The sequence below is a fragment of the Nelumbo lutea genome, chromosome 1, assembly GCF_056320005.1.
Source record: "Nelumbo lutea isolate HS-2025 chromosome 1, American lotus-T2T, whole genome shotgun sequence".
Taxonomy (NCBI): domain Eukaryota; kingdom Viridiplantae; phylum Streptophyta; class Magnoliopsida; order Proteales; family Nelumbonaceae; genus Nelumbo; species Nelumbo lutea.
The window spans coordinates 58,967,853-59,077,385 of record NC_142684.1 but is presented as its reverse complement, the minus strand read 5'-3'; the positions used below and the strand labels follow the sequence as shown (position 1 = coordinate 59,077,385).

The 109,533-nt window shown below is 41.0% G+C and overlaps 3 protein-coding genes, 1 long non-coding RNA gene and 1 pseudogene across 5 annotated transcripts; 3 read left to right on the top strand and 2 right to left on the bottom strand.

Moving 5' to 3' along the window:
* The first annotated feature begins 12,100 nt into the window (after positions 1-12,100).
* LOC148874743 (dynamin-related protein 4C pseudogene) lies at positions 12,101-15,563 on the top strand (annotated as a pseudogene). The gene has a single exon (XR_016105308.1). The product of XR_016105308.1 is annotated as a dynamin-related protein 4C pseudogene (transcript).
* Positions 15,564-31,727: 16,164 nt separating this feature from the next.
* On the top strand, positions 31,728-45,117 carry LOC148874741 (glycosyltransferase-like At2g41451). Its single transcript, XM_088963910.1, has 11 exons — positions 31,728-32,277; positions 33,359-33,508; positions 33,631-33,683; positions 34,408-34,516; positions 34,645-34,779; positions 34,937-34,981; positions 39,704-39,891; positions 41,960-42,101; positions 43,845-43,891; positions 44,236-44,323; positions 44,515-45,117. The coding sequence occupies exons 1-11, from the start codon at positions 31,939-31,941 to the stop codon at positions 44,794-44,796; spliced, it is 1,578 nt and encodes a 525-aa protein (XP_088820036.1). The 5' UTR covers positions 31,728-31,938; the 3' UTR covers positions 44,797-45,117.
* Positions 36,615-39,387, top strand: LOC148874742 (uncharacterized). The gene is made up of 3 exons (XR_016104838.1): positions 36,615-36,725; positions 36,819-36,939; positions 39,266-39,387. It is a non-coding gene; the product is annotated as an uncharacterized LOC148874742 (long non-coding RNA).
* An 18,837-nt stretch (positions 45,118-63,954) lies between the features above and the next one.
* Positions 63,955-64,449, bottom strand: LOC148874740 (senescence/dehydration-associated protein At4g35985, chloroplastic-like). The gene has a single exon (XM_088962714.1). It carries the CDS (start codon positions 64,447-64,449, stop codon positions 63,955-63,957), a length of 495 nt encoding a protein of 164 aa, XP_088818840.1.
* A 20,316-nt stretch (positions 64,450-84,765) lies between these two features.
* Positions 84,766-87,063, bottom strand: LOC148874739 (dynamin-related protein 4C-like). Its single transcript, XM_088942174.1, is given in 3 exon segments — positions 84,766-85,292; positions 85,295-85,945; positions 85,948-87,063. Coding segments are annotated over 3 exon segments (2,019 nt in total). The 5' UTR covers positions 86,990-87,063; the 3' UTR covers positions 84,766-84,966.
* Positions 87,064-109,533: the final 22,470 nt, after the last annotated feature.

Genomic DNA, 109,533 nt, shown 5'->3' with positions numbered 1-109,533 from the left:
GCGATCTGCCCGAGCTCAAAGGTAAGGTAGAGCTAAGTTCGAGAGAGGTAAAAGCTACACCACTTCTTTCAGTTCCCCCCCCCCCTGTCACCGGAGCTCATTGTTGTCCCCATGCCAAGGGACTTCAAGCTCCCCCCGCTGAACAAGTACGATGGGTCCTTTGATCCCAATGACCACATGGACGCCTTTCAGTCCTTGATGCACCTGACAAGGGTGAGTGAATCTTGCATGTGCGTGGTCTTCTCCACCACTTTCAAAGGAGTAGCCCGCATCTGGTACCGAAACCTCGCGCCAGGTTCGATAAGGAGCTGGGCACAATTCGGACAGGTCTTCACCTCCCACTTTGTCACCACTAAAAGGTGCCCGAGGACCCAAGAGAGCCTCCTTTGCATGGTTCAGAGGGAAGGAGAGTCCATCCGAAACTACATCAAGTGGTTCAATGACGCTTGCTTATAGATACCCGACCTAGACCCCGTAGTCCGACTTACTACGGCCAAGCGGGGCATTACCCAAAAGGAGTTCAAATGGCATGTGGTTGTCAATCAACCCAAGACTGTGACCGAGTTCCTGGAACTCGCGGATTGGTTCATAGGGACAGAGGAGGAGATTAACCAAAAGGGCAAGCATGCCCTTGAAAAAAGAAAGAGGGAACCAGAGCCCCCTGCTTCAAGCGACAACAAGAAGAAGAAGGACCCAGCTCGGGGGGCAAAGCCAACTCAGCCTTTCTGAGCTTCGGCAGCAGAAAGGGACTACACGCCCCTCAACGCAAAGCGGGCCAAGATCCTCATGGCGATAAAGGATGCCCCATATGTGAAGTGGCCACCTCGAATGAAAGCCGATCCCAATGTTAGGAATAAAAATTTATATTGTAGTTTTCATAGAGATCATGGTCATAGTACCGAAAATTGTAAAAACCTCTGCGATGAGATAGAGGAACTCATCCATCGCGGAGTAAGGATGCTCCTGAGTTCAACAGACAAGCAGAACAGTTGCAGAGGCAGTCTCCCGATGAGAGACCAGTCCGAGAGACTATCCATGTAATCATTGGAGGATCAATTGTTGCGGGTTGCACTTTGGCTGCAGCTCGGTCATCAGCCCGCGAGGTCGCCAAGGAAGAACAAAATCCCCCGAAGCGGCCAAGGATGGAGGAACCGATCTTGTTCATGGAAGAGGACGCGCAAGGGGTCCATTACCCCCATGATGACGTGCTCATCATAAAAATAAAGATCAACAACTTCGAGGTCAGGCGCGTCCTCGTCGACTCGGGCAGCTCGACGGATATTCTCTTCAAAGCGGCCTTTGATCAACTTTAGCTCCAGGAAAATGACTTGAAGCCCGCAAGCACTCCACTAGTGGGATTTAGCGGAGAAGAGGTTAGGCCTTTAGGGAGAGACTATACCTATGGAGGTCGGCACCTGGCCTAGCGTGGTAAGGCTCAACCATGAGTTCCTGGTGGTCGCGACTCACTCCCCATACAACACAAAAGTAGGTCGGCCCATCACCCACACCTTACGAGCAGTAGTCTCCACCTACTACTTGGCAATGAAATTCCCTACAGACTTCGCAGTCAGGGTGATGCGAGGTGATCGGCTTGAGTCCTGCAAGTGCTACGTAGCCGCTCTCAAAGGAAAAGCCAAGGTAGTAGACGACCTCGAGCTAGAACGACCCGCGGAGCTGTTCGCGAAACGAGCCACACCCACCGAAGAGACCATCCCCATCCCAGCTTCGACAGAGGACCCAACTCAGGTACTTCAGATCGGCACCTCTGTTGAGGAATCTCTACGGTCTCAACTGGTAAGTTTCTTACTCGAAAATTTAGATTTTTTGCATGGTCTGTGGTAGAAATGCCTGACATAGACCCTAGCATCATAACTCATAAGTTTAATACTGATCCTGTAGTTAGGTCTATTAGACAGAAGTAACACAACCTAGCCCTAAAGCGATGGTGGGCAGTCGACAAGGAGGTCAGGAAGCTCCTTGCAGCCGATTTTATTAGGGAAGTCCATTACTCGAGCTGGGTAGCCAACCTCGTTCTAGTGAAAAAGGCTAACGGTAAATGGTGCATGTGCATCGACTACACCGACTTGAACCGAGCTTGTACAAAGGACTGCTTCCCACTTCCCAGGATCGACCGTCTAGTGGACGTGACTTCGGGGCATGAGTTGCTGAGCTTCTTGGATGCCTATTTGGGCTACAATCAGATCAGGATGGACCCAGCTGATGAAGAGAAAACTGCCTTCATAACCGAGTTCAGCCTATACTATTACAAGGTCATGCCCTTCGGGTTGAAAAACACTGGGGCCACTTTTCAAAGACTTGTAAATAGACTGTTTGAGCCCTTAATTGGTAGAAAAATAGAGTGTTACGTAGACAACATGGTCGTCAAAACCCAATTTTCACATGATTTAATACAAGATTTACATTTAGTTTTTGAAATTCTACGTAGATTTAATATGAAATTAAATCCAAACGAGTGTGTCTTCGGTGTCACATCGGGTAAATTCCTAGGATATATCGTTAACCGGCACGACATTAAGGCTTACCCGGACAAAATTAAAACCATCCTAGTTATGAGACCACCCCGGAAATTGAAGGAAGTTCAAAATTTGAACGACCAGTTAGCCGCTCTGAGCCGCTTCCTGTCCAAGTTAGCAGATCGCTGCCTGCCCTTTTTTAAGGCCATAAAAAGCAAAGGCTTTGAATGGACCGATGAGTGCTAGCTGACATTTGACGAGCTCAAAAAGCACATCGCCAGCATTCCAGTCTTAACCCAACCCGAAGAGGGTGATGCTTTAGACCTATACCTCTCGGCAAGTGACGAGGTGGTCAGCTCGGTACTGATAAGAGAAGTAGATCGGGTCTAACGACCCATTTATTATGTTAGTGAAGTGTTGCAGGGAGTTGAGACAAGGTACCCAGAGATAGAAAAGTTAGCCTATGCACTAGTCATAGCAGCCCGAAAGCTCTGCCCATACTTCCAAGCTCACACCATCGTTGTCCTTACCAACAAACCTCTGAGGCAAGTCTTGCTCAGGCCCGAGGTCTCGGGAAGGTTGACAAAGTGGGCCATTGAGCTCAGCGAGTACGTACTCCAGTACAAGCTGCGAACTGCTATCAAGGCCCAAGACTTGGCGGATTTTGTCGCAGAATGCACCTTTAGCTCCGAAGTCCTAGGTCGGTGGAACACGAGGCCCCCAGTGCGGGCGAGCTCGGGGTTCCCAGGCCGGTTGAGCTCAAGCACCGTAAAGTTGCAACCAATGCGGCATCTCTCCTGGTTAGAGCAAGCGCAAACTGGGACGAGGAGCCCTGGATCCTTCACGTAGATGGCTCGTCAAACCAGTAGGGTAGCAGGGCTGGGATTGTTCTGTACGGGCCCAACGGTGCGAAACTGGAGTATGCACTACGCTTTGATTTTGTGACATCCAACAATGAAGTAGAGTACGAGGTGCTGCTAGCCGAGCTGGATCTAGCAAAGGAAGTGAAAGCCAAGCACATTGTCGTCTGCAGTGATTCCCAGCTCGTGGTCAACCAAGTGACGGGTGAGTACGAAGCTCGCAAGCCAACCATGATGGCTTACTTAGCCAAAGTAAGAGAGGCCCTACTCAACTTCCAGTCACACTTCATCTGGAAAATCCCAAGATTAGAGAACATTGAGGCCGATGCCCTATCCCGGTTAGCCATCACTAGTGATAACACCATGATAACTGTGTATATAGAAAACTTGCCTCGGCCTAGCATTATCAGGGGGCAGAGGAGGTCGCTCCCGTCCTTCAAGTAGAGCCGAGCTGGATTGATCCGCTCGCGAGCTTCCTACTACACGGGACCCTCCACGCAGATCGTAATGCCGCCAGGAGGGTAGAGCGTCAGACAACCAAATACGTCATGATAGACGAACGGCTATACCGAAGATCCTACACGCTCCCCTATCTACACTGCCTGCGACCATCTAAAGCTGAGCTAGTCCTCTGTGATACTCATGAGGGCCTATGCGGTAGACATTTGAGGGGTAGGGCCCTCACTCAGAAAGCACTACGACAGGGGCAATACTGGCCAACGATGAAGGCAGACGCGACCGAGCTCGTCAAAAAATGTGACAAGTGTCAGAAGCACGTCAACATCCACCATCGACTTGCCGCCGACCTAAAATACCTCACTATCCTGTGGTCATTTGCACAATGGGGGATTGACTTACTCGGGCCATTCCCACCAGCAACAGGGCAAAGAAGGTTCCTAGTGGTGGTAGTTGATTATTTCACGACGTGAGTCGAGGATGAACCCCTCACAACAATCACAACCCGGAATGTGCAAAACTTCTTTTGGAAGAACATAGTGTGTCATTTCGGACTACCTCGGGTGCTGATCTTCGACAATGGTAAACAGTTCAAAGACATCAAATTCCAGAACCGGTGCCAAGACATGGGAATTTAGCAGAACTTTACCTCAGTGGCGCACCCTCAGGCAAACGGTCAGGCGGAAGTCACGAACAGAGCTATTCTCCGCGGACTAAAGGCACGCCTGGATCGAGCTAAGGGACTATGGGCAGACGAGCTGCCCAGCGTACTATGGGCTTATCGTACCATGGAAAAGACCACTACAGGAGAAACCCCCTTTAACCTCACCTACGATACCGAAGCAGTCATTCCAGCTGAGATCGAAGTTCCCTCACTGAGACTAGAAGCGTATGATGCCAAGGCAAATGAAGATGAGCTAAGTACCAACCTCGACTTACTTGACGAAGTATGGGACCTCACATACATCAGGACCGTGGCCTACCAGCAAAGGGTAGCTCGGTACTATAACACCAGGGTCAAAAAGCGGACTCTCCACGTTGGCGACCTGGTTCTCCGTAAGGTTATGGTGCTTGAGCCCGATGTTGGTAAGCTCGGTCCGAACTGAGAGGGACCCTACCGAGTAAAGCAAGTACTCGAGGAAGGAACATACGAGCTCGAAACCCCGGAAGGGAAACAAGTACCTCGGGCATGGAATATTGTCAACCTAAGGTAGTATTACCTATAAATAACTGAGTAGACCACGTGTCACTCTTAGAGCCTAAGGGCCAAAATTCCGAGCTAACAAAGACCTCGGTGCAAAGACCCAATCGCTCCTATGTTATGGGAGAACTCCAAGAGTAGACCACGAGTCACTGTCAGAGCCAAAGGGCCAAAATGCCGAGCTAACAAAGACCTCGGTGCAATAAGACCTAGTCGCTTCTATGCCATGGGCGAACTCCAAAATGCCGAACTAACAGACTCCGACTTAATAACCTAGCCGCCTCTATGACATGAACGAACTCCGAGGGTGGCTGAAGCCACTCCCCCCTGGCCAAGGGGCTAAAATACCGAACTGACCAAGGAGCTCGGCACCATAGTACATAATGTGTCAAGGGTGCAAGTAGACCGGTAGATTTTGCGACACTTAGCTCACCTCGGCGTACAACCGGAAGACAGTTCGGGCATATGCCTTACTATGTCAATCACCTTGGTGTACACCACAAGATCTACCCCTGCGAGGTACTAGGAGAGCTCGGGGCTGCAACGGTTGAGGAACCCTACTTCGTACACTTTACTACGATAGCTCGAACAAAACAGATGCTTTAGCAAGTAACAACACTTGGCAAAGAAAAAGTTGATTTCATTAACAAATAAGTTTTGTACAATGAGCTTCACAAAAAAAATGAAAAAAAACTGAGCTCGTAGGCTCGGAGTACAAAAACAATTACTTCGGGGGCTCGTCATCTCCGCACGGGACCTCCTCAGAAGCTTTAGGCTGATCGGTGACATCTGCTTCTTCGTCACCATCCTCCTCCTCAGAATCTGGATCTTCTATGGCTTGACGGGCTATCTCATCTGTGATTCGTGAAGTGGTGATGGCGTTCGTGTCAAGCTTGGGGTATGTGTGCCTTATCAGCCACCTGCTGAGCTTGAACCCCTTACGGTAGGCCTCCCCCAGAATGACATCGAATTTGTCGGACTGGATGTACTCCGTGACAGCCTTGATCTTTGTCTCCTCTATGGCTTGAGTAAATATCTCGGTCTTCTCCTCGATGTCATCCTTGAGGAACTCCACCTCGTGCAGAAGGGCCTTTTTGTTCTCCTTAAGGCCTTCTGCCTCTGCCCTGAGAGCGTCCAGCTCACCCCTCGACACGCCCTTCTCGCGTGCCAGCTCTGCCTTGAGGGCGTCCACCTCGCCCCTCAGCGCATCCTTCTTGCGCGCCAGCTCTTCCTTCCTCGCCATCAATGTTGTGATGACATTCTTCTGGGCCATGACGTCGCTCTCTAGCTGGTGGATTTGGCCGCAAGTTGCCTTCAAATCGGCATGGGCCGTGCAAGATGACTCCTCAGTGTTCAGAGTCCGCTTCAGGCTCCTCTCGAACCGAAGAGTCAGGGCGTGCACGATGGAGTTCGCCTGACGAAGAAAGTTGGTTAGCACCGTAGAGATGTATAGAAAAAAAATAAAAAGAGAGAGAGAGAAGGGAGAATTTACCACCATGATGTGGGTAGCAGCTTGGGCTCCGAGCTGAGAAGGGGTGAGCTCGGCCCAGGCCGAGACTTCCTTGGCGTAAACAGCCCCCTTGCTCTTTCGAAGGCTGCACTGGGGGACCAAGACACTTCGGGCTCCATTTGGGCTCCTCGAGCTGGAGACTGCTGTCGCTGCTGTATGAATTGGCTTGGTAGAGGCCTCAGCTACTACGTCGGCAGTTCCAGTGGCAATCTCAGGCTCGGCTTCTACCTTCCTAGCGGGCTCAGCTGAGGTCTCGGGCTCCTGAGGTGGTATGGACTCCTCCAAGTCAATGATCGGGGGAGCGTCAGGGAGCTCGGGCTCGGAAGAGGGAGCTGGTGGAAGCTTGGGCTCGGGAATGGGGGTCGACGGTGACTCAACGCGATCTCTCTTAGCAGCCCGCTTCTTCCTCCCCTTCATATGGTTGAAGAGTCTATCCCCCTTGAGCTTATCCGCTTCCATGGGACCTGCAACAGAGCTCGGCATTAGTACTCGAGTAAAAGAAAAAGATGCAAGCCAAACAACTAAGGTACTAAGACTACCTACCCGGGCTCAAGCCGGCCTGGATGAGCTTGCTCTCGGTGATGTAATCCTTGTAACTACACTCGATCTCAGCCCACGACTGGAATGTCTTCCTTGTCTTCTTGTCAAGGATGATGTCAGGGTCTTGGATAGCAGCCCTCCATTGAGTAGGGAAGGGCCACCTCGCGGAGTTCCGGACTACGAAGTAGTCTTGCTTCCAAGCGGGGATCTTGCTCGAAAGCTTGTGCAACAACTTGAAGCCTGGGCGAGGAGACATGTAATAGGCCCTCCTGTGCTCGGGGAGAACGCATGAAGTGCTCTTCTTTATTGTAAGGATAGAACAGAATATGTCCAGGTTCAGGGGGAGGACATACTCGTGGTAGAGGGAGATGGTCCCGACCACGTTACAGACCGAGTTTAGGTGGAGCTAGCCTATCATAACATTAAAGTGGTTTAGGACCTCCACTATAAGTGGATGGAAGGGAAGACGAAGCCCGGCTATGAGCTGCTCCCAGAAGATCACGACTTCATCGGGGTCGTGCTCCCATGGGAAGTTACCCGCAGGTAAACTGTAGGTGTACTCCCCGGACAGGTTGTACTACCGAATGAGGTAGCGGAGCCTCTCCAGGGTCATGGTGGAAGGTCTGAACCTGTCTGGCATCTAACCTCAGTGAGAGGTGGACGCCAAGTTACCCGAGGCCTCCCGCACCTCGGGAGACTGGACTCCAATAGGGTCACCCTAAGTCGAGGTACCCACCTCAGGCTCTTCTAGCTGACTATCAAAAGAAGACATAACGGAATTGAAGGAAAAGGAAGGAAAAGGAGCTAGGGTGACTCACCAAAGAAAGATGACCAAGATGGGATGAACTGACCCGAGCTAGAGGCTTTGGACGCGAGCTCAAGACTATGGCTGAAGATTTGTGGCGAAGGAAAAATGGCCATGACACCCGCTATTTATAACCATTGTACGCAGGCATCAGCGGTTGGGATCGAAGCGATCTAATGGTCCTCATAAAAACCGGCTACGCGACCCTCGAGGCGAAATCGATTTAGTGTGTTTTTTACATCTGCGGAGTCCATAAGTTGCGTGACATCCGCGCGTAGACCGTACGCGACCCGGACTGCGCCTGGTCGAGCCAAGCAGAGAATCGGTCCAACCGATGAGTTGGTGGATAAGAAGGCTCAGGCCCCAAGCCAAATCCACCCGACAGACCGCGGACTCCCCGCGCTGGGTCAGAACCCCCAGCACGGGGAGTGGGGGAAATTGATGCAAGGTGATTTGTCCCAACCTCGTAGCATGGGGACACATGGGCATGACCTGGCATAAGTGACAACTTGGCGTTACAAGCTTGCCGAGGCCCAGCCGAACGGCTCGGCGGGTGTGACAACTCACCGAGAGGCAAGGCTCAGCTCACCCCAAGCCTGAGGGTGGAGCGCCCCGAGCTCCCTCCATGCAAAGGGACCTGAGCTCCTCCTAAGGGGCTCTGAGCTCTCCCTTCCTAAGAAGGGAGCACCCCGACTTTTGGCTGTGTCCCAAGGGAGAAGTACCTCGGGACAACACCGTCGACACTCCTGTTCTTACTTGCTTAAGGTTGCCTCCAGTGTGAGCACCTCGGGGTACGTCGGCACTTCGGAGCAAGGTAACTCAGCCCTAGGCGGTTCAATGCAAAGTAGCTCGGCAACTTGTAGGGAAGATCCACCTGACATCTGTACCTGTCGAATCTGGTGGCAGCGCCCATGCCTCTCGCCAGGCGGCGTCATGCTTGCCATCTCTAAAAAGCATGGCACGCCTGACGGGTTCGTACCCTGCAACAGCAGCTTGCACCCACCATCTCAGCCCTGGCAGTAACGGCTAGGGTAGTGGCGGTTATGCCTGACGTGACTGAGCTCCGGTATAAGAGGACCCTGACCCTCGCGAAGCAAAGGTATTGAAGCTAGCACTTTCAGCACTCTTAACTCTCTCTGTGTTTTCCTTGAGTTCTCCTCATTATTCTAACTTAGCCATCGGAGTGTTCCCGCCGAGAGAGCTCCCCGGGAACCCTTCATGTTCTTCTTTATCTTAGGTGTCGTTTGTCACAGCTAAGAGCCAAGTTTCAGCGAGCTAGGAGTGCCCAGATCGTGCAGCATCAATTTTAGTGTATGTCCACAAGTCTTTATGAGAATGTAGATGTCTCTTGGAAAGGGTGGCCACGAGTCGAGCTCTTCGCGAGCTATTTGAGCTCAGTTCGACTTGGTTTCAACTGAGCTTCAAGCCAAGCTTGAGCCCAATTTACATGATCGTTTTATTAATTGAGCCGAACTTGAATAACTACATAATAATAATAATATATGATAAAATATTATATATAATGTTTTTATTTTTATATATAATAACTAACTATTATAATTCTTATTTTTTAAAATATCAAATAAAAAATATTTTTATATATAATTTTTTATTTTTATAAAACAGTTTTTTCAAGTCGATCTTGAACCTAGCCGAACTTGAGCTTACGAGCTTTTGACTATAACCGAGCTCGAGCTCAAGGTTCTAGCTCGAGCTCGAGCCTCATACTGTGTTCATGAGCCGAACTCGAATAGCTAAGCTCGACTCGGCTCGAACCCTTCCCTACTCTTCGAACTTCTGTGTATGTCTAATTAAGACAGCTCTCCTTGCTATTTCCTATTGGTGTCAATGTGATTATTGAGGTCCAACACCTTTTTCTGGATTTTAAAACCCTTTATGTAATGTTAAGATACAAAGAGTTCTTTTAAGAGGGTAAACAACATATTGGGCATTCAATCAGATCCTTTCACCACTAATTCTTTCCCTGCAATCTGTCCTGTTTTTCTTATGGTTGGTTTAGAATAATGTTTCATGTTTCTGTAATCAAACATCTTATACCGTTTTGACTTTTGAGTATACGGATCAGAGCTGGATCACCCTTAAACTGGATTGATTCAAATTCAAATTCGGATAAATGGATATTTTTCATTTAGTCAACCATATTGCAAGGTGGTGATCAAAATGAGATCCTGTTGTGAGTTGTAATTGGACATATTCAAAGTATTAAGTAGCTTTCATTTTGAAACAATCCAAATCAACCAACAAGATGTTTCAACCCCTTGATTCGCATTGATACTTAGTATATAATAGATGTAATTAAATATATACTAAACAAAGATTAGGCTAGGCTTAAAAAAGGGAACAAAAAACCGAAGATTAGGTTGCCATCTCTTGCTTTTTCTGTCATGTAGTCTCAAACCGGAGGCCCAATTAATATTTACATTTTCCAAGGCACCAGAAAGGGTTTCGATGGTGTCATTAATAAAGAATAAAATGTTCAGCTAGAGGGTTTAACCCTATTAATTACAAACCTCTCTCCTTGTTTTGTCTCATCTCATGCATACTGGATCATGCAAGAACCAACTATGGGATTAAGGCTGAGTTAAGCTGACTTGTCAATGTGTATGGGGTTGAAATCTAAACCATTTTGACATGTTTCCGCCCATGGGATGCATTAGTTTATTCTGTATTACTTCAACCAAATCGGTTATCATTTAGCAGTTAGATTTGAATATGCTAAGGTAGGTTAAATCTAGTTCTTCACAATATCAAATGCTTTTATTACTTTGAAAAGATGAGTTTGCTGTAAAATAACATAAATATGTGATGAGACCAGTTCACAATGATTCCATTTGATATTTTTTTCTTGGTATTTGACTTCTCTAATCCTCCAATTAAAAATTATGCTTCAAAGAATCAGAATGACTTCTGAGGCAACATTGATTCTTTTTTGAATTCTTTTAGATTCAAAGAATTCATTTTTGGATGAGTTCTGAGCCCAGAGGAAGGATTGGTTCCAACAAGTTTCATAATACTTGAAATGATCATTTGGATGACAAAATCCATCAAAATTAATTCTCTGAAAGTATGCCAAATGCAGACCAAAGGTATGAATTTATAATTGTTATTGTTGTGAGGTAGCTATGCATAAAACTTCATTGCCATAAGTCAAAATCATTGGGCATCACTATTGATTTCCTTCTATTTATAAAGAGATGACTAACTCAGATTAAAGAGGTTCAAAAAGATGTTTTTATATATCATACAGTTGATCGACCCATTTAAATTAACCTTTAATTAATTGCCCAGTAAGAGGCTATGGTTCAATTTAGAACAGATCCAAACCAAAAATTGATTGACCCAATCCAATTATATTTTTAATCTTTAACCATAATTATATATACATATGTAAAATAATAATATGTTTATAAGAAAAATTACAAAAAAGGTGTGGTGGCAATTACCCCTTAAACTTTCATTTGCAACGAAGACTCCCTGAACTTTCAGATTCCAACAAAGACCCCCTTTCTGTTGTATGATGGTAAAAATCAATTCACCAAAAAATTCACTTGAGAATTTTTTATAAAATGGAAATAGAAACAAAAAAAAAACCAATAAACTCTATAAAAACTTGGAATTGCAACAAATACAACATGCAATTAATATCAACTACCCAAAATTAATTGAGAATCTTTTTCAAAATTAATTGACAGAATATTAATGGAAAGGGTCTTTATTGGAATCTAAAAGTTCAGGGATATTTGTTGCAAATGAAAATTTAGGAGGTAATTGCCACTACCCAAAATACAAGGTAGGAATATATATGTAATTTACCCAAAAACATGGGGCTTATTATTATAAATTTGGCACCCAGATTTACAAAAAATGGTAAAATATATTAAATCCCATGTGCAACAGTGTTTTGATGATGATATCATGAAGCACAAATTTCCATGGTTTATCTTAAAATATTTGTAAACTGTACCTATAAAATGTTAATGATCACTAGAGAAAACAATGGTTTTGGGACTTAAAAATCCATCCAAACACCCTACACCCTTGAATCCTTGATGTTAGTTTGAAGTAATGAGGCTTGACCTTTCCAAGCTCTTTCTGTCATAACTAGCAACTAAATATTGATGGTCACCAGGTTGAAGAGAACTAGATCAAGATAATGGTGGGGAATTGAAGTGGGTATTTTTCTCTTATTTTTAATTATAAACCATGGAATATAATTCTGCCTCCTCTGGCTCTGGTAGTTGCTTGACATAAATGAAAGTCTAGTCAAATGGATATGGTGAATTGAAGTCTTATTCATGGTGGGATTAATTAAGTGGAAAGTTGAAAAACAGAGGGCACCACTCATGCATCATCATCACCAGGCCATGACAAGATATAAATTGAACTGAAGTGAGAGTTGTGCCATGCAATATTACGCCCTGAACTGAAAGCACATATAAAGAGAGCCAATTCAAACTCTCCTTCTCATGGCAACACTAAACTCCCTGAAGATTAACACTACTCATGTTGAAGATCAAATGATCAGTCTCACTCTCACCCAAGAAGAAGCTCAGCCCAAAGCGGCTGTTGCGCCACTCTTCTTGGCTTACCACGACAGGATTCGACCTCTCCTCCACGCCGTCGATGAACTACGCCACCTCAAGATCATGGAAGAAGGCATACAACTCCCGACCATTGTGGTGGTTGATGACCAGTCTTCCGGCAAGTCTAGTGTTCTTGGGTCCCTTGCCGGCGTCAACCTGCCTCGCGGTATAGACATCTGCACCCGTGTTCCTCTCATAATGCGCCTGCAACACCACCCAACCTCCGAACCAGAGCTTCACTTGGAGTACCATGGCCAGATCGTTCCGACTGATGAAACCCATGTAGCTAAAGCCATCAGCGTCGCCACCAACGAGATTGCCGGCAATGGTAAGGGCATCTCCAACACCCCTCTGACTCTAGTAGTGAAGAAGAAAGGTCTCCCTGATCTTACCATGGTTGATTTGCCTGGTATTACGAGGGTTCCCGTTCATGGCCAACCCGAGGACATCTACGAGCAGACTTCCAACATTATAATGGAGTACATAAGCCCCAAAAGAGAGTATCATTCTCAATGTCTTATCGGCCACTGTTGATTTCTCCACCTGTGAATCCATTAGATTGTCTCAGTGCGTCGATAAGACCGGCGAGAGGACTCTTGCTGTGGTTACTAGAGCTGATAAAGCTTCTGAGGGCCTGCTCGAGAAGGTGACTTCTGGTGAGGTTAACATCGGGCTTGGCTATGTCTGTGTGAGGAACCGAATCGGGGTTGAGTCCTATGAGGAAGCAAGGAGGGAGGAGGCAAGGCTTTTTGAATGCCATCCCTTTCTCTCTGAGATTGAAAAATCCATTGTGGGCATCCCTGTTTTAGCTCAGAAACTGGTGCAGATTCAGGCCACTAGCCTGGAGAAATGCCTGCCGGACATCGTGAAGAACATCAACCAGAAGCTCAGCCTGAACGCTTCCCAGCTTAACAAATTGCCTCCCTATCTATCCACTACGGCAGAAGCTATTGCAGCCTTCATGCGGATTCTTGGATCAGCAAAAAGAGTCTCTCAGGAAAATCATCATAAAAGGAGAATTTGATGAATACCCAGATGAGAAACAGATGCACTGCGCAGCTCAAATGGCGAATATGCTGGATGAGTGCTCCAAAGAACTCCAACAGAAGTGCATGCAGAACACCGAAGCAGGTAGTTTTTTAATGCATGAAATCAAGGTCTTAGAGGAAGCTAGAGGGATTGAGCTTCCCAATTTCCTCTCTCACACGGCTTTTCTCATTATATTACAAAGAAGACTGAAGCAAGTATCCAACATTCCTGTTGAATTGGCTGAGAAGTTCTGGGATTACACCAGAGACGTGGTGGTAAGAGTGTTGATGCTTCACTGCGAAAACTACCCACAGCTCCAGTCTTCTACAATAAGGGCAGCCCAGAATGTGATTGCAAAGATGAAGGAGCAGTCGATTGATCGAGTGAGGGAGATACTGGAGATGGAGAAGCTGACAGATTATACATGTAACCCAGAATACATGAAGACATGGAGTGCGCTCATGACGCAGCAAGAGGCCTGCACGCAGCAGCTGACTGCCGATTGGAAACCAGATAGCACCACCATTGATGGTTATGGTGAGGTTGAGCTCGGGCATCTTAGGGAGCTTGAGTATCCCATGTTAGTTGAACGAGCATTCGACTTGAGAATGAGAATCACAGATTCAGAACTTGGTGAACAAAGAGCTGGAGAAGGAGGTCCTGAATGAGTTGATGATGGGGCCACACTCGGGTGGAATCGAAAGGCTCCTGGAAGAATCACCCACTGTTGCCCACAATCGTGAGTGTCTCAACAAGAGTATCATTTTACTCCAGGATTGCAAGAAGGTGATGGCTAAGATCATGGATTCTGGTGACTGCTATTAATTTAATGCGCTTGGCTGTGTGTGGGTTATTAGTTTTTTTGGTTTTTTCTTTTTCGGGTTTGATTGGATTACCATTTTTCCCCCTAACGCCGTGTTGTGTTTTGATTTGTTATTAGGATATGTTTGGTTTGACAAAAAATAAGAGAGAAATTCTCAAGATTGCATTTGGTAATTAAGAGTGCAAATGCAGAATTATTTTCATTTTGATTTGGTTTTGCAGGTATTTATTGGTAAGAGTGTTTTTTTAGGGTAAATTTTTTTATGGTTTAACTAATCGACTAAATGTACCCATTGTCTAAATCCTTTTAAACATGAACAGAAAAAATTAAATGTCCATTTTACCCTTCTGCGAAGTTACATTTGTTTCCTTCATTAGTCAAGCGTGCGCAGGCGGGCGGATTTGTTCTCTATCATGTCCTATCATGTCTTTCACATAATCCAAATTCCCAGTCATTGTCCCTCCCGTTCAGTACTTCAGTAACCAAGACAGAGACAATAACGCCGTTAGCCTCAAGAAACCCACCGTGAGGAACCCCATCACTGCTAAACCGATGGTGATAGTTGCAGGGACCAACAGGCTGAAAATTACAAAGGGTGGTGTTGCCACCACGAGGCCAGTGAGCGAAGATCCCAGATCTGTATCTGTCTCCAGCCAAGATGCATATTGACTTTAATTTGGGGTTGGGGTGGACCACCATCTCCATCATCATCTCCATCTCCCTTACCGGCAAAGGCATCACGAGAGGTTGCTGGCAAAGGTGGAGCACCTTCTCCGTCATCATCTCCATCTTCTGACCCATGTATCCTGCTGCATCCTGCATGCGTTGCATAGACAATAACACCGCTAGCATCAAGAAACCCACAGCGAGGAACCCCATCACTGCTATGATGGTGATAGTTGCAGGGACCAACAAGGGCTGAAAATTACGAAGAATGGTGTCGCCACCACGAGGCCAATGAGCGAAGATCCCAGATCTGTATCTGCCTCCGACGAAGATCCTACGTTGACTTTAATTTGGGGTTGGGGTGGAGAACATCTCCGTCATCGTTTCCATCTCCCTTACCGGCAAAGGCGTCACGAGAGGTTGCCGGTTCTGCAAAGGCGGAAATTGACGCTACCAATGCTGGTGTTGCAAAGGCGTTGGAAGGTATTTGGGTTGTAACAGAAAAGAGTCCAAAAATTGACATTGCCATTGAAGTTGGAGAAGGCCCTCTTCATTTGACCTACACAAAAAAAAAAAAAAAAAAAAGAAAGAAAAACAGAGTAGCAATGCGAAGGACGTCTCCTCTCTGTTTGGCTTTGGTTCTTTTCGTTCTGGTGGAAGTCCCTGAGAGTATATGAAGGCGAGAACAGGGTCTGATACCGTGATTTTTCTCTAGAAAGACTTCATCAAAAAATAAAGTGGCGGCTGAGACTTGCTTGCCTCTTCCGGAAGCAATGAAACTTGGCGGTGGGGTCAGATTTTTCCTTTCTCTATTCTGAGACCTCCCCTTCCGTTTCCGAATCTGATCTCTCTCAATTTTAAAACGCTAAGGGTACATTTAGTCAATTAACTAAATCATAAGGGTAGTTTAAGAAATTTATCATTTTTTATTGGATAAATTGCTCAAACCTTCCCTTAAGTTTCTGACATAGCTGAAACTTTCTCTGGAGTTTGGTAATTGAAATGAGTCTGGCTTAGGCAAAGCCCATTCCAACAGCCTTTACAGCCTTAAGTTGGGAATATCTCTGTAGTTATGTGATTTATTTCATGGGAGATATTACCAATGCAAGGTTGCAAGGGACTGCTGGAAGGGTGCAAGAATCAATTTGTCCGGATAGAAGCCGAATTCTTTGTTAAAATCCTCTAACAAGATGCACAAAAATGTTCAAAATGCCCACATAATTTCTATTGAATCTGGTTTTTATAGAAAAAGCAATATAAACTTTATAAAAAAAATAGAGATTTAAAGTTGCAGCTTTACCTTTTAGTGATTGATATGAAGAAGAATTTGGAAAAAATCAATTTTGAAAAAAAATCTTTATTATCCCAAGCTGTTGTGGGAGTAGAACTGCCAAGTGGCAAAAGTCTTTGCTATCCCAAACTTGGGAGAGAATAAAAGCAGTTATGGAAGCCATTCCTTCGTACGCCGTGTCATGTTTTCTCATTTCGAAAGGAGAGCGAAAGGAAGGCTTTGTCGCTCGAAACAAATTGAACGAGGGGAGAGGGGTGAGAGACCCTTATCTTTTCAATCTAGCTTTGATAGCAAAGTTAGCGTGGGGTGATCCCTAGGTCCTCACGGTTAATGGTTTTAAGCCATTTGGGCCCAACCTGGGCCCTTCGAACCCCCAAAGGTTGGCTGATTACATTATCCCGGGAACTAGGATCTGGAATTAGACTTTGATTCAATTCAATTCCATTTTGGGGAATTGTAAGCAAAGGAAATCCTCAAAATTAAGTTGTTCAACTTGAACCTAGAAGACCAGCTTATCTGGACTCTTGACATCCATGGAAAATTCAGTGCGAGATGAGCCTATTTTCTCCTTAAATCTGAGGAAGAGGGAGGTGAAGGAAAACTCGGCTAGTTGGCTAGTCTCTCATTCAGCCTTATCTAGGACTCACTGGAAGGTTCTAGCTAGGGAAGAAGATTGTCTCGAACCCCACATGCCCCATTTATAACTCGGGGGAAGAATCAGTGGACCATGCTATTACTTCTGAATTTGCTAGACGTATTTGGTTTGGTAGCATGTTGGGGTTAAGATCTCATTCAGCTGATGGAATTAGATGTATTTACTTCCCCCAAAGATGATATTCTCTCTCTTCACAGGATTCTGAGGAGAAGACACTGATTTCTTCAAAGAAATCAGAGCTTGAATGCGGTGATGATAGCACAGGTTCTCCGGAGGCAGGTTTTAAACACCTTGAGGCTTACGCCTTTAGCCATTTAAGACCTTGATTCTATATGGCACCTAGTGACACTCATGTGTTTGAAACACTTAGGCTTAGTTTGAAAAGAGTACAAGTACAAATATGTAGAGTGTAAAACCTTGTATTTTGTATTATTTTGAATGTATTTATAATATATTCTTTTGTATTTGTACTCCTTCCAAACTGAGCCCTAATTTTACTAAGCATGAGCATTCTGTATCATTATTTCCTTAGGCTCCATTTGGAAGGAGTACAAATACAAATAAGCAGAGTGCAAAATCTTGTATTTTGTATGTATTCGTACTCTACATATTTGTTTTTGCACTTTGATGTAGGGTAACCCGGCCCAGCCCATTACAGGTTGGAGGGCCCAACCCACGAACACCAGTCGGGGTCCTCGATCCAGCACGGCAAGGGCTACCTTGCTCCCATCGATGGGGCCAACCGTGGTGCCTGCTACTTGCTCTCGTACGACACTCATCAGGAGTCCTCATCTCCACTTACCTCCAGGCAATTCAAGTATAAAGAAGAGGCACCCCCCCTCCAGGTAAGGGGTTCCAACTCTAATCCTCACTCCAGGACTTTAACTCTTGAGAGCCTAGTGCCTACAAGCGACCTCATCCAAGCCCTCGTCTGCACTAGACCTCCCTCTTCTATCCTCATACTAACTTGACCGTTAGAGCCTTTGCCTCGGGTTCTCACTCGAGGCCTCTGACACCTTTTATCTTGTAGAACCTCTGATCTCCTAAGGGACTCACAGTGCTCGACCACTAGCCCTCGGCTTCTACAGTACTCAAAGTAGTGATCCACCTCATCCTACAATCCACGACCTCAACACACCTCCTCTAAACCCTCAAAGCCTTTGGCCATCCTTCGAAGCTTAGGAACAAGATTACTTTGTTGCCCTCGATCAATCCGGGTAGCAACAATTGGCAACATCTGTGGGAAGCGTTGCTAAGACGATCCCTTAAAACACTACAAACCTAAGGTCTCCTAAGCTTTGATCACCATGGTACGAAGAGTCTGGAACACTCAAAACATGGTCACTCATTAACAGTTCCAAGCGGTCCTTAATCGCCTGGACCACCTCGCAAGGCGCGTGGAGTAAGTCTGCCACCAGGTAGGAGGTCCCTCCCGAGGTGACCACCTTGCTGAGATGTCAGATCACCAGGGTCAATGCAAACAAGATGAGCTACCGGCCCTCGGTTAAGCCAATGTTCGGTTGGCTGAACCCTCGGAGTCCGGCAACAGCCAACCCGCTAGCCCTCCTCAGAGGAACGTTAGACCTCCCAGTCGGAGGGAAGAAGAGCCGGCGCGATCCGAAGACCGTCGTCAACCTTCCAAGCAACACCACCGCCACAGAAGGGAAAACTCAAGGGACTAGGGTGGGCATCGTGGTCATCCTAGTGCCCACTCCAGGGCTGAGAGCCGACATCGTATTTCTCCCCCACACGTCTCGAATCTCTGTGACATACTGAATGACCGCCGCGCCCGAAGGGAGGCGTGCGACCCAGCCTCTAAGTACTGGTACGACCTGAAGAATGAGATAGAATCCCTCATTCACCATTGCCACCTCAAGCAGTATGTAGAGGGCGAGGCTGGTGCCTCATCCTCTCAACAGCAGCAGCAACAACATTAGTAGATAGTTGGTATCATCACCGGGGGCACGACCTTGGGTGGAGCCTTAGCCTCAGCCCGCAAGGCCTATGATAGGTAGCTAAACATCCAAGGGCCTGCCTCCAAGAAGTTGAAGCAGCAGGAGACCCTCTCCTTTACAAATGAGGACTTGAAGGGGGTCACAGTCCCCCATTACGACGCTTTGGTGATCTTGGTCGTCATCGCAAACTTCATAGTTAAGAAGATTCTTGTTGCAATGGCTCCTCGACCGACATCCTCTTCTATGAAGACTTCAGAAGATGAAGATAGCGCCTGAGTGCCTCCAGCTAGCCGACGTCCCACTAGTCGGCTTCTCTAGTAATGTGGTTAGATTGGAGGGAAGAATCACCCTACCCATCACGATGAGGGCAGAGCCTCAGTAGGTGATGAGGATGACTGAGTTCCTGGTCATGAAAATTGGTTCGCCCTACAATGCAATCATGGGGAGGCTGGCCCTTCATGCACTTCGGGCAGCCATCTCTTTGTACCACCTTGCCCTCAAAATTGCCACCAAACATGGCGTCAGAATCGTTCATGGGGACCAGCATACCGCCTGCTAGTGCTCTGTGGCAGCACTAAAGGGCAAGAACAAGGAAGCCTTGCCACTAGAGGGCCTTGACTTCAGGGAGGAACCAGCGAGCCGAGGCCAATCAGTCGAGGACCTCATCTCGGTTCACCTAGACGAAGTCAAGCTTGAGAAAACAGTCTGCGTCGGGTCCAACCTTTCCCTGGAAAGCATATCTAAACTGGTAAGTTTTCTCAAAACTAACACCGATGTCTTCGCTTGGTCCGCTGCTGACATGCCTGGAATTGACCCTTCGATCATCACTCACAAGTTGAGCGTGGACCCGAGCTCTAGGCCAGTTTGGCAGAAGAAGAGAAACTTTGCACCAGAGCATTGGAAGGCCATAGGAGAGGAAGTTGGAAAGCTACTCGACGCTGACTTCATTTGAGAGGTATACTACTCTAACTGGTTGTCAAACGTGGTTATGGGAAAGAAAGCTAATGAAAAGTAGCGGATTTGTATTGATTTCACAGACCTTAACTAAGTCTGCCCCAAGGATAATTTTCCTCTGTCGAGGATAGACCACCTCGTTGATGTCACTACAAGGTACAAGCTACTTAGTTTCATGGATGCCTTCACCGGATACAACCAAATAAAGATGCACCCCGAAGACGAGGAGAAGACCTCGTTCATCACAGATCATGACACCTACTGCTACAAAGTGATGCCCTTTAGCCTCAAGAATGCCAAAGCCACCTATCAATGCCTCACCAACAAGGTATTTGGGGACTATGTGAATAATATGGTGGTGAAGTGCCTGAAAGCCGAAGCACACACTTCAGACCTAGTCGAGACCTTCGACACCTTACGAGGTTCAACATGAAACTCAAACCCAACAAGTGTGCCATCGGCATCACCTTAGGAAATTTTTTGGGCTTCGTCATCAGACAAAGAGGCATTGAGGCCAACCCGAACAAGATACAAGCCATATTGGACATGACACCCCCTCGGTCGGTCAAGGAGCCTTAGAGGCTCACCGGCTGAGTGGCAGCCCTCAACTTCATGTCAAAGTCAGCCGACCATTGTCTGCCTTTCTTCTGTGCCATCAAGAAACTAAAGGACTCCCAATGGATGGAAGAGTGTTAGCTTGCCTTCGACGAACTCAAGGCCTACCTCGCCTCACCTCCCCTCCTCACTCGGCCAGTTCCAGGAGAAACCTTGTATCTGTATCTGTCAGCCGGGGATGAGGCTGTTGGCTCAGTTCTGATAAGAGAAGACGAAACACAAAAGTTGATATACTACATCAACAAGGTCCTCTACAATGCTGAAACCAGGTATCTTGAGGTGGAAAAATTGGCCTTCACCCTCATGGTCTCAACTAGAAAGCTCAAGCTGTATTTTCAAGCTCATACTATAACGGTTCCTGACGAACTAGCCCCTTAGGGTTGTTCTCACCAAACCTGAGACCTCGGGGCGCTTGACCAAGTGGGCCATCAAGCTCTTTGAGTTTGACATGCAATACAAGACGAGGCCCACCATCAAAGCATAATCCCTAGCAGACTTTGTAGTAGAATGCACTTTCAGTCGAGCCATCTGCCAAGCCCCTGAAAATGCTGAAGGGGATCGCTTAGTCAAGGAGGCTTACCCCAGATGGAAGCTCTTCGTTGATGGTTCATCCAATGCCAAGAGAAGTGGAGCGAGCCTCATCCTCCTCACCCCAGACAAGGTAGTCATAGAGTATGCGCTAAGGTTCGACTTCCCAGCATCCAACAATGAAGTCAAGTATGAGGCCCTACTTGCTGGATTATAACTTGTTAGGGACCTCGGATCCCTACACATTGAAGCCTTCGGCAACTCACAACTGGTGGTGAACCAAGTCAATGGTGAGTACGAAGCCAGAGAGTAGAGCATGACCAAATACCTCGCCAAAGTTCAAGAACTAGCCTGCCACTTCTAGCACTTCTCCCTTTAGCAAGTCTTATGAGCTGAGAACACTAGAGCCGACGCCCTTTCCAAGTTGGCAAGCACCTCAGATGCAACCTCGGCCGCACTGTCCGCATGGAGAAGCTATAGAAGAAGCCCAAGTGCTCCCAGTGGAGGCCGAACCATCATGGATGGACCCCATCGTCAACTTCCTACTGATAAAGCAACTGCTCGACGATAGGAACGAAGCCAGATGACTTCAATGTTAGGCAGTCCACTATGCCTTACTAGAGGGAAAGCTGTATAAAAGGTGATTCACCCTGCCTTACCTCCGATGCCTCCGCCAGCAAGAGGGCGAGTATGTGCTCTGAGAGATACATGAAGGAATCTGCGGTAACCACCTCGACAGGAGAGCCCTAGCCCAAAAAACACTAAGGCGGGGGTACTTTTGACTGACCCTTCACAAGGATGCAGCCAAGCTGGTACGGAGGTGCGACCAATGCCAGAGACACGCCAACCTATGCCATCGGCCGACCACAACCCTCTCATCTCTTAGTAGCCCTTAGCCCTTCACCAAGTGGGGAATGGACCTCCTCGGCCCCTTCCCTCAGGCAATGGGGGGCAGGAAGTACCTCGTCATCGCTGTTCACTACTTCACCAAGTGGGTCGAAACCCAACCCCTAGCTACTATCACAACTTGGGCAATTTAGAGATTCTTTTGGAATAACATCATTTTCCGTTTCGGCCTCCCCCACATGCTAGTCACCGACAATAGGAAACAATTTGATGATGCAAAGTTCTAGGAGTGGTGTGCCTCCCTCAACATCAAACAACAATACACCTCGATAGGCTATCATCAGACAAACGGCCTGGCTGAAGTCACCAACAGGATTATACTAGATGGACTAAAGACCAGGCTTGATCGAACTAAGGGCCTATGGGCAGACGAACTAAGTAGTGTACTTTGGGCATACTGGACCACACCTCGGATGGCCACGGGAGAAACCCCATTCCGCCTAACCTATGGTAAGGAAGCCATTATCCCAGTAGAGATTGGCCAATCGATGCTTCAAGTTGAAGCATACAGCGAGGCCGAGAATAGTGAAGCACTAAGAGTAAACCTAGACATGTTAGAAGAAGCCTGAGAGCAAGCATAAGTTAGGGTGGCTGCCTAACAATAACGGGTAGCTCGCTACTACAACTCAAGGGTGAAAGAGAGGCACTACCAAGAGGGAGACATCGTCCTCAGGAAAGTGATGGTCCCTGAACCAAGTGTGGGTAAACTTGGCCCCAACTGGGAAGGCCCTACAGAGTCAGACAAGTCATCGGCCCCGACACCTTTTGCCTGGAACATTTAGAAAGAAGACTCGTCCCTCGAACATGGAACTCAGAGAACCTCCGATGTACTACCAATGAATGCAACTTTTGATGAACAAGTGATGAATAAATAAAGCAAAGTTCCTCTTCGGCTCAACGTTTAGCGTATGTTTTCACTAAGTCTCTAGGACCCCTCGGCGTCGCGACTGATCGAAGCACGCAACCTCCCTCGAAGTTCATGCGCTTGAGTCGGACCATCACCAGGCACATGGCTAGTGGTGAACACTTAAACTTAACACCTCACCAAGAAAAAATACACCAGGATGACCAAGGCATCGCACGCCTCACTACCCGCCTCGGCGGTGGATGGCCTCTTGGTCTTATACACTTAACGTGGCTAAGTAAAGGTGGCAACTCTGACTAACTCGGTGGTTCGCCTCAGCCAGAGGACCCAACCCCCCTAGGACACCACTTCGGCTTTGCCTAAGGAACCACTTGGGAGGAAGGGAGCCAAGCGAGCTACACCTCTGCCTCGGCCCCTCCCTCGAAGAGGCTAGGTGAGCCACACATCGGGCGTGTGGCTCTACCTCGGCCTCTCCCTCCTAACTATCTAAGGTGTGTGTGTAATGGGCTATCTAAGGTGTGTGTGTGTAATGGGCTGGTACAAGCTACTTTTTGTGCCTCGTGATCTCTTGGTTGGAGGGGCAGGGACCCCTCGATAAAAAGAAGAAAAAAAAAAGAAGAAAAGAGGAAGAGAAAAAGAGAGAACACAATGTACAAAAAATGCTTCATTGTCATTCATTTCATTCACAGTAAAGCCTTTACAAAAAAATTTTATGTCCTCTATGGCCGAGCCAAGCACATGTACATCAATAAAAAAAGAGAAGGCAAAAAACAAGCAAAGGACAAAAGCAGGAAGACGACCCCACTAGCTTCACCACCAGCCAGGAGGAGAGCGGAATCCTCGGTGCCTTTAGGAGCCCCATTGATGACCACAATAGATGCCTCGGGAGAATCTAGGATCACCTTCAGCCCATCAATGTTGAACTCAGGCATCACTTGTAGGATGACCCTCTTCGTGTCCTCAATCCCGTCCAAGTAGGTCACAAACACATAGTCCATGAGGCCCTGCTGGTACTCGAGTGACTGCTTGACAGTCTCCACCGCTTCGGTCACCCGCTTCTCAGCTTCAACCGCTTGCTTCACAGCCTCAGCTGCCCATTCCTCGGCCTGTGCCACCCACCGTTGGCCCTCTGCGACGATGCTGTCAAGGCGAGCTCTCTCCTCCTCAGACTTCTTCAGTGCCTCTTGCGACTTGTCGAGGCGAGCCTTAGCGTTCTTCAGATCATCCTCCAGAGTCTTCTGGAGTTGTTGCTCATCCTTGTGGGCTGCCCAAAACTTGTCTTGCTTGCTCTCGGCAATGGTAATTGCTACCTAGAGCTTCTTGTTGATCTTTTCAAGCCGTTCCAGGCACTCCAGGGCGAGGCCTATTCAGTCTCCCAGGTCGACGAAGTGACAGCAAACCTGCATCAAACGACATCAGCAAAGCCACAACGTGTAAGGAAAAGAAGAAACTACGAAAGGAAAAGGCGAAATGAGAGCTTACCTCAGCCATGTGTTAAAGCCCCTCGCTGTAGACTAACCAGGGATCACCCCGTTTACTAGGGCCTTCCCAACCCCCTCCTTAGTAACAAAATCCCCCTCGTAGACTGACTAATGGGGGCAAAAGATCTTTGAGAGCTGCCTGGTGTCCTCGACAGCCTCTCATACTGATGGGGGGGGGGGGGGCAGACGAAGGCCCAATGGCACACCCCTTTGTAGGGGGCTTCTTCAACGCAATGCCCCTAGCAGGGCGCTCTTGGTGGGCTACCTTCTTCGGTGGCTGTCTCTTTGGAGTCTCCTCGGCCAACCTCTTCCTACCAGCCTCAATTGTCTCGATCAACCTCTTCTTGCCTGCATCGGCCACTTCAGAGAGCTTCTCCACTTGGTTTATATTGGCTTCTTGCAGCCCTCAATCAGCCTTTTTCCCTTGTCCCCTCGGTTGACGGGGACTTGCTGTGGATTTCCCCCCTTAGGGGGAGCAGGCATTCGATCATCCCTCGTGGGCACCTCCTCGATAGGCCCCTTTGGAGTCTGTCCTCCTACCTTCTTCTGGGCCTGGGCCTTCCGCTTGGCTTGGGAACTCTCTAGTATAAGCTTTCGTGCATCCATCGGTACCTCTGCAAACAAGAAAAAGGGAAAGATGTTAGTATCATTAGCCGTGAACAAAGGGAACATGTTAAAGAAACAACAAGACCTCTCCTATCAAAGGGGGCAGGACTGAGCCCCGCGAACAACAACGGGAGCTCCACCTCCACCAAAGGCCTGGCTCGAACTCTCCCTAGCACGAGTAGGTGAGGTAGGTCAACAGCCTCCTTGTCCCGAAGCATGGGGGCACACTTCTCAACCGTCGTGGAGGCATCTCCCCATCCCATCCTGAACGACCAACCCTTGGGGTAAGACATGAAGAAGAACATGCTCCTCCAGTTATGGACAGACATAGGGTTGTCGACGGGTTTACCCTTACGTGGCTAAAAGTAATACATGTCATCCTCAGAAGAATGCTTCCTCGATACGAATATGGCCCGAAAGAGCTTCGGCATCAAATCCATGTCTTGAAGCTGAACCACCACCAGCATGGCAACCATGGTTTGAAGGGCATTAGGGACTAGCTGGCTTAGGGTGATCCCGTACCACCTCAACAGCTCAGAAATCAAAAGGTGATGAGGGAACCTAAGGCCGAACTGGAGGACGTGTTGGCATAAGAAAATCTCCCCCTCCTCGGGAGTCCACGGTTGGTCACCTGCATCAGGAACCCTAATGCTATAAGACTGAGGTATGAAGAACCTCTTAGCCAAAGACCTCACTGGCTCCACATCCAGAGAACTACTGAACTCCGAACATGGAAGGTTAGCCCTAGCCACCCCTCGGACAGCACTTTTGGCCACCATCCCTAGGGCGAGATCTGGAGTCAAGAAACCTGAAAAGTCGTGAATCTATGTTTGTTTTAAATATGAAAAGCTGAAAATCAACTTTCTGCTTAAGCTATCATAGGTAACTTATCAGAAACAACTCTATCAATGAAATTCAATCACTATAGGAGCCCTTCCAAACGCACTCTATGGAGTAATAAACCACCTTACAACTTATTTACTAAAAGACAAAGCAATAAACTTTTCATCTCAACCACTTTAGTAGTTATCAATACTCACAAGGAAAAGAAAATCTCTAACAGGATTCGCAAGAAGTTACCAGAACTTGTGGGACATCTCCCACTGCTCTTGAGCTCTCATCATCAAAAACAATTTCTTGATGATGGGTGTCCAGGATGTAATCGGTCTCCAAGAATTATGCATTTCGACTGCAGAACACTTTCTGCTCACTTGGGTCATAGAATAGGTAACCTACAGAGCCTTTTGGGTAGCCTACAAATAGGCAACGACTGGTTTTGGATTCCAACTTGTCTACACTCATTCTTTTAATGTGTGTTGGACAACCCCAAATCTTCAAGTGTCTGACACTTGGTTTCTTTCCGGTCCAAAGTTCATATGGAGTGTTCGAAACCAATTTGGTTGGAACCCGATTCAAAACGTAAATCGCAGTCTCTAATGCGTAACCCCAAAAGGATGTGGGTAACTCTGAGTGTATGAGAAGCGACCAGACCATATCCAATAAGGTCCTATTCCTCATCTCTAAAACACCGTTAAGTTGTGGTGTAGCAGGAGGAGCTAATTGTGATACTATCCCATTGTCCTTTAAGTAATCACTGAATTCGTCAAAGAGATACTCGCCTCCTCGATCTGATCGAAGGACCTTAATTTCTCTCCCTAACTATTTCTCGACCTCTTGTCTAAACTCTTTGAACTTTTCAAACGATTCAGACTTGTGTCTCATTAGGTACACGTAACCATATCGTGATAAATCATTTGTGAATGTGATGAAATACACGTGTTGATTTCGTGTCCTAACACTCAGGGGACCATATACATCAGTATGTATTAGGTCAAGACTTCAAGAGAGAGAGAGAGAGGGATAGCTTGGATGGATTAAGCTTGCATATTCACAGAGGAGAATGTGATCAATAGACATATTCACAGAGGAGAATGTGATCAATAGACATGGGAGTAATGGATCTCATACCGGCTTTAGGTTGGTTTGCTTTCTCTGCCTATACGAAAAATTTGGCTGTTGGGGGCCATCAGCCTATGCCGTTGAGTACATTAATGGAAATGCCATGTTACCATGAGAGTGGGGTAAAAGAGTAATTGCCTCCTATTTCCCTTTGACCAAGAAGATAAACATGGGCGTAAATGGGTGAACATGTTCAGCCCATAAACTCCCTTGACATCATAGGTTGTTAGCCTCCAATAGCCAAAGTTATCCCATGACATAGATGATTTGGCTGCATTAAACCTAATTCAAGAAAACAAGCATATCATGACAGTGTAGAATTATTACTCATTAAACCTAACTCATGGGATCTGGAATGATAAAAAGTTATGTTGTCATGCTTGGTTCTTTTTCTTATTAACTAATAAATGTGCACATGTATTGCATGTGATGATATTGATAATGATGATACAATTTAAATGTTCTTATAAGAGGTCATATAATAAAAATATGAAATCGAACCATGGTGTAACTAACATCATAAAAGTGTAACCAATTAGGTGGTTATCATCATCATCATCATCATTTAAGAGCCTTGCCCGAACTATATGGAATCAGTTACGTAATCTTCTTTCACCATTCAATTCTATTCAATGCTATATCCATCATTAAGTTATGGATACTTATATAATTTTTTATTATTCCACGTAGGTCTTCAATTTGTCTCTGGCTCTCTTGCTCCTTTAACATTAAATTCACCATTTTTTAATAGATATTATATATGGTTTTGCATGCACATGACCAAACTATCTTAATTTACTTTCTCTCATTTATCCCCTTTGGAACTACTCTTAGGTTCCTTCATGCCACCAATCAAGTGGTCTTCATTAAAATTCACGGGGCAGGGGGTATAATCTGTTAAAACTCTTTTGTTATCATACCTTTTGCCATCATAGATATTAAGAATATATATAATACTAAAGACAAGTTCAATTTTTTTTAATAAATTTTACAATTTTTTATATTTTATATTTTCATTATTTATTTTATGGCATCACAAGTTAACTTGTTTAATTGGGAAGGAAATGCAATTGCAATTGATTTTTTGAAGATTTGTTTATCCCTTGGTCAAATCAACTAGTAAAATAGGTAAATCCATCACCAGACAATGATTATGAGTCCATTTACCACTAAATCACTTACATGGTTAGCAACATGGTGACCAAATTAAAACATTTGACCTAGTTAGTGGGGTTACAAATTAGACACCAATTTTTCTAATTTTTATATTTCACTTCTATCATTAATAAAACAATTCTTATTTATCACACTTAGTTTTTTAATATGCCAATATATAATATTAGACATGTTCCCATATTTGTTATATTATTATTTTTTGTATTTTTTCTTAATTTTTGTATTTCTTTATTTAAAAAAATATATTTTTTAATTATGACACTATGGGTCGACTAGTTTGACCCAAATGGTTGAACCATTGAACTCCCACCTAGATAGAAAATGCTTTCATTTTTGATTGATTTTAAATTTTATATTCTATTTTCATCATTAGTAAAATCTTTTGTATTTATCATATTTATTTTGTGGTTGCCATTGTATGGCCCAGGTTTTTGCCTACACTATTTGAGCATTTCTATTGTATATTCCTTTTTTTTTTCTCTTTTAATAAAGTTCTAACTTGCAAAAAAAAATATTATACTTGTGTTTAATATGATGATATACAATAATAGTGATGTGCCCAAAATTTTCTATAAATTCTTTATTTTTTATGTTTTTTGTATATTTATGTATTTTTAATTTTTATTATTTAATTATGACATCATGGATTTACCTATTTGGAAAATATGGTTGAACTACTTACCCACTAACTAGATGAAAAAATTAAATGATTTTTATTTGTGGGTTGATTTAAAAAATATAGATTTTTATACTATAAAAATCATTATTTATTGACTTGATTAATGAAATTTAATGATAAAAAATAAAAATACCTTAAATATAGGATTCAATGTTAGAATAGTAGTTAATGCCTTAAATATGGGATTTAATGAGAGAGAATTGAATGAACTGAATTCTAGTATTGAAATTATACTATTTTGCCCAAAAAATGAAGAATATTCAAATTCAAAATGAGGGGTATTTTAGTTGAAAAAAATTCTATAAAGCAATAGGAATTAATACCTTAAATACGTGATTTAATGAGAGAGAATTGAATTAACTGAATAGTAGTATTCAAATTACAATTTTGCCCCCCAAAAGTGTACAAATTCAAAATGAGAAGTATTTTAGTCAAGAAAAAAAATCCAGAAATCTCAGGACTCATTCGCGATTTTTATAGTAGTATAGATATAGATATCATATCAATCAGAAATAAAAAATTAAAATAATTAATTGAACATTGAGATTAATAATAATCTTGAGTTAAATAACTAAGTTATATTTTATTTCTTTTACCATTTCCCAACATTTCCTTAACATTTTACCAAAAAAAAAAAACATTTCCTAACATACTTTGGTAGTTTACACTTCACATAAAATAATAAAATACATGTTGCATATATGAATATACATTAATATTTGAGACTTAGACTTAGGTTTATCAATGAATGTTTGGAATCATTGTCTGTCTAAAATGTGTCATAACAAGATTGGTCTCTTTCATTTTTCTTAAAAGAAAGCCTTTAATAAATATATAATGGGTCACTAGGATGTTCCTTCAACTAAGATTGCAGCTCAGGCTGGACTTTGGCAAATGTGAGACCCAACCAAAACCTAGTCCAAACAAACAAGACAAATCTAGGAATAAACTTCACAAGAATACAAATAAGATGCGATTAATATGTCATTTTCTTAATTATATAATAAATGACAACATTTCATTGAAACCCACCCTGTAATTTAAGTTTCTTTGTAAATAATATGGAGGAAAGGGTTCCTAAAAAGGCCAAGTAGGAAAGATGGCCAAATGACCCCACCTATTCCCACCAAATCCTTGTCAATAGTTTGTTGGGAGGTTATGTTAACCAAAGACACCAAGGATTTGAACACTGGTGGTACCTTAAAAAAATGACCCCACCTATCCCCACTACACACTTTGTAAGAGTGGTTGAGAGGTAATGTTAACTCAAGTTGGAAATATGGCTAAATGACCCATCTATCCCCACCACACCCTTACATCTAATTAATTACACAAATTGTAAGTAATATATGGATCGTTCATTATATGCATGAATGTGATATAACATTCTTAGATATATACAATATTAAAGCATAAGAGACCGTCAATATATGGCACCCATAATTGAAGGATATCACCAATACAGAATTGAATTCATATAGTTAAATTATGATATAGTTGGGATAAGACTTACATGATGATTGATAATATAAATAATAACATTAAGACAAAAATACAAAAGGGTTTATGTATTTCTAGATGTTCAGCTTCAATGGTTCAACTACCAACCTTACTGCAGCATTTTACGCCTGAAGATGTTGTAGGACCAGATATATATATATATATATATTTGATTTCATTTGCCATGTATTTATATATTTTTTAAAAAGAAAATAGAACAAACACAGCGATATACGACGTTTAGCTTTTCAAAAATTCACAAGAAAACAACCCACCACCCCCAATAACCCTTGCTGGCACACACTGCCATTCTGCAAACACCTTTTCCAAGTGGGCTCTGAATTTCCTTCAGCTTGAAGAAGTGACCCATACGGTTTTTAATAGGGTATGTTCCTTATCTCTTAAGAATCCAACAACCGACACCCTGGGGACCCACATCTGATCCAATGGCAGACGACTCCCACCCCACCTGCTAGCACGGTTCATGGCTCGGGTTGGGTTCATTTAATATATATATATTATTTTTTTCAATCGATCTGATTTAATCGGGTTATTTAAAGGTTAAACTGAAATCAACCTTTCATTAAGTAAAATTGATTGTCGGTTTGGCATTAAAATTTTCTAACAATAATAAAGATAAAAAGTAATTCCCATTTAATTAATGTTTAATTGTTTTTTAATATTAAAAATAAGTAATTAATTAGAAAGAAGAAACTAGAATAAGGATTATCTAATCTAAGAAAGACTAGAAAATTAGAAACTAACTAATTCGGTTCATTCAATTCGATTTTCACATATAAAAACTGAAACCGAATTCAACTATCTATTTATTCCCTCTTCACAACCCAAAACTGACCAAATTAGATTGAGTCGGAACAGTTTGATTGACTTGGCATTGTTTGTTAACAGCCCTACCACCAGTCCAAGGGTTGATTCAAATTCCAAACCCATCTTGGCCTCAAATTCCGATGCTCACAAGTCGCATCTAGCTTGGGCCAGAACTAGGCCATGTAAGAACTGGACCTACTCTTTTTTTTTTTTTTTGAACTGCTGATCAGGTCTAGGGTAGGCTTCGGGAAAACCCAAAACTTTGATGAACAAGATATGTAGGAATGACCTAAAATGGGGTAAGGGTCAGAGTTGGGTTTAGGTAGTAGAACCAGTCCCAAACTGAATATTAATTGAGACAAAATCACATACTCAAGAACCATCCCAGTTAATAGTGATAGGCTTGGTTGTACTGAAAACCATGTTTGCTTATTTAAATAATATTTAAAATTTAAAATTTGATAATGCAATTTTAGAAAAAAACTAAGTTATTATCTTATTTATTATTCCAAATGTAAAGCATAATAAAATTATAAAAAAATTAAAAAATATTATATATGTTTAATAAAATAATCGATTTGGGACAGGCAATGACGGGAATCAACCCAATTATTAATTGGGACAAAATCATGTTATAATCGGTTCGGTTAGTTCAAACCCATCGGGTAGACCCGAGCCATGAACAGCACTACCCGTTGGGGTTGGGGTGAGTGGCGAAATCCAAAGGTCCCAAACAATGGTCAATGGTGATTCCAGAGACCAGAATCCAGACATCCAGTACACGGTCAGGGACTCGGGGCGATTCCTGTTTTCCTTCCTGTGCGAAACGGCCACGAGAATTGAGATAACGTACTTATAAGCCTAAAGACAACACGTTCATTGAATCATTGTTCCTTGATTATATTTACCATTTTACCATAACAGCGTCTGTTTCTCTCCTTGTCCTTCCCCCTTCCTCTCTCTCTGTTTCTCATGGCTGGTCCATACACCTCTCTCAGAGCGTCTGCTTCTTCGTCTAACCAAAACCTTGCTTCCAGGCTTCTCTTTGTCCTAACAGTTCTACCATTATCCCTCGCGGCCTTCGCCTTCGTTCTTCAATGGCGAGGCGGTGTCAACGAACCAATGACGCGTTGGTCCCCCGAGAACCACCAATTCCCTGGTATGGTGAGTTCTGCTCCTACGAATCCTGCTCACTCATTGTCTTCAGCATCGTCGTCCGATTGTGCTGAGCTTCTGGGTCGGAGCTCCTCGCTTTCATTTCCTTATTATCGTGGGTGGAAGTTCAATTATGAAGCTGATCTGAGGCCAAAGGTGAGATCATAACCTGCCTTTTATTTGTTTTCGTTGAGTTTCTGGGGTTGTGTTGGGCCGATATTTGTTGGGAAAGACTGACAATCGATGATCTGGGTCCTGTTCAGAAATGAGTTTACTGATCTGGGTGATTTGAAAATGCTGCAGTGACTCCTTGGAATCAAGTAACTCATTTATTTCCTAGAAGATTTTTACTGCTTAGACATGCATTGTGATGTTTGATAGAAATGTAAATGACTTGGAGAAATTTGTTAAGATTATGGTTTTGCATATTTTTGCTGTTTAGGTCATTTTATCCTGATTGAATGTATTAGAGATGTTCTCTCTTTTGCCCCCTTTACAGTTTATCCTGTGATCATAGAAACGGTTTTGATTTTAAAGGTCGTATGTTGTAAACTTGGAAATTCTTGATTATATACGAGAAGTTGTCTTCCTAAATGAACAGTTTATATTCTTAAAATAAGATTACGATTGCATCAATATTGGTTTTGGAGGGGATATATCGTTTGTTTCTGATTTTACTTTTCTTTTTATTTTTATTTCAAATGTTACTCGTATGCAGTTTTAATGGTCAGATGCACTGATGTATAGAATATTACATTATATGTGTACATAAAGACATACATTACATTGGTTTGGGATTTTAGGCTAATTCTTTATTCAAAAATTGGTCATAGAGTGGATGTTCTCATAGTCCATTAACCATTTAGCTTTTCTGATGTATATAAATAATAAATACATGATAATTAAAATCAAAGGTGTTTCTTCATCTTTTTCCATACTTGGTTTTTTTTTTTTTTTCTTTTTTTTTCTTTTAACCAGTTTTTGTTTAGTATAATACTAGAACTAATTGCTAGTTTTTCTCCTCCTCCTCCCCCTCCCCCTCCCTTTAAGAGACATCAGTTGCATTTCATGAATTTCAGTACTCATCAAAGAAAAAAAAATTCCAGTTCATGTTTAGGAGCTCAAGATTTCTGCTTAGCATATGATATTGTGTTTGATAAATGTGTACGTTTGTTTGTTTTTGAGTGTTTGAATAAATTTTTGACATTCCATGCACATTATTGCTGCAAATATGCAGATATGTATTACTACAAGCACTTCGGCTGGCCTAGAGCAGATCCTGCCATGGATTTTTTATCATAAGGTTATTGGCGTTTCAACTTTCTTCTTATTTGTTGAAGGAAAAGCTGCATCTCCTAATGTTTCTGCAGTCCTGGAATCCATTTCTGTAAGTTATATGCCACCTCCCTCACCCTCCATTTTGTTAAGAATTTCCTTTTTTGATAGGTGCGCAATGTGTTCTTTCAATTGGTTAAGAATTTTCTTATATGTTCTATGTTTGTAACTTAGGGAGTCAAAGTAATATACAGAACGAGAGAACTAGAGGAACAACAGGCTAAAAGGTTAGTTAATTTCTTGCTTAGTTCTTTGGGTCTTGTTTTGTTTTGTTTTTTTCTTTAATCTATATAGCTATGTTCAAAGTATTTTTTTTTTCAGTCTTTATGTTGGCATTCAATATTTTCTTTTAAGCAGAAGAATAGCTTTGATTGGAAGAGAAATAACTAGATTGTTGGTCACTAATATGGACATCTAGATAGAACTTCACTCTGCAGGCACATTTTTCAGAAAGATAATCCAAATGATATTTATCCAAAAATAGCAAAACTAATCTTATAAAATATTACTGATTATGCTGCTAATAAAACAAGCAACTAGTGATACCAACACTTTTATTGGGGATTTAGAGGGCAAGATCATCATGAATCCTATAAACAATTCCTTCAATCTAGGAGAGGTTAAAATTGCACCCTGTAAATAGCTTAAGCAAGTAAGGACAAGGACAGAATTATGCATAAAATGCCGAATGATTTCCAATTACATAGTTGGTTTGATTGGCTCTTTTTGCCAAAATCCTGCTCCTTTAGTTATTCTTCAGCTTATTTTTTGTCTGTACGACATTATGTCTATTGCAATAAAAGCCATTTCATTCTAATGAATAATGTTTTATCCATTTGGCATTTGTGACACTTCTTTATCCATTTGTTATCATGAGCTCCTGTCTTTGTAATGAGGTGTCCTTGATTTGATTTCTCTTTTATGTTTCCTTTTCTTTTTTTGGTTCTCTAGCCGAATCTGGAATGAGACTTGGTTGTCAAGCTTCTTCTACAAGCCATGCAATTATGAACTCTTTGTGAAGCAGTCTCTTAATATGGAGATGGGTATTGTCATGGCAAGGGTATTGATGAGCCTAACTTGTCTCTTACATATTGTAATCTTTGTTCTTTGTTGGTAAACAAGCTGTTTCTTATTCTTATAATTATGATGATGATAAAAGCATCATATGTCCTATCTACTCAATCATAGGATGCTGGAATGGATTGGGTTATCCATCTTGACACCGATGAATTAATACATCCAGCAAGTTCTCGGGAGTACTCATTGAGGCAATTACTCTTGGATGTGCCTGGGAATGTTGATATGGTTATCCTTCCAAATTATGTGAGTGAAACAACTTTTCTTTTCGTACACTATCATTTTATCTTTTAAATGATAAAAAGTAATTTCAGTATTATTAATTTAATAATTTTCAAAAATTATTATTTAGTAAATGAGGGTTTGTTTCTAGTATTGAATAATTGTTTCATTACTGTTGCAGGAGAGTAGTGTTGAACGTGAGGATATTAAGGAACCTTTCAGTGAGGTAAAACTTCATCTTTTCTTTCTCTTTTCTGTTTAGTATAATTCCTTGTTATTAATTTAACTACTGAGGTTTGTACTTGGTTTTGAGATGAACTTGTTTGAAACCTTATGCATATTAGATGTTTTTCATTTTTTTGTGCTTGTATGACCACAAACAACAGTCAACAGACACTTACGTGCATATGCTATGATGATTAGTAAATGGACATTAAAAACTGTTAGGCACGTATCAGAAATGAACTATTAGCATGGATGTGATGATACTTTGGTTATATAACCACTTGAATGAAGAACACAGATTTCTTTGCTAAAGACTAAAAATAGCATTGCTGAAGTATGAAACAGAAAATGCTGATTCTGCTATATCCAAGATGCGTCATCCAAGGTTTTTTGATCTGAGGTGTCATCATTATGTTTGTTTCTGTTAGTAGATTGGCAAACTTATGTATCATTTGTGCATTCTGGCAGTGGGTAACAAACAACTTTAGAGTAACCAATTTCCTTGACTTTATATATATATTGCATGGAGTTGGTCATGACTGGGCAGAAGTATTCATTTTGATCAAGTGTGCCTTGTGACCTGTTTAGTGATCTTAATATTATACACATGTAGACATTTTATTTTCCATATAAAAAGGTAGGGAATTAAGGATGAGAGGTAATTTTGGTAGAGTGATATAGTAGTGGGAGGCTGGTATTACGAACCTGCTAATATGGGGGTGGCGGTGGGTGCTCTATACCTCTGAGATACCTTTAGATCCCTGTCTGCTTAACTATGATCTTGAGTACCCCAGGAAGTGATGATAGGATAAAGTTCTGGGAATCTCTTATGGGGGTGATTGTTCCTGAAAAGAGGCACACTCTATCCTGTAGTCTTTGTCCATGCAAAACAATCCTTTTCATATTTTTTGTTGAGTCAGATGTTAGAAGCTCTTGGAATTTTGGATTCATAAGGGGCCTACAGGATTGAGAACTAAATGAGATATGATTGAACTTCATTATTCTTTGGAAGGTGTCTTCTTGAACTTGTTGGGTAATGACAACAGTTAGGTTCTTTGACCTGAGCGGTTCATTCTCGTGTGCTTCCCTTCTTCAAGTACAACCCCTGGTAATCTATTCTCTGTGTTTCTGGTAAATGCAATACATAAGGGTCCCAAACCCCTACAAAAATTAGGGCCTTTTGTTGCAAAATTATCCATTTGAAATATAAGGTCCTCCACAGTAGCTGTGCTCTGTGTAATCAAGGTCTGAGACCTCTTTTCACTTAATAATTTCCTATCATTTTGTCTCTTGTGCTTAGGCACACCTTTTCTACTTGAATGGTGCTAGGTGGTATCAACCCTAGGAAGTGCAGTAGCTTTTCAATATTGTGGAGGAGCATGGAAATAGCAATTTCATGTTCCATTTGGAGGAAAGAAACACAAGAATCTTTAATGACAAAGAAAGATCCTTGGAGAGTGTTCTTGACTTGATTGGAAAACAGTGTTTGTTAGTTTACTGTTAATGCTGTTAGTGAGCTGTGAGAGTGCTTTTCTATGCTGCTTTTATGTTATTTTTTATTAGATTGTGCCACCAGGGGTACTACTGTAATTTATCTATTTTTATTTTGTCATCCTATTATAAATAAAGAAGAGGGAACTGCCAGCCCAATCTTTTCGTTCTCTAATCTCTCTCTTCTCTCTTCACCTAAGGCTGTTCATAGAATGGTAAAAACCGACCAAACCGATCTGGTTCAACCTGATTTGGTGAGTTTTCAAAGATAATTGTTCGGTTTCGGTTTAGAAAAATTTTGAACCCAACCTAGCATCTAACCCATTCCTCTTTTGCTCTTTATGCAGTTGTCTTTGTATGTGTCAGGTGTCAGAAAAGTCAGTCTTTTCTTTTGTTATTTGAATTTTGCTGGCCCACTCACTCATATCTCTCTGTCATCTCCCAGTTTCCCATAAAAATCAATGCCAGGTCAGTCCCTCTCAACCAATAGTCAGTTTTTTATTATTATATATTATTATTGTTATTATTATTACTATTATTATTATTATTATTATTATTATTATTATTATTATTGTTATTATTCTTGTTGTTGTTGTTATTATTATTATTCTATTTGATTACCATGTGTTCTCTCAACATCAAGTCAGTTCCAGTTTCCCATAAAAGAGCTCTCTCTATCTATTCTTAATTGGCATAAAAAATCTATTTTTTTTATCAATAACAGAAATTGCATTCATTAAATTCATTAAACAAGATAGAATGATACATAGAAGAGAAGGGAGAGATACACTCTCTTATCTCTCCCGAAAGATGAACACATGGTAATCAAAAAAATCTATTCTTAATTAGTTCTATCAATCTAATTTTCAATTATTTTTCCATATGGTGGGCCCCAATCTTCTTATTGGAAGGCACATTGTTTGTCAAAGATAACATTTCTTGGGGTAAAATACGCATTTCAGAACATCCAACATGCAACTCTGGTTAAATGCATTTAATTCAAACCTAACATATAAAAGGCAATGGCTACCAACAATGATTTAAGTTTGGTTTAATTCAAACCAAATAAACTGATATCAATCAAAATTGAAATTTGAAGTCGGTTTTTACCTCATGTCGGTTGGTTTTGCTTGGTCTCAAAGTCAACCCGGAAGTTTCAGTTAAGTTGGCAAACTAAAACCAAATTACCAAACTGAACCAACCCGTGAGCAGCCCTATCTCCACCTTCTGTTCTCTGTCATCCACTGTTTTACTAGTGAAGACACAGACTAGCTCATTCAGTTAAGCCATGTGATGAGGCTTCAGCAATGACGACTTCTTTAAGATCTGGAAAGAAATGCCAGCCTCTTCATCACAAAGCATGTCATCCCTATGGACTGGATGCCACCAGCCATGGAAGAGCTAAAACTGAATAATGATGGATGCTGTATGGGAAATCCTGGGCAACTAAGGCATTGGAGGTAATATTAGGAACAACGACACATATCCAAGATCTATAAGTAGGCATTGGAGGTAAATCCAGTAGGGCTTGAATTTGCTAATGCAGTCTCCCCTGCAACACTCCTTGGGTAGAGGAAGACTGAATCTTTTAATATACAAAAAGTTGGAAGTTAGTGAAAGGAACTTCCAAGATCCTTTAAAGTTGTGGTGATCAACCATCCATGTCTCCTGATGGGTCTTTCTAACTTTCTAGTCACTTGGACTTTATGTATCTAAAATCAATTTCTTGTATAAATTGGCCTTGCCATCTGTTTTGATGCAAATAATTGGCTGCTATTCTAAGTTGCAACACAGTTATACACATAGTTTTCAAGGCACCAAGGCGAGGCTAGGCGATAGGGGGCGCCTTGTCCAGAAAATTTCATGTTCCTATGAAAGGCCTACTTTTGTTATAAATTTCATGTTTAAGTCTAGAAAATCAACATTTTATGAGAAGAAAAAGAACAAAGTAAAGAAAATTCAAAAAATATAGGGGCTGAACCCCTACTTTTGTTATAGGAAAGAAGAAAGAAAAGGTGGAAGAAGAAGAAGACTTGGAAGAAGAAAATGTGTTGATTAGATAAAATTTTAAGTTCTTCCCTTGCTTATAAGTTCAGGTTTTGAAAATTTTGAGGGTTCAATCAAGGATCAAAATTTTGATATGATATGCCCCGTATCGGGTGTATTATATTGTATCTTTGGGGTCCCGATACCTGTTTACAGGTGTTTTTGGGGACCCATTTTTTTTAAATAATATATATATATTTAAAAATGAAATTGCAAACCAAAGAAATAAAAGAATAGGGAGAGTATCGTTATAGGTACCGATACACCTCTGCCAATACATAGAGGTGTATTGATACTGTGAACCATGGGTTCAATACAGCAGTTAGCAATGTTTGCATTGATTAAACCCTAACAAAATAAGAAAATAATAAAAATAAATTAGTAAATAACACATAAAATGAATATTGTAGTTTAATAATGTCTATTTTATAATTATAATGTCAAAAAATTAAAAATCTAAAAGTATTTTATAACCCGGTTCACAAAACTGCTAGGCGACTGGGCGAGGCGAGCCTCCAAGGGCGCCTTGTCGCCTAGGCATCGCCTTGACAACTATGGTTATACATATGGAACCTGAGGTGACAGAACCAAGAAATTCATGTCTTCAAACACTCCACCCCTCTTGGAGAATTAGCCCAAGGAAAATCTGCTTCAACAAAAAAGACTCTTTAGACATTTGCTTTTCTTTATAATTTCCTCCAGATGTTTACCATGTTCAACTACTACATCATCTGTCTTTCACTTGCAGAAGCAACAAATTCACCTTGGCAATGTCCTTGGGATGAACAACAGGGGGTTGCAGTAGATGAGATGGCCACTCATTTGGCCAATCATAGAAGTCCACTATCTGATGGATTGGTTGGACTTGGCCATATGCCCCATATCTGCTTCATGGAAAACCGAAAACCTAGGTATTACCATAAGAGTTCGATGTGTATACAAATCTATTTGCTTCTCCTGTCCATTGTATACTGCACGCTCTTAAAAGCAGCCCAGGGTCAGACACATTCAGCCAACTGAGTAACCTGTATTGGTGATTTAGTTAAAAATCAGGTTAAGAGAGGAAAAAAAATGAAGAAAAAAGATGTTGGCTGTTTTCTCAGTGCTCTTTCATTGCTTGTTTGTTTTGACATTTTTGACTGATAGCATGTGTAAAACCTGTGACACATTTTATGCTTGTTAACAGGTTTCATTGTTCAAGAAAAACTATGATCATCTTCCTAAGGACACATACTTTGGAATGTATAAAGAAGCAACCCGTGGAAACCCAAACTACTTTTTGACTTATGGAAACGGGAAATCAGCTGCTCGGGTTCAAAATCATCTACGGCCTAATGGGGCCCACAGATGGCACAACTATATGAAGACCCCAAAGTATGTTAGTTCTGTCTTATGATTTTATGCGTGCCTTTATTTATATGTAGTTTGTGATGGTATCCTTAGGGTTATTCAGAATCATATATTATATTAGCTTCTATATATTATTTACTCCTTTTTTACATAATTATTCTCAGGAATGCAGAAGTTAATTGATTTAGCTATTCCTCAAGGTAAACATTTCTTTTCCAAGTCTTATTATAAAAGTGGTACAATTGCAGCAAAAAAGGTGATTGTCCAAGAGGGATTATCAAATCAACAAAAGGCTCCTTTCTTCTACTCTTGGGAGGTAGCTAGACAGCTCCTTTATTCATTAAGGAGCTTTTCTCTGCTACTTTTACTACCTCTCACAGGAAGATGAAAAAGATATTATGAAGTGTACAAGGGCAGCATCTTATGGGGAGACAGAAATGCCAGAATTTTTGAAGATAGGGGAATGGAGGTAGGTGCTTTGATAGATATCATCAAGATAAGAGTTGGGGACTAAGCCTTGGCACGTGGAGAATTCAGAGGTGTCACTATGGATGAACTGTTGAGAGAATGGCAGATTGTTGCAGGAAATCAATCCATCAGTCAGAAGAGATATGTAGAATGGGTAGAACCTGAATCAGGAAGGTTAAAACTCAACCTTGATGGGTGCAGCCTAGGCAATGTAGGGGAATCGGAAACAGGAGGGGTTGTAAGAGATAGAAAGAGCAATATTTCCCTCTGTTTCTCAAGTTCAATTGGTTAGGACATCTCCCTAAAAGCTGAAATCCTAGATCTGGTTCAATTATTCAAGGACTAAAGTTAATCTTTCTGCCGGGGTGGAAAGCCTGGAAGGATATAGATGTGGATGGAGATTGTCAAACAGTTATTGCTTGAATGCATGCTGCTGAGGACATTACTTGGGTTTATAGGCCATTGGTTAGACAAGCACAACTTTAGGCAATCAATTGAACTGCTCGTTCAAGTAGGTGCCATGGTCTGCTAACACTTTGGCTCATGGTTTTCAAAACCGGACTGGATCGGACGGTTGGACTGGAAAAACCAGGAACGGTCAGGTGACCGGTTCCGTTTTCCCCAAAAACCGGATTTCCTCCCAAAACCGTTGATTTTGGTCAGTGAACCGCTGAACGGGACTGTTATTTATTTGTTTTATTTTTTAATTTTTTTTATTTTCTTGTCAGATCGGGCCAAATGTTCGGTTCAAACGGTCGGACCATTCAAACCAGTAACCGACCCCTGACCGGTTCGGTCACTGGGTCGGTTTTAAAAACCATGCTTTGGCTGATGCTTTAGCTAAAGTAGGGGTAATTAAGGATTGTCTTCAATGGGGAAACCTGGGTGGGTTGGACGTGTGGTTTTTTTTTCCGTTCTGTTTAAATTCTTGTAGCTGACATGGATTGTGTCATATTTCCCCCTCTCTAACCAGTCTTGTATGGGTAGCAGGGAGTTTTCTCTTGAATGAATTCAAGTTTTCTTCTAATGGTAAAAGAAATTTTCGAATCACCAAAAGAAAACTAGCGCCAATAACAGTTGGAGACAGAGAGATATATAAAAATAGTAACATCCAATATTCTTCTTGCTGTGACATTGCTAAGAAATACCCCCCACCGCACCCAAAAAAGGAGGCATTTAGCAGTGGCACTTGGTTTTACAACACATGAATTAATCTCTGTGACCTTTTTCTTAAAAGTTCAAAGTGCTGCATGAATCCCCAAGCTTTGATTTTGATACCTTTTCTCAATCATTGCAAGACAAACCAAAGGTCCCACTCAATGGAAAAATTCTCAAAACCCAGTGGTGGCTATCAACTTTAGCCCTTAGATTTAGGAGTAAAAACTTAGACTTCACAGAATCTCCTGATCCTATTCCTCTAGTTACTGTCACCTCTTAGATGCCTGTATCTTGAAATGTCGAAATACTCTCTGATGATTCAATCTGTTAATACTTATCTGAAAATCTCCAAGTCTATCTTTTTATACCATATGTAAATTAAGCTTTCTTAGTTATGTATTAGCATCTTTTGTTTTTTATTGGTGACACATGGGATGCGATTGATTTCTCTTTTGTCATTTGGTAGTGAGATTAAATTGGATGAAGCTGCTGTCCTGCATTACACATACACCAAATTTTCGGACCTGACCTCTAGACGTGATCGGTGTGGGTGCAAGCCTACAAAGGAGGATGTCAAGAGATGTTTTATGTTGGAATTTGACAGAGCTGTAAGTTTAATGATTACATCCAGTTCAATTTTTTTTTTTGGCCTTCATTTTAGAAGAAACGATATCTTTCTTTGATTACAATTTACAAGGATGGAAATAATATTTTATTTGTTAGGCTATATCATGTTTATATGGATTTCTGAATTAAAAACAGTTATTTACTTGTTGAAACTCGAGGCTAGGCCGCCACCCAGAAAAAGCACTTATATAAACTTCAATTCAGAATAAAAATATATTTGAAATGGTAAAATCATGTTGTTTCTAATTCAAATTAGAAAGATAACTAATATCCTTGAATAAAAAATCAAGTCTAATTAGTTTCTTAACTTAATAAAAAACCTAGAAGAAATGTTTTGAAGGCATTACATTGGTGTAGATCCAAATCTTCTAGATAAATGGGTTTGTAAGCAAACCTAAATTAGTCTCCTAAATCAAATAAAAATCCTGGTATAAAATTTTCAAGACTTACCACGTGGATAGGGTGTCCTAGACAAAAAACATTCATATAGTTCCTCTACTCAGCATGGGGTCATCAACTAGTCTAGTATTTAAGACACGGTTGGGGATGTTTTGCTGAAGGCAGATTATGAAGAAATAAAATAGGTACACATTTCTTGAAAGGAGATTCTAGGAAATAGCTATATGAACTTACTGAACTACCTTTACGCTGGAAATTGTTTACCACTTGGGGACTGGGGTGTATTTAGTTCAAAAAATGTGGGGATAATGGTATCTTACAGCATTTTGGGGGGGGGGTCATATTTTCCCTTTTATTTGTCTCTTGACATTTTCTATAGAAGTTACCATTCTACATGTTAGACCAATGTTTTCAACCCGCTGTCGACCCGGTCGGTCAAACTGTTTGAACCATCACCCGTAGTCAAGAATCGCCAGACGGTCAAAAACCATTGACTTGGTCAAGAACCGTTCGACCGGGTCACGGGTTGCATACTCGATGCATCCAAACTTTTGAAGGCCACAACTTTGCACTCCGATGTTTGATTGGGGTGATTATTTTTGAGTAACTTTTCGAGATCTATGCGTCTCAAGGCATCATAGGCGCTTGCCCCGCTATTTTTGCAAAAAAAACCCCTTTCTTGGCTTCAAATTGCAATTTTAATAAATAAAAAAATAAAAAAATGAATTAAAATTAAATATAAAATAATACATATAACACATCTAAAACATATTTATGCATTATTTATTGCTAATATATATATATATATATATATATATATATATATATACACATATAATATGTGTGTGTGATGATGTGGCACGTTTTGAACCATTTGATCTGGTCGGTTGAACCAGTGACCTGCGACCCAGAGGCAAAAACGGTTCGGCCTCCGGGTTGGTTTTTAAAACATTTTGCTAGACTATTCCATTTGTCACAACATCCTTCAAAGCTCTGTATATCCTCTAAATCGAAAAAGATAACAAGCCTAAAAAGAGATAATGCAATCCTGCAAATGATCCCACAGGTTTGACTTTAATTGAGCAGGTCTAGGTTTTGGTTTTTCATTATGGCTTTGGTTACATTTTTCTTTTCCAGTAAACATATATGAGGCTTGATTGAGCTGGTCATCTTCCCTAACCACGACCCAATGAACCAAAAGTAGCATGCCCTCAAAACTCTTCTCTTGTAACCCATCATGATCACTTCTAACTAGTAACATTTTTTACTAGGGCAATCTATTTGGTCTCTACTTATCATTGACCTTGTTGCTTCTGTCAATGCAGGCGTTCATAATTGCCTCAACAGCAACAGAGGAGGAAATGCTTCAATGGTAATACTCTAACTTGTATTATACTTGCCCTTATTTCTCATTCTTCTTTTTTATAATTGTAGTCCTTAACAAGAAAATATTTTGCAACTATTGATTTGTTTTAAATGAGAACTTTATATAATTGGGAAATCCACAGTGTGAGTATTTTCATATGTTTAAATCATAAACATATAATACTGATAGCATTTTAATGGCTATGGGTGCATGAAAACCTAATGCTTGGAAAATGCAAAGAAACTAACCACATCTTATTTAGTTTTGTATCTGTATTTTGGTTGTGGTTTTTTTTTCTGAATAATCTTGCTCTTACTTTTTTTTTTCATCAAATTCTTGCTCTTACTTAGGTACCGCGAGCATGTTGTATGGACTGACAAGACACTGAACATGAAACTTCTCAGGAAAGGCATATTGACACGCATATATGCTCCCATGGTAAGCTTGGTCACTGAAACCTTTTGAGGAAAAAGAGTAATACCAAGTAATTTTATCATTTTTAGCTCTTTCACTCCCATATTATTTGTTCTGCTCTTTCTGTTTTCTCCTCATAGTGTATACCAATGGACGTTACTGTATGGTATGCTTGTCTTGTATTTCTGATTCCTTGTTGTCACACTCACGTACAGGCTATCATTCAAGGTTTGAGGGAATCTGGTGTTTTCAGCTCTGTGATAGCATCTGCTAATACAACTCTCTCAAAAGTCAAGTTCTTATCATCCATTGAGAGCAATAACTCTTCTAGAACCATGGGATCTGAAACAATTTCATCACGAAAGATTGGTGGTGGTAGAGAATCCCAGGCAACTGCAAGGAAGGCCTTGGGGATTGCAGAAACTACTTCATTTGCAGCAGCAGTTCCACCATTGTCTCCCCCAGGCATGGATGATCTCCACATGCAAACATTATAAATCTGCTTACGAGTGCTTCTTGTTCTTCCTTTTCAGATGACAGGTCTGAAAATTATAAACTTCAGAGGTCTCATTTTGGGTGAAGGCAAGAATCAGGCAAGTTGGCAGTTAATGTTTGGTTTCATGGGATCTTCCCGATCATTACCCAAGCGCTGGTGTACATTTCAGGTTTAGTCAATAGAGTTAGAGATTACCATTTCTGGTTTACTTTCCTGTTTCTGATGGTTATGTATATAAAAGTTCAAAAGGGTTCTGTTTTACCGTTGATTCTTCAGATATTGACTGTTCTTTCATTAATATATTACCATTTATTGTGAACTATAAGAAGTTTTGCCTCTTCTAGAATGTATACAAGTTTTTGCCATTTTACCTTTGTTTCTTCAGATATTTTCTGTATCAGAAACCTCAAAAACTAACACCATATATTGATACTTTGAACCAGTTTACACACACACACTAGTGGTGGGGCACGTGCGTGCAAGTTCACCATAAACTTATTGTCTTTTAAAATGATGAGCAACAATGTTCTCAAGAATTAAACAAGCATTCAGCATGAAGCTTATTAACTATAACAAATAAACATGGAAGGGAAAGAGTTTGAAGTTAAGACAAGGTCTACCTCTATCCATCTCTAATTCACTTAATAAAAATTAAGTAATGTTAAGTACAAAATGAAGGAGCTACTCTTCCATATTAGAAATAGATCAAGTCCATTCCCACTCTTCCTACATACACAATTGGGTGCAATGGATATGTAAAAATAACACACTGATCCAAGGGCATGTACCCAGTACCTGTTTTATTTCCATAGCCATAATAATCAAAATCTAGTTTGACTTGATCAGGAGATCAAGGATGCCAAATTTTGGGATCAATTTTCTAATTCCATAAATTTATTCAAGGGAATGAGAAAGGTAAATAGCATCTCTATTTATCTGCTTACTTGAAAAATTACAAAAAGGCATAGTACTTTACCCAGTGTGTTTTTTTCGCTTGAGGCATGCATTTCATTAGATCTTAGCTCCACATTGCATCATTGCTGGTTAAGTACGATGGATTCTTTCTTGTAGATCTGTTGTTCATTGCAAGAACAGATCCAAATGTGTGTTGTATATTTTTTCTTCCATCTCGGTTACATTAGTTATCTAAGAAAACCAAAGAATATCTCTGCTTCTGTATGCCATATCATGTTTTTCTCTAACACAAATGGCAAATCTTGATAGTGAAACAAATCTAAAGACTAAAAAGGCACTTAAAAGCACTTGTGATGACTTGACTCTTGGTAGGGCCTCTGAATTTAAGGATTTAACCTTTTTCAGGTATGCACCAACTGAATTTAGTTCCTTTGAACTAAAGATGCAAGGCATGTGTTCTTTAAATTGGGTTTTAGTGTGTGGGGAGAAATTGGTTACTCTAGCTACTACTCAGCTAGTGAGTTTTTATTCAGGACAATCATAGAAAGAAATCTTGAATGAGAAGGGAGTCCACTAAAAAAGTCAAATGAAGTTCAAAACAATAAAGGTTGTTGACGAAGCAAGTAAGATATGTTAAATCTTCTAAACATATTTTGATTTGATTAATCTATAATAAATATCTTGATTAAGAATCCATTAGAAGGCATTCCATAACCATATGCTTTTTTTATTGGTGCCACTGCAAGTAAGATATTAAGATTATTATTACTGTTGTATTCCTATATATAATTACTCATACTTTTCAGTTTATATGTTGGAGCAATATATCGGATATTTTCAATTTCATGAAATCACTTTTTAAAGTTAAGAAAACACTCCAACTCCTCTCTCCATCTAGAACAAATAACTCAAATAAATGAAAGATGAAAAGAGTGTAACCTCAAGTAGAATTGAGGGATGGATTACCCCCTGCAAGGAATTTCTTGGAGTTTTAATATCTTGAGTACATCTTCAACTGTTGCTTTGTGATGATGCCATGGTTTTTGCAAACACTGGTTCTCAGTCTAACATAGAATTGTACAAGTCTTGAAGTGCCCAAATAAATTTTATATTTGATTTTTTTGAAGCATTTTATTTAATAGAATTTGAGATCATTTTCTTAGTTTGTCTTTGGTCAAATTTAAAAGTATAATTTCATAGTTTCCAATAGAAATTGGTTCAGTTATTTCAGACATTATCAAACGACCTTTAAACTAGTTTGAAACATACTTGATTTTGGAAAGTGATTTCTTTAACCAACCTTATTATGTTGCCACACCTTTTAATTGTTTTTTTTTATTGGAAAATATAACTTCATTAATATAACTTAAGAGTAACTTTCCAGATTCATGTAAAACTGTCAACCCTAAGTAGGTGTTGAGCCCATAGTAATCTTTCTTACAAAACTGCCCAGAACATTCTCTCCCTCAGAGTCCCTTGTTTAGCCAACGTGTCAGCTAAACCATTAGCTGATCTCCTTGTCCATTTGAAGCATGCACCGATCTCCCTTGTTGTGTTGAGGATTTCCCTTATGGGCTGTCTATAAATCCAATCTCCCAACTTACCAGATTGCAGCCACTCAGTCAACAATTTAGAGTCTCCTTCTATCTCAATTTGGTGTAACCCCAAATGTTTGGCATATCTTACACCTTGAAGCAAGGCCATCACCTCCGCTCTGAATGAGTCCCCCACCCCTATTGGTCTTGAAAACAAAGCTACAATTCTGCACTTTTCATCTCTGAATACTCATATACTTGAAGGGCCCAGGTTACCTTTAGAACTCCCATTGAAGTTCAATTTCACACTTTGTTGTGTTGGTGGGGACCACAATTCCTGCACAATAGGTTTCATGGAAGTTGTAGATGCCACCACTTCTCATTTCCTGTAAATGTCTTCAGCTGAGAAGTCTTTAAACAAATCCAAAGTTTTCAAGCATTGAATGGTCATAATAATTATCCTTTCTACAACTGCCTCCTTGGATTTCTCCACTCCTTTAAAGATTCTATTGTTCATTTCTTTCCAAACTGATCATAAGATAGTTGCTCTTGTGGCTCTCTACATTAATATTCCATGTCTCTTCAGTTGCTTGAAAAAGCTTGGGTCAAAAAGGCTTGCCACATCTAGGGGAGGTGTCCACCTACAACCAAAGATAGAAGAGAACCAAATCCAAATAAAGCACACAAATGGACAAGAAATTAATAAGTGTGTGGTTATCTCACCAGATCCCAAGCAGAGGCTACAAACATGGGGTGATAGGCATACATTTGGCCTTTTTCTTTGCAACATATCTAGAGTATTGATTTTTTTAGAGAACCACCTCCCAACAAAAAGCCCAAATTTTTGGGGGTATAGGTTGACACCAAATCTCCTTTGAAGAAAAGCTCCTTATAGGGTTTGATGATTGAACGAGGATATCAAAAAAGGAGGAACAAGTGAACACGCCAGATGGGGAAGGTTTCCAAATTTTATTGTCCAAACAAGATTGATCTAGGTAGGTTGACCCTAAAAGGTTAATTAATTCATTCAACATTGTCATTTCCGACTCCCTTAGACCCCTCCTCAAACCCAAGTCCCAAGAGTTATCAGTAAAAACTGAAGAGATCACTTTTCTTTTATTTTTAGAAAATGAATAAATAGAAGGGAACCTTTCATTAAGTGAAATGTCTCCAACCCAAGCATCTTCCCAAAACAACACTTTATTTCCTGTTCAAACATCAAATTTGATGTAAGGAAGGAATGAAGGTAAAATACCATGAATAGCTTTCCAGGGAGAGCATCGGGAAGCCCTGGGGTCGATTCTTGCATCCTAACCATTGTCTGCCAATCCATGAATGCTAATAATCACTCTGCCAAAGTCTGTCCTGTTCCAATGGCAATCTACATAACTACTTCCCCAATAATGCTATGTTTCTTAGCCTAAGATTTCCTATTCCTAGGCCCCCTTCATCTCTACTTCTAGAAACCACCTCCCACTTCACTAGGTGGTCTCTTTTGGTGTCTCCTGGTTCTCAAAGGAGGTTCCTCATAATCTTCTCTACCTGGTTTGCCACCATTTTCATTGGTATCTTAAAGCTATATAGGAAGTACACTGGTAAGTTAGCTAAAGTTGACTTAATTAGGGTTATCCTACCTCCCAAAGAAATGTAGTTTCTCTTCCAATTCACAAGTCTCTTTGTAAATCTCTCAATCACTAGATACCAGAAACTATCCACATTAGGACTTCCTTCCAAAGGTAGTCCCAAATATTATAATGGCCAATCCCCTACTTCACTCCCCAATAGTCTAGCTAGTCGAATCACCTCTTCACTCCATAAATTGACTCCTGCTACACAACTCTCGCCCCAATTAATCTTAAGGTTGGAGATCCTCTCAAATTTGTAGACTATCTTTTTTAGGTTCACGAGTTCTTCTATTTTCCCTTCATAAAACAAAATAATATCATCTGCAAATTGTAGGTGTGTAACCACCATTTCATCCCTTCCAACTCTCCAACCTCTAACCATATTGTTGGCATCTGCCCTTATGATCAATTCACCCAATACATCAGTTACCAGAGTAGAAAAGAAGGGAGATAGAGGATCTCCTTGTCTTAGGCCCCTTTTGGCAGGAAAAAAACCTCTTGCTACTCCATTTACCATAATTGAAAAATGACATGAAGAAATGCAACCCTTCACCCATTTGCAAATTAGTTCCTTTTGTTTTTTCTTTCTTCTAAACTCTATACATTCATTGGCAATGAGAATTTGATCTATTATTTGTCTCCCAAACACAAAAGCCCCTTGATTTGGAGAAACCATTGAGGGAAAAACATTTTATTCTTAGGGTTAAAACCTTGGAAATGATTTTGTACATGCTTCCTATCAGACTTATGGGCCTAAAATCCCTCGGTTGGATTGCATCCACTTTTTTTTGGTGTCAAAGCGATGAAGGTTGCATTTGCACCTGAGTTAAATTTGCCCCTCTCATAGAACTCATCAAACACCTCCATCAAGTCACCCTCAATTATTTTCCAATAATCTTGATAGAAAGCCATCATAAAACCATCAGGTCCTGGGGCTTTAGATCTCTCCATCGAGAAGACTGCATTTTTCACTTCATGAACCTCAAATTTCCTTTCAAAGGAATCCAACAACGCTCTATTCCCAACCCTCCAGTCCAGGCCCTATAAGTTTTCTCTTGACCTCTTTGAACCCTCGTAGAGTGTTTTGAAGTGATTCACAAAGGCTTGGGCTATGTCCTCATCTCTTGTCAATACTTGATCATTCCATTCCAATTTCAACACCGAGTTTTTCCTCTTTCTCCCATTTGCCAACATATGGAAAAAATTGGTATTGCCTTCCCCTTCCTTGAGCCAATGACATCTAGATTTTTGTCTCTAAGTAACCTCCTCTTTTCTTAGAATGTCTTCCAGATCCTTCTTCAACCCCCATCTCTCTTTCCTCTCTTCTGAACTCAAACTTCTCTCAGCTTCCTCACCATATAGCTTCTCTATTCTATTAAGAATTTCCTGTTTTCTTTCTTCAATCTTTCCAAAACTCTCTTTATTCCACAACTTAATTCTTACCTTCCATCTGAAATCTGCTTGATCTTCCTCCCTCCACTCCTTCACCTTTGGCAAGAATTCAGGGTGCAAAAGCCATATATTCTCAAATCTAAAAGGGAAGGGGCCACCCCCAATCTCTCTTGGATCAAAATTATTGGGTAGTGGTCTGAAATAGGTCTTGGTAGTGCTATAACTACTAATCCCCACCAAGCCACTTCCCAATCAGTTAGTGAATAGGAATCTGTCTAACTTATAGTAAGTGAGAACCTCTTGAAAATTTGACCAAGTATAATTTGCCCTTTGAATAAGTAAATCTCGCAACTCAAAGATCTTTGTTAAGAGGTTAAACTTCCTCATACTTGTTGTAACCCAATCAGTTAGTGAATAGGAATCTGTCTAACTTATAGTAAGTGAGAACCTCTTGAAAATTTGACCAAGTATAATTTGCCCTTTGAATAAGTAAATCTCGCAACTCAAAGATCTTTGTTAAGAGGTTAAACTTCCTCATACTTGTTGTAACCCAGTGATTTGGGTTGTTTTATTCACTAAAAAATCTTATGACATTAAAATCTCCTCTCAAACACCAGGGGCCCTCTCATAGACCTCTCACTACTGCTAACTCCTCCCCAAGTCCCTCCCTTTCCTTATAAGAGGTGGGTTCATACACATTAGTTAAAACCCATTCCCAATAATCCATCATCCTCTTCAACTTAATGGATATTGAATACTTACCAATTAACTCCTCAGTACACTTCATCTTTGCATTTTTCCACAAAGTTAATTCCCCCTGAATCTCCCCAAGATTGTACATATGCCCAACTTATGTCTCTCGTTGACCTAATACTTCTTACCCAGTTCCTATCTAACTCAGACAACTTAGATTCTTGAATATCTGATTTTTCTCTTCTCAACATATCCCTAATCACTCCTCTTTTTCTTGAGCTTCTTAACCCTCTTACATTCCAGCTTATCAATTTCATGGAGACCGTGACAAAATACCCTTAACCAAACAAATCACTCACCGCTTCTCCTTTTTTCCAACACTCCCGTTATCATAATCCACCTCACATTTTAGCCTTTCCACCTCACTTAATTTTTTCTTTTTCTGCTTTTTTACACCAACTTCTTTAGATCTAGGCTCCTCTAGCTTCTCTTTCCCCTCTTTCTTTCTATTTGGACCCTTTTTCTTTGTTTTCCCCTTTTTTTTTGAGCCAACTTTCAACCTGTTCAGCCCTCTCTTCCTCCACCTGAATTCTAAACAGTTCCATAATCAGTTCCTAAATTCTATCCCCGATTTCCATGTTTACAATTTCTGAAAATAAATCTCCAATCACCTCTGTTTCCTGCATTTGATAATTTTGATTGACAGACTACAAGGTTGGGTTAGTCTCCCTTTTAGGCACAACATACATAGGACTGGAAGAAACATTAGTAACAACAAAAATCGGGTTCAAAAGAGACTTTTGTAAACAGATAGGATTTACCAGAGGATTTGGTGACCCTTTAACCCCAATCATTGGGCTAAAGTCAGAGGTGTTACCTTCGGAATCACCCTCTAGATAGTTTGTCGTAGGAACAGGGCAGTTTGTAGTTCTACTAAGAAGTTCTGGGTTGACTTTACAGCCCCTACTAATATCCTGTATTTGGTCTTGTTTTGAGCATAGATCTTTGCTATTTTTTGTCTTAGATTTTACTTCCCCCGAGGTGGATTGAGAGTCTAGGAAGTGTAGTAGAGAGGTCGTCATCAAACAGTAGTTTCAAGCCATCTTCCGCTTCTTCCTCAAGTCGAGTGTGTCACTTTGAAAACTTCCAAGGCTAAAACCTTCAGAGTTCTCTCCTTCCGTACTGTCCTCTAAACTTATCCACCTTGAATCTAATGTTTCATCTTTGTTCTTTATTCTATTGTGCCTTGGATTCAGCTTCTCTGGACTAGTAGAGTAGGAAATCAGTCTCGACACCCAAGCAAGCCCCAAACTAGAGCTTCTCATCGAGCCTGCAACTGGAGAATTGTGTTTAGAGGAAGAAATCACCACTGCAACTTCAGTTTGGGACAATGATACACCCAAACAATGGTCCCCCAAAATTTTACCTCTTCTTGTAGTCACATGATCACTTAAGTGATCACATGACTTCCTTTTTAATGGGCCATGTCTAATTAGTCCAATAACTCCATTTTCTTCCATTTGAGTCAAATTTAATGGGCCAGGCCTAATCAGCCCAACATCCCCCCATTATCTACTAAAGTCACGTGTCTATTTAGTTTTTTTTTTTTGTGAATGGACCAAACCATTCAAAGACCTACTAGGAGTTACTTCTCTCTCATTTGTCCCCACCCCGACCCTTTGTTTGAATTTGAACCTGCCACGCCTCCACCTTTTGAGTTCATTAAAGCCTGAGCGAAGGTTTTACACCTGCCCATTGAAATTCTAACCTGCTGCTTCGAATTACCACACTAAGAGGTAGCTTGATTTACACCTTTCGAATTCTGTCTTTTCAGTTTCCTTATTCATGAAACTTCCTAATTTTCTCTATTCTCCTCTCTTTCCAAGGTTTCCTCGAGACCAGATTTTGGCCGCATCAATTTCATCTTCTCTAGTCCTTCCACCATTGAGCTTCTACAGAGGAGGCTATCCAAGCTTTGAACATTTGACCATTTGAGAAAACATCTGTAGAACGTGGGATGAGTTCTGGCTTCGTTCCATTCACCTCTATATGCACAGCTCGGAGATCTGAGGCATCCACAGTCGAGAGTTCCCCACCAGACAACTTTGCAATTCTGTTAAAAATCTCATCCGACAATAGATGATAAGGCAGCCCCAGAATTCTCATATCAATGCTATCTGTTGGGTTTATAGTTTTCTCATTACAACTTGGGGACCATCTTCCTACCACTACCATTCCTTGCTTTGTTACTGCTGACACAACTTCAAAGTCCGGCCAGGGATTTTTACAAAGAATCACAACCTTCTACCCATCAACAGGAATAATCTACAGCATTTTTTATACCTTCAAAATTTGTTGAATCTCTTCACCCAGGGTTTTCCAATCTGTAACATCCTTACTCATGGATAATACTAATTTGTTCTCCCATTCTGTTTTGGCTTTATTGATCCACATTCTCATTGACCCTAATCTTGCGTCAATCTAAACATCCTTATCTGTATTGGTTCCCTTATTTTGTGTTTCCTTCTAGTCTGTTAATTCCATCTTCTCTTCAAGATTCTTCTGACCCTCTTCCTTTCTGATCGGAGAACTTCATCTTTCATATACTGACACTAGAAAATCCTGCATTGCTTGTATTAGTTTATCCCAACTCGATGTTTCTCTCCCTTCAGGGAAGCAAGTGAACTGTTTCATACCATCTCCATAATATTCGTATATACCCACAAATCTTCCCTTTTTGTTTTCTCTTCTTTCAGCAACATACCTTCTTCCCTCTTCCACAAGACTATACTTCCATTCTATTGTTCTCAAAGTTCTCTTCGCTCCCTCCAGGAATCCCTGAAGCCAAGATATTGCTTTCTCTTCAAGAATCAACGAAGCTTTTCTCAGTTCCACTACCTTCAGGGCAACTCCTCTTCTTGTCCAAACTTCTTCCAAGACAACCGTTTTTGCCTCGATCTTCAGAACTCTTCTCCATCTCCTTACTGGTGCAAACTCCTTCCTTAAGTACATAGGTCCTCATTCAATAGATACATTCATCTTGGACCACAATATTCATCCTTACATTGTTTGTGTCAATCTTTAACATCCTTACTGAATTTTGCAATCTTGATCTTAACTACAAATAAGCAAGGTCATTGTAGGAACTTACATGGATCTTCAATCCTACTTAGACCTTTCCTTACTCCATTATTGCAATCTCAAGAACATCTGACTCAGATTGGGACATTCTATCTCTAGAAAATCTACCTCTACTACACCTCCATCACACTCTCAAATTCCCATATCTCGTTAAAAAGAAAGCAGTTGAAGGCAGTTGAGAGCAGATTCCACGCCTTTTAACTATCAATGCATATAAAACACAAACATAGTACTATTTGTTGTTCAATGGGTATCCCATTAATTAACCATTTCATAATAAACGTTGATAAGTCATGCTAAGCCAATCATCAAAATGTTCATTTTGTTTGGTTTCTATCATCTAAACCATCCAAAGCACATGGGACCCCAACACTAACAACACAGTCTTAATGCATGCTCGAGAACCAAATATTTGAAAACTACAAGAGAAATAAACTATAGATTAAGATAAGGAAAACACACCTTTGGTTAAAGAGTATCTTTCATATAATTCAGAGTTGATAGCAACCACCTATAAAATTAGCCATAAGAAACACTGTCATAAATGTGAAAAAGAATGACCTAGAAAATAAATAGAAAAAGGCAAATAAAACTCTCATATAACTAAAATTTTGGAGTAAAAATAGAAAAAGATTATTTACCAGTTCAATTAATTATTAGTTAACGATTAACAAGCTATTTAAACAGACTGATTAATTCTTTTCGTTAATTGTAGTTTCCTTTTTGTAAACCTGTCACGGATTGATACATAGTGGCATGAATTGCATACATCAAGTGTGTAGCACTGTACTATATAGGGACCTTTTGCCTTTGAATACAATATGCATTGATTCACTTTCACACACACACAGGTTCTGAAATGGATGAACTAAATGACTTACTGATATCTATGGATAAAATTACTAAATAATAAAAAAATCTGAGGGTATATGAATTAGTAATCGATGCCACCTCAGCTTCAACCATGAATGAACTTGCAACCTCATGGAGTTATTCACTAAAAGACAACTTATTAAGCCATTCAATTCAACTACTTCAGCTGTAATCAAATAGGCCCTTACACATAATGCAAGTGTTCTAAAAACTCCTATTAAATTAGATATCAAGGCAAAAAGGCAAAGATAAATGGGTTCAAATCTAACTCCATCACCAAAAGCTATTTTATGTCGACATTACATCTAGAACACCAAATGTGGTTTCCAACTTCATTGGAAATGCTAGGACCCACCTATAAGCCATTGCTTCCTATATTCATACTGAAAATATTTACATTTAATTTATATTTGTATATATGCTTTTATGGAACTATTGATACAAGTAAACAAAGAAAACATAACAAAAGAAAGTTTTGTAGCGAGTATCTAATATGTCACACCCAAATGATTTGTTTGCTCTAACCTCAGAGTGGCAAGGACATTGAGATATTCAAGATAAATTAGGAAATGAAGTATTAAAATTCCTAAGCACAACGATTGATTTTCATATTAAGAAAAAAATTCTACTAATTTTATTGGGCTACATATGGATATTAATATATTATTCCTAAGCTTGTAATATAAGGAACTTACCATGGGACCTCCTTCACAACCTTTGGGTTATTGAAGATTTGAGCAGCCCTGTATCACTTGTTTGCTGGTATAGGCTCCTATGGTGTCCAATCATAACAATGGGATATGCAAATATTTGTTTCTATTTTACTTCTGGATGTAGCAATTTCTTTTCAAACTATTACTTCACTTTCAAATGGCACTTACCTGACACAGTATCTTTAGTTTTAGTTTCATTCTATTGTTCAAGTAGGAAAACTTGAGATGACTTTAGGAAAAAAAGAAACAATGAAATAACTACTCTACTGAAAAAGTTTTAATTCAGAATTACAAAATAATTACAAAATAGAAGGAATAATCAATAGAAGCCATTAATTGATAAAAATAAATTAATGGAAGCCATTAAGACTAATCAATCAAAAATAATCTAAACAAAAAGCAATTTACTACCTACTATAACAAATCAACCACAATTAACTTGGTAGAAAGGACACAAATCAATCAATGACCAAATGATTGTAACAAAGGATGGGAAGAGGTATGCAATGTTAAATTCTACTTTACTAATTTTTGACGACTTCTTCCCTCTAAGGTTTTGACCGTGCATGTGTAAATACATGCACATTCACATATTTGGATGCACATTACACTAGATTTGTTTAATTGCGTTAGGGAGTAGTGCATGGGTATAACAACTTGTATAAGCAATGAGTAAATGCATGCAATATTTTTCCATAATTGGTTTTTTATTTCATATTCAAAATATAAGAAAAACATAACTTTTGCGATGCCAATCAAATTATACAAATCAGTAGAAACTAAACAAGATTCTTCTAAAGTAACTATGCAATTTAAGTGACCTGACACATTAGTAATGAACCAACAATCACAAAATCAACTAAATTAAATAAAAGAAACAAAGACTGATTAAATCATATTAACTGTAATGAAAAACAAATTAAGTAAATGTGAAGTAACCTATTGGATCCTAAAAATAAGCAGGAAAGAAATAACCATTAAAGGAAATGTCCACATTAATGGAATAAAAGGAAAAAAAAAACTCAAATGCAGGACAAAGAGATCTTTCTAACCTTTCAACCTGAAAGCAAGATAGCAATTAAAGAACAATGATAAGATCATGTAGTCAATTAAAAAATAATATAATATAAATTTGAATGTTGAAACACCAATTCATACCATGTTTCAAAAAATAGGATACGATAATCTCCTAAAGTCCACAAACTCAAATAATATAAACTCCAAGTAAGCGATTCAAAGCGTTGAAGTCAAAATTGTCCTAAAATCAACAAACTCAAATAGATAATATTAATTTAAATGCAAAAACCAATTTAATCAATAACCATTTAGGTTCATTCCTTGTTTCACAAAATAGAAGACTACAACCCCCTAAAATCTACAAAGTCAAATAATATAAATTTCAAAGTAAGCCTTAGTAGCAAAATGATAGATTATATCTATGAAGAATATATTTCAATATCCTACCCTTTAAGTAACTTTCCCTATGATACTACTATTCCTTTAACCTATTAACAGTTATTTTCATACTTGAAGATAAGTCTTATGCCACCATTGTCCTTATAGTAATAACCACAATTGGCTTCATAGGTAAGTCACGTGTAACAACCACAATGGGCTATCCTCCATTGTGTAGCCCCATAGAACAAAAGTTAATCAATAAAATTCATCATTTGAATGTTACACTTGTAAAACATAGGCCACATGCGAGATTGAAATACACTCCAAAACTTGTAAAGTTCTATTTTTATGATATTTCAATGGATGGAAATTGTCAGGTGCCAATTGGTTAAGAAAAGTAAATTCTTCTAAAACTTGGAGGATTGATATTTGGGGCTGGATCTTTGAAGTAAATAGCTCCGTTTTGCCACGTTGCTGTCCTTTTTGGAATTGTTGGACTCTAGGTGATTAATCCATGAGAAATGCTCTCATGTTCCTTGGAATAATGGATTCATCATAGGGGATCACTTGGATTAAAATTTGAATGGAAGGAGTTATCTCAATGCATCAAATGTAAAAGGTAAATGATCATCCATGACCTACTTGGGGCTAAGAAAACCATGGGTTCATATAATTCTTATATACCTTAAGCTAATTTTGGTAGTTGATGGCAAAATGTCTATGGAGAAATTAACCAAACACACGGAGTACGTTTTAGTAACCACCCAATCTACACTTCTTCTAGATTTTTCAGTAAGTTAATTGAACAAACACATTAGTTTGTCCTTTAAAAAGAATGTTACTAGAACCGAAGAAAAATGTCTCGTATTCAAATTGGACTTGTTTAAGAAAAGAAACGCATGCATAACTAAGTTTAATGGATGAGCTCAACATATTTATTTTCAGAGAAAAAATTATAATCAAAATTTAAAATACATTAGGTAGAAGTAGTTTACTATTAACTCTTATGTTGCTGGAATGCTAGAACCATGTTAATGAGATCTTATTTGTCCTACCTGACTGGCAATCGTTCAATTATGCCTTCCGACAAAACCGATTTTGATGAGAAAGAAACAAAACCGATTAACTTGGCATAATCGGCCCTTTCATTATCATCAAAGGTCGAACTTAAAGTAGAAGAACACTTTGCGTTCCATTTGCAACAAGTGTCCAAAAGAAAAATCTATAGCTTTCATGTTCGCCTATTCTGCTGCCATTTTAACACGTATAATTTCTCTAAAAATGGAAATTTTTGATAATGGGAGTAAAAGTGGAAATATGAAATTAGGGTATTTTGACGATAAACAATGAACCATTCTTATTTTTATTAATGGGTTATATATATATATATAGTTTTTCAATAAAATCCATGCGTAGAAAATGTGTGCAATGAAAAACTGAGTCCAGATCATTGCACACATTTTCTACGCATGGATTTTATTGAAAAACTAGGAAATACATGGATTCTTGAATTCCTGGTGAATCACATATCATATTTACAAGGTATTTAGCAGACCAGTAAACAGAAAGATGAGTCAAGTTATATACATACTGAAGAGACTTCTAAATCTTCTAGTAGCTTAAGTATGATGCCCATATGCATCTGCTCAATCTAATTTCCTGGCTCCTCCTTTGTCTGTATCTTATGTATGACTTGTGCTGCATCATAAAACAGAAAGACTTGTATCTTTCACCTTTTGCTTTCTCCAAGCCCCTGATTATGGCTCTTATTTGAATCTAAAACAAGAGAGTTTGATGTGGGAGGCATTTGATGGGCAAGAACTTATTATTTTGAATTTGAGTTAAGCCTGGTCACCTCTTGGCTGGAAGGAAAGGTCATTTGCCAATTTTGCTACCTGTTCAAGCTTCTCACATTTTTTTTTTAAACTCTAACATAAGAAATGAGCATTTTCCGTATTCATTCCTTCAAACTATTATATTATTTTGAATTCTTTGTATATAAAATAGTAGAAAAAATAATTTTCTTTTCTTTTTTAATTATTGAGCTTCAATTATGAGAAGTACATAAATTAAGTGCTTAGCATAAGATCAATAACTAAGTCAAAAAAGAAATTTTAAATTTGAATTGAACATGATAACCAAAGGCTCATGTTAGATGCTTTCCTCTTGCTATTCAATCATAGCAACCATGAAACAAAACTATATTAAATAAATTAAAAAAAGATAAAACGTGATGACACATGGAAAGGAGCAATGTTTCTCTAAACTTTTATAGAAAAAAGAAGGCTGGTTCACTCCCTGTTATTAATTAGACAATGGGAGAGAACATAAAATCAATAAATTATTTGATGGAAGTGGTTTTATAATTGAAATAGATGTTTTTTATGCATGCTTTAAAAAAAAAAAAAGAAAAATGTTTTCGAAGAAAAATAGGCATTTGGATTAATTGTATGCATTGGAAACATTTTGAAATTTAAGTTATATTCATGTTTTGGGTGGAGGAGGGATTATGGTAGAGTAATATTAAAAAACTTTAATAATAAAAAAGTGTGGAGGTGGGAGATGAATCCAATTGGTGATTTGTATATGATAAAGATGAATAAAATAGAATTCAATTTCTAATATTTTCTTTCATAATATAAATTTAGAAATATAAATAGGGAGATGGATATAAGAATGGGATCTAATTCAAGCATCTTTAATTGTCTTACTAAATTTTTATTTTTAATATTCCACATCCTTGGATTAATTATATTAATAATTTTTAACAAAAATAATAAATTACTGCTATTTAATTAATAAAATAATTATTTTTCCACATTATCCATTAGTGTTCTATTTTATTTATTTTACTTTATTAATGATGAAATGTTATAATTTTTTGTCAGTGTTACTTAAATATTTAAAATACTTTAATATGTTTAAATATATAAAGTTAGGTTGTAGTCATAATTAAATTAAGCTATAGATTAACTTTTTTAGTCATAATTAAATTAATTTAAGTATGATCTCGAGGTTTAATACTTTAGATTGGGCTTTGGTTGATCCTCAACCTAATCCAACAACCTAAGAGCAATGTGACCTTCATAACTAGGGCCTGCTCATTTCATCTTAACTTTTATTTCTTAAGATGAATCTTTTAATTTTAAGAGAAAAATGGCTTCTCTTATCTCTTATTTCTTAAAGTACAAACATACAACTTTTTGTTTTCCAATGATACTCCAAAAAATACAAACAAAAACTCTTATATATGTGGTCAAAATAGATATTTGATAATTTTTAGAATTTAGAACAACATTCTTTGCATTCAGAGTTCAGAGGAAAGAAAAGTTCACAAATAACAATATACCTCTTAATGTAATTATTGCATTTTCAAATGTCAGACTTCAGAGCAAACGAACAGGCCCTTAGATTGAACCAAACTGAATACAATCCATGCATGCGTTATTTTTGAGTTTTAACTATTTTTAGACAAAAAATTATTCATATTAAACCTGAAGGAGATATAGGGGATGGGCTACCCCCATTGTGTAGCCTAATATTGAACCTGAGGTTTAAGACTTCAAGTTGAGCTTTAGTTAAATCCTCAACTTGACCCAACCCCCTAAGTTGCACCCCAAAGAGCAATGTGACATTCATAATTAGATTGAACCAAACTGAGAACAACCCATGCATGCATTATTTTTGGGTTTTTAACTATTTTTAGATAAAAGAATATTAATATTGAACTTGAAGGAGCTCTAGGGGATGAGCTACTCGTGTAGCATAATGAACCAAACACATAAAAGATCTTAGCCTATATTTTGATAGTGTATTGATAATTTTTATTTTTTGAGAAAAGTTAACTGATTTCATTTAACAAAAAGAGGGGTACACAAGAGGGTGTACAAGGAGAAAAAGAAAGAAAAACAGGGATCAAACCCCTGAGAATTACATGGGGGGTGGATCTTATCACAGTACAAAATTTCTAAAAGAGCACCTAATTTTTCTAACCCATCTGCAAGAGCATTGAGCTCCCTTGGGATCCAGTGCAGGTTTGCATTTGAAGCTGCCAATAAATCCCTTGCTTCTGCTAGGGAGTGACTGAGTCTCCACGGTGTAGCCTCCTGTCTTCCTAGCCACTTTATGGTGTTAGCTGAATCTCCCTCTATGGTTAAGTTTTGAATGCCTAGCCTGTAGATTAAGCGGATCCCTGTAAGTGCAGCCATGGCTTCAGCCTTAGTAGAGTCAGCTGTACCTATCGGTCCGCTGTACACCCAGCAGATGTTTCCATTTTCATCCCTTAGCATTCCTCCAATACCAGCAGATCCGGGGTTACCTGAAGCACCTCCGTCGAAGCTTAGGGTCCATGTTTCTCATATCCTAATTAAGGGGAGGCCTCCTGTAAACTGTGGGGGGGAGGAGAAAAGGAAGAGACCAGCGTCCTAGTTGAGGTCATTTATAGAGGCTCCTTTAAACTTGTCCGAACTAGCTGCCCACTGTTTACAGAGATAGGTGATGTGTGAGATCAAATCAGGCCTTGATCTTGCCCTATTCTCGAAAAGGCAGTTATTCCTTTCTTCCCAAACTCCCCGAAGCACAACATGCAGAATTATTTGCCTAAACACCTTGCATTTCTTTCTCAATCCTTTGCCTTGCCACTGGTGAATCAGGTCCTGAAGTTGATTTGGAGCAGCCCAGCTATACCCAGCTAGCTGGAGGAAATGACACCAAATGTCTCTGGTTTCCTGACAATGGATGAAGAGGTGATCTACCGGGTGGGGTTTGCAGACATGGGAATCTAGAGAGTTAGGAGAGATGTAAACTTCTCTGAGAGAAAGGGAGCTCAGTTCTAACATTCAAATATTATTATCTTAGATTTGGATGTTAGAATTTGCGTTAACTCCATTTGAACCAACTAAAATTTGAATCCAATAAAAAATTATTATTTTATGTATATATGTAGTATAATTATACATACATACTATGTATAATTATAAGAAATTTATAATTGATAAGTTTAACATTTTATTTTTATATACATTTATTATACATATATATTTTAAAAATAATTATTTTTTTGGTTGTAGATTAAAGCTGAAGATGATCCAAAACCTGACATAATAATCAGTTGTAAATGCGGATGTGGATGCATTTGGATCTAATTTGAATCCAATCTATTTATAATCTTATTGTTCGCATTATGTGTGGGGTTGGTGTAGATTTGAGCTAGACCTATCTTAGAAGAAAATAGTTGCTTGAGACTGAAAATTTGCATGTCTAGCCGGGTTTGGGCTAAAATGATCATCCTTAAGTAGAAGGAGTCTTATGACATTTATAATTAGGCCATTATTATTATTTTAATTAATTTTTATAAATTTTATATGGAATTCAAGTGGTTTATTTTATTACTTTTAATAAATCTGTACTTTTTATTATTATTTTAATTATCCAATTAATATTAGTTATTTTAAGTAAAATTCAAATGTATCTTAAATTTTAATTTATGAACTACTAATTTTTATTAATTTCTTAACTTTTAATAGTTGCTATATAAAAACCTTTTAAAATATATTTATTTTTATTAATTTTAGCTATTAGGTTTCAAATGATAGATTTTTTCGACAATTAATGAGTTAATAGGATTTGAATATGAATAGGGTGGCAATGTTCCTCGTCCCATCAGGTACTTATCTTTTCCAACCCCATTAGGTCAAGAATTGCTTTTAGTTTATTAGATTAATGGGGTGAGGAGAGAGAATAAACTGAAAAAGAAAAAAGACAAATAAAAAACAAAAAGAGTAAATAAATTTTAAGTAATTTATTGGAATAATTGATAGGAGAGAGAATTAGTAGAGTGAGTTATTATGAGAGAGAGAGAGAGAGAGAGAGTTAATGGCATGTATAGCCCTCAAAACTAGTTTCTATTTGACATAGAGTATATTATCAAGATTATGTTGGACACTTTGGGGTTTATCAATACAAAATTTTGAAAAAAAATTGTCTTGTCACATCACATACCAAAAGTCGTATTGATCTACTCAAAATCCAAACCGGTATGGGTTTTGGGGTGGGAATAGGTTGGGAGGTTTAGAGAGGCAGGTAGATTCTAGAATTTACAAAACCCTCCTCGAACCCATGCCCCGTTGCCAGCCCTGCTAAAAAGGTTTTATTAATTTTAAAATGAGCAAATTTCTTAAACTACCCATATGGTTTAGCTAATTAACTATTTTACCCTTACTGTTTACATATTGTCTTAAATTACCCCTAAGTTTTCTAACAATTGACATTGTCGTTAAGTACTAACAGAAAAAAAAATATCGAATTTACCCTTCACTATTCCTCGAATTTTCAAAATAAAGCCCAATTGATGAAAATTTTCAAGAAGATGAGGAAGTAGATTGCTGCTCCGTCTCTGTCTCTGTCTCCATCTCCGTAACCTCAACAAATGATCCGGTGCTGCTTCCATTGCTCCCATAGTTGTTGTTACTAATGCAATTTGATCCTTGTGCCAAGGCATATAATGAGTGATCACTAAGCTTGAAAGTCGACATTGATAATCTTCAGGCTCAAAGTTGGCTGCTATGCAATTACTTAAAATTCAGGTTAAGAAAACAATAGAGTAGGTTTCAGGGAGGTTAATGGCTAGGAGTAACTATGCTTGAGAATCTTTGTTTAAAATTTTGGCTTCTTATTTTTTTATGAATGTTGTTGCTACACTTGGCAATAGAAGCTTCATTTTGATTGATGCTTGGAAATTTCTATATATTTCCATGAAAATAGAAACACCCGTGCAATAATATTTTGCTATTTTTTAATGTACTTTCAGAAAAAACGATCAACTCCAACCTTCTTGGTATAAGCATTGCTACACTTGAATGCCCTTCACAATCTCTTATGTTCCTTCAACAATGGCCTTTGCTAAAACCCCGTTGTAGTCTTCAATCCTCGGTGCAAAATCCCTCCAATCGACAACCCCAATTTGTGTTTGTGTAGAACACCCAGTAAAGAATGAATGTTCCTTTAACAGGAAATCCAACGAACCTAAATCACCTTTGAACTGTTCAGGGAAAGACACATCGTAGCTCAAAGGATCATCTTTCATGGGCAATGAGAAGAGGTGGTGGATTGTGTCGAATTTCACCATTGGCTCATCTTTTGTTAGAGGCCATTGGAGTTCATCACCAACTTTTACAATTGTGGTGAGGGAAATGCCATCCTCTGTGAGCTTGACAAGCTTTGCAAGTTCCACGGCCTCTCCTCCTTCCATTGGGTGAACTATACGACCTAGGATCTCTAACAACGTTTCTTCTTTAGTTCTTTTGAACCTCCACAGAAGTTTCAAGCTTAGTGACCGCTCATTATATACCTCAGCACATGGGTCTGTCATAACCTTACCATGTTCAACATCAGTGGTTATTCAGCCTTTAGTGATTTTGCTCTTGTATATCTGATAGGCTTCTGCAAGAATTTAAAATACTTGAATCTTTGTTGATGTGTAAGAGCAGCAACTGACAGAGCCTTGCAAGTATGAGAACTTATCCAAGGGTTGCGGATTCATCCTCTTCAAGCATTGTAGTGGAGCCCTTGGACTCGAAAACTAGAATCCTTACTAAGAATGTGTTTGGTACTGTTTCTACCTTAAACATTTTGAGTTGAATAATACTAATATGTGAAAGAGATTTTCTTGTGTGAAACTATTTATGTTTCTATTCAACATCCGATATCAATCCATAACTTCATTCGAATATGATTTAGAATCCCATATAAAACAGATAAAATTTTGGACCCACCCCTATCCACCACAATGGGGCAGTTTTTTTTTTTGCTTGAAGGATGGATTTTGGGTCAGAGACAGGTTTTGGATTCTACAACCATATGAGTACAGGTAGGTATGGTATTAGGCTAAACCCGACCTTTCCCAACCTGCATATTGTTGGAAAGCATATAAACTTTATGTATTGAGTATTGAATTTAATAATATTTTGAATTTTATGTGAACGATAATTGATAATTTATTTATTTTTTAAATATCTTAATCAAATAATTGAAAATTTTGTTATTTATTTATGTTATTTTACTTATTTATTACTTATATATAATAAGAAAATAAGAAATTAGATACAACCATACAGGTTCTAAACCCAACCTGCTCTTAGGGAGAGCTTTGCATTTTCATGTAAAGAGAGGATTTAAATATTCAAAATCCAATCCGCTATAAATTTTGAGGCGGGCACACGAATATGATCTAAAATTTGTAAAACCCTCCCATGACCGGCCCCATTGCCATCCTGATGCTATTTCTTTGGCACCCTTCACTCCTTCAGGCTTTCAAGTGATCAGTTAGCAATTTCCAATATATTTGTTATAGAAAAGAACATGGTATTTTGGTCTGTCAGACGATTAGTATTGGGTTAGTGAAAGCTTAACCAAACGGTTAGGATTTGGTTTGTCCTTTGCCTGTTATGAGAAGCAGTGGATGCTGCAAAAATTTTAATAAAAAGGCCCCACCCTTGGATGCATCAAACAATTGCTATTCATGTGCAAGAGAAACAAAAAATCCATCTGTAGGTGCCATAGACTCCACATTCACCATGGCTTGGTCAAGCCTCTGAAGGTCTGGAGAGGACGACCAAAAAGAGAAAATGTGAGGGGGAATACTAGTTGTAGAGGACAGTGGGAGAAGAGCGTAGGAGGGACTATGAAAGATAGAGAAACAGAGTGAGAACCCCTTTGAGAAACCCTAGGTCAAGGTTATATGATGATGTTTATTGGGGAAGAGTTATTTCCCCTTTTATAGAGAAGACCTCAAGGCTATAAGGTGAATGATCTAAAAGGAGACATTTCCTATTAGGAGAGGGAATCTTTATGTAATCTATTAAGGGATCACTGGTGGGGCTTCGCCATGTATCTAGTGAGATCCTTCAAACACAAAGTTTCTTTTCTCTTAAAGATTCTCAAGTGGTACATGTATACGTTCCCTTATGGGTTTCCTAGTGGCCACATGTTAAAGGACAAGATCTGGTTGGCGATGTTATCGCAAGTTTCAGGCGACACCCATTGTTCACCGTGGGTCCCAAGAGGAGTTTTATACTCATCGAAAGTCTTGGATGTTCTCCCATGCTTTTTGTAGATTCTGGGTAGCTTTTAAGCTCATCGCAATTTTTGTGGTGGATATTAAGATCATTGCAAGTCTGTAATGGTTATTAAGCCCATCGTAGGTTCTGGGAGATTTCACGTGTTGTTAGATTTGCACTCGTGGCCTTTGCAATTTAATTGGGCTGATAAAGAACTACATGTACTTGCAATTAGCCCCGCTGCTTATTGATAAGAGTATTCTTGTCGATAAGCATAAGTTATCCTTTCTTCTTAGTGAATTTTGAGCTGCGGTGGATGAATCTAGTGATTATACGATTTTTTACTCTTAGTGCTCCAAGTCGTACACCTTATTTGCCAAGATTTCAATATCAACCTGTTCGGCAGATTCTTGACCAATCTGGTCCCCGACTTCTGGATTGGCCTTCTCATAGTCGTTGGGTTGTTCTTCTAGGATAGGGGAAAGGTTGATTCTATGGGTGGCCATCATGACTCTGTTGATAGAAGTTTGTAGTCTACTCTTAGTTCTTGAAATTTCTACTCTTAGGAATGTATGCTCACTTGGTTGGGTTGTGTGAGTGTTCCTATTCCTAGGGTGCGTGGTGGTGATAGTTTTTAGTTTGGGTAGATTATCCCCCATGCTTATCAATAAGCCTTTCTATTTTTTTATGCATCCTGGTATTATTTGGGCAACGTGTGGGGAGTAGTTGTTTCAAGTTCGTCCTCCACCTGGTTCTTGATTTTATCTTTGGATTTTGGCATCGGTTGTTCTGGTCGTTGGGGTAGAATGATTTTGTATACTCAGCCCCTATCTTTTGTCGAAGTGCTTTGTATTTCAGCTTTTTAATCATTTGGAAAAGTTCTCATCCCCCCTATTTCATGATAGGAAGTGCTTTGTCAAAAGGCACCTTATGGTTTGATTTTCGGCCCTGTTGTTCGGTTAAAAACTGAACCGAATAAACCAAATTTTCAAAAACCGATATACCATTTGGGAAATCGAACTGAAACCGAACAAACCAAATTGATTTTTTTTGTTACTTCGATTGATTGGGTTAAAACCGAATCTACTTGATACACTTGATCTTTCCTGTGCATTTGTGCAAGTGCATCTGAAATTTACACTACAAAGTTTAAGCAAAGCACTTAAAAACTAAAGAATCTGGTGGCTAAAAATTTCCACAGTTCAGATTCGGAGGCTAACAAAAATGACAGGAAGAACTGAAGATTGAAAGGGAAAAATAGAAAAAAAAATACTTGTACTTAGAGATTCAAATGGCTAAGAAGGAAACACAAAACAGGGAGGGAACTAAAATGAACCAAAAAAACTAAAGATTAAAGGAGACTCGTCGGACTCTATCACTTGCCGCCGCCCGCCCGAAAAGTTAGTTTGTTGGATGTTGGACCTCGGAGTAGTGGAATTGGAACTCGTAGTTTGCTGCTACTTTGTTCACAAAGACACTCACCGCTACAAGGGACTCATCGACTCGGGGCTTTTGTCTTTTGAGGTTCGAGGAAGATGAAGGTTAATGGTCAAAGAGACAAAGACTAATGGGTTTTTGGGTTTTGACCAAAGGCTTATAACCTTTGGCTTTTCATTATATTTGCATGTTTACCAATTTAAACCCTAAAAGTTTGGTTTTTTCAGTTAATCGAAATATTAAATCTCACAACCGAAACCGAAAACCGAAGTTTGGCAAACCGATATTTAAAACCGAAACCAAATCGATTTTTCGAAATAACCAAATCAAAAACATCAAAACCGAATTTTTGGTTCGGTTATTCGGTTTCAACCAAATTATGCTCACCTCTACCAATAGGAGTCATTCTATCAAGAAGAGTGAGAAATTAGATCAAACTGTCAACCCCTTATTTCTTGATGGAAGGCGTTTTGTTAAGAAACATTCGAGAGAGGAAAAGATTGAGCCAAGTCTGTAGTACCCCATTTCAATTATTTTGGGGTTGGGTTAAGTATGTTTTGTTGAGAGATGTATATAGGACCTCAAGCACATTGATACGTGTTAAATATTGCTAGAACATCCAAATGATCTCGCAACACTGTTGATAAACATATATTGTGATTGATATGTTGTTGATAGGGTTACTGGTGGGTGTCTAAAAAATAGGAGGGGTTCAATGATAGTTTTACGAATCTATATTTGGTAAGTGAAGTATCAGGTAGGGGGAAAATATGGCACAAAGGTGACATAAAATCCCCAATTTAGTGTGCAAGATTTTGGAACATGCTAATGCTCTTGCGATGTAATTTTAACATTTGTTGCGATTGCTTTCTTATAGCATACCAATATTCTTGTAACAATAATATCGTAGATCATTTATTTCAACTATGTGTTGCATATATATAGTCACACAGTTTGGTCAATGTGTTGAAAAAATTAACAATCAAATTAAAATAGTGTTTTCCCACTAGTTTTTGGGTCGAAGCTCACTAATGCCATGTTCTTGAACAATTGTTTGATTATAGTAAGCTTTGTGATCTACTATAGTAGGGGGAGGATATGTTGTCGCACTTGGGGTTTCCAAGGAATATGTCATTGCACCTGAGGTTGTTAGGGAATATTTTGTTGCACCTGGGGTTTCTAGGGCCTTCCTGAGGTTACTAGAGAATATGTCATCGCGCCTGGGGTTGCTAGGGAATATGTCATCGAAATTGGGGTTTCCAGGGAATATGTCATTGTACTTGGGATTGCCAAGGCTTATTATAACAGGGGTGTCAGTCCAGAGGTAGTGCTCGGGTCTGGTAGACCAGCCCTGTAATGAGTAATTTGCTTTAGCATTAGTGGTTGTTGCTCAAGACTTCCCTGTGATGCTACAAGAATCATGTTAGCTAGCTGCAACATATGCAATCAATGGGTAGACATTTTCTTAAAACTCATTTTTTTAAAATCCTAAATTAATTTGGAATCGTGTGAAGTGATGAGAAAAGGCCAGATTGGAAATAATTTTTTGGGGGTGGTAGTGAAGATAAGTTTTGAAAATATTTTTTCGACTACAAATACCATGTTGGAATAATATGTTTTGAAAATCAAGGATAAGGAGAGTGGACCGCGAGTTGCTCTTAGAGCCTAAGGGCTAAGGTGCCGAGTTGATAAAAGACCTCGGCACCACAAGAGACCCAGTCAACTCTTCGGCATGGGCAAAATCAAGGATAAGGAGAGTGGACCACGAGTTGCTCCCAGAGCCTAAGGGCTAGGGTGCCAAGCTGATAAAAGACCTCAGCACCACATAAGGCATAGTTGCCTCTTTTGCATGGGTAAAATAAAAAGCAGTTTGCATTTAACACAAGAAAGAGAACAAAGGAAAGACTAGTTTGCTCTCAGCACCATGATGAATGCAAACTTGGCCAATCTCTTCACTTTAGTTTTAGGCTCCGGATTGAACTCACTAGCTACTCTTTTGAGAACCAGTTCGAGTGACACTGTGTTGAAGTCTACCTATGTGGAGCGACCTAATAAAGCAATCACACAGTTAGAACCCCTTCTTGAGGATGACATGATGAGATTCGCTCTTGAGGTACTTAGCCGGATTGCAGAACCCCTTGATGGTCACATCCCTAATAAGGTAGATATCCTCGGGGTACCTGCTCCACCTCTCCTCGAGAAAATGAATTCACTCTCGTGCCCCGAAAATCAAGATGGCGAGGTCCTGTGTAAGGCTACAAACACTCAAACTCTTTCGACCTGAGAAGCGAATTGGACCAATGCTTACGACTACGAGCTCATGAAATAGTCATTCCGAGTCAAAAGGAATGATCTACTCCCTTCAATGAGCTGCCCTTAGCTCGGGGCAGGGGCAATTAATGAGGGCAGATTTGGCCCTCCAGTCACATCATGACACATGGCATCTTAGAATAGTTGGATGACACATGGACACCACCTAACCAATGATTTGGAGTCCCAGATCGCGGTTCATCTTCACTCAGACCTAGCGACTTCAACCATAACTTAGACAAGCTAGGAGCACTTCGTCTAGGGCCGACCTTTAGCACATCGTCACTGGCCGATGTGACCTCGCATGAGGAGCGACCTCCCTCGAGGGCTTGCCGACCTGGCTGAGGTCCAGGAGTCGACCTATGAGTTATGCTCGGCAACAAATTCGGTATGCATATTCTAACACTCCCAAGTTCCTCAAAAGTTGACCCACGTACCGAGTGTTCCAGAGGATGATCAATGTGCATGGTGGTTACCTCTGGGGATCTCGGACCGGTCAGGCACAACCTCCTAGAAATATCTGATGTGGTGCATGAGGCCCACACCAAACAATGCCTATATAAAGGCACCAACCCCAATGACACAGGGGGGACACGTGATTAAGTACATTCGTACTCTCATACTTTCTGATTTTTAGCTCGCAATCTACTACAAGAGTACTAGCTTAAGCATCAGAACGACCTCGCCAAGTTAGCCACCCCGGGTTCTCTGTGCCTCATTGTTTTGCAAATCGAGCCTTTATCCAGCAAAAGTATTCCAGCTTGACCTCTAAGTCATTAGACAACAATAAGTAGTTAGAACAATAGGGTGCTGCCAAGAAACCCTTCATCAGTTACCATTGCCCTTCTTTATGTTAACAGTATTGACATTGGACAATGAGTTTTTAGAAAATTGATTCTAATGTTGGCAATGGGGTGATCTAAAAGTTCTAGGGTTCATAGTATTTATTCATATTAGTTTTGATTTTAGGTTTGATCTCTATCCATTACAGGTAACATCTATCGTTCATCTTTAGTCCTTTTATTGATCCGTTGGATTAAATCTCTTCTTCTTTTAAATCCTAAACCCTTTTAGTTAAGCTAGACCCTTAATTATCAGTTCTTCTCTCAATACCTAGTCATTAGAAAATGATGACTTGACTCTATGTATTATCTTTTAATCTCCATCCTCGTAATGTAGAAGATACCATGAGCTACCAGGTTGCTTATACATACATGTCAAGAAGAAAAAAGATTGATGTTGCATACTTAAGGTAGACAATAGACAATCACCCAATAAAGCTGTGATTTGTATTTTACTAACACAGGTAATGAGTGTTGGGACCTAACATGATTGAAAGGTGCTCAACTAATTGAATTTCAGGGATCAACATTGATGTCATGCAATCTGGAAGCTCCCTCATGTCCGATGACTTGGGCTCTGACTTGGACGTCTGCTTAGCTGGGCCGAGTTGTACGGGGCTGAGCTGATGTATTCTACAGGGAGAAGAAGGTAAGAGTGCTTGGGTATCTTTTACCCAGGGAGCGCACTCTGTTGCTTAAGTCAGAAGATGCTTTAAAGTCTTTTGAGAGATTGATAGAGCTTTAGGATGTTTAGTGTGTGTACCTTTCCAACTGAAAATAGGTGCCTTTTATAGGCACCGATGCTCAAGACCCCCTTGGTAACGGGTTTGAACTCTTTGCGGAGCTGTTTCCATTTTGCCTGGCTTGTTAATGCATCAGTTGTGAGATCCTTGCGTCCGTTACGGTTTGTTTGAGTAAAGTCGGGGCGTGCGACACGGTGAGCCATTCTAACGATTGTGATATTGGCACCTTAGGTAGCGAACTGTTGGGGTCAATTAGCGAGCTCTTCCTCATAGGTCACCTTAGGTCCACTCATCTTGGCTGGCTCCTAGGGTAGGTCACCATAATCTTACAGGGTTTGCCTATGCCGAGGTGGAGGTCGGCCTGAACGAGGTGCTCCAAGCTAACTTACTGAGCTGGTCTGTTGACTCAGTGCTGAGGTGTCATCTGGAAACCATGCGTCGCTATACGATTGGGAGGACCAAATTACCCCTCATCAATTGCCCCCCACTCTTGAGCCAGCATTAGCTTGGCGAAGAGGGTAGTTCTCAATATGGTAATTGGTTTGACTGATTCATAGGTCGTGTAGCTTGATTTGTAACTCGATCTGAAGCTGAGTGAACTATGGTTTCCTTTTCAAATTTCAAATCTGGGGAAAGAAGGGAGCACATGTTGGGAAATTTTCAAAAAGAGGCACATGCCTTGGGTGTGCGCTAATTTCAAATTCGAAAAAGAAAATTCCTACACACTGCTAGCTATAGCCCTGCTGTTGGTGTATCAGCACTGCTCATCTTCTAGCTTGGTGGGTTATAAGTATAGGGTTCCTTGCCAAGGTCCCCACACACACTATTTCTTTTTGGAGCTTTCTGGGTGGTGTCTGGTTAGAGGAAGTTGCGAGCTGAGTTGGTCTAAGTTCCACTCTCTACCAGAATCTCGCAATTGTTGTTGTCAGTCTTCTTTTAGCCGAGTTGCTCCGAGTTCCACTCCCAACTGGAATCTCGTAGTTATCATCGCCAGTCTTCTTTCATTCTTTCTGGTGAGTATTTTGGTTTTCACAATGTTTCATAGTTCATCTGGAAGTAGGTTGTCTAATCAAAGGTCAGACAGTGAGGCGAGCTCCTCGAGGGAGGACTCATATGGAGAATACTATGGTGGTGCTTTGGTGGGGAAGAAGCATGAGGCTGAGCGGGTCGTAATCACATTTGGTCCGACCAAGCTATCTGGGGAGTAGATAGTCAAGTTGTGCCATAGGTACCAAATCCCTAGAGAGTTCAACTGGATCGAGCTGCATGCCGATCAATTTCCTTGGGACCACGACCGAGACGTGTTGTTTGTCTATGAGGAGACATTGGATGCTGGCCTCCGCTTCCCCCTTTACCCTTTTATAGTTGCTATCTTGAGGCATTACGATGTGTCTTTGGGTCAGCTCGCCCCTAATACGATTCAAAATTTGGTGGGGCTAATAAGCTTGTGCCACCATAATAATTTCCCATTGACTCTCGAGACTTTCTCCACTTTTGTCCACATGAAGAGAATCTCTATCCCTTTCTACTTCTACCTTCCATTTCACTGTATGTACAAAATGTTGGTTGACTTCCCTAACATGGTTAAGGGTTAGAAGAATAAGTTATTTTTTCTTGCTAAGGATTGTGGCTAGGGTGTAGACACCATCCGGTATAGTAGGTGTTGAATCTTTCCTGAGAGTCAAGATGGTGAATTGCAGGCTGCACTTCAGGAATTTGTCCACAAAAAGGTTCAGGTAGAGAGGGTTCTGGCTGAGCCCATGCTTGTATAGGCTGGCCTGACTCGTGTAGGTAAGTTGGTCATTGGGATGTATACATCTGCATTTTAGATTTCCTTTGTCATCAGTTCAGCTAACTATTTTCCTCTTCTCTAGATTTGGCAAGCTTGGCTTCCATGCTAGCAGTTGACAAGGAGAAGTCTTCTAGGAAGAAGCGGATGGAAGATCACCGTTATTCTATGGAGGGGTGAAGGAATGAGAGATCCATCATATGAATTTCCGAACCCTATAGGAAGGTTGGGCAAAATTTCAAAAATTTCTCTCTCTCCCATCTGGGAATCGTATTTCCTATTTTAGAAAACTGCATTTTCAATGATCAATCTTCAACCAAAACCGGACCACATCTGAAACAAAAAACGAGGAGATGGATATACCTGATACGAAGTAGCAGTAACTCCCAATGAAGGTGATCACGCCCAAGGAGAAGACCAAAACCTACTTCCACTGAAGATGACACAGTGTGATGAAGCAGGATCAGCAGGATGTCTCTTTAGCAAGAACCAAGATTCTTTAGCAAGAATCGAGCAGGGGCTGGTGAGCACATCTTCAAATTGCTTCTTCAACCAAGAAACAATATCAAGAATCTTTTCTTGATCAATTCCTCAAGAGGAGATCGAACTGGGTAGGGATGGCAAGAATAGGAGAGAATTTTATAGGATGTTGTGTGTCTTAAAACTATGAAATTCGCCCCCTATTTATAGTCTTCTTTGGATCAACCTCCTAATCTAAATAGGAGAGAGTTTCTTGATCCAAATCTGATATTTGGATCTGAACTCTTAAATGGATAAGACTTATCTTATCCTTTTAACTAATCCTAATCAAATTATCAATCAAATCTTGCCTCCTTTTACTTAACTGATTTAAGCCTAGTTCGAATTGGGCTTTAGGCCCATCAAGCTTATGTGCTCATTTACCCCTTAACCTACTGCCCAGTTGGCTTTCTTTGTATGGTGTGGAACCCAAACATTGATCTACACATCAGTCACATGGGTTTCGCCCAGCTTTTGTTACAAGGCCTGGCAGAATTATAGTGAACCCTTGAGTCCATCACCAGGGGCTCTTAATGGGCCCAAACATTTACACTAAATGGTCATTGGGTCTCAGCCCATAATGATCAAACACTACTTGACAAGTCTCCCTCGGTGCATGTGTTCACGGGGTCAATGGGTTAAAACCGGCGGGTTACGGTGAGTGGATCCGTCGGTCTGCCCGAGGCATTGTTTCATCTTCCAAGGACGTGTGTCCGATGGTATGACGTGGTTTGATTGTAGAGGCGGAGGTCTTCATGGCCATTGGATTTGACGTGATCTAGGCCATTTCCTGGGCATCGCTTCATCTCCCGAGGCCAGGCGCCAAGTGGCATGCCATGGTTGGGTTGTAGAAGCGAAGGTCTCACAACCGTTGGATCTGGCGAGATCTGGGCCATTCATTTTTCTAGAAATAGGGGCCTTAACCGTGACTTTTCTTCGTCATTTGTCTCTAGGCAACCCTACTGTCGAGTGAATCACTTCTCCCAGACTTTCAACCAAGACACTTCGTCCTCCTTTTATTCTCATTCGTCTTTTTAGGTAACATCCCAAACGATGTCTCATTCCGACTCTAGCCCTGAGTGTTGTGAGCTTTTGACTCATTGGGAAGGAAGCTCTCCTTCGACTTCTTCCTCTTCTTCTTCTCCAAGTCCCTTGGCAGTTGTCCTCCCTCAGCTGAAAGTGATGGTGTTGAAGGAGAGGGTAGCCTCTAGGCGAGGCAATGACCCTCCCTATGAGAGCGCCACATCTGTGATGCTGAGGGAGCTGGAGGGGTCCGTCCAAGCCAAGGAGGAGGAGACCTCGAACTCGCCCTAGTGACGGTGGCCAAAAGCACTGCCCGAGGGGTGGCTAGGGTTAACCTTCCATGTTTGTAGTTCGATAGTTCTCTAGATGTACAATCAAGCATTTTTTGTACATTGTGTTCTCTCTTTTTCTCTTTCTCTGTTCTTCTTTTTCTTTTCTTCTTTTTATCGAGGGGTCCTTGCCCCTCCATCGAAGAGATCACGAGGCACAAAAAGTAGCTTGTACCAGCCCATTATACACACTCCTTAGATAGTTAGGAGGGAGAGGCCAAGGTAGAGCCACACGCCCGAAGTGTGGCTCACCTAGCCTAGTTCCTTGTGTTCACTTAGGCAGGGTCAAGGTGGCTAGTCAAAGTGTAGGGGAGGGGCCGAGGCAGAGGTGTAGCTCACTAGGCTCCCTTCCTCCCAAGTGGTTGCTTAGGAAAGCCGAGGTGGTGTTCTAGGGGGGTTGGGACCTCTAGCTGAGGTGAACCACTGAGTTAGTCAGGGTTACCGCACGTATTCAAATTGTTTCTTCAACCAAGAAATAATATCAAGAACCATTCTTGATCAATTCCTCAAGAGGAGATCAAACTGGGTAGGGATGGCAAGAATAGGAATGAATTGTGCAGGTTGTTGTATGTCTTAAAATTGTTGAATTTGCCCCCTATTTATAGTCTTCTTTGGATCAGCCTCCTAATCTAATTAGAAGAGAGTTTCTTGATCAAAATCTGATATTTAGATCTAGACTCTTAAATGAATAAGACTTATCTTATCCTTCTAGCTAATCTAATCAGATTATAAATCAAATATTGTCTCATTTTAATTAACTGATTTAAGCCCTGTTCGAATTGGGCTTTAGACCCATCAAGCTTATGTGCTCATTTACCCCTTAACCTACTGCCCAGTTGGATCTCTTTGTATGACATGGGACCCAAACATTAATCTACACATTAGCCACATGGGTTCCGCTCAGCCTTTGTTACAAGGCTTGGCCGAATTCACTATAAAAGACAGTGAACCCCTAAGTCCATCACCAGGTGATCTTAATGGGCCCAAACATTTACACTAAATGGTCATTGGGTCCAGCCACCTTATGAAAACCCAAGAACTGTGAGCAGATGCAAGATTAGCCCATCAGGTATTATCAATGGTCTTACACTTATCCTCTCAGTCCATAATGATCAAACATTACCTGACAAGAGATGACCTCTCCCTCGGCTACAAGGAACAGTGTTGCATTCTCTACTCACATGGATCATGGGAATTAAAACCTTTTGTAAATATTTTGAAACCATAATATATATGCATATCTCTATATAAATATATTTTGCAAAACAAATATCAATGTTTGAAGCCAACTGTGGCAATTTAGGTTTCCATCAGAAAGAGTGCATTCCGAGATCATTCACTTTGTCTAACAAAGGGGTTGATCATGTCACTATGATCACCCACTCAAGTAAATTCTCAGATTGTCCCAACATACCTAGGTTTTGACCCCCTCTAAGGATCTCACTGATTGGTACATCAAAGATAGCCCAATCTAGGACCTAGTGTAGTATCATAATCGAGTATAGGCGTATGGTCTGGGCACCTAGTGTCTCCAAGGTCTAGAGCAATATTGGAATTTGGTCCGGTTCAAGATTTCATGAAAACCCACACTACATATACCTCAGGTCTCACCTTGGTAGCTGAGACAAGCCACCCCTACCAACTTGGTAGCACATTAGTGTCAACCTTGGCAAGACAAATCTCCCCAGATTTATCCAATGGCTGTGAAGATTCTAAACTAACACAACATTCATAAGTGTCCAGTTTAAGGGTATTACACAAAAACACACCACAATGACAGGAATCAATTATGTACTTTATTCATTTACAATAAATGTCAAAAGATAGATCAATCTGATTGGAGCTAAGGGCATAATTGTCTAACAAGGGGACCTCAGCCAGTGCTAAGATGAGGTCGCCATACTCCGCTCCTCCCGTTGTCGACCTTGAGGAAGGTGGTGAGCCGATGTGTATCGATCAATACCTAGAAGACTCTGCCACTGGTCAATCTCAGGTCGACCAGGAGGAGCATGAGGCCGACCCTTATGTTTTGGGCATCCCTCCCTTTGTTCCTAACGTCGTCAACATCTTGGGGATATATCGTGTGAACAACCCTTACGTAGCCCTCCAAGATGCTTTTCCCTAAAGATGTGTGCTACTATGGCGACTAGGACCTATTGATGCCGGAGCTCGGATGACCCATTGCATTGTCCAGGTATGTCTTCTACACATTCTTTGTTCTTACTTCTAAATATTTTATTCCAATTACAATTTTTTGCAGGCAAACACCATCGGGCAAGTTCTGATGGATTATGTTCGTCCAGGCCAGAAGGAGAGAGCTAACATGCAGGCGAGCATCAGCTCGCTTCAGGCTAAGATGCAAAAGCTTTGGGTCGATTCTAAGGGTGATCGCCAACATTTCTACGAGGTGAATCAAAAGATGCAGCGCAATTTGACTGGGGCTCAACACGAGTTGGCAGAGGTCCATGCTCAGTTGGAAGAGAGGTGATCAAAGTATGATCAAGATATGTTCCAATCTGGGGAGGAAGTTGTTGTTCGTTTCCTAGAATCCCCTAAGTCTGAGAAGAAGAGAGTAGAAGATGACATGCCTTCAATGAAGAAAGGCTTTATGTTATGCCACCACAATTTGAAGGTGCTCCATCCTTCCTTCAACTTTGGCTCTTTTGTTTGTGCGTGATGTGTCGAGCGACCTTGTTGCGTAAGACAACGAGGAGCCCTTAACTCCCAAAGAAGAAGTGGAAGATGACAAGGAAGGGGATGAAGAGGGCAGCGATGATGAGGTTTGCGGTAGTGTTGATGGTGAGTAGATCGATTGGTATGTTGATGTTGTTCTTCTATTGTTTCTAGGGGCCTTGTCGGTCTCCATCGAGTCCATCTCGGCTTTCATGGCATCTAGTCACTTTAGGGAATCTATGTTCAACATAGCGTTCACATAAGTCATGGGATCCTCCTCACTTGGCATCGAGTCCATCTTGGTCATAGCCATAATGAACTGGAGGCCTGGATACCCGGGTAGACCTTCTAGGCTGAGAGCTTGTGGGACATGTCCCACTACTCTTGGGCTCTCCTCATCAAGAACAACTTCTCACTGAAGATTCTCCAAGATGTATTATTCTTATAAGAAACATGCATTTTGACTGTAAAACACCTTTTGATCTTTCGGATCATAAAATATGTAACCTATAGAGCCTTTCGAGTAAACTACAAATAGGTAACGACTGGTCTTAGATTCCAATTTTTCAGCACTATTTCTTTTCACATGTGTTGGACAATCCCAAATCTTAAAGTGTCTCACACTTGGTTTCTTATCGGTCCAAAGCTCATAGGGAGTCTTCGGAATGGATTTGGTTGGAATCTGGTTCAGCACATAAATCATAGTCTCCAATGTGTTTCCTTAAAAGGATGTAGGTAATTCCGAGTGGACAAGAAGTGATTGAACCATATTCAATAGGATCTGGTTCCTCCTCTCTAACACACTGTTTAACTATGTTGTAGCGGGAGGAGCTAACTGTGATACTATCCCATTGTCCTTTAAGTAGTCCCTGAATTCGTTGGAGAGATACCACATCGATCTGATCAAAGGGCTTTAGTTTCTCTCTCCAACTATTTCTCGACTTCTTGTTTGAACTCCTTGAACTTTACAAAGGATTCAGACTTATGTCTCATTAGGTACACGTAACCATACCGAGAATAATCATCAATAAAGGTTATAAAATAAATGTGTTGATTACGAGTCATAACATTCAGGGGACCACATACATTAGTATGTATAAGGTCAAATGTGCTTGTAGATCTTTCAAGCCTACCGTTAAATGGTCGCTTTGTCATCTTACCCTGAAGGCAAGGTTCACAAGTTGGAAGAACTTCTATGGTTAGAAAATCCAAATGACCATCCTTTACCAACCTTGTGATACGATATATGTTAATGTGGCCAAGTTGGTAATGCTACATGAACGTGGGAGTAACTGTATCACGGTTTCTTTTCTTGGGGATTATTTCTGCCATAGTTTCAGTAATGTTGGTTTCCAGAGAGGGATGGAATAACCATCCATTCTTAAATAAAACAGAATAACCATCCATGCAAAATTTTGTGATAGAAATCAAATTTCTTCTTAAATTAGGCACGGAAAGACAATTTTTTAGTACAATAATCCCTTCTCTGAAAACTAATTCTATAGTGACTATGGTGGTAGCTACAATAGTTGCATAAGTCCCTAAGTAAAATTTCAACTCTCCATCACTCAAGTCTTCTGCTTATCATGAGCCCCTGTAGTGACTTACACGTATGGGTCGAATGCTCAGAGTCAATACACCAAGAAGCAGAAGTTACCAATAGATTGGTCTCTATGATGAAAGAATCTAACATACCTTGTTTCTTAGTCTCTAGGTATTGAGGACAATTCTTCTTCTAGTGGCCAGTCAGCTTGCAGAAGTGATAGGCATCTGATGCCTTATCTTTCTTCTGTTTTTTGGTTTTGCTAACCTTCTTCTGAGCCTTCCTTTTAGCCTTCCACTTTTTTCTTGCCCGATTTGCCACTTTTTCTTATCGGGTTGCCAAGGCTTACTATAACAGGGGTGTCAGTCCAGATGCAGTGCCCGGGTCTGGTAGACCAGCCCTGTAATGAGTAATTTGCTTTAGCATTAGTGGCTGTTGCTCAAGACTTCCCTGTGATGCTACAAGAATCATGTTAGCTAGCTGCAACATATGCAATCAATGGGTAGACATTTTCTTAAAACTCATTTTTTTAAATCCTAAACAAATTTGGAATCGTGTGAAGTAATGAGAAAAGACCAGGTTAGAAATAATTTTTGGGGGGTGGTAGTGAAGATAAGTTTTGAAAATAATTTTTCGACTACAAATACCATGTTGGAATAATATGTTTTGAAAATCAAGGATAAGGAGAGTAGACCACGAGTTGCTCCTAGAGCCTAAGGGCTAAGGTGCCAAGTTGATAAAAGACATCGGCACCACATGAGACCCAGTAACCTCTTCGGCATGGGCAAAATCAAGATTAAGGAGAGTGGACCGCGACTCACACCCAAAGCCTAAGGGCTAGGGTGCCAAGCTGATAAAAGACATCGGCACCACATAAGGCCTAGTTACCTCTTTTGCATGGGCAAAATAAAAAGCCGTTTGCATTTAGCACAAGAAAGAGAACAAAGGAAAGACTAGTTTGTTCTCAGCACCATGATGAATGCAAACTTGGCCAATCTCTTCACTTTAGTTTCAGGCTCCGCATTGAACTTACTGGCTACTCTTTTGAGAACCAGTTTGAGTGACACTGTGTTGAAGTCTACCTATGTGGAGCGACCTAATAAAGCAATCACACAGTTAGAACCCCTTCCTGAGGATGACATGATGAGATTCGCTCTTGAGGTACTTAGCCGGATTGCAGAACCCCTTGATGGTCACATCCCTAATAAGGTAGATGTCCTCGGGGTACCTGCTCCACCTCTCCTCGAGCAAATGAATTCACTCTCGTGCCCCAAAAATCAAAATGGCGAGGTCCTGCGTAAGGCTGCAAACACTCGAACTCTTCCAACCTGAGAAGCGAATTGGACCAATGCTTACGACTACGAACTCATGAAATAGTCATTCCGGGCCAAAAGGAATGATCTACTCCCTTCAACAAGTTGCCCTTAGCTCGGGGCAGGGGCAATTAATGAGGGCAGATTTGGCCCTCTAGTCACATCATGACACATGGCATCTTAGAACAATTGGATGACACATGGACACCACCTAACCGATGATTTGGAGTCCCAGATCGCGGTTCATCTTCACTCAAACCTAGCGACTTCAACCATAACTTAGATAGGCTAGGAGCACCTCGTCTAGGGCCGACCTTTAGCACATCGTCATTGGCCGATGTGACCTCGCATGAGGAGCAACCTCCCTCGAGGGCTTGCCGACCTGGCTGAGGTCCAGGAGGTGACCTGTGAGTTGTGCTCGGCAACAAATTCGAAATGCATATCCCGACACTCCCAAGTTCCTCAAAAGTTGGCCCACATACCGAGAGTTCCGGAGGATGATCAAAGTTGAGCTTGTCCCCAATCTCGGGTCTAGTCGATAGGGGAGGCGAAATAAGGTATCTTTTCAGCTCAGCAAAGGTGAGTTGACACTCTTTGGTTCACTCGAAGGATTGGTTTTTCTTTATGGCCTTAAAGAAGGGCAAGCACTTCCTAGCCGACTTAGACATAAATCGATTTAGGGCAGCTATTCGACCTGTTAGTTTATGGGTTTCCTTAACCGACCTAGTTGGTCGCATATATTAAATTGCCTGGATTTTTTCTTGGTATTTGACTAGTGGATCGAGCTCGCTCATCTGTACTTTCTTGTGGTGTCTCCAAGTCAATGTCGATGGCAATCTTTCCTTTTGCTTTCAAGGTCGCCACATAGCATTTTCGTCATTCTAGTTGGTCACCTTGCAATACTCCAATGGTTGTGTCTATAAGGAATTTCATTGCCAGGTGGTACGTCGAGACGATAGCTCAGAGGGTATGTAAGATGGGTCGGCCTAATATTGCGTTATATGGAGATGGGGTGGTGACCACAAGAAAGTCGTGATCAAACCACATTGTTTGAGGAGGCGAGCCCCCCTCAACTGGGACTCTCACATTGCTAATAGGCCGAATTACCTCTCTACTAAAGCCTATCAGGGGAATATCAACAGGCTATAGATTTGCTTTGCTGAGCTCCACGTGATCAATGGCCTCCAAAAATAAGATGTCGGCCAAGTTTCTGGAGTCAACAAGAATTCTCTTCACCCTGAAGTCGTTGATGAGCAACCTAACTACCAAGGCATCGTCATGCGGGTATTGGATCCCGCACATGTCATCCTCAGTAAAATAGATTACCTCTTCTCTTTTGCGATGCTTCGACAGATTGTTATCTTCCTGTTCCAATTCTCTAACTGAATTCCAGCTTGCCGAGGTGGTGCATCCAATGATGATTGACCCCTCGATGATCATGTTAGTGGTCCCCTAGAAAGGTCTCTCCTGCTGCTGTTGATTTCTAGGAGCCACTTCTTCCTCCCTGCAGGCTTGGGGTGCATCCCTTCTTAGCTCTTCTTCAGGTCGTTGCTTGTCCTTGATGAATTGCCTCAGGTGCCCTCTTTTGATGAGGTCTTCAATCTCATTCTTGAGATTCCAGCAATTCTCTGTATCATGGCCAACATCCCTATGGATGTGGCAATATTTGCTAGGGTTTCCGGTAGTTGGGTCGCCCCTCATCCTAGGTGGCCACTTTACATAATTGTTAGATTTTATTCGCATTAAAATTTCTCCCCTTTTTGCATTCAGGGGAGTGAAGGTTATAGTATACAAGGGTGGGATCCTTGATTGCTTGCTTGAACCCCTAGTTGGTGACTTGCTCTTCCTTTGCGATGAGCTGCTACGTCGACTATTGAGTGACATGCTTCTCTTAGGAGATTTGCTTCTCCTCTTGGTCTTTCTCCTACTTGCTTACTCCTTTGCTCGCTTTCTCTTCCCGAACAGCTCGGACCTCGAGCCTAGGGCTTCTTCGGCCTTAATAAATTTGTCTACAATGGCAATAAATTTCTCCATTGTAGCTAACGAGTTCAGTTCAATTTCCCAGCGTAGATCGGGCTGTCATACGCCATTTTTTGCCACGGTGAGCTGCACTGCTAGGTCTAGATCTAGAATCTGTAGGCACTCCATATTAAACCTTTTTATGTAGTTTCTTAGTGTTTCATTTGATTTTTTCAATTACATTTAACAAACAGGTGGCAGATTTGAATGTCTCTTGCTGGTGGAAAACTGAATGACAAACATGCGGGCGAACTGGTCCTAGTTTTTAATGGAACTAGGGGCTAGATTTGAATACCAGAGTCAAGCCTCTTCTTTTAAAGTTGTCTAGAAAGTGATGCACATGCTTGCATCATTTGCCCCATGAAGCAACATGAGGGCTTAGAAGCTGTCAGCATACTCGATCGAGTCTGTCTTACCTTTGTAAGATTCGAGGGCAGGCGCCCTGAAGTTCTTTGTTCTTGGAGCTTGGAGAATTTCCAATGCCAACAGGGATTCCCAAGTCAGCCGCGGTTGTTCAGATAGGGCATCTACCCTACTTGTTGCCTTACTGTTCTCCTTCTTCTAAATTATGCTCCCTACTGGAGAGAGCTGGCTTTTCTTCCCGGCGCGATGTGCACGTATCTACCGTACTTTTTGGTGCTTTTTTGCTTAATTTTTGTATTTTTTGGTGTTTTTATGCATTTCCTACAATTTTCTAGTATTGTTTTGCATATTTTCTGCAAAAGTTTCAAAATTTTTATAATTTTTTAGTATTTTTTGTATTGTTTGTATTTTTTGTAATTTTTCCTATTTTTGTATTTTCTGCAAATTCTTTTCAATTTTCTCCATCTGTCTACAATTTTTGCTTTTTTTGGCATACGGGTTGACCTGACTCGTTTTTGTCACCAACAATCTTGAAAGATTGGTTTAATCTATTTAGAAATAAACATTGGTTTAATCTCTCAAGTTAAAAACAAAATTATATATAAAAAATCAAATAAAATAATAACCTAAATTAATTTACAAAATAGATAATGGCTGTCAAACAATTAAAATACATACATAAAAAAAAAAAGTCAGAATACGAACCCCTTACTTAATATGCGATCATTCTCTAGTACCAACTCAAAAGAGGCCGATAAATTATAGATTTAAAAACAATATATTTCGTGAAGAAGGGCAAGAAATAGAATAAGTAGTTTTTCGGTGGCCGTGCCTCCACCTGGAAAAAATTTGCGGCTTTAGAAGAAATGGCGAGAACAGAATCCTCAGTAAGATTGTGTTTGGTACTGTTTCTACCTAAAACGTTTTGAGTTTGATTAAGTTGATTAATACTAATATGTGAAATAGATTTTCTTGTGTGAAACTATTTCTGTTTCTATTCAACATCTGATATCAATCCATAATCTCATTCAAATATAATTTAGAATCGGGATATAAAATAGATAAAATTAATTTGGACCCACGCAGTTTACTTGAAGGATGGATTTTGGGTCATGGGATTCTACAACCCGACCCGTATGAGTATAGGTCGATATAGTATTATGCAAAACCCGACTCTTCCCAATCTGCATATTGTTAGAAAGCATTTAAACTTTATGTATTGGGTATTTTGAATTTAATAATATTTTAATTTTTATGGGATAGTTTATATTTTTAAATGTCTTAATCAAATAATTTAAAATTTTATTAATTAATTATTTATTATTTATATATAACAAAAAAATAAGAAATTAGATACAGCCATTCTAAAATTTGTAAAACCCTCCCTAAACTGGCCCACTTGTTATCCCAATGCTGTTTCTTTGCCATCCCATTTAATATGGATTTGACATATCTAAAAAATATCTGACCAATCAATTGGAATCATAAAGTTGATGGTGGAATCAAATGTTATTTATGAAAATTTATGAGTGGATTTTGATTGGTCAAAACTCTTTCCATACCATATCTTTTTTGTATCATAGATTTTTCCCTATCAGACGGTTAGTGAAAGGTTGATCAGACGGTCAGGATTTGGTTGGTCCTTGGCCAGTTATGATAAGGCAATGCTGCAAAAATTTTAATAAAAAGGCCCCACCCTTGGATGCATCAAACGGTTGCTATTCAATTGCAAGAGAAACAGAAAATCCATCCAATTAGAGAAATTATAAAAACAAAACAACATTAAATCCCCACTACCTCCTGTACTGGGAGATGTCTCCGACCAACCACCCTAAACATATTACATACACCATCTGCCTATGCTATCTATAATTCACCAAGGGGAGAGAGAGGGAGAGAGAGATGGCCTGAGCCTGGGCCTGTGGGCCTAATCAGTGGAGTTGTTGATGGGAGCAGCAATTCGGTCCATGATCTTGGCCACGACCTCTTTGGATTCTTTGAGTAGATTGATGCTCTTGTTGAGCCGGTCTCGCTTCTGAGCCACAGAAGGGGATTCCTCAAGCAACCGTTCGACTTCACCACTGTGGGGCCCCATCAGCTCCATCACAATCTCCTTTTCCATCTCTCTGTTCACCAAGTTCTGCACGCTGAACAGCAGATGAAGCGCCAGACTATCCACCAGCCTCTGCAACACAATCGTCCAGTAAGCTCTGATCCTCATTCTCAGGTCGTACGCTTGTTGCACCATCCCCCATATTCTCTTAGATGCTGCAGTTCAACAGTCCCCAACCCTTCAATGTTTACAGAGGAACATTGGTAGGGATCGTTGAAGCTCTTCATGAAAATCTCTTGTTTCGCCATGAGCCCTCGCCAAGTTGACATGTAATCTGGGTTGCATGTATAATCCGTTATCTTCTCCATTTCCACGATCTCTGTTACTCGGTTAATCGATTGGTCCTTCGTCTTGCCAATCAGATTCTGCGCTGCTCTTCTGGTGCAAGATTGAAGCTGTGGGTAGCTCTCTGAATGTTTCATCAGCACGCGTACGACCACCTCCTCTACGTAATTCCACACCTCCTGAACGAATTTGATGGGAGTGATCGATACTTCCTTCACTTTTCTCTGTAATATAGCGAGGAAAGCGGTGCGAGGGAGGAAATTGGGAAGTTCAATCCCTTTGGATTCCTCCAGCAATAGGATTTCCTCCATTAAAAACTTCTCCTTGGAGTCCTCTTGCTTCATATTGAGCTCCTTGGAGTACTCGTTGAGCTTGTCCGACAGTCGGGCGGTGCAGTGCATGAATTTGTCATCTGGGTACTCGTCAAACTCCCCTCTCACGAGGATTTTCTTGAGGGATTCCTTTGCAGACCCTAGAATCCGCATGAAAGCAGTCATGGCTTCCCCGGGGAGGATAGATGCTGGGGCAATTTGTTGAGCTCAGAAGCGTTTAGGTTGATCTTGTCGTTGATGCTCTTCACGATGTCCGGCAAGCATCTCGCGAGACTAGCAGCTTGGATTTGCACCAGTCTCCTGGCCAAAACAGGTATGCCCACGATGGATTTGTCGATCTGCGAGAGAAGGGGATCCGACTGAAACAGTCTCGCCTCCTCAGCCCTGGCCTCCTGGTAGGACTCGTCCTTGATGCGATTCCTCACACAGAAGTAGCCAAGCCCAATGTTCACATCGTCGGAAGTGACCTTCTCGAGCAGACCTTCAGGAGCTTTATCACATTTGGTAACCACCGCCAGCGTCCTCTCGCCGGTGGTATCAATGCGCTGAGACATTCTAATCGATTCGCAGGTCGGGAAATCAACAGTAGCCGATAAGACGTTCAGAATGATGCTCTCCTTGGGCGTTATGTACTCCATTATGATGTTGGAAATCTGCTCGTAGATGTCCTGGGGTTGGCCAAGAACAGGGACCCTGGTTATCCCAGGCAAATCGACCATGGTGAGGTCAGGGACGCCTTTCTTTTTCACCACCAGAGTGAGAGGAGAATGGGAAATGCCCTTGTTGTTGCCGGCGATCTCGTTGGTAGCATCTACAATGGCTTCTGCGACATGGGTTTCATCGGTGTCGACCTTCTTGTCATGGTACTCCAAGTAGAGTTCTGGGTCGGTTGCAGAGTGGTGCTGCAAGCGCATTACGAGAGGAACCCGAGTGCAGATGCCCAGGCCCCGAGGGAGGCTGATGCCGGCGAGGGACTCGAGAACACTAGACTTGCCGGAGGATTGGTCTCCGACGACGACAATGGTGGGGAGCTCAATGCCTTCTTTCATCACCTTGAGGTGGCGCAGCTGGTCGACGGCGTCAAGGAGGGGCCGAATCCGGTCATTATAGGTGGAGTAGAGAGGGACGGCATCGTGGGTAAGCTCATCGTCTTCTTCCTTGAGACCGAACCTGGCCATTTTCTCTTGGACGCAAGTAGTTTTGCAGTTTACAGAAACCATGAAAGCTAAAGCCTAAAGATTTCTGAGATGGTTTATGGTGGGTGGATTTCGCTGTTTGCTGCCAATGATCTCCACACTCCACTGAAGCTGGTTGATTCTCAAATTTATAAGGTTGAGGCAATGGAGAAGAAACTTCAGTGGGTCCCCCGAATGTTTTTGGATTTCCATTGTGGCAAGAATAAATACCGGCTCCAATTTCCGTGGTGTTAACAGCTGACTTGACTTGACTTGGGGTTGCTTGGGAACGAAGGAACACAATAGAAGTAGGAAGGAACTTGGTCTGGAAGGAAATGAGAATCATTGGATAGGAATAAAAAGACACTTTCTGTGCTAATGTACGGTCCTTGATGCTTTCGGCATTTCCATCGTTTTTTTTTTTTATTCTTTTCGAGTTGAGATTGTCCTCGACGTGTTGGAGGATCAAGTTTCTAGTAATGGAGAATTATGTCGAAATCTCCTAATGGGGTTGTAATCTTGACCATGGGTCAACGTTAAATTGATAGACAGGATGATGTGATTTGTAGCGGGATTGTAATTTTAGATTTCTGAGGTGGAATGGAGTTTATTTATTCTCCAAAAAAAGATCTAAAGAGTTGTTGATATTGCATAGCTATAGGTGATTAAGTTTTGATGATTGTTTAGATAGTTATATTAACAACACTCCACGTGGCAATATTATTCTATAGCCATTTGGATGTTTCAATCTCTTGGGATCCATTCCTCATTGAGAGCGCCTCACAGCATGTTTCGGCCGTACATACGAACATCAAAATCACATTTGCGCCTCACAAACGCCCCATGCTACATTCCAACCGTATGTTAGGAGCATCTCCCAATGATAAAGTACAGAAGGTATTGCCAATGCATTCTGAGATGTGCAGTGGTGCAAATGTCAACTTTAAAACGTCTCCCTGCTTGTAAGTTTTAATTTATAGAGAGATGTTCTAAATGCACTATGGACTACTGTGAGGTGCTCTATCTTAAGAATTTAAGACCTCAGAGTTAGTATAGCTTAGTCCCACTTATTCACATGTAAAAGTGTGGATATAGTGTGAAATTTTTTTGGGACTAAAATTATTCTTTGTTTCTTTGTTTAAGAAATGGTATAAAAATCATTGTGTTATAGCTTTAATGTCAGGTTTAATAGCTACTAAAATGATCATATTTATGTATTTAGTCCTCCTTTAATTGTAAGGGTTGAAAATGTAATTTCATTTATTACTTTTCATCTCATTTAATCCCATTTCATTAAGTCTTATACTTAAGGTATTAGATCCCGTTTTCTCTTATTAAATTCTACATTTAAGTTATTTTTCACTAATAAATGCTACTAATTAGATCTATGTCAATAATTTTAACAATATAAACCCATATATTTTAAAATTCTCAAAAACAAAATCATTGTTTATCCAAGTGGTGGTTAAGTAATTCAATCATCCGAATCAAATTGATCAACATATGAAATCATATTTAAGTAGTAAATTTTTTTAAATATAAATAAATATAAAAAATTGCAAAAATGTAGAAAAAATTAGAAACTCATTATTGATCTCTCAGAAATCTTTACACGACAATAATAGTCCTAAACAAACACTTTCTCTAATTTTTGAGAAATCAGCAATCTCAGAAATCTCCGCTTTTTGAGAAATCTCATAAGAGGAATCATTCTTTTCTCTAGATATTACCTGGAAATGCATTTGATATTAAGTTCAGGTTTAATAAAATGAACGACTATAGGATATATGTTTGGTTTGATAGAAAAAAAAAGGTTCAAATTTTCAATACGATACACACTGTAATCGGGTGTATAGTATTTGTATTGATAGGGGGTTGAAATAGAAGTCTTTAGAAAATTTGGTTATTTGCAAGGGATAGACAGGCCTAAGGTCGACCCCCTGACCTATTTTTGAAAAAAAAAAAAAAACTAAAAAAATACATGTGTATTATTCAAAGTGTTGATACACCTCTTCCGGCATATTGGGGTGTGGGTGTATCGATGCTTTGAACATTGATAAATGATAAAGAAAGTTGAGAGAAAGTTCTCAAGAAATTTTACAACTTTTCCTCAACTTTCAATTTCTCTCTTATTTTTTTACCACATCAAACATAGTGTTATTTAGACTTGGAATTGGAAGGGTCGTAGGTCTCCAGTAGGAAGAGAAAAGAGAAAGGGAGCAAAGAAGAACCAGCCTTCGGTTTTGTTCATTCTCTTTGGTTTCAATCCACTTTCTTTACTTGTCCTTATATTTGTTTTCTTTTCCTTTTCACTCAATCATCCCACTATTGAGTTTAGTTGGGGTATAAATGTAATAGAATGGTATCTATAGACTTGGACAAATCAGTGGCACATGTCTTAAGAATGAAGGCATGAGTATAGATTATCCTAAAAGGGACAAGCTACAAATAGGGGTGGCAATTTTTCTCGTCCTCGGTGGGTACTCGAGCTCCCCGACCCGACGGGGTCGGAGATGGGGGGTACCTTGGTGGGGTCGGGGTCGGTAATGGGGCTACCCCTAAATCCCCGATTGGGGACGGGGACAGGACGGAGAATGCAATCCCCGCCCCGACCCGTCCCTGATTAATATATATATATATATATATATATAATGTTACATATAATTTAATATATGATAATTATTATTCATTTTTTTAATATTAAAACTTAAAAAATAGTAAAATGCTAAAACCCTCGATAGTAAACACAAAACACTTCGACAAAGAGGAGAGAACTCTGCCTCTTAACCTTCGTCAACGAATCTATCTTTGAACCTTCATCTTCCACTCTTCTTTCGTCTTCTTTGCCAGTAGTCAATTCGTTGACCTTTGTCTCGTCACTATCGCCACTCCCCGTTAGGCATCAAACAAAGGATAGAGGACAGAGATACTCGAGTGACAAAAAAGAGCTACTTAAAGAAGAATCGTTGTCGCCACTCGCTGACTATCGTCGCTTCAACCTTCGTCTATCTTTGTCGAATCGCCGACCGTTGTCGTCGTTGCCTGTTGGACTCTCTCGTCGCCGACCTCAACTCTCACAACGGTCTTCTCTGTCTCTTTCTCTCTCTCTGTCTCAATCTCTCTGTCTCATACTCTCAATATGTATACATATCCCATCAGGGATTCGGGTCTTCAACGGGGAATTCATCCCCATTGAGGTCGGGGATGGAGGGGGGACTCCTTTCCCCGCCGGGGATTGGGGACGATGGGGATGGGGGTGATTTGGGGGTCGGGGTTGGGGATGGAGAATATAATCCCCGCCTTGTTGTCATTCCTAGCTACACATTCACTTTCCACTTTAATTTCCATTTTATCTAAAAATTGCTCTCAGTAAATGCTGGCCAATTTGTAATTGATAGAAAGCAACTTCAATGCAAGTGATCAATAGCCTCCTTTGCTAAAGTAAGGGGATGGGAGTGGGAATAATTGTTAATAAAGTGATTTCGTTTTACTTTTTAGATTAAACTTTTTTTTTTCATTAAGAGATTCCTTAAACAAGGAGTCTTCTTGTGAATCCTGTTAGAGATTTTCTTTTCCTTGTGAGTTTGATAACTACTAAAGTGGTTGAGATGAAAAGTTTATTGCTTTGTCTTTTAGTAAATAAGTTGTAAGGTGGTTTATTACTCCATAGAGTGCATTTGGAAGGGCTCCTATAGTGATTGAATTTCATTGATAGAGCTGTTCCTATGATAGCTTAAGCAGAAAGTTGATTTTCAGCTTTTCAGATTTAAAACAAACAGAGATTTCACGACTTTTCAGGTTTCTTGACTCATGCAATGTTAGAAACTGCTGCGTGAAAGTCCTCCCAAACGAGCACTAAATTGCTAAAGCTGAAGTTGGCTAAATTACTGTACCCTTAAATATTTTATTATTTAATTAATTACTTTATCTACTACAATATAATCAATAAGTCATTCAGTTCAATAAATTCACCCTTTATCCAAAGGCCTATCTTAATTTGCATTAAGAGTTATTAATTCCATTTTTATGTATTTGGAAAAAGAAGAAATTTAATCCAAAGAACATCAGATGTCTTTGTTTGTAGACAAATATATATGCAATGAGCCATGGAGCAATACATAATAAAAGTTGTAAGAACATCAGAGGCATCTTGTAAGATTGAAGGTCTGCATTTTCAATTGATAAAAAGCAGAATCTGTTCTAAGTTAAATAGTTGGATTTTCTTGTATTTGTAAGAATTCCCTCACTCATAAAATAGGTGCATTAAGTCAGGTTGGGTTAGGTTAAATCAAACCCTAACCCTATTGCAATCCAGTCAGGTTCATTTTGTTCAACCCCAATCCAATCTTTAACCCAACCCTTTTTTTTCAGATTTTGAGTTTAGGTTAAATCATATACAAGGTTTAGAAATACCGTATTTAAGGTTTTACACCGTACATAATTATATTCGTGCTCTCCTCAAATTAAGCTAAGGGGTATTTGCCAATATGTATGATTTTGTATTTTAATATAAAAAAATAATATATTGCATGAGAAAAGTCAAATACCCAAAACTTTGCATATCAGTAAGGCTCAGTTTTGTTATTTGGATTGGCCGAGGGCAACAAAGTAATTTTGCTCTTGAGCTTCAAAGGCTAGCCGAAGGCTTTGAGGGTTCAGAGCAAGTGTGTTGAGGCTGAAGATTGTAGGTTGAGGTGGATCGCTGCTTCGGGTACTATAGAAGCCGAGAGCTAGTGGTTGATCACTGCGAGTCCCTTAGGAGGTCAAAGGTTCTACAAGATAGAAGGTGTCAGAGGCCTCAAGTGACAACTCGAGGCAAAGGCTCCGATGATCAAGTTTGTACGAGGAAAGAAGAGGGAAGTTTGGTGCAGACGAGGGCTTGGACGAGGCCGCTTGTAGGCACTAGTTTCCCAAGAGTTAAAGTCCTAGAGTGAGGATTAGAATTGGACCCCCTTACCTGGAAGGGGGTTCATCCTATTTATACTTGAATTGTCTAGAGGTAGGTGGAGATGAATGCTCTCGATGAGTGTCGTACAAGGGCGAGTAGCGGGCATCGCAAGGATGTGGGGGCGTCCCATAGTTGGCCCCGTATGATGTGAGCAGGGTAGCCCCTACTATGCTAGATTGGGACCCCGACTGGTGCTCATGGGCTGGGCCGGGTTACCCTACATCACTAGCCCCCCACTCCCGAGGCTGAGGTGGAAAATTCGGCTTCGGCCAATGGGAGTAGCGATGGTGGGTGCCAGCAAGCCCGATGGACGAAGGGTACCTTGTAGTGGTGTCGAATCTATCTCATCCATGCCTTTGATCGGTTCGTCTTCATGGGTGGAGGACGAGGCTGCAAGTTCACTTTGGCTCTTCGGCGAGGAGGCCGAATGGAAGGGCCTCGGAGGAGCCAAGCCCGTGCCTTCTTGCGTTGGCAGCTCGATGGTGCATGCAACGCTAGTGTCTCAAGTTGGCAAGTGGGGACCTTGCCCATCACAGGTTTGGATGCTAGGGAATCCTCTCGTATGCGAAATGGCCTTCAGGGTAGACTTGTATGTGCGTTCGCAGGGTCAATGGGTTGAAACCGGCGGGTTACGGTTAGTGGGTCCATCAGTTTGCTCAGGGCATAATTTCGTCTTCCAAGGACGTGTGCCAGATGGTACGATGCGGTTGGATTGCGGAGGCGGAGGTCTTCATGGCCATTGAATTTTATGTGATCTAGGTCGTTTCCTGGGCATCGTTTCATCTCCCGAGGCCATGCACCAAGTGGCATGCCATAGTTGGGTTGCAGAAGTGAAGGTCTCATGGCCGTTGGATCTGGCGAGATCTGGGCAGTTCATTTTTCTGTAAATAGGGGCCTTAACCGCGACTTTTCTTTGTCATTTGTCTCTAGGCAACCCTACTATCGAGTGAATCACTACTCCTAGACCTTTGGCCAACACACTTCGTCGTCCTTCTATTCTTATTCGTCTTTTTAAGTAACATCCCAAACGAGTCTCATTCTAACTCTGGCCCTGAGTGCTATGAGCTACTGACTGGTTCGAAAGGAAGCTCTCCTTCGACTTCTTCCTCTCCTTCTTCTCCAGGTCTCTTGTGTTAGACAATTTTGTATGCCCTAAGCTTCAATCAAAATGATGTACTTATGAGTTTATTGTAAATGAATAAAAGTGCATATTTGATTCATGTTCCCTTTGTATGTTTCTGTGTAATACCCTTAAACTGGGCACTTAATGAGACTCGTGTTAGTTTAGAATATTCACAGCCAGTGGGTCGGTCTGGGGAGACCTATCCTAACAAGGCTGACATTGTGGTGCCACCAAGTTGGTTGGAGTGGCCTGTCTCAGCTACCAGAGTGAGACCCTAGGCACATACAGTGTAAGACTAATTGAATATTTGAACTGGACCAGATTTCTAGTATTGCCCTGGACCTTGGAGATTGATGGGCAAAACTGGAAAGTTACACTCGACCCCTAGACTCGATTATGATACTACACTAGATGTCATATTGGGTTGTTTTTGTTATACCAATCAGTGAGATCCTTAGCAGGAGTCAAAACCTGGGTATGTTGGGACAGTCTGAGAATTCATCTGTGTGGGTGATCATAGTGACAGGATCAGCCCCTTTGTCAGACAAAGGTAATGATCAGGGATGCACTCTCACAAATGGAAACCAAGACTGCCGGCAGCCGGTTTCAATCGTTGAGATTTGTTTTGCAAAATATATTTTATATGAGATATAAAAGTATATATATTAAGGTTTTGAAATGATTTGCAGAAGGTTTTAATTCTCGGGATCCATATAAGCAAAGAGTGCAACACTGTTCCCTGTAGCCGAGGGAGATGTCCTCTCTTGTCGGGCAGTGTATGATCATTATGGGCTGAGAAGTTAAGTGTAAGACCATTGAGGATAATACCTGATGGGTTAATCTTGCATCTTCCCACAGTCCCTGGGTGTTACAAGGTGGCTTGGCCCAGGGACCACTTAGGGTAAGTGTTGGGCCCATAGAGACCATGAGATGGTTTTCAGGGGGTGCACTGTCCATAACACTGTATTCGGCCAGGCCTTGTAACAAAGGCTGGGCCGAACCCATGTGGCTGATGTGTAGATCAATGTTTGGATCCCACGCCATACAAGGATGCCCAACTGGGCAATAGTTTAAAAGGCTAAATGAATACATAACTTTAATGGGCCTTAAGCCCATTTCGAACTGGGTTAATTTGATTAGTCACTTAAAGGGGCAAATTCTGAGATGGATCAGCTGATAGGATTGGGCCCAGACCCTATCCACTTAGAGAGTCCAAGATCTAAATAAGATTTAGATCTGGAAGCCTCCTGATCTAATCTGCAGATAAGGTAAGGGTTATCCCTTATCACTTAAAGGGACTTCTAGTCCAAATATGATTTGGGTTAGCTACTCCTAATGGGATTAGGAGCTGATCCCTTTAAGATTATAAAAGGAGGAGGGGGTGGCAGCCTTTAGACATGCAACCAGCATACCCTTGTCTTTAGATCTGAAATCACAAGAAGAGAGAATTTTGCACCCTACAAATACTCTCTTACTGCCTCCTTCCTGCAGCCGCCCCCTCCAGCGGTTCGATCTCCAGTTCTTGGGAGAAATCAAGATTTGATCTTGATACCAATCTTTTGGAGAAAAGATTGGTTGGAGTTGTATTCACAAGCCATCAAATTGATTCTTGCGAAAGGTCAAGTTCTTTTGGAAGAACACTACTGATTCTACTCCACCCTACACTGTGCAATCTTCAGCAGGAGCAAATTTTGGATCCTTCATTGGGCGTGAGCACCTCCATTGGGAGATACTACTTCTCCGTATCAGGTATAATCCCTCCCTACTCCTTTTGGTTTAGATCTGGTTCAATTTATTGTTCAATAATGATCCTTGAAAATATGTTTTTCTAAATAGGGAATTCGATTCCTAGTTGAAGGGAAAGAAAAAAATTTTGAAATTTGCCTCCTTATTCCGCAATCTTTGGGCATCCATGTGATGGATATTCTATCCCTTCAGTGGTATCAAAGTCATGGTTCAAATCTTGAACCATTTTGTTTCAGATCTAAACCTGTGCAAATGGGCAGAAGGCGTTCTACCCAATTTGCGCAGATATGGGGTTTAGGAAATTTGTTCCCAAAATTGATGGGCAAATAATATGAAATTAATTTTATATAAATTTGATTATTGTTTAGAATAGTTCTTTATGATATTCTTGATTTATGGTTTGTTCGTACAAGAAGAGATCGAATTCTTGGTTTGCGTAGGGAGAATTGCAAGATTTGCAGTTTCTTAATTTATTTATTACATTTGGTCTATAAATAATTTTTTTTTATTTTTAGACTCAATGTATAGGCATTCGATCTGGTGTAATTAATAATAGAAATAGGATTTCTATTTATTTTTATTCTTGGATCGAAAATGGCGGCGCAGAAAGGGAGATTTCGCAGAGAAGGAGATTTCGTAGATGGGACATTCGCTATCTGCGATTTGCAATTTATGAAACTGCAAATCTGTGATCTAACCTCTGTTTTGCAGGATGTATTGTGCGAACAGCCCTGTTTAACTGATTCTTGGTTTTCTTTTATCAGTTATTTAATTTCATATTATTTTCTTGAATTAAAGATTTAATTAAAGATCAAACCCTGGACCCATTCGAACCAAGATTGGTTCAAACTGTTTGGACCAAATCTAGGGTTTAATCAAGGCTGAAAGTCAGCCCTAATTTTCCCACTAATGGGCATGATGATTGATATTTAATTAAATGGTTAATTCGGCCCAACCTGTAAAGGCCCAGTTTTAAATAGTTAAAACTGCTAAAAGCCCACTTCAAAGGATAAAGCTATATGGGCCGAACTGGGTAACCCTAATTCAGCCCATATACCTAGATAATATTAATGGTTAATATTATGTATTTAAAATGGGCTTCCAATGGGCCTAACAGATAATTAATTGATTGGATCAATTTATCCCTGCATGAGATGTATGGATGTGTGATGTGCTACGTACATGGGCCATAATTGCTTGGCCCATGCTCATTCAACAGTGGCTCTTGCGCACACCATGGTTGAATGCACATCATTGCCATGGTGTCCCTTTTGGTCATTGGATGACCTCCCTCAGTGGTGGGCCCCACACCTCATCAAGAGATTACGTACGGAACCCTAGCCGATTTAAGGCCCACCGAAATCTGACTTTATGAAAGTTAATGGGAGCCACTTTGGTTTGACCTAAATCAAAACTATGGCGTAATTAAATGTTCCCTCCAGCTAATATAAGTGCAAGTGATAGGGAGATTCATATGATGAATTCTCTAAAGGATCGTAGATTAAAATCCATCTCTGAGATTAAAATCCATCTCTGAGAAAGGAGGGAAACCTCAGAGATGAATAAATGGAAATGGATCGTAGATTAAAATCCATATCTATGAAATGAACATGAATCAAATTAGGTTGTGGACTGATGTTTGCTCTTTTATCAGGAAATGGCAAACGGATCTTTTGCAAAGCTTCTTAACGACAACAAGCTTAAGGGCCCAAACTATATCGACTGGTACAAGATCCTTATGTTGGTCCTAGCTTTTGAAAAGCTGGACAAAGTGGCAAAGAATCCTGCCCCGGAGCGTCTGAGCGACAGGGCTTCTGAGGCCCGAAGGAGAGACTATCAGGAATGGGAGGAGAAAAACTCCCATGCCCGGTGTTACATCATTGCCTCCTTGGACAACCAAATACAGAGGCAGTTCGATCAGATCGAATTTGCCAATGACATATTGGACAGTCTCAGGACCATGTATGAAGAGCATAATCGTTCTACTCGACAAAAGGTCTTGAAACAGTTCATGACCGCACAAATGACCAAGGGCCAACAAGTTCACGACCATTGTCTTCAGATGATGGGATACATTAACGAACTGGAGGCTCTTGGATCCGGGCTGGACCTTGCAACCCAGATAGATGTTATCCTTAATTCTTTGCCTCCTTCCTTTAATCCGTTCATCATGAACTATAATATGAACAAGCTGAATGTCAATTATCAAGAGCTCAGCAATATGTTGCAAAGAGTCGAAGAACTGATTAGAAAGGATGAGCCTGTAGCTATGCTTGTTGAAGCTAGCAAGACAGGAAAGAAAGAGGAAGGCAAAGAAGCCTCAGAAGAAAGCCACTAAGGGTAAGAAGCAGAAGAAAGACAAAGCATCGGATGCCTGTCACTTCTGCAAGAAGACCGGCCACTGGAAAAGGAACTGTCCTGCCTACCTGGAATCCAAGAAAGGTAATTTCGAAACTTGTGTTATAGAAACCAATTTATTGGTAGCTTCTGCATCCTAGTGTATTGACTCTGGGGCTTCAACTCATGCGTGTAACTCATTGCAGGGGTTCAAGGTAAGCAGAAGGCTGAGTGAAGGAAAAGTTACACTCTACTTGGGGACTACTGCAACTGTTGCAGCCACGGCCATAGGAACCGTGGAGTTAATTTTTAGAGAAGGAATACTGAAAGATTGTCTTTATGTACAAAATTTAAGGAGAATTTTGATTTCTGTCTCAAAACTGTGTGCAGATGGTTATTCTGTCTTTTTTAGTAATACGATTACTATTAAAAGAATTAACAGATTCATCGCATACGGGGAACTGGATAATGGTCTCTATGTTCTACATTCTTCTCTAGAAACTAACATAATCGAAACTACATCGGCTAAAATCCCCAAGAAGAGAGCCCGTGATACAGTTAATCCCACGTGTCTGTGGCATTACCGATTTGGCCACATCGGTGTTGACCGAATCACAAGGTTGGTAAAGGATGGTCCTTTGGATTTTCTAACTGTAGAAGATCTTCCCACCTGTGAGCCTTACCTAGAAGGCAAAATGACGAAACGGCCATTTAACGGTAAGCCTGAAAGATGTACAGGCACAAACTAGTCTCACACCTCATTGCTTACTGAGCTCATCAACTTGTCTTCATTCCATCTCCTAAATTGACTTAACCATTGAAGATTCCACCTTCAAGATTCAGCATGGGGCCTCTAAAGTCAATCTATGGGTGTTTGGTTCCGTTTACATTTTTTGAGTAAATGTTTTGTATTTATGTGGCGGCAAAACCGAGTACGCAATTAATGAAAACGTTTATGACACATAGGTGCCATTAGGCACCACATCAGCAAAGTGCCAATAAACCCCTACCCATTTCAGGAAGCTCCAAAATGAAACTTCCTAAAACGGGAGAGGTGCACATAAATCGATCGATTCATACAAATACAATTAATGAGACCTTTGCTGATGGGGCACCTATGTTGCAGTGTTTACTCAATAAACATAAACGGAACCAAACATATACTCTTGTCCCAGCATCAGGCATCAACAAATCCATATTTATAAGTGTCATGTTGTAGAGTAACTTAATGAATTTACTCATTTACTCATTTTAAGTCGAAAAGGCATTAAAACTAATTAATGCACTTCAGTTCTCTGTTTTGCCTTTGAGTATGGGGGACTACTAGTAAATTTAATATTTTAGCTGTAGTTTATTAAGTTGAAACACTTCAATAAAATGTAGTATCTGTTAAACTTACAATTGAACTTATCATTTTGATCTGTTAATTATTTTGGCAATAAACATATTACCTTTAAGTGTGCATGTTTAAACTTCTCTTATTTTAGTGTTCTACACTTGCACCTTATATACAGTAAGATGTTAAGCTAATTTTATGATTTTGATCTTGCTATGCCTCTCTCTTTGTTGTGTAAAAGGGAAAAACTATAATCCCACATTAGCTAAGAAATCAAGTTTTCATGGGCTGATAAAATAGTGTGGGATATGGTTTTATGTTGGACTAGTGGTGATATAATTTGGGTTGGGAGATCTACTAAGTGGCTGCATAGATTTAGGTATAATAACTCTTTAAGCTCGACCCAAGTTGGAGAGAGATGATGATTGTGATTCAATTTTAGTTTCATTTTTCCAAAACCCGGAGGTTGTACTTGCACCAAAAGAATAGTCCAAGAATTGTTCTCAATTCTAAATTCAGTTGAAGTAACAAGGTTTGAAGTGTTCCAAAATCTGGCCTCTCTGGTGAGGTGCAGAAATTGTTATCTATTAGGGATATCATATCCATTTTGCTTGTTCAGTTCTTCCCATTATTCTTCTCTTCGAGGCCTCTCTACTGGTGAAGTGCACAATTTGTCTCCTTGACTTGGGATAAGATTCTTATTGTCAAATCTTAGAGTAAATTGTGCAAATAGTTTATGTAAATCTCATGGTCTTCAAGGTAAAATGCAATTCTTCTTATCATTATCTGTTAACAGGGAAATAAGAAAATTAAATAAATGGATCATTTTATTTGGGTAAATAAAGGTTATGACTTATGACCATAAAATAAACTAGGGAAATCCATGATGCGGGAAAGATATAGTACTGGAAGAGTTTTGACCAATCAAAACCCACTCATGAATTTTGATAAATAACATCTGATTGACTACCATGTTTATGATTCTAATTGATTGGTCAGATGTTTTTCAGATATCATATGTTTTCCATATCATAGTCGAACTCAATAAATTAAAAAATAAAATTTCAAAAAATAGTTCTAATATTAAAAAATATAAGACTTTCGGGAATACCAAGAGTGTACAAACAACAATAACTTAAGAGATGACAACATAAAAAAGAATAGGAATTTGGGAAATGCCAGGAGTTTACAAACAACAATAATGAAAAAACTTGAGCAATGCCTAATACATAGCTAAAATGTTTGATATTGTCATTTGGATGACCATTTCAAAGAAAAGTATTAGAGAGCTCCAACGGCAATTAGCAAAGCGACTAGATCTCAATGGCATTGAAGATGTATAAAGAAAGAATAGAGAGTCTGAAGTATTTGTTGATGCTGCTGGGTGAAATCTGGGAAAAAGGTCAATTTACATGATGTTGGAATTCATGACAAGATAGTTGAAACATGATGGTCTTGGCAACTAGATTTAAATATGAATGCATGTGAAGATATGGAAATAGCTAGATGGAGAAATCAAGGTGGTGTCATTGTACAAAGATGAGTCACGGAATTCGTTTTGTGGAAAGGTGGAGGAAGCCGTCAACCATCCATGACACCGAGGTGGTGAGGCATAAGTCTCAAAGTGTGTATCTATATCTATCTATATCTATATTACTTTGAAATGTATGAATGGACTTAAGAATATTTTTGGAATCTTTTGAGGACAAAATTTACTCCCTTTATATTTAAATTTAATGATAAAAATGAGGGCAAATAGGATAATTGGTTATAGATATTAAATGAGTTGAAAATAGGTCATTTCAATACATTCAATTCCTTCTCATTAAATCCAACATCTAAGTTATTAGCTTGCATTCATGTTCATTGAATTATATATTGAAGTCATTTTTGTTTCTTCTCAAATTCTCATCTTTAAGTTCTATTAATTAAATCCATACTTAATAAATTAATAATTCCAATAACATAAAAGCTTATACTTTTAAAATCTACCTAGAAAAAAATAGTATTTTCATCTAAGTGGTGGTAAGAAATTAAACCATTTTCGATCAAATGGGTAATCCATGTTGCCATAATTATATGATAAAATTCAAAATTGGATAAAATAAAAAAATAGAAATTAAAAAAAAATTGGAAACAATTTTAACATACATATTAAACAATAATAAGTATGATAGATAAAAAAAATATTTTTATTAATGATGGAAATTGATGTGGCATGATTCGGGCACTCCTAGCTGTCTGTTGACTGGCTCCTTGCTAGTAACGGACGACACCTGAGAAAACGAAGGTGAAGGATTCCTAGGGAATTTACCCAGTGAGAATACTCTGAATCTTAAGTTAAAACGTTGGGAAAGAAGCAATAAGTATAAAAGGCTAAGAGTGTAGGTCACGCTAGATCACTATGTCTCGATATTAGCTCGTGAGCAAGTAAGAGTTCAAGTTCAGTTCTAATTCGAGAGAGAGTTCTCCCCTTCGATAAAAAGGCTTTTATAGGGGCGTTCTTGTCAAATCGGGCATAACCGCCACTGGGCTCCTACCGCAGTCATTACCTACCAGGGCTATGCAGGTGATCGTTACAATGTACTACCCGCTTAGATGAGTGACATGTTTTAAAGGGATAGGCACGCCACCATCTGTCGAGAGACGTAGGTGCAGACTGTCAAATGGGCAGGGACTGCGCCATCAGTCGAGAGACGTGGTGCAGTCTAACGAGTACGGTCTTGTTAGATAGAAGCTTCCTGAGAGTGTCGCATTGCTTAGTCACGAGCTACCCTGTCGCGTGGCAAGCTACTTTGTAGCAAGCTCTTAGGATTATTTCGAGGTGGCCCCCATCAAGGTTGGTCTTTAGGGCAATTCTTGATGGAGCGAGTTGGTTTCCCTAGCTCGTGAACTGAAATAGTCTTGGACTATTCCCTTCTTCTCGATAGCTCGGGGGGCCTGGAGCTCACGTTGTAGCGAGCTCCCCCCATAGCAACCTATGACGTAGCGAGCTGCTCTACAGGCTCGTTACTTAGCTGTGGTCAGGCCATGGCGCTGAGTTGTTGCTCGTGCTGAGTCAGATCCACATGTCATCATCTCAGTAGGTCGGGTCAAATCATCCTCCATCAATTGCCCCCACTCCTCGGGCTAAGAGTGTTGTTGCCTTAGCGTGAGAAGTTCATGAAGTGTGACGGGTTGATTTGTCCAAAATTTAAACTTGATTGACTGCTCATAATAAATGCGTGTGGGAATCATGGGATTTCTGACTTTTCACGTGCTGAAGTGGCTCTTAACTCCGGATGTCGTGTAGCTGCCATTCTCAATCATGGGAGACGTGCAGCCAGTCACATTTTGGTTTTAGAAGGCGTGCGGTCAGCTTGACAACGAACCGTCAAATCTGCCTTAATCTGGGCCGTTGATTTGGGGGCGTAGTGGCTATAAATAGGAGGGCCCCTAGGCCTCAATACTATTCATGCCATCTTGTTGTCTTCGAATTCTGAGGTCGCGCATCTTTCTAGCCTACCCGAGCTCTTCCGTTCACTTCATTTCGTCTTTTCCGGTGAGTCTCAATCACTGACAATCATGTCTGGGTATCCGTACCATACTTATTACCAGGACGATAACCAGGACGACGACGCTCCCTCGAGCTCCGGGGGACCTTGGGAGAAGGTTCCAGAGGCTCGGGAGACCTCCGGTGATGTGGCCTTTACTTCTCGGGGAAGCGAGCCTGACACCTTCGGTCCTTCTTCTATGACGACGGAGAGACTCAGGTCTCTAATCCGCTATTTTCACCTTCCTAGGGACCTCGTATATAGTCTCCCCACTGGTAACTTTCCTTGGAAGCATGGTCCCAATGAGATAGTTATTTACCAGGAACAGCTCGAGGCTGGCCTACGTCTTCCCCTACACCCCCTTATAGTGGAGGTGCTAAACCACTTTAATGTTACCATCGATCATCTTCATCCCAACGCTATCCCGAACATGGTTGGGACCATTTCTTTGTGTTATGAGTACTGCCTCCCCCTGAACCTTGACATTTTTGCTTCTATTTTTTGTATTAAAAATGCCGCTCCTAGAGTTCCTTCGGAAAGGCGTTTTTACTACCTCTCTCCCCGCCGCAGCTACAAGCTACCAAAAAAGATTCCTGCATGGAAGCGGGATTATTTTGTGGTCTGTAACCCCGAGGGGTGGCCCTTCCCAATTTCTTGGAGGGACGCCATCCACGACTCCGGGGTCGAGCTGGACCTTGAAACTCTATAAACGATGTTGTCCTGGGCATTGATAGGCTTCTTCTATTCGGACTACTTGATCAAGGAGAAGCTCGTGCAGGCCGGTTTGAGCCCGAGCAAGTTGCCTTTGTAGGTCGTGTAGTGCCTTGTAACAATATTGTGTATACATACATTTTGTTTCTTACCAAACTAATATCTTGTGGATTTTTTGGCAGCCATCATGTCTGGTGTTGACGCACGCCGCCTCCTCTCAAGCAACCAGAAGTGCAAAGTGAAGAGATCGCATCCTAACTGGACTCCCACCTCTAGGGGTACTGAGTTCGGGTCTGCAGAGCCAGACTTCACTTCCCCGCCGCCTTAAGTTCCGCTGCCTCCATCTGAAGGAGGTGCGGGTAGAGTTGGCCTCGAAGAGGGCGAGCTCCCACAGCAAGGGGTAATTCCTCCTGGTCCTTCTCAGTCGTTTCCCTACCTGCGGCTCCCAGTGGAGAACTAGGAGGGTATTAATGACTATGTAGTGGCTAGGCGGAAGAGCCGAAGGGCGATCTGCCACAAGGAGATCGCTAAGTGGGGGGAGATGGAGCCTGGGGACCTCCGCGCTCGTCTCCGCTCCCTGTATGGTGGCAAGTGGTCCTTCCCCTCTCCTTGTTTTTGCTTCCTTTTGCTGCCATCTGACCTTAGTTTCCTGTTGGTAGGTGAACTCCGCCATCCACACCATGGCCCTCTAGACAAACATCCACTCCAATGACACTCACAACCCGAGGGTCATCGTTCAGAAGCTCCAAGGCGAACTTGACCGGACCCGGGGTGAGCTCCATCACACTCGTAAGGGGAGCGATTCCAAGGAGCAGCTCATCCGGGACCAGGAGGCACAGATCGCCAGGCTTTTCGAGAAGAGTGCGCTATAGGGAGGAGTTGTCGAGGGTGGCCGCAGAGAGGGAGCTCCTTCATCAATAGGCTCGGGACTTGGAGTCCACTCTTCTGGATCAAACTCAAAACTTCAACAACATGGTGGAGGCCGAGCGGGAGATGGGCGGTCTGGGACTTCAAGGACTCCCAGGAGTATCACGACCCCCAAGTGGAGTATGGCTTGAGCTCGTACCACTCCAGATTCAAGCTCTGTTGTTGGTTGGTCTGAAAGAAATTTTTTGGGCTCGATCTTGATGGCATCACCATGAAGGGCTTGTATCCCGAGACGGCGGACCAGGTGGAGGAAGAGCCTGACTCCCTGGAGGATGAGGACGAGGTGGAGGAGGTGGACCCCTGAGGCTGACGGCGTTGGTTTTCTACTTTGATTTCTGGTGGCTCCCGGGTTCTATAAACCCGGTCTTGAAAAGATCTTGTTGGGCGATTGTGCCCATTTTACCTCCCGTTAAACTTCCTCGAGCAGTTTAGCTCGGTTTTTTTGTAATAGTAATGAAATTTCTTTTTTCTTCAAATTATAGCATGCTCGTTGTATTTTTTGCTAAAGCGATCTCATCACCCCAGCTTTTAAAGCTACGTACCTAAAGTATGGCTTTTCGGTAGTTGTTATCCCGAGCTGTCCCTTAACGTTCAAGGCATCTCTATGGTATACCGTGAAGTGATTACCATGTAAGCCCGATCTATGCGCTTGTTGATGATTCCTTAGTTCAACCAACGTACTGAGATGAGCTATGCTTCGTAAGGTTTAAACCCGAGTTGCTTACGCCTCTGATATTTCATACTCTGCCTTCGCCAATGAAGTGACTAATTCTTTCCTGATGCCGAGATCTTAGTTAGCTCAGTTTTTAGCCCTTAAGCTGAGAGGGTGATTTATAGTCTGCCCTTGAAGTTTGTCCATGCCATGGAGGCGACTAGGTCTTATTGCGCCGAGGTCGTGTTAGCTCGGCATTCTGGCCCATAGGCCCTGAGAGTGACTCGTGGTCTACTCAGTAGTTACAGGTAATATTGTCTTAAGTTGACAATATTCCATGCCCGAGGTACTTGTTTCCCTTCAAGGGTTTCGAGCTCATATGTTCCTTCCCCGAGCACCCGCTTCGTATTCTCCTGTGACCTGATTGACCACAAGCTGGGAATCGCTGCAAATGAGAATGTGCTTAGCTTTCATCTCCTTATCTAGGGCTAGCTCAACGATCAACACTTCATACTCTGCTTCATTGTTGGATGCCACAAACTCAAAGTGTAGTGCGTACTCTAGTTTCATGGCACTTGGTCCGTGCAGAACTATTCCGGCTCCGCTGCCCTGCTGGCTTGAGGAGCCATCTACGTGAAGGATCCAGGGCTCCTCATCCCAATTCGCTCTTGGCCTAACTAGGAGAGATGCTGCACTGGCTGCTACCTCACGGTGCTCAAACTCAACCAGCCTGGGAGCTCCAGGCTCGCCCGAGCTAGGGGCCTCGTGCTCAACCAGCCAGGGGACTTCGGAGCTAAAAGTGCACTCCGCAACAAAATCTGCTAAGGCTTGGGCCTTGATAGCAGTTTGTGGCTTATATTGGAGGTCGTACTCGCTGAGCTCAATGGTCCACATCATCAGTCAACCAGAGAACTCGGGCTTGAGTAGGACTTGCCTCGGAGGTTTGTTGGTGAGGACGATAACAGTATGAGCTTGAAAGTACGGATGGAGCTTTCAGGCGGCAATGACTAGTGCATACACCAATTTTTCTACAGATATCTCGGTTTTGCTCCGTACAACACTTTACTAACATAGTAGATAGGTCGTTGGACCCAATCTACTTCTTTTATTAGTACCGAGCTGACCACTTCGTCACTTGCCGAGAAGTACAACTCTAAAGCATCGCCCTCTTTGGGCCGGGTGAAGACCAGTATTCCAGCGAGGTACTTTTTGAGCTTGTCAAACGCGAGCTAACAATCTTGGGTCCATTCAAACCCCTTGCTTTTAATTGCTTTAAAGAATGGTAGGCAGCGATCTGCTGACTTGGACATGAAGCGGCTCAGGGCGGCTATCCGGCCGTTCAGCCTCTAAACCTCCTTCATTTTTCGGGGTGGCATCATATCTAAGATGGTCTTTATTTTGTCCGAGTTGGCTTCAATGTCGCGTCGGTTTACGATGTATCCCAGGAATTTACCCGAGGTGACACCAAAGACACACTTATTCAGATTTAGCTTCATATTGAATCTATGCAGGATTTCAAAAACTAAATTCAAGTCTTGTATTAAATCTTATGAGAGCTAGGTTTTGATGACCATGTCGTTCACATAACATTCTATCTTTCGGCCAATCAATGGCTCAAACAGTATTTACAATTCTTTGAAAGGTCGCCCTGGCATTTTTAGCCCAAAGGGCATGACCTTGTAGCAGTACAGGCCAAACTCGGTTATGAAGGCAGTCTTTTCTTTGTCTATCGGATCAATCCTAATCTGATTGTAGCCCGAATAGGCATCTAGAAATCTCAGCAACTCGTGCCCCGAGGTCTCATCCACCAGACGATCGATTCTGGGGAGTGGGAAGCAATCCTTTGGGCAAGCTCGGTTCAGGTCGGTGTAGTCGACACACATGCACCATTTATTGTTAGCCTTTTTCACTAGAACAGGGTTGGCCACCCAGCTCGGGTAATGGACTTCCCTGATAAAATCAGCTACAAGGAGCTTCCCGACCTCCTCGTTGACTACCCTCCATCGCTCTAGGGCTAGGTTGCGTTTCTTCTGTCTAATGGGCCTAACTACAAGATCAGTACTAAGTTTATGAGTTATGATGCTAGGGTTTATGTCGGGCATTTCTGTCGCAGACCATACAAAAACATCTAAATTTTCAAGTAAAAAGTGTACCAGTTTAGATCATAGGGGCTCCTTAAGGAAGCACCGATCTGAAGAGTCTGGGTTGGGTCTTTCGCCGAGGCCGGGATGAAGGCGGTCTCCTCTATGGGCACAACTCGCTCCTCGCTTTGCTCCGTAAGTCGCTCCAACTCGAGGTCATTGGCCACCTTGGTTTTTCCCTTTAGGGTGGCGACGTAGCATTTGCAAGACTCAAGCTGATCACCTCGCGCTACCCCAATGCCGAAGTCCATGGGGAACTTCATGACCAAGTAGTAGGTGGACACCACAGCCCGTAAGGCATAGGTGACTGACCTACTATGGCGTTATATGGGGAGGGGGTTGTGATTACTAGGAAATCGTGGTTGAACCTCACTATGCTAGGCCAGGTGCCGACTTCCACAGGTAATGTTACCCTTCCCAAGGGCCGAACTTCCTCTCCGCTGAAGCCTACCAGGGGAGTGTTCGTGGGTTTTAGGTCGCACTCTTGAAGCTGGAGTTGGTCGAAGGCCGCTTTGAAGATGATGTCTGTTGAGCTGCCCAAATCAACAAGGACACGCCTAACTTCGAAGTCATTGATCTTCATCTTTATGATGAGCGTGTCGTAATGGGGTAATGGACCCCGCGCGCGTCGCCCTCTGTAAAGAAAATGGGGTCTTCTGTCCTTGGACACTTCGGTGGGTTCCGCTCTTCCCTGCCAGTCTCGCGAGCTGATGCGCAAGCTGCTACTAAGGTGCAGCCCACCACAATCGAACCTCCGACTATGACATGGATGGTCCCCCAAACTGCTCTCACTTCGAGGGGCTGCTTCTGCGGCTGTTCCGCCTGCCTGCTGGTCTCGAGAGTGTCTCTACTTTGCTCCCCTTGTTGACCTACTTTATTATTATTATTATTATTATTATTATTATTATTATTATTATTATTATTATTATTATTATTATTATTATTATTATTATTTTGTACAAAATTTCTCAAATATCCGCGATGGATGAATTCTTCTATCTCATCGCGGAGATTTTTACAATTTTTGGTACTATGACCGTGATCTTTATGAAAGCTACAATACAAATTTTTATTCCTGGCGCTAGGGTCAGCCTTCAGCCGAGGTGGCCACTTCATGTACGGGGCATCTTTGATCGCCATGAGGATCTCAACCCGCTTTGCGTTGAGAGGTGTATAGTCCCTTTCTGCTGCTGGAGCTCGGAAGGGCTGGACTGGCCTTGCCCCCCGAGCTGTGTCCTTCTTCTTCCTGTTGTCGCCTTGAGATGGGGGTTCTGGCTCCCTCTTTCTTTTTTCTGGGGCTTGCTCACTTTTCTGGTTGATTTCCTCATCTGTCCCTATAAACCGATCCGCAAGCTTGAGGAACTCGGTCACGGTCTTTGGTTGGTTGACAATTACGTGCCACTTGAATTCTTTGTGGGTGATGCCTCGCTTGACTGCTGTGAGGCAAACTACGGGATCTAGGTCAGATATCTGCAAACAAACTGCATTGAACCGCTTGATGGAGCTCCACATGGACTTCCCTTCGTTTTACACTATGCCGAAGAGGCTCTCCTGAGTTTGCGGGCACCTTTTTCTAGTGACGAAGTGAGGGGTGAAAACTTGCACGAACTACGCCCAACTTCTTATTGAGTCGGCGCGAGGTTTCGGTACGAGGTGCGGGCTACTCCTTTGAAAGTGGTGGAGAAGGCCACGCACATGCAGGACTAGTTGGCTCTTGCCAGGTGCATTTAGGAATAGAAAGCGTCCATGTGTCATTTGTATCGAAAGACTCATCGTACTTATCTAGAGGAGGGAGCTTGGAGTCCCTTGGCATGGGGACAGCGAGGAGTTCTGGAGATAACGGGGAAGAGATTGAGAGGAGAGAGGCAGCTTCCACTTCACCTGAGCATACCTCCTCTTTTCCTTTGAGCTCATGAGAGACTCGAGTAGTAGTTCGGCGAGCTTGCCGATGTCTTCGCTACTGCTTTGCTAGTTCAGCATTGGTGCTTAACGCTTCTGTATCGCCGAGCTTGATAGGTTCAGACTGCCTGTGGTGACTTTGGTCCGAAGGGCCCTGCCTATAGTCTATGGCTAGGATCTCGAATGGATTCTCCACGAGCGGGAGCTCAAATAGCGAAGGCCAGGGTGATACGGGCTTGGTTGGCTGGGTGGCCCCCGACCTACCTACAGGCTGTGAGACGGGGGTAGCTGGCCTTTCCTTCTTCCTATGGGAGGAGGCTTGGCTCTTGGCAGGATCCTGAGCCTAGGAGGCCTCTCCCCGGTGAGGAGGTCGCTCACTCCAGCGGGAAGTCTTGGTCTGCCTTGTGGTCGGATGCCAAGGGGGAAGTGACAGCTGGGCCTGAGGCAGAGAGGGGAACTACTACTGGTATTGGTACTGGGAGACCTGGTGCAACACTTGTTGTTGGTAGAGTTGGAATTGTTGAAATTGTTGCATTTGTCTTGCATGGCTTGCATGCATTGCATTAAGTCCTCCAACTGGTTCGGGTTGGCCGCTGGGGCCACAACTGAGGGTTCAGCGAAGGTTGCACCAATTGTGGGAGGGAGTGGAGCGACCGCAGGTGCCACTATAAGAGGCACGTTCAGATTGGGAACCTCGTCCGAGGAGAGGGGGACAGTAAACTGTCTGATGCATACAGTAGGAAGCTAGGGCTGCTCCCCAGAAGCATTCTGTTTGGTGCCACGTACGACATTGCTGGAAGAATCCATGAATGCTGAGTTTTTTAGAAGAATCCATGAATGTCCTTCACCTTCCACAGACGGCGCCAAATGATGCGGCACGATCCGGGCACTTCTAGCTGACTGTTGACTAGCTCCTTGCTGGTAACGAACAACACCTAAAAAGATGAAGGTGAAGGATTCCCGGGGGATTTACCTAGTGGGAATACTCCGAAGCTTAAGTTAGAATGCTGGGGAAGAAGAAAAGAGTATAAAAGGCTAAGAGTGTAGGTCGCGCTAGATCACTATGTCTCGAGATTAGCTTGTGAGCAAGTAAGAGTTCAAGTTTAGATCTAATTCGAGAGAGAGTTCTCCCCTTCGATAAAAGGGCTTTTATAGGGGCATTCTTGTCAAATCGGGCATAACCACCACTAGGCTACTACCGTAGTCGTTACCTGCCAGGGTTGCGCAAGTGATCGT

Bases quoted from the DNA above. Each gene is read 5' to 3' on its own strand.
- LOC148874741 (XM_088963910.1), top strand. From the start codon at position 31,939: ATGGCTGGTCCATACACCTCTCTCAGAGCGTCTGCTTCTTCGTCTAAC. The intron at 33,684-34,407 runs GTTAGTTAATTT...TTGGTTCTCTAG, and splicing joins GAGGAACAACAGGCTAAAAG to CCGAATCTGGAATGAGACTT. The intron at 43,892-44,235 runs GTAATACTCTAA...GCTCTTACTTAG, and splicing joins GAGGAGGAAATGCTTCAATG to GTACCGCGAGCATGTTGTAT.
- LOC148874740 (XM_088962714.1), bottom strand. From the start codon at position 64,449: ATGACAGACCCATGTGCTGAGGTATATAATGAGCGGTCACTAAGCTTG.